Source organism: Vombatus ursinus, unplaced genomic scaffold (genome assembly GCF_900497805.2).
Source record: "Vombatus ursinus unplaced genomic scaffold, bare-nosed wombat genome assembly UNPS02015089.1, whole genome shotgun sequence".
Taxonomy (NCBI): domain Eukaryota; kingdom Metazoa; phylum Chordata; class Mammalia; order Diprotodontia; family Vombatidae; genus Vombatus; species Vombatus ursinus.
Window position 1 is genome coordinate 501,140 of NW_020954867.1, and position 144,179 is coordinate 645,318.

General features: G+C 34.4%; 1 pseudogene; it reads right to left on the reverse strand.

Annotated features, from left to right (window-relative positions):
* Nucleotides 1-108,392: 108,392 nt before the first annotated feature.
* On the reverse strand, nucleotides 108,393-109,875 carry LOC114031159 (annotated as a pseudogene).
* Between the last annotated feature and the right edge of the window lie 34,304 nt (nucleotides 109,876-144,179).

The window sequence follows — 144,179 nt, forward strand, 5'->3', positions numbered from 1 at the left end:
TGTATTTGAATCTAGCTATAAGAATCCTCAGTCTTGCCCAGCTCCCCCATTTACTCTTTTTTGACTTTGGGTAAGTTATTTAACCTCCCTATAGCTCAATTTCCTCATATATTAAATTAAAGAATTTTTCTCAGGCATTCTTAACAATTTGATTTATGTTTTGGATCCTTTTGGCAGTCTGGTGAGGCTCTTTCTCAGAATAAAGTTTTTAAACACAGAAAATAAAATATATTAGATTACCAAGGAAGTCAATGCATTGAAATAATTATAAGATTTTTTAGAAAAAGTTCAAGAATCTCAGGTTATGAATCCTGATTTCAAAGTCTTTCCAAAACCAGATACTTCCTGCCTTTTCAGTCTTTTACACCTTGCACTATAACCCATGTACTCTGATCTAATAACACTGTCCCCTTGCCATTTCTCACCCAAGACATTTGATCACCTAATTGAGCATTTTCACTGGCTGTCTCCAGTGTCTGGAATGTTCTCTCTTTTCATCTCTGCTGCTTAGCTAAATTGGATTTTTTTCAAGTCTCATGAAAAGTTCCAGCTTCTGCAAGAAGTCTTCCCTAGCCCTTCTAAATTTTAGTGTCTTCCCTCTGAGACTACCCTTAATTTATTCTGGATATATCTTGTTCCTATGTAGTTGTTCATATGTTGTCTCACCTGTGATACTGTGAGTCCCAGAGAGCAGGGATTGTTTGTTGTTGATGTTGATACTGTTATTGTTTTGCACTGAGCACATGGTAGAGGATTAGTAAATGCTAGTTGACTTACTGCCTAAGGATCTTTCATGGAATAATTTAAGTTCTTCCCAAGTAAGAGGCCCAGAAAACTTATAGTTGAAAATTTTTTCACCTTAGGTAGATTAGACGTAATACACACACACACACAAGCATACACACATATTTATATACACATATGAGTAAGTGTATATTCTTTTAAAGAGGAAGAGATGAGTCAATGTAGATACAATTCTATCTGGAGGGATCAAAGTTAGGAGAAAGATCTAAATCAGAAGCATAAGTCATTTCCATGAACAGCAGAACTCAAACAACAGGTTTAGATGGTTAGGTTCTGGCATAAGAGTCCAGTAGGCTGGAGTGGGAGTTGGTGGAGGAGAACCAAGTCAAACTTGAATTAGCAAAGACAAAATAAGGTGCTATCCTTGGATTCCTGTGAAATCAAATGAGATGTTTCTCAAATATACATACATATATGTATGTATACACCCATATATAAATGTTCTATATGAAAGTGCTATATAAATGTCATTTTTACTATCATGACTATTATTATTATGATCACCATTTTTATTCCTAGGTATATGAGACAAAATATGGCATACTGGATAGAATATTATATTTGTAGATTAGGAGACCTGGATTTATATCTCGCCCTAGATACTTCCTGACTATGATTCTGTTAAAGTCACTCTAAGGATCTGTGCCTCAATTTCCTCAATCTAAATGAATAAATTAGGCTCAGTGACTTCCAAGATACCTTTGATCCCTTTAACTAAGATCTTATCACCTGACTTTGTGCTTTGTTGGCTTCCCTCATACTTTCAATGGAAATTATGTTTTCTCGATTAGAAAGGCAGGAAGGTATCTTCATGTTACAGATCAAGTGCTGGTGACATTTATTATGTGTCAGACAATGTACTAAGTGCTATGAATACAAAAAGAGACAAAAGACCATTTCCAACCTCAAAGAATTCACAATCTAATAGTCTTGTTGGTTGTTTAAAAGGTTAGTAAGGGGCAATAGCATGGAATAAAACTGAAAGGATAGATAAAAGGGATTGTGGAGTTCCTCAATACTCAGCTAAGAAATGATTTTATCCTTTGCATTTGGAAACTATTGAAAGTTTTTGAGAATGGATAGATATGGTCAGCCATGGACCTGAAGAAGTTCCTTTTGGTAGCTTTGTGAATGATGAATTGATTAGAAAGGAGAGAAATTGAGAACAGATTTCAGAGATAATGAGACATAAGTAGACTTGTAACTGTGTGTCCCTTTTTAAGCAGCCAGAAGAGAAATTATGAACCAGCAATGGAGATTTAGAAGGATCTGTAAGATGGGTAGGAGGAGGAAAACTTGGAAAGAGCAATCACAGAAGGTCGAGAATGGAGAATGTCCAGAGAGGTATGGTCAATAGCATGCATAAATTAGGCCTTAAAAAGTACAAAGACAGAAATGTTAATAGTTTAGTAAATATAAACAAGCAAGAACTCAAAGGTTCAATGTTTAAAATGCTTTGACACAAATCTCCCCTTTTTAAAAATTTGTTAATAAAATATTTTGAACCAATTGCCCAATCAAAAGTGTATTTCTACAGAGCACAATGAGGCTACCAGGAAATTGAATGGTGAAGTTAATGTTTTCCATTCAATATCACCAACAAATTTGATCTGTGATATATTTTTACATTTTCTTTTTTCATAAAATTAAATGTGAATACAATACTCTGTTCACCCACAGAAAATGAAAGATTGGTAGGTATGCTTTGGTGGAGAATCTCAACTCAGAAGCAGTTTTTAGGGAAGCCCAAAAAAGTAGTGTTTCCAGGCACAGCCACTGTTGATTGAACAAGATCTTTCTGGAAGAAAGCTCTTGAGTCTACTAATAACAGAGTAACCCTGACTGGAAAACATTTGGGGTTGTGGCTCCAGTGGTTAAAATAATTTCATGCTACATTTTCAATTTCTTTAGTTTCTTTATTTGTATTTTTTCCTCAGAGAATTATATTTTCTCACCATTTTATCAAGCTTCAGTTCTGCACTTTACTCCTTATTTTAATAGATTTTCTTGTCTTGAAAGTGTTTATCTATATTAAAATATAACCCTATATACTATAGCATCCACTAGTGCACAGCATACAAAAAGATAGATTTTATATCATTCTTAGGCTATCGATGTCATAATTAAATGATGAACACAGAATAAAATTACTAGATCTCCATTAGATCCTGGGCGACTTCCATCTTGCTACAAAAATTTGTCCTTGTTCCCAAGTCAATGATTACATACAATCACTAAGATTTAACCATTACTTGTATTTCCTGATTTCTCCTATTAGGATCTACAGGGCACAATAAGGCTACCAGGAAATTGACGGTGAAGTTGTTTTCCATTCAACATCACCCACAAATTCTGTTCCAGCCATGATTCCTTTGCTAAGTACATTGAAAAGATTATTGTCTCTGGAACTAGAGGACCTAGATTTAAATTTTACCTCTGATACTGACCGAGTGACTTAGGCAAGTCATTTTCTCTGAGTTTCCTTACATGTAAAAGGAAAGAGATGGCCTTTGTGCCACATCACACCTATCAGATTGGCTAACATGACAAAATAGGAAAATGATAAATGTTGGAGAAGATGTGGAAAAATTGGAACACTAACGCATTGTTGGTGGAGTTGTGAACTGATCCAACCATTCTGGAGAGCATTTTAAAACTATGCCCAAAGGACTATAAAAATGTGTATACCTTTTGACCCAGGAATAGCACTTCTAGGGCTGTATCACAAAAAGATCATAAAAATGGGAAAAGAACCCATATATACAAAAATATTTATAGCAGAAATTGAGGGGATGCCCATCAATTGGGGAATGTCTGAACAAGTTGTGGTACGTGAATGTAATGGAATACTATTGTGCTATAAGAAACGATGAGCAGGCAGACTTCAGAAAAACCTGAAGAGACTTGTATGGACTGACACTGAGTGAAGTGAGCAGAACCTGGAGAGCATTGAACACAATAACAGCCACATTGTGTAATGACTAACTTTGATAGATTTGACTCTTCTCAGCAATGTGAGGATCTAGGACATCTCCAAAAGTCTCATGATAGAAAACGCAGAGAAATAACTATAGGGTCTGAATGCAGATTGAAGCATACTATATGCTCTTTTTTGTTGTTGTTCTGTTTTCTTTTCTTTCTTTTTTTTCATGGTTCCTCTTATTGGTTCTAAGTCTTCTTTACACCATGACTATTATGAAAATATTTTAATAGAAATGTATATGTAGAGCCTATATCAGATTGCACACCATCTTGGGGAGGTGGGAGGGGAGAGAGAGGGAGAAAATTTAAAACTCAAAAGCTTATTGAAGTGAGTGTTGAAAACAAAAAAAATTAATTTAAAAAAATAAATAAATAAAAAATTTTGTTTTCTTCCAAAAATAAATAAATAAATAAGTATGTTAAAAAGAAAAATATAGATGGCCTTCAAAATCCCTTCTGAATTGGAGCTTGAGTTTTCATCTATGTTGAGACTTTTGTTCTCTGCTTGAACAGCAGCTAGACCTGTTTGGTCTATTTTTAAGAGAAATTTTGCACAGAGTAGCTACATTTCGGGATCTCCAGGTCCAGAAAAACACCCAGGGACCTATTAGAATCTCTACACCCCTTAGAGATTGTTTCAATGGAATAAAAAATAACTAGCAATAAAACAAACAAACACTATGTTCATCCCCAAGAAAATCGTTTAGCTCCCACCTCTCCAGAAACTTAAAAAACTCAACTTAAAGAAACCAAATTGGGGGCAACAAGATGATGCAGTGGATAGAACACCAGCCCTGAAGTCAGGAGGACCTGAGTTCAGATCTGGCCTCAGACACTTGACACTTACTAGTTGTGTGACCATGGGCAAGTCACTTAACCCCATTGCCTAGCCTCCCCCCCCCCAAAAAAATCAGACTCATTCAGTATTTGTGTGTTTCCAAGATGTATGCTAATTGTGAGTATACTTAATATTAGTTATGAAGCATGTACAATTCCTGACTTTTTTCCCTCTCATTCTTCTACAATTCATATTCTAAAAGGAGCTGTAAAAGTCACCTAGAAAATCCTGTGGGGTTCTTTGAGGCTAGCAAATCTTTTCTCCTTCTCTGATTCTGTACCATGTTAAAAATCTTTGCCTGATAAGACTAGGGCTCTGTCTGAGATTCTTGCTTTTATAAAGGTCTTGATTTGGGATGAGGACATATATTATATTTAATTTAAGGTCTACTCAAACTTTGTGCCCTCTAAGTTTAGAGTTAAATTTGATCATTTTTAGACGGAAGTTCTATTTAATACTTATAAAAAGTAGCAGAACATATGCCCTCCTACCTTTGGTCAGGCATGGCCTAATTTTTCACAATGCTGTAGGAGAATAAAAAAGAAAAGTCTAATAGTCCTCCTAAAGGTTTTGGTTGCTTGCTTTGGGGAAAGAGGAGGCAATTTATTGCGGAGAGAGGAAGAATATTTGAAGAGAATTCTAGTTTTCTGGTCCACCTTTTTCCTTAAGTAATCACATCATTATCCCAATGATAGCATGTTTTTTTTCTTATGTTGTTAATTAAGTTTTATGTATAAGTCCTGTTTCCCAAACAATCTAAACTTCTTGATAGATCATGCTTTAGGGATGTGTATTCTACAGTGTCTTATACAGAAGGAGTTCAATTAATACCTCAATTGATTGGTAGGTGATGCTGACTTTATTTTCTAAATTTATAATATGATTTCTACCAGACTCAATTAATATTTTTTACTAAGTAAGAGGATAGTAATAATCTCTTCTCTGGATGTAAAATTGTGCCCTTTAGCTTACCAAATTGGATTTAATTGCATTTTGATTATTTTTAATTATTTATGGATTGAGAGAACAGATAGAACACTGGACTTGGAATTAGAGAATTTATTTTTGAGGTCAGCCTGCTACATCTATTAGCTATTTGATATTAAGCAAGTCATTTAACCTCTTCAAGTCTTTGTTTCCTCATGTGTAAAATAGAAATAATACTTCTCACACTGTCTATGTTACAGAGAGGCTTAATTTAAAGATTAAATAAGGTAATATGAAGAATAATGGTTTATTATAAAATGCTATAGAGATATGATAGTCTTTCAAATCTATCAGTATTCTGTAGTTAATCAAAATATCCATTTTAACTAAAAATGCCAATGTATAACAATGCCATGAAACTAAGAATTCAGGGTCACCTCTACCACATGAGGTAACTGGATAGGGATTTTATAACACAAATATAATTGCAATACCGACAACCTTTGAAGAATAAAAAGAAGTAGAAGAGCTGTTGAAAGAAACTGAAAAAAAAATTATCCAAACTAATGTGTGGTATAGGAAAGAGTAAAGTTTTGGAGAGGACATGAGTTTGAATTAGGAATTGTGACCTTTGTCATTTAACCTCCCTGTCATTTTATTTCTTGTAGAATGAGAAGTTAGACAAAATGGCCACTAAGTTAATTTTAAAATCTAAATCTAAATCTAAGTGCCAGAGATTCTTTCTCTCTCTCCCTGTCTCTCTATCCTTCTGTTTCTATCTGTCTCTGTCTGTCTCTGTTTCTCTCTCTGTCTCTGTCACTGTTTCTGCCTCTCTGTCTCTGTCTCTCTGCTATCTCTCTCCTCTTTCCCCTCTCTCTATCTCAGTCTGTCTGTTTCTCTGTCTCTGTCTAAATGTCTATATGTGCTGTAGATAGAGATACATATATACATCTGCCTATCTATCTATCTATCTATCCATCTATTATCTATGTATCTATCATCTCTTTATCTATTTATAGTTAGAGGCCAATTGATTGCTCAATATGTCCAACCTACACTACAGGAATATTTTCTTCAAGAAAATAGGAAAATTGATCTGGATCCAGTGATTACTGAACAATATCATGTAATAAATTACCTTAATGTATGAGAAATAACTGGTTTAGAAATTTAATATTAATTCCAGGATCACTTAAATACACACACACACACACACACACACACACGCACACACACACACACACACACACACACATGTGGATCAGAGCAAAAGTCAGAGTGTATTCAAAATTGGAAGTATAATGATGAGGAGACATTCATGTGATTATAGTAGCTATAGTCTGGACTATTTATATAAGTTTTCACTCCAAAATTAAAAAAATTTTAAAAAAATTTTTGAAAAACTACAATAAAAATAAAGACGTCAAACATATATATCACCAAGCAATTTTTTGTTTGTTTGTTTGTTTGTTTTTTTAATCCAAAGGCAATAGCCATTTTATCTAAGGGAAACACTTTTTTTTTAACATGATCTCATATGTAAAATAAGGGGACAAAAATTCATACCTATGAGCACTATTACTGTACAAAACAGTGAACAACCATTGAAGTTCTGAAAAGAACCTCATGTGAAATGTATATCTAAACCATAGTATTTTCTTTATTGTTTTCTGTTTCTTACATCCCCATGGTACCCAATGTATCACTCTCCCTCCACCTCCCTAAATGCTATCTTATATGAGAAAGAGAATATTTTTTAGAGATAAAAAAAGACAGCACAATTAGTAAATACATCAAGAAAGTCTAAAAATGTGTAATATATAACACCTGAGGACTTCACACCTCTACAAAAATGTTCACTTCCTTAAGATTTTAAGTTACAAATTTTCTCCCCGTCCCTCCCCACCCCACCCCAAGATGGTATGCAATTTTATATAGGCTTTACATATACATTCATATTAAACCTATTTTCACATTAGTTATGTTGTAAAGAAGAATTAGAAACAATAGGAGAAACCATGAGAAAAAAGAAACAAGAGAGAGAGAAAGAGAGAGAGAGAGAGAGAGAGCAAATATGCTTCGATCTGCATTCAGACTCCATAGTTCTTTTTCCAAATATAGATAACATTTTCCATCATGAGTAATTTGGAGTTGTCTTAGATCATTGCATTGCTAAGAAGAGATAAGTCTAACAAAGTCTATCAAAGTCTGTCACCACACAGTGTGTCTATTACTGTGTACAATGTTATCCTGGTTCTGCTGTATACATTTAGCATCACTTCATATAAGTCTTTCTAGGTTTTTTCTGAAGTCCACCTGTTTATCATTTCTTATTGCACAATAGCATTCCATTACATTCATATACCACAACTTGTTCAGCCATTTCCCAAATGATGGGCATCCCCTCAATTTCCAATTCTTTGACATCACAAAAGAGCTGCTATAAATATTTTTGTACACATGGGCCCTTTCCCCATTTTTATGATCTCTTTAGGATACAGTGGTATTGCTGGGTCAAAGGGTATGCACAGTTTTATAGCCCTTTGGGCATAGTACCAAACTATTCTCCAGAATGGTTGGATCAGTTTACAACTCCACCAACAATGAATTAGCATTCCCATTTTCCTCACATCTTCTCTATCAATTATCATTTTCCATTTTTGTCATGTTAGCCAATCTGATAGGTGTGATGTGGTATCTCAGAATTGTTTTGAGTTGCATTTCTCTAATCAATAGTGATTTAGAGCATTTTTTCACATAATTAGAGATATCTTTAATTTCTTCATCTGAAAACTGATGGCTCATATCCTTTGACCATTTATCAACTAGGCAATGAGTTGTATTCTTATAAATTCAACTCAGTTCTCTATGTATTTTAGAAATGAGACCTTTATCCGAGATACTTGCTCTAAAAATTCTTTCTCAACTTTCTGCTTCCCTTCTAATCTTGGTTGCATTGGCTTTGTTTGTGCAAAAACTTTTTTAAAAAAATAATATAATCACAATTATCTATTTTACATTTCAGAATGTTCTCTATCTCTCTGGTCATAAATTCTTCCCTTCTCCATAGATCTGACAGGTAAACTATTCCTTGCTCTCCTAGTTTGCTTACAGTATCAGCCTTTATATCTAAATCATATACCTATTTTGACTTTATCTTAGCATAGGGCATAAGATGTTGGTCTATGACTACTTTCTGCCATGCTATTTTCCAGTTTTCCCAGAAGTTTTGTTTTTTTTTTGTTAAATAGTGAGTTTTTATCCCAGAAGCTGGAGTATTTGGATTTATCAAATGGTAGATTGCTATAATCATTGACTACTGTGTTTCATGTACCTGACTTATTCCACTGATCTACCACTCTATTTCTTAGCCAGTTCCAAGTGGTTTTGATGATTGTTGCTTTATAAAAAAATTTAAGATCTTGTATGGCTAGGCTGTCTTCCTTTTCCTTTCTTTTCATTAATTCCCTTTATATTCTGGACCTTTTGTTCTTTCAAATGAATCTTGTTATTATTTTTTTCTAACTCTATAAAATAATTTTTGGTAGTTTGATTGGTATGGCACTGAATAAGTAAATTAATTGAGATAGAATTGTCATTTTTATTATATTAGCTCAGCCTACCCATGAGCAACTGATGTTTTTTTCCAATTATTTAAATCTGGTTTTATTTGTGTGAAAAATGTTTTGTAATTGTGTTCATATAGTTCCTGGGTTTGTATTGGATGGTAGACTCCCAAATATTTTATAATATCTATTTTAAATAGAATTTTTCTTTCTATCTCTTACTGTGCGGCTTTGTCAATAAATAGAAATGTTGATGATTTATGTGGATTTGTTTTATATCTTGCAACTTTGCTAAAGTTGTTTATTATTTCAAGTAGTTTTTTTCTTGATTCTCTAAATATATCATCATATCATCTGCAAAAAGTGATAACTTTCTTCTTTGCCTATTCTAATTCTTTCAATTTCTTTTTCTTCTCTTATTGCTAAATCTAACATTTCTAGTACAATATTGAATAACAGTGGTGATAACAGACACCCTTGTTTCACCCCTGATCTTATTGGAAATGCTCCTAGCTTATATAATACTTGCTGATGGTTTTAGGTAGATGATACTTTTCGTTTTAAGGAAGAGTTTTTAATAGGAATGGGTGTTGCATTTTGTCAAAAGTTTTTCCTGCATCTGTTGAGATAATCACATGATTTCTGTTAGTTTTACTGTTGGTATGGTCAATTATGCTGAGAGTTTTTCTACTATAGAACCAGCTCTGCATTCCTGGTATAAATCCTACCTGTTCATAGTGTATTATCCTTGAGATAAGTTGCTGTATCTCTTTGCTAATATTTTATTTAAAATTTTAAATTTATATTCATTGGGGAAATTGGTCTAAATTTTTCTTACTCTGTTTTGACTCTTCCCAGTTTAGGTATCAGTACCATATTTGTATCATTAAAAAGAATTTTGTAGGACTCCTCCTTTGCCTATTTTCCCAAATAGTTTATATTGTGTTGGAATTTGTTGCTCTTTAAATGCTTGATAGAATTCACTTGTAAATCCATCTGGCCTTGGAGATTTTTTCCTAGGCAGCTCATTGATGGTTTGTTCAATTTCTTTTTTCTGAAATGGGGTTATTTAAGTATTTTATTTCCTTTCTATTAATCTGTGCAATTTATATATTTTTTGTAAATATTCATCCATTTCATTAAGATTGTCAATTTTTTTTGGAAGACAGTTGGGCAAGGTAGCTCCAAATTATTATATTAATTTCCTCTCCATTGGTGGTGAATTCATCCTTTTCATTTTTTTAATACTGGTAATTTGGTTTTCTTCTTTTTTTAAATCAAATTAACCAAAGGTTTATCTATTTTATTGTTTTATTCATAAAACCAGCTCTTAATTTTATTTATTAGTTCAATAGATTTCTTATTTTCAGTTTTATTAATCTCTCCTTTGGTTTTCAGTATTTCTAATATGGTGTTTAACTAGAGATTTTTAATTGGTTCTTTTTTTTAATTCTTTAAGGAGCACTTTGTAATTGAATTTATTCAAGGCTTTTGCATTCCCTAGGATATTGATCCCTTTATTTTTATGTATTTTGTAGTTATTTGAATGAAATTTCCATTTATTTTATTGCTTCTTGTGTTTTGTTATTAGTATATAGAAGTGCTGTTGATTTTGTAGCCTGCAAATCTCCTCAAGCTTTTCATTGTCCCAATTAGCATGATTGATGATTCCTTGGGATTTTCTCAATAAACCATCATATCATCAGCAAAAGGCATAGTTTTAGTTCTTCTTTACCTATCGTTATTCCTTTATTTTTTTTTCTCTTCTCCTATTGTTATTGATAGCATTTCCAAAACTATATTAAATAATATTGGGGAAAGTGGGCAGAGAATCTATGGAGATGATGCCCAAAGTTTTAAACTCTAATATCTCCAGAAATTTCTTCAATTACATATTTTCCCTTTTGCTTTTTTTTGGTAGTTGTATCCAAAACTGATAAAGGAATATTGAAGTTTCCTATCTCTATTGTTTTACTGTCTATGAATCTTTGAAGCTCTGATAGTGTTTCCTTTATGAATTAAGATGTGAATGCATTTGGAGCATGTAAATTTGTTACTGATAATTGGTTTGTCGTCTCTCGTTCCTTTCAGCATTTAGTTTCCTTGTTTATTTCTTTTTATTTTTTAAATATTTGTTTTGGCTTTGGTAGCATGATGGCAACATTTTGTTTTATTCATTTGATATATAGTATTTTTTCTATCCTCAGTTTTGTTTTGCATATATATTTGTTTTAAAAATGTGTTTCTTATAAACAATAAATCATAAGGGTTTTTTCTTATCCACTCTGTAGCTCTTTTTGCATTCTATTGTATTGTTTAATCCATTCACATTTAAAGTTATGAGTTAGATTCACATTTTCCTCCATTCATCTCTAAAATTAATTTTTTTAGGTTATGAATCCCATCCCCTTTTCTTCTGTAGATGCAGTCTGATGTTCCTTCAGTTACTTTACTTTAATCTTTTTTGTTTTTTAAGGTTGCTCTATTTCCATTAGCTCACCTTCCTTTGCTCTGATCTTCTTTTCTCATTTGCTGCTCTTTTCCATTTAGGGTTGTGTTTTTAGTTCCTCTGTCTTTCTTTTATCTTCCTATATATCCAACCCTTCCCCCCTTTTCCCTCTTAGTCAGGTAGATTTCCCTTTCCTCTCCTCCCCTCTTCTTTAGTCCTGTTTATTAGTTTTTCTTTTTTTTAAATTTCATTTTGTACCCCTTTTCAAAAAAGGATATATTTCACTCTCATCATTATCCATCCTCTCTGTTTAATCAAGAACCCTCATTTTCTGATTCATGAACCCTATAATCATTTGATTTATTGCTTTTTCTCTGTATTTTTCATACAATCAAAGTTTCCAAGGTATTCATTTTAGAGTCTATTATCTAGTTGCTTTTTGGCACTGCCTCATAATACTTACATCATATAGTCCATTCTCTGAACAATGTCTGTTATTTCAGATATTAGAAAGAGCTCTGCCACTTCATAGGGAATAACCCTCCCCACTTATATATAACCTCTCTTGTTGACTTTTTGCCCCTAGATTTGCATGAAAATCTTTTCCTTTATTGCATTCTCTCTCACTTCTGTTTGCCCCAAAGGATTTCAAATTTTCCCTGCATGGGAGAAGTAGACTTTTCAGGCTTCAAATCTGGCGGGTCTCATCCAATGTAAGGTTCACATCTCTCTTCATATAATTGACCATTAATCAGCAGAAACCTCTCCCACCACCAAAATGAGAAATCATTCCTTCCCCTCCCTTTGTAAACCTTTTCTCCTTCTTCTTAACCCATTGCTCTGTAGGCTTTTCTCATTCTGATACCTGGGTGCTCAATTTTCACTCCTTACTGATTCTTATTTGATCTTGGCATATCTTTTTTTTTTTTTTCAGTCAAAGACAAGGTTTATTAGAACATCCGTCATTTTGGGCAGACTCTTAAGGAGTCTGAATATGGGTAAACAGTGGCTAGATTATAAGAATCTCAGCAGTGGCTAGATTATAAGAATCAGAGCATCTTAATGGAGACAAGGACCTTATATACAGAAAGACTGTGGGAGGGATCTGGGAGTGGCCAGTAAGCTGGAGTGAACAGAACTCCTGGGACCTGGACCTTGTGGCCAGGGAATAATGGAGACTTAAGGATGGGAAATGACCAGGGGCCATACATAGGGAGGTAAAACAATGGAGCTGAGATTGGGTGTAGCCACAATGAAAGGCCAGTTATTGGGATTATAGCCTCAGGTAAACGCCAGAGATTTGGCCATGTGGGAAAGTCCAGGGTTTTTCCTTTCTGGGGCCCAGATCCCAACCCCATCATTCCCCCCTCAAACAAATGGGACCCAAATTCTTTTGGAGTAAGGGGTGGAATTCTGAAACTGCTTCCTGCAGGCAAGGGGTATAGAGCTGTCCCTGCTTCCAGGGGTTCCCAAAGAGGAGGCTGACTGGAACCAAGCACAGACTGCATCCAGGGAATGATGGGGGACATTGAGTGGTATTGTTTGCCACCAACTGTAGGTGAATGGCCCATAGTCTGGAAGATATAAATCTGACAGAAAAAAAAAAACAAAACTGCAGGGCCCAGATATAAAGCAGGGACTAGATTCAGGGCTCAACTTTGCCCATTTGGATTCAGATAATTCAGTTTTCCAACCATGCTATATCAAATCCACCTCATAGCCAGACTCAGGAATAGCCAGGTGGGTAACATTCCCTTTCAAAGGAACGTAATGGGGAAACTGAACCAGGATGATCCCATCTTAGACTGAAGCTAAAATTGTCCTCTCAGCTTTTCCCAGTGCTGACTTCCCACCAGTATCACCTTCTCTGAGAAGCTTGGGGCATTTCTCTCAGATGGTGGATTATTGATTATCAATGGATTATGACCAATCAGATAACTCAAAACAACATCCTATGAGATTTTACCTCAAACAGCAAGTTTTACTAATCACAGCTTAGGAAAAACTTTTCCAGGATTTACATCTCAAACTTAAATTTATCCTAATGTAAAAAGCCAATCATTAGAGATTTCTATACACTTGCAAACTCTCAGCAAGCCATACATAACCCAAACAAACTTTTTGGCTAGTTTACACATTAAAATAATAACCAACAATAGCTAAAATATTTTAGCGGTAACCAAATTTGAAAAGGTGCTTGACATAACTGATACAGAAAGTTCACCAATCTGAAACAAATCCATTACCAATCAGGTGACTTCAGTTGTTAAATGTACTTCTAAATTACTTTACACAGAGAATCAACATCTTGTCATTGACAGTTAAAACTACAAATTTAAAAGAGTGTGCTTACCCAAGTTTGGAATCTAGCTTCATTACCTTGAGCAGGATGTGCTGAACCTGGGTGAAGCTTCCAGGGAAAGGTTGCCCCAGAGCCCAAGGCCATTGTCAGGGGAGGCCCATGCCATAGCTGCTGCCCCTCCTCCCTCCTTCCTTTCCCAGGTGGGGGAGGGCAAAAATCAAAGGTGTTTCAAAACTCCCTGATAATCAATCACAAAACCTCCAAAATATGCCAAAATATTTTTAGTTGTTCTAACTTTCCCTGTAACCTCCACAAAGGAGGATTCAGAGGTGCAGAGGGAATGGAGTAAGTAAGCCTCATGGAACCAAAAAGCAACTTCAGTTTTCCCCAATTCCCTAGCACCAAGGGAATTAACAGAGCATAAACTTCCAGATAGGGCATCTGTCCTTGTCCTCTATGCTACAAAAGATGTACCCAGGTCCATGGCCTTGAACCGATCCAGTGGACTGAGAGCCTGAGAGCGTCAGGCTGAGTGCAAGACAGCCTCATAACTGTCTGCCAGAAAAGCACCTCCAAGCCTTGGTGCTTGGAGAGCGACCCCAACTGCAGAGCAAGAGAGGGAGGGAGAGGAGGCTTACATACCTTCCAGTCTTGGCTGGAGAAGAACTTGGGGTTAGGCAGTTTCCCCATATAGGCCACCAAAATGATGTGGTTTAGGGGTTCAGGGGTCCTGGGACCCCCAAATCACAACACGTGGGTGCTGCCTGAAAGAATTCAGCCCAAGTCTTCTTTCAGCCAGACAAAGTTTATTAGAACATCCGTCATATTGGGCAGACTCTTAAGGAGGCTAAACATGGGTAAGCAGAATCTGAGCTTGGCATATTTTACACTCCTATCTATTCCTTTGTTCCCCAGCCACCCCTTCATGTAACTTTGCATTTTTTAATGTAGACCCATTAAAAACAAGCATTCACCTGTAGGCAAGGTGTTGCCATGTTCTGTCCATAATGCCCCTTGTCCTCCTCTTTGCTATTCCCTGTATCAGATTTCTTCTTTCACCTCTGTCTCATTGTGTCCTTTTAGAAAAAGTCTCTTACTGGTCTTTCTGTTGTCTCTCTGTTGCTATTGTTTTCTGCATATATTCATTCCTGCATTCATGTTGTTTGGGGTATTTAAAAAGCAATAATCTCTTCAGTTTTAGTTTTCTTTCTAAAAATCTTTCCAACTATTGTTTATTAATGCATGTACATTTTTTTCCCTGTACAGTTAAGTTCAGAATTTCTGGATAGGTTACTCTGGGCTGCATCCTGAGCTTGAGTGCTCTTCAGAACACATTATTCCATTCCTTCCTCATTTTTTTAGTGAGTCTAGAATAGTCTTGAGATATTAAAATACATTTTCCTTTGAATATGCAGATCTTGTAGTTTCTGAATTAAATAGTTAAATTAACTATTATGTGACTTGGATTTTATAAGCTTGTTTCATGTTTATTTCTTTGTTTTCTGTAGATAACCTATTTTTTTATTGGAATTTCATTTTCTATGTTCAGAAGTTATTTTCTTCATTGTGGTATTTTTTTCCCTGAGATACCTATAATCCTTATGTTGTCTCTACACATCCTGTCTTTGAATCTGTGTGTTTTGTTTGCATAGTGTGCATGTTTTCTTTTAATGTTCTGGTTTTTTTCTTCTGTTATCCTAGGTTGACTTACACTTCTGTGTATTTGCATTCCCAATTTATTACTTTCTCTTTTTGTTTCTTCTTTGAGGCCTTCCATTGAAGTTCAAGTTTTTCTATTTCACTTATTTTTTTCTGAGTAGAACATAAATTCTACTCTCATAATTCTCATTTCTCCTTTCAATCATGCAGGAACAGCATATTGTAGCTCCATGTTTTTCTCAAATTCCACAGGGTCCTTTGTCTCATCAAGTGTTGGATCACATTCCTTTATTTTGCAGTATTTATTCACAGATGCATGAAGTTATTTATTAGATTTGGAGCCATATTTTCTTCTTTTGTTACTTTTTTTTCCTGCTGATTTATTTGTTTATATTCAATGTCTTCAAAATTTAGTAATCCAGGAATTTTTGGTACTTTTAGTCTTTTTTTTTTCCACTTTGTTTTCCTTATTAAAACAAAGTGGAAAAAAAAGACTAAAAGTCTTCTGACTTCCTCCCTGCTCCTCCCACCCAATCCCCTACTGTGTTTTCCTTTCATGCTAAATCCTAAAGGATCTCAGCTTCCTACACACAGGACAACTGAGGTTTCACCAGCCTAAGTGTTTGCCCAACTGTCTTTTGAGTGGTCAGAAATGGTCCCAACTGGATACTGTGTTCTTCACTCAGGCTTGGTGTAGTGCTCCACAGATCCCCAGATGCACAGTGGACTTCCTTGGTGACCTATTCCACTCTTTTATTTCCTTAATTCTGTAGTCTGGCACTGGCAGTTCAGAGCCCACTAGCACCAAAAGTTCAGAGATTACCTTTCCTAGCATCAGCAGAAGATGCTTTCCCTGAAACCTGGATTGGTGCTTCTGGGTTTCAGCCCTCAGTAGGCTTTTTCTCCTGAAGGAATGTGGTTATCTGGTTGTTGAGGCCAGGAAGAAAACTTCCATAGCCTGGATCTAGGACTCTAAGGAACTGGAAAGAAGGATGGGGAAGTGGGTTTTGATGTAAATCTGTATAATGTCCTTGAGTCTACTAGTTCAGACTCACTACCAAAAGTTTGTGATGTGGAGTAGATGGTGTACTGAATGAGCTCAGATTAGTGAGTATCAGTTTCTGGATTTGGGGAACATCTGTGTGCATGTGTGTTTATATGTATGTATGTGTATATGTATATATTTACATATTTACACCCAATATATGTGTATGTGTATATTCATGTATAAACAAGTATATGCTCATACATATGTGTGTATATGTATGTGTGTATACATATTTTTCCAGGTGTATTGACCATGTGTGATAATTTCTGTTTTGGAGAGGTCTGAGAGGTCATGGGGATTGGAGAAAATATTTAGTGTTCCGTCTTCTTCTTCACGTGACCTGGAAATTGTTAACCTATAAAATTTCAAAAACATTTATAAATAAAACCAGAGGGAGGAAAATTATCATATGTTAAATGAAACAAATATTTTGGTGTTTTATTGTGATCTAACTTCAATGACTACAATTGTACATTTTGCTCTGCCAAATCAAAATATGATAGCAGGAAGAGTCAATAATATTTAAGAAGATAAAATTATGAAGGTAGGCTACCTATGACCAAATATTGTGTGAGAGTGAAAGTAACACTAATGGTGATTGTAATAAAAAAATGAGAAGCCACCGGACACTGATTCATATGAGTGATTTTTTTATGTCTAAAATATCTTTATGGTGATAGAAATAGGCAAGTTTTTTTTTTTCACAGATGATTTTGTACAAAAGACCACATCATCAGAATGAAAGAATTTATCAACTATATTTTACGCTGCTGGATGTCTCCAGTAGTTCAGCTAGTCATTCAAAACTGCTTGAGCTTAAAATAATATGTATGTACAATTTTAAGGTTACCCAATGCTCAGATTTCTATGAATCTCTTTGCTCCTTCTTCTGTGATATTGGTACATTAGAGTAACTTCCAACTTAGTTATGATGTAAAGCATGGAGGATAAGACCCACTAATTAAAAAAAATAAAGGAAAAGAGGGGAAGCTATGGAAAAGGGGCAAATAGCTTCCCTTTAAACACAGACATAGCAATGCTGCATATGTCTCTAGCATTTAATTCATTCTGACATATATCAGGCAGAAGGAAGAGCAGGGAGTTATGTAATCTGGATACCCTCAGGCAGAGGTTCTTAACCTGGGGTCCACAGTACAAGGGTCCACAGATAGATGTCAAGGTCCATGAACTTCTATGGGAAAAGATACATCTTTATTTAATTATATTTAGTTTCCTTGCCAATCTTATGTATTTTGTTTTAGGTATTTAAAAACATGATTCTCAGAATGAGTGCTTAAAATTCACTAAACTCCCAAAGGAAGTAATTTAAAAAAAAAAAGTTAAGAATCACCCCACCAGAATGTATTTTCAAGATAACTATATTTTTGACTGGTGACTTAAAAAAATAAAATAAACACATGCCAATAAATAGACACACACATATAAATATCCTCTAATTTGTGTTTTTTTGTTGTTGTTCATCCATTGTTCTTGAGGAGGATCAATGACATCATGAGGGTGACTTCTTGACTTGCGTGTGAATTGGATTTAAGTGAGACAGAGCTGCTCAAAGCTGTGAGCCTCACTCTTTCCTCTAAAGTCATCAAAGTCCAGCGGTAAGACAAAAGTTAAGACAACTGGTAATGACCCAAGGTGTAGTGGATAAACTTGGCCTTATTTAAAAAAAAAAAAAGTTCTTTCCCAAGCCTCGATTTGTCTGAGGTAGCACTCATTCAACGATTAAGGGTCTACTGTGTGTAAAGCCTTGGGAAAGGTCCCCTCAAGAGTCAAGGGAAGGAGATTGGTTCCTTTGTGAAGTTAGTAGGATTGGGATGGGAGTAATGTTATTTAAAAAATGTTTAAGCTATATAAGACTATTTTACTGTGTAAACTATAACTTATTTTACTGAAGAAAATATAGATCTATCAAAATGATCCACTGTCAAAACTATGGGGAAAATAAATATCTGCCAATAGCTGAATAATGAAACCTCTATTGTAGCCATTAATCTCTTCACCTGACCTTTGGTATAAGCTTTTAAGAAAAAAATAGTAAAAAATGAGGTTTCTATTTCCTTTGTGCCTAGAAATCTAAGACTTTAAAATTAGGAGGGATCACAAATTTAGCTATCTAGTCCTATACCTAGATATTACAGATGAAAAACTTGAGGCAAAAAAGGCTCTGCAAGAAATCTAGTAACTGAAGAAGATTTTGCGGAGCCAAGATGGTAGAATAAAAAGGTAGTTGCTCTCACCCTCCCCTATCAACCTCTGAAAACCCAGAAAATATCACCCCAGAAAAAACCCTGGAACAGCTGAACCAGAAGAAAGACAGGGTGCAGCAGTGCAGTAGCCCAGGTAGCTAGAGGGATTAATAGGAAAGGCCCCTCTTACCCTGGGGGAAGGGGAGCAGTACAGAACCGGGAGTCACCCAGCCAGCTAGTGGAAAGACCCACTTTAGCACACCGGGAGGAGATTCTGGTGCCTCAGCATTCTACAGCAAATGGGTCTCCCAATGCCTCAGCAAAAATAAGGGAAGCAGCACTACAAAGGGCCCTAGGCAGATAAGCATGCAGCAGCATTCATCTGAAAGGAGCTGAAGAAATCAACCTAGAGGTGCCAAAAAGTTCCAGCCTTGTTGATTCCAGCTCAGCACCAGGTAAGCTGTCAGAATCCTACAGGCTCCAACTGCCAAGGAGGAGGAGATCCTGAAGCCCAGGTGGTCAAGCTGGCAAACGCCAACAGCTGTACCTCTGAGTGCCTCAGTGAGAGTGGGATAACTGGTGGAAACCAGCTCAGAAAACCACCAGGTGCCTCGGCATTCTACAACAAAGAAGTCTCCCAGTGCTTCAACAGAATAAGGGAGGCAGCACTGCAAGGGGCCCCAGGCAAATAAACACCTGGCTGCACTTATCTAAAAGGAGCTAAACAAAGCTAAAGGAAAGGAAAAGCAGGCAACCTAGATTTACCTGAAGTCCCAGCCTTGCTGATTCCAGCCCAACACCAGATAAGCTGCCGGAACCCTACAGCCTCCAGTTGCCGACATAAGAGGCCCCAGCTCCCAAAGCCAGTGACCAAGACCTAGGCTCCTAACACAAGAAGCTTGGGTCACTGACCTCTGCTGCCTAGCAGGAGAGCTTAATCTCTGTAAAGGCCAGGGAATAAAGAAACACCATGAGTAAAAAGAAACATACGATAGATTCTTATTATGAGAAGAGTGAAGATCAAGACAGAAATTCTGAAGAGGACAACACTGTCATCAAACCCACATCTGCAACATCAAAAGGGAATATGAACTGGTCTGAAGCCCAAAAAGACTTCTTAGAAGAGCTCAAGAAGAATTTTAAGAGTCAAATGAGAGAGATAGAGGAGTCCTTTAAAAGTGCAATTGGCCAATTGGAAAAAAAGTCCACTGAAGAAAACAAGTCCCTAAAACACAAAATTGGCCAATTGGAAAAAAAGTGCAATGAAGAAAATAAATCCCTTAAAAATACAATTGACCAATTGGAGAAGAAAGTACAAAATCTAACAGAAAAAAACAATATGTTTAAAATTAGAATTGAACAAATGGAAACTAATGACTCTATGAGAGAGCAAGAATCAGTCAAACAGAAAAAAAGAATGAAAAAATAGATGAAAATGTAAAATATCTTATGGGTAAAACAGCTGACCTGGAAAATTGATTCAGGAGAAACAATTTAAAAATTATAGGCCTACCTGAAAGTCATGATGAAAAAAAGAGCCTGGACAGTATCCTTCAGGAAATCATAAAGGAAAACTGTCCTGAAGTCCTAGAACCTGAAGGTAAAATAACTATAGAAAACTAAGTTATTTTTATTTATATATTTATACTTACCTGAAGGTAAATTTATTTATATATTTATATGTATATATTTACCTGAAGGTAAAATAACTATAGAAGAATAACTATAGAAAGAATCCATCGCTCCCCTCCTGAAAGAGATCACAAATTGAAAACGCCAAGGAATACAATAGATAAATTCCAAAATTACCGGATTAAAGACAAATTGCTGCAAGCAACCAGAAAGAAACAACTTAAATATCATGGAACCACAGTCAGGCTTATACAGGACCTTGCAGCCTCTACATTAAAAGATTGTAGGGCATGGAACATGATATTCCTTAAGGCAAAGGAGCTTGGAATGCACCCAAGGATTAACTACCCAGTGAAAATGAGCATGATTTTTCAGGGTAGGAGATGGATATTCAATGAAACAGGGGACTTCCAAACCTTCCTGATAAAAAGACCAGAGCTCAACAAAAATTTTGAGCTTCAAGTACAAGATTCAAGAGAGACATAAAAAGGTAAATGGGACAGAAAGATAAAATATGTTGTTAATAAGGGCAAAATGTTTACATCCCTACAAGGGAAGATGACACTTGCAACTCTTGAGAACTGTGTTGTTATTATACCATGTTAAAGGACTATACATAAAGGGGGTGGATATCAGTTGACTTTGATGTAATGATAAAAAAAAGTTTAATCAAGTGGGCTAAATGGATCCAAGTAAGTGGATTAGTCTGAGCTAAGAAAATGTACTAAGAAAGGAGGAGGCAGACAAGGGTAAATTACATTACAGGAAAAGACACAAAAACCTATTAGAGCAGAGGTAAAGAAGGGAGGGGGATGAGCATTTTTTGAACCTTACTCTCATCAGATTTGGCTCAAGAAGGGAATAACATAATCAGTTAGGTATAGAAATCTAACTTGCACTATAGGCAGTAGGAGGCAAAAAGGGAAAGAAAAGGGAGGGGGGATAGAAGGGAGGGAAGAAGCAATAAGGGTAAAGGGGAAGAAAAGGGAAAGGGATAATAGAAGGGAGGTGGGACTGAAAGAGGCAGTGGTCAAAAGCAAAACACTAGTGGGGGGGAGGAGAAAGGAGAAAGAAAAGCTTAAATGGGGAAAAAAGGATGGAGAAAAAGACACAGAGAGTAATCATAATTGTAAATGTGAATGGGATGAACTCTCCCATAAAACAGAAGCATATAGCAGATGGGATTAAAAACCATAATCCTATAATATGTTGTTTACAGGAAACACATTTCAAAAAGAGTGACACATACAGGGTAAAGGTAAAAGGCTGGAGCAAAATATATTGTGCTTCAGCTGAAGTAAAAAAAAGCAGGGGTAGCACTCCTGATCTTAGCAAAGCAAAAGCAAAAATAGATCTTATCAAAAGAGATAAGGAAGGAAACTACAACCTGCTATAAGGCAACATAGACAATGAAGTAATATCATTACTAAACATATATGCACCAAATGGCATAGCATCCAGATTCTTAGAGGAGAAGTTCAGGGAGTTACAGGAAGAAATAGACAGTAAAACTATACTAGTGGGGGACCTCAACCTCCCCCTCTCTGAACTAGATAAATCTAACCACAAAATAAACAAGAAAGAAGTTAAGGAGGTGAATAGAACATTAGAAAAGTTAGGTATGATAGACCTGTGGAGAAAACTGAATGGGGATAGAAAAGAATGTATTTTTTTCTCAGCAGTACATGGCACATACACAAAAACTGACCATGTACTAGGGCATAAAAACCTCACAATCCAATGCAGAAAAGCAGAAATATTAAACGCATCCTTTTCAGATGATGATGCAATAAAAATTATATGTAATAAAGGGCCATGGAAAGATAGACTAAAAAATAATTGGAAACTAAATAATCTAATCCTAAAAAATGATTGGGTCAAACAACAAATCATAGAAATAATAATTTCATTCAAGAGAATGACAATAATGAGACAACATACCAAAACCCATGGGATGCAGCAAAAGCAGTTCTTAGGGGAACTTTTATATCTCTAAATGCTTACATAAATAAAATAGAAAAAGAGGAGATCAATGAATTGGGCATAAAACTAAAAAAACTAGAAAAAGAACAAATTAAAAATCCTTAATTAAACACCAAATTAGAAATATTGAAAACCAAGGGAAAATTAATAAAATTGAAATTAACCAAGGGAAAATTAATAAAATTGAAATTAAGAAAACTATTGAACTAATAAATAAAACTAAGAGCTGGTTTTATGAAAAAAAACAATAAAATAGATAAACCTTTGATTAATCTAATTAAAAAAAAGAAAGAAGAAAACCAAATTACTAGTATCAAGAATGAAAAGGAAATTAAAACAACAATTAGGAATTATTTTGCCCAACTATATGCCAACAAATTTGATAATCTTAGTGAAATGGATATATATTTACAAAAATATAAATTGCCCAGATTAACAGAAGAGGAAGTAAAATACTTAAATAACCCCATCTCAGAAAAAGAAATTGAACTAGTCATTGATGAACTCCCTAGGAAAAAATCTCCAGGGCCAGATGGATTTACATGTGAATTGTATCAAACATTTAAAGAACAATTTATTCTAATACTATATAAACTATTTGGTAAAATAGGTAAAGAAGGAATCTTACAAAATTCTTTTTATGATACAAATATGATGCTGATACCTAAACCAGGAAGAATCAAAACAGAGAAAGAAAATTATAGACCAATTTCTCTAATGAACATAGATGCAAAAATCTTCAATAAAATATTGGCAAATAGATTACAGCAACTTATCACAAGAATAATACACTATGACAAGGTAGGATTTATACCAGGAATGCAGGGCTGGTTCAATATAAGGAAAACTATCAGCATAATCCATCATATCAACACCAAAACTAACAGAAACCAGATGATCATCTCAACAGATGTAAGAAAAGCTTTTGACAAAATACAACACCCATTCCTATTAAAAACACTAGAGAGCATAGGTATAAATGGAGTCTTCCTTAAAATAATAAATAGTATTTATCTAAAACCTTCAGCAAGCATAATACGTTATGGGGACAAGCTAGAAACATTTCTAATAAGATCGGGGGTGAAACAAGGATGACCATTGTCACCACTGTTATTCAACATCGTACTGGAAATGTTAGCTTTAGCAATAAGTAAAGAAAAAGACATTGAAGGCATTAGAATAGGCAAAGAAGAAACAAAGCTATCACTTTTTGCAGATGACATGATGTTATACTTAAAGAATCCCAAAAAATCAAGTAAAAAACTACTTGAAATAATAAACAACTTCAGCAAAGTTGCAGGCTATTAAATAAACCCACATAAATCATTGGCATTTCTATGTATTACCAACAAAACCCAACAGTAAGAGATAGAAAGAGAAATTCCATTTAAACTTACTGTAGACATTATAAAATATTTAGGAGTCTACCTCCCGAAACAAACCCAGGAACTCTATGAACACAATTACAAAACACTTTTCACACAAATAAAGTCAGATCTAAATAATTGGAAAAAACATCAGTTGCTCATGGGTAGGCCGAGCTAATATAATAAAAATGATCATTCTACCTAAGCTAATTTACTTATTCAGTGCCATACCAATCAAACTACCAAAAAATTATCTTAGAGAGTTAGAAAAAATAATAACAAGATTCATTTGGAAGAACAAAAGGTCCAGAATATCAAGAGAACTAATGAAAAGAAATGCAGGGAAAGATGGCCTAGCCATTCTGGATCTTAAATTGTATTATAAAGCAGCAATCATCAAAACTGCTTGGTACTGGCTAAGAAATAGAGTGGTGGATCAGTGGAATAGGTTAAGTATGCAAGAATAGTAGTCAATGACTCTAGTAATATATTATTTGATAAACCCAAAGACCCCAGCTTCTGGGATAAGAACCCACTCTTTGAAAAAAACTGCTGGGAAAACTGGAAAAGAATATGGCAGAAACTAGGCATAGACCAAAATCTCATACCATATACCAAAATAAAGTCAAAATGGGTTCAGGATTTAGATATAAAGGCTGATACTATAAGCAAACTGGGAGAGCAAGGAATAGTTTTCCTGTCAGATCTATGGAGAACAGAAGAATTCATGACCAAACAGGAGATAGAGAACATTACAAAAAGCAAAATAGATAATTTTGATTACATTAAATTGAAAAGTTTTTGCACAAACAAAGCCAATGCAACTAAGATTAGAAGGAAGGTAGAAAATTGGGAAAGGATTTTTACAGTTTCTCTGATAAGGGCCTCATTTCTGAAATATATAGAGAATTAAGTTAAATTTATAAGAATATAAGCCATTCCCCAATTGATAAATGGTCAAAGGATATGAACAGACAGTTCTCAGATGAAGAAATTAAAGCCATTTATAGTCATATGAAAAAATGCTCTAAATCACTATTGATTAGAGAAATGCAAATCAAAACAACTCTGCGGTACCACATCACACCTATCAGAATGGCTAACATGACAAAACAGGAAAATGATAAATGTTGGTGAAGATGTGGGAAAATTGGAACACTAATGCATTGTTGGTGGAGTTGTGAAATGATCCAACCATTTTGGAGAGCAATTTGGAACTATGCCCAAAGGGCTATAAAAATGTGCGTACCCTTTGACCCAGTAATAGCATTTCTAGGGCTATATCCCAAAGAGATCACACAAATGGGAAAAGGACCTACATGTACAAAAGTATTCATAGCAGCTCTTTTTGTGGTGGCAAAGAATTGGAAATTGAGAGGGTACCCATCAATTGGGGAATGGCTGATCAAGTTGTGGTATATGAATGTGATGGAATACTATTGGGCTATAAGAAATGATTAACAGGCTGACTTCAGAAAAACCTGGAAAGACTTGTATGGTTTGATGCTGAGTGAAGTGAGCTGAACCAAGAGAATGTTGTACACAATAACAGCCACATTGTGTGATGACTAATATTGATAAATTTAACCCTTCCTGTCAGTACAAGGATCTAAGACATCTCCAGAGGCCTTGTGATGGAAGCTGAATTGTTATTTTTTTTTTCTCTTCTGTTGAGTTTTGTTTCCTCTTTCTGATGGTTCCTCCTATTGATTTTAATTTCTACTTACAATATCACTAATGTGAAAATATGTTTAATATGAATGTAAATGTATAGCCAATATCAGATTGTGCGCCTTCTTGGGGAGGGTGGTGGGGAGGAAGGGGTAGAAAAATTTTAAACTCAAAAGCATATGGAAGTGATTATTGATAAATCAAAAAAAATTAATAAAAAATAAAATTAAACAAAAAGAAATCTAGTAACTACTTAAAAATAAATAAATCAAAAGGTATAAATGAATCTGAATGGTAAATATTGTGAGTGCCATAAACTCAGATAAAGTTTGCTTCTGTTTGTAATGGTCAGGGAAGCAATTTTGTATTCTCTTCATATATCAGGGATTCTTCCAAGACTTATGATTCTGGTCTGTGATATGTGGAATTATATAAAGTACATAACCAGCATCACCTATGTGTATCTGCACTATTGTGCCACGTAGTCTGGACTACTTTTTCATGATTCTATTTTTGCCTTGGTTAGGAAATGTCTGATATGCTATTAAGGCTCAATCACCTCAAGATGTCATTTTTAAGAAAACTCAAAGTAGAAAGAAGAAGGTAAAAATTTTGATTAAGTAATATTTATGTATTTTATATTGTGTGTGTGAATGATGAAGGTTAAAGACCTTGTTGCAATTTCTGACTTGCATTATACAAGTTATGAAGGTGAATTCCTTGCTTACATGATATAAAATCACCAGGCTTTTATTAAGTAATTGCTATGTACCAGGAACTATGTTAGATTTTATGGATAGAAATTAAAAAATGAGGCATTATTTTCTTCAAAAAGTTAATATTATATTGGGGAAAATAAAATTTTCATAAAATATGTGTATATATCCTCATACATGTGTATATGTCTATATATATTGCATATAACACGTGTAATAATTTGGGCTGGAATCAAAAAATTCTTGATGTAGGAGATAAGCCTTGAGCTGAAGTTTGAAGGAAATTAGGGTTTCTAAGAGGTCTAGATGAGGAGGTACTGGATTCCAGATGTGGGAGACCAATTAGGAAGCCATTGTAACAGTCCAAGCAAAATGTGATCATTACCTGATCTAGGGTGATGATCCTATAAATAGAGGGAAGGAGATAGATGTGAATAGTGTGGACCATAAAATTGACATCTTTAGGAAACTAATTGATGATTTATATGATGATATATATGATTAAAAAAAAAAAAACAATGAGCCCAGGATGACTCTGACATTAGAAACCAGTGTAACTAAAGGGACAATGATTCTCCTAATAGGAAACAGGATGAAAAGCAAACTTCAGAGAAAAGTATATCCTGATCATCCATTGATGCCTTTCTATACTTAGTCATGAGAACTGTTGGTCAACAAATATTTCATATTTGATTTTTGAAAAACAAGCAAAATAGCATCAGAGAATAAATGATTTAGGATCAAATTTAGATACAAACTACCAGTTTCCACTATTCAGTTACTCAGTGGATATAGTGTTGGGTCTGGAGTCAGTAAGACTTGAGTGTAAATCAGCCTTCAACATTTACTGTGTGTCCATGGACAAGTCACTTAATCTGTATTTATCTGTTTCATCATCTACAAAATGGGGCTAATAATAGAAATTACTTCCCAAGGTTGTCATGAGGATTAAATGAGATAATAATTATAAATTGTAAAGGAAGTAAGGAAGGAAGGAAAGAGGGAGAAAAGGAGAAAAGATGAGAGGAAAAAAGAAAAGCAAAGAGGAAAAGAAAACAGTCCAATTGAATTCAGATAGGATTTAAAGTGTATGAAGATATTAAAATGGTTCCATATTCTATGTCTTTTGGGGCATATGGCAGAAAGAGCTGAATTGATGTAACATGCTGGCTTTGGTTGCTGAGAACAAGTGGTTAGAACAAGAAGCTTGTGAAGTCTTTCTGTAAAGGTAGAAAAGCAAAACTGATTCTGTTTTCATCAAAGGGTGATTTTTATTATTAGCTTAAAATGATTTTTAGAGAAGGGATCATTATGTTCCATCCTCCACCTTCCCCCATGCCTTTCCCCACTCCCAACACTTAACATTTATTAGATGTTTATTAGATGTCCAACCTCTGTTGGAGAAAGTTTTTTGTTTTTATGTGTGGAAATCTCTTTCTAGTTACCTTGTTAAAATTATTTCTTGAGGAACTACTACATGTAGTGTATTATCCAACAAGCTAGTGAATACATAAAGAACCTATTAGTGAACTACTTTAGGGAATTCTGAGACTGGGAACTTTTTCCTCTCCAATGAACATGGCAGCTCATCAGTGACTTAGTAGATAAGCCCTAAGGAATTGTTTCAGGAATGATGAGTTTAAGAAATGTGAACAGAACTGCCCAGTTAGTAAGTGCCAGCAGCCAGATTTGAACATAAGTATTTCTGATGGCAGAAGCAGTAGTACTCTTTTTCTTATATCATAATGTCTTAGTCTCAGATTTATTAATGCAAAGGGTATAAAAGAAAATACATTCACTGTGAATGACTGTAAAGTATAATAATATCCATCATTTTCTATCACACCATTTTTATGTTTATAAAATATTTTCATCACTATATGGCATATCGAAAGAAAGGGTGAAATTCTGCCTAAACATGTATTTACTGTTCTCTAAGACTAAATTATACAGAAAATGTTTGATGAAGGGTTTTCCATCCTGGAAATTGGCCACTAATGAACTTAATCAATCAAAAATAATTTATTAAGTATCTACTATATGCCAGGTCCTGTTGCAGCTGCTGAGGATAGAAATACAAGAAAAAGATGCAGTGTCTGAAGAATTGTATATATATATACACACACGCACACACTATATTGCCTCAAAGATAGATAGATGATAGATATGAAAGAGAGAAGGGTGGAAAGTTTTTATTTTTTTTTTAGTAATATGTGGTCTTAGGTTACTTTTGGGGTGGTACTTTTTGCCAACTTATGTTGCAATATGGCATATTCAATTTGATGACATGAAGGCATAGTTTCAAGTATAGCACCCTATGATATCTCTAGGTATGTGATCCTGGGTAAGTCACTGAGTCATATAATCTATCAGTTGCCAAATCCTTCCATCTCTATGATTGCTTTTTATAGAAGATGGGATGATGATAGAGGGAACAATCTACTTCAAAAAATAGGATGGAATGGAATCAAGATTACATGTAAAGGAGTTGGTCTCAGTGAGAAAATAGTCACTTCTTTATCAGCAAATGGAGCAAAAGAAGAAATGGTGTGTGATGATACCAAGTGATTTCCAGGTGATGAGTATAAGAGAAAAGAGGGAGCGAGTTTCCATGTGAATTGCCTAATTGTGTGTTTATGTGTATTGGCTAAGTAAATAAAAACACACATATTATATACATATATTTCTTACTTGTACATACATATTCATGCATGTGTATATTTATGCACACATATACAAATCTACATGTATGTATACATTTTTTCTTGAACCCTGAAAACACTAATGAATTTTTTAGTCTAAATATATGCAAATCAAAGAATGGTAGAGTTTATAGACTGTCACTCTACTGCCTCATCTTGGAGCTAGAAGGACACTGCTAAAGTATATTGTAGCTATACCTTGACTTTTTTCCCCTTATCATTGTCTATGAGAGATTATTTTATGGCTCCAACTCCCCCTGAAAATTGAGTTGAAACCCACAGAAAAAGTTAGAAATTCACAAAATTATGGTTTCAAGTTTGAAAAATATACCTTTTAAAGACAGTATCTATCATTCCTTAAGAGAGAAAAAGGTTTGAGATTCTATAAAAGTAGAATTCTCAGACCTCCAGAAAAGAAATTTTTAAAAAAATCCTTGAGATTTCTAGCAGATGAATAAAAGAAAAGCAGCTAGCCATTAGAGTAAACTAGAAGTTGAATTTTATCTGAAGGAACAAAATAAAGCATTTTTGGTTTAAAAAAAGTGAGTCTTACAGTTAAGCTGTGAGGTTTAAGAAGTTCTATAAATGTGTGCCTGACTACACGAGGGGACACATACAGTTCTGTTTCTGCCACTTTTATGTCTTGCTGTGACAAAGACTTAAAGTTAAAAAGAAATATCACCTAAGAAGAGCGTGTTAACCAACAAAGGCAAGGGAAAAGAGTTACTTCCTCACTGGAATCCTGAAAGTCCTAACTAATATTAGTTCAGACTAAGTCATGGGGTAGACTCATACTGCTGCACTCACTGTTGGCATCATCCATTGAGCAAGATCCTCATTGTTAGGGTAAGTTCAGGTTGGTAGTGAAGTTGATGTGTGTGTGTGTATGAGTGTGTGTGTGTGTGCACATGTGTGTGTGTGTGTGTGCACGTGTGTGTGTGTGTGTGTGTTAACTAAGCAAGAGAGAACTGTATTAAGTGCTCCAATAGAAAAGAATGTAAATGAATATGCCTGAATATATCAAGCATTCACTAGAGGTCTGACTTCAATGAGTCGTCACATAGTAAAAACAAAAATATGGTAAAGTAAATGTAAAAATGTATTTATTTGTTCTGTCTAAATAAAGCATGTATATAATATCATTTGCTGTATGCCAAGTTTGATTTTTTTTCTCTCCCAAGTCCATATTGACATGGGACACAATTTATTGGAAACCTAACTCAACAAATATTCTATGAAAGTTGCCTGCTTAGATGGTTCACTGATTTAGGTCTATTAATCTCTAATAGACTAATCTCTATCATCTCTCCTAGCAACCTGAATATACTTCAGTAGGGCCATGAATTGGGGGAGGCAAAACCAAGATGTCAGAATAAAAGCAGTGACTTGCTTGAGCTCTCCCCCAAACCCCACCAAATACCTGTAAAAAAATGGCTCTAAACAAATTCTAGAGCAGCAGAACCCACAAAAGGACAGAATGAAACAAATTTCCAGCCCAAGACAACCTGGATGGTTGATTGGAAAGGTCTATCACGCCAGGCTGGGACAGAAGCACAGTTCAGTGTGAGCACTCAGGCAAAGACCAGGCCTCAGCAAATCTGGAGCAGGCCTCATAGGACTGAATCATGGGAGCTGTGGTGGTTTCCAAACCTCTCAACCCACAAACTCCAAAGACTACTTAGAAGGTCAGTAGGAAAAGTCTGTAACCCTGGTGAGAGAGAAGCTTGGTCCCAGGCCCAGTCCCAGCACCCCACTCCCTCCCTGGGGTGGCAGCTGTTTCCAGAGCTCTCAGCCCACAGATGGAGGGTGAATCGAGTGACTGATCACAGGAGATTGCAAGGATCTCTTTATTGGTGCTGAGGCAGGAATCTTTTACTTTGTTTGTGCTTGGATCTGGGTCGCATTTCTAGTTGGTTTTCCTGGGGCAATGAGGAGTGCTGGCGTGGTGGAGCTTGTAGTGGTGGTGGAGAGGGAATCCTCCTCACAGTTCCAAGGTAGAAAAGAGTACTTGTGGTCACTCATAGACCAGAGCCAAGACCATGAAAGGAGTAAATACCTCACCCTGGATTGTACCACCTTGGAAAAACTGAAAATTTACAGATCCCTAGAAATATCTCTGAAAACAGCTGCACAAAACCCCCAAAGCCCGGGACAGTACATTCTCCACACTGGAAGCAGACCCCTACCTTAACAAAGAGTTTACAACTCATATAATTGACTGGGAACATGAGCAATCTGCACCAAAAAAGTCAGTCCATAGAGTCTTTCTTTGGTGACAAAGAAGATCAAAGCACACATCCAGAAGAAGACAACAAAGTCAAAGCTTCTACCTCCAAACCCTCCAAGAAAAATATGAATCAGTCCCAGGCCATGGAAAAGCTCAAAAAGGAGTTTGAGAAGCAAGTAAGGGAAGTAGAGGAAAAACTGGGAAGAGAAATGAGAGTGATGCAAGAAAATCATGAAAAACAAGTCAACAGCTTGCTAAAAGAGACCCAAAAAATACTGAAGAAAATAGGACCATGGATCAATCCTCTGATAAATGTGGTTAATCTTACCAACAATTCAGATCAAATACCATCCAAACCTGAACATCTTGTAAGAGACTCATCCATGATTACATATATAACTGCTATAGGGAAATGATAATGTCAACATTCTTCTAGATCTTTGGATAATGCTATATGACTGGCTTATTTTTTTATTTATTTGTTTTAAAAATTTTTTTTCTGGACATAATATATAAGCATATATAATTATCTCCAAACAGGGTCTTAAAAAACAAATAAAGGGAGAAGTCTTCATGAATAATAGTAGTTTTCTATTGACACATACATGGAACTAGGTCTTAATCTTTCTTCGTTTTCCTATTTTCAGAACTAAAATTCTTTCCCCAGATCTTGTTCTGAGAGCCAGAATCAGGTAACAAGAACATGTCAGACCTGGTTACTGGTTTCAATTCATAAATTCTAGTCATGGTAGGTTTAGTTTGACTGATTAACTCAGGGGAAAAAAAAAAAGCTTAACCCCTTAGAGCAGGGGTTCTTAACCTTTATTGTGTTATAAATTGTTTGGCTCTCTGGTGAAGCCAGTGGATACTTTTAAGGAGGATAAAATCAATAAGCCTTGGAAACAATATGTATATGTAAGTGAGAAAGAGAAAGGAGTCAAGGATAATACCCAGATTTCAAGCATGGGTAACTGGGAAGATGGTAATGGGGTTAAGGGGGGGTAGTGTTTTGGACATGGTATATAAGGAACAAACTGCATCTCCCAGCACCAGTCACTTTTTCTGGCTATCTCTCATGACAGCAATGCTCTCCTTCTTTACCTTCACCTCTGGAGGGTGGAGTTTCCCTAGCTTCTAGGGCTTCCAGGTTCTCTAGGTTCCTTCAAGTTTCATCTAAAATTGAACATTTTACAAGAAGTATTTCAAGACCACTATTTATTCTATTGCCTTCCTTCTCTTATACATATTTGTTTGATAGTTTTTTCCTCCATTAGATTGTGAGATTCTTAGGGCAGGGTTCATCTTTTGCCATTTTGTATCCCCAGTATTTAGCACAGTATGTGGCATATAGTAAGTATTTGATAAATATTTATTGAATGATATATTGAGATTAAGATATCTACAGAGCAGACACTTCAAGATGTCCAATAGCCAATTGAAGATGCAAGCCTGGATGTTAGCAGGAAGGTTAGTGCTAGGGGAAAAAAGTTTTAAGAATCATTAGCATAGAGATTTAAGAATCATTAGCATAATTAAAATAATGAGAACTGTTGAAATCACCAAGTGAAATGTGTGGAGGTAAAAAAGAAGAAGGAACAGGAAAAAGCCCTTTGGGACACCCACAGATAGTGAATGTAGCCTGGATAAAGATTCAGCAAAGGATACTTAGAAGGAGTGTTTCAGATGAGTAGGAGGTGAACCTGGCAAGAATAGTGACTCATCTAAACTCTTCAAAATTCAACTACAAACAATTTTAAAGTAACACCTCAAAATGAATTCTGGAGCAGCAGAACCAACAAAAAGAAGGGGTAAAACAATTTTCCAGCCCAAGACAACTTGAGAAGTCAGTCTCACTCAGGTAAAAAAAAAAAAAAAAAAACATAGTCCAGAGCAAGTGGTGTCTGTATAGGACAGCAGAAGACCATGCCCAAGAAAACCATCAAGAAGCTGTGAAACCAGGTGCAAGTCAGTGGTGAGGTCTCATGGCTAAAGTGCAGTAGACCAGTGACACAGTAGACCAGCAGTGAGGCCTTGAGCCCCCAGTGAAGCAGACAAGTGGTGAGGCCCCATAGCTATGGCAAAGTAGGCCAGTTTGCAGGCCCTGAGGCCTCAGTGCATCAGGCCAGTGGACAAACTCCAGGCCAACTGCACAAGAAGTTTGGGATAGTGCCCTCTTCACCTTAGGAACAGAACCCAACTTTAAAAATCACAAAATAGGGTGGAAAATTAGCAAAAAATTAAAAGAACTTGAGGATATAAAGTTACTTTGGTGACAGAATAGATCAAAACACGAATGCAAAAGAGGCCAATAATGCCAAAATACTTACATGAGAAGACTCAAAGAAAAATGTGAATTGGTCTCAGGCCCAAAAGAACTTGGGGAAGAACTCAAAAAATATTTTAAAAGTCAAATGAGAGAGGTAGAAGAAAAAATTAGGAGAATAAATGAGTGATATAATTGAATCATGAAAAAAAATAAACAACAACTTGGTAAAGATAAAAAAAAAATTATAAAAAATTCCCTGAAAAAAACTTTTGAAAAAAGCGGAATTGGTCAAATGGACAAGGAGGTACAAAAGCTAACTAATAATAATTATTTTTATTGTTATTTAATAAGTAGAATTGGGCTAAGTGGAAGCTAATGACTCTATGAAACATTAAGAATCCATCAAACAAAATCAAAAGAATGAAAAAATAGAAGAAAATGTGAAATATCTTATTGGAAAAAACAATTGACCTGGAAAATAGATCCAGGAGAGATAATTTAAGAATGAATGGATTACTTGAAGTCAGAATCCCCATGCCAATGCTACTCTTTTTTTTTCATTCTCTCTTTTCTTCCTGTTGTGAGAAGTCTTATTTTTCAGAGCTAAGGCCCAACAAGCAAGCTGTGCCCTGAGCATGGCATAGCAACAGTCCTTCATGCTCACCTTCTGAATAAACTCTATTGCAGTTAAATCAAAGAATTGGCTGAAACCAACCCCAGGCACCCCCCATGCTGTAACAAGAAACTGCAGGAATCAAGTTCCAGTCATGAATCTTCTCTATAAATAGACTTTCTGTCACTAGGCAAACTTGCCTGATTGTTGCTGTTACAGCTCACTGCTATGATTACCCCTCACTGCTTAGTTCTTTGTCTAGGCACAGCCATATGTATCAAGACTTAGTCTCGCTACCTTGGGTCTCCTCAGACTTAGAGGAGACCCTGGCACAAGCGTATAGTTTCCCTCCTCCAACAGGAATAAAGAAGCCTTTTTGCCTATAACCTCTATGAGTTCTTTGGTATTTAATTTTACCTTATTTTATTTTTTTAGAGTTGGCAAAAGGTGTTTAACCACTGTGAGCTCTTTGATATTTTCAAGATTAATGCTGAAAACCAAAAAAAAAAAAAAAAAAAAAAACAGCCAACACCTGGACATTTTATTTCAAGAAAATTGCCCTGATTTCCTAGAACCAGAGGACAAAATACAAATTTTAAAATTCTACTGATTACCTACCGAAAGAAATCCCAAAATGAAAATGCCCAGGAATATTGTACCCAAATTCCATAACTCTCAGGTCAGAGAGGAAATATTACAAGCAGTCACAAGGAAACATTTCAAGTATCTTGGAGCCACAATCAGCATTCCAACAAGATTTAAGTTTCTACTTTTAAGGATTGAAGAGTTTGGAAAATTATATTCCCTAAGGGAAAGAAGCCAAGATTGCAATCAAAAATCACCCACCCAGCAAAACTGAGCATAATCCTTCAGGGGGATAACGAATATTCAATGAAATTCCTGATGAAATGTACAGAGCTCAACAGAACATTTGATTTCCAATACAAATACAAGACTCAAGACTTTCAGTACCAAGATGGTGTAGTGAGGCATGAACTCCCTGGAGCCCTACAAAATTCCCCTCCTAACAGTTTGAAAATTGCCTCAGAATTGATTGCTCATGGGTACCCCAAGCCAATATAACAAAAATTACAATTCTACTTAAATCAATCCATTTATTTAGTACCATACAAATCAAGCTTCCAAAAAAAAATTTATAGGGAGATAAAGACTAGTAAAATTCACCAGGAAGAAAAAAAATGTCTAGGATATAAAGGAAATAAATGGAAAAAATGGAAAGGAATGTGTTCTAGCTGTACCAGATCTCAAAATGTGTTACAAACTGATAATTATCATAACAATCTGCTACTGGATAAGAAATAGAGTGGTGGATCAGTGGAATAGAATAGGTACACAAAACATTATAGTAATGACTATAGTAATCTAGTATATGTTAAACTCAAAGATCTAAGCTTTTGGTACAAAAATTCATTATTTGACAAAAACTGCCGGGAAAACTAGAAAAGTGGAAGAAGTTAGGTATAGACCAACATCTCATACCTCATGCCAAGATAAGGTCAACATGGGGACATGATTTACACATAAAAGGTGATACCATAAGCAAATTAAGAGAACATGGAACAATTTACCTGACAGATCTACTTTGAAGAGAAGAATTTAGTACCAAACAAGAAATAGAGAGCATACAAAAAAGTTTTGCAAAAACAAAACCAATGCAACCAAAATTAGAAGAAAAGCAGAAAACTGGGGAGGAAACTGCAGCAAGTATTACTGATAAGGGCCTCATTTCTCAAATATATAGAAAAATGAGTCAAATTTATAAGAAATGTAAATTAAAACAATTCTGAGGTACCAACTCACACCTATCAGATTAACTAATATGACAAAAAAGGAACATGATAAATGTTGGAGGAAATGTGGCAAAACTGTGACATTACTGCAATGTTAGTGGAGTTATGAACTGATCTAATCACTCTGGAGAGCAATTTGGAATGATGTCCAATTTGCTATAAAAATTACCCTTTGATCAAGAAATACCACTGCTAGGTCTGTATCTCAAAGAGATTTAAAAATGTATGCATGGGGAGGTGGAGGAACAATTTGTACCAAAAATATATATAGCAGATCTTTTTGTCATGACTAAGAATTGGAAATTGAAGAGTTGTCCATCTATTGGGGAATGGCTGAACAAGCTGTGTTATTTGATTGTGATCATTATTATGCCATAAAAAATGACAAGCAAGATAATTTCAGAAAAACCTGGACTCACATGAGTCAATGTAAACTGAAATGAGTAGAACCAGGAGAACATTGTATATAATAACAGCAATATTGTTTTATGAAGAATTGTGAATGACTTAGCTATTCTCAGCATTACAGTGAGCCAAGACAATCCCAAAGGACACATGATGAAATATGCTGTCTGCCTCCAGAAAAAGAATTGATATTGTATGAATGAAGACTGAAGCATACTGTTTTTTTCTTTCTTCCTTTCATCTTTGTTGATTCCTTTCCTTTCCTTTGTTTCTTTCTTCTTTCCTTCCTTTCTTTCTTTCTTCCTGTCTTTTTGTTTTATTTGAATCTCCTTTTACAAAATGAGTGATATGGAAAAGTTTTACATGTATAGCATGTGAAGTTGCACATGTATAACATATAGCAGATTGCTTCCCTATCTCTGGGAGGGGAGAGGAGAAGAGAGGGAGGGAGGGATTGAATTTGGAACTCATTTTTTTTTTTAAATACAAAAAGTTGTTTAAACATGTGATTGGGGGAAAATAAAATATTATTAAAAAATACAAGACTCAAGAAAAAGCATAAAAAGGTAAACAGTTAAGAGAAAACATAAGGGATTCAATAAGGTTAAATTATTTACATCTTTACATGAGAAAATGATACTTGTAACTTTTAAGAACTTTATCAATATTAGGATAGTTAGGAGTATCATAGACAGAGGATGAAGGTATAAGTTAACTTTGATGAGATGATTTCCAGAAAAAACAAAATTTATGGGTGACTTAAAGGATTGCACTGGAAGAAGAGGGAAGGGGAAGGTAAAATGGAGTAAATTATCTCATATGAAGAAGCACATAAAACCTATCACAGTAGAGGGAAAGATAAGAGGTGGGCCTCTCTTGAACCTTACCCTAATCAGAATTGGCTCAAAGAGAGAATAATATACACACTCAGATACAGAAATCTATCTTATCATATAGGAAAGTAAGAGGGGAGGAATATGAGAGAAGGGTGGATTACTGATAGAACTGAAGGGCAAATTGGGAGAAGCAGTGGTCAGAAGCTCAAAACTACTAAAGAGGATGGAGGGAGGAGGGAGGAGGGAGGAGAGAGGATAATACAGAGGTGAAAAATAGGATGGGGGAAAATACAAAGTAATCATAATTATGCACATGAATGGGATGAACTCACCCATAAAATAGAAGTAGACAACAGAATATACTAAAAGACAGAATGCAACATTATGCTGTTTACAAGAAACACATTCAAAACAGAAACACATACACAGAATAAAGGTAAGGGGCTGAAAGAGAGTCTATTATACTTCAGCTGAAGTAAAAGGAAAAAAAAAGCAGAAATAGCAATTATGATCTTAGACAAAGCAAAAGCAAAAAAAATAGATCTAACTAAAAGAGATAAGGAATGAAACTACCTCTTGCTTAAAGATACCATAGAAAATGAAGTAATACAAATACTAAATATATATGCATAAATGGCATAGCATCCGCATTTTTAAAGAAGTTAAATGAGTCACAGGAGAAAATAAATAGTAAAACTATATTAGTGAGGGTCCTCAATTTTCCCCTCTTAGAAGTAGATAAATCTAATCAAAAATAAATAAGAAAGAAGTCAAAGAGGTAAATAGGATTTTAGAAAATTTAGATATGAGAGACCTTTGGAGAAAATCAAATGGTGATAGATATTCTCCTCCTCCTCCTTTTCTTCCTCCTCCTCTTCCTCCTCCTCCTCCTCCTCTTCTTCTTCTTCTTCTCTCATGTGATCCCTTTCTTCACTTGGGATGCCATATACTTACATATGGTTTCTCTTTGCATAGAAATACAAATTTTGGTTGTTTATGTCTTATAAAATATTTTGGGGTTTCAGGGTTAATTATTTTAAAATTATTCTATTTTTTTCCAAAAACCTGGAATAATTTTTATGCAGTTTTTATTTATGATTTCTTGAAATATAGCTCTGAAAAAAAACAAGCTTTAAAAAAAGATCCTTTGGGATTCAAAAGGAGCTACTTGACAATACCTTTAAACCCAAATCACTCTGGTCATTGAATGGTCAATAACACCCCCTAGGCCAAGCCTACATTGTTCATTGTTTAGGTTTTATAATGAGTGTAAATAGCATTTTTTTTTCTGTCCTCGTTAGAAACTCTGAGGGTCTTTCATTCCCTGATTAATAATTTTGTGATGATAAATTAGGTTATCTTTTGTCTCAATTTTTACCTAGCTCTTGGTCATTGAATGGTTATTGCCTCAGAAAAAGCTGATACCTGGGAAAGACCTTAATTTAGAAATGCCAAGGTCACTCACTGCATCCTGTGCATTTGCCAGTTGCGTTGACCTTTGTCTTGCCACTGAACTACATTGACTCTGGAGAAGAGAGTGAGGATGATGACTTTCTGCAGCTTTGCCTTACTTAAATTCACATGCAAGTCAAGGTATCACTCTCATGATGTCGTTGATCCTCTTTGAGAATGAAATACAAAGAATAACAGCAACAACCACTATTAAGTTCGCATCCTAAGAAGATTTTTAAAAAGAGCTAAAGGACCTATTTGTACAAAAAAAAAAAATATTTACATCAGCTCTTCTTGTGGTGGCAAAGGATTGGAAATTGAGGGGATGCCCAGCAATTTAGGAATGGCTGAACAAGTTGTGGTATATGATTGTAATGAAATACTATTGTGTTTTAAGAAATAACAAGCAGACTTACATGATCTGACACAAAGTGAAAGAGAATTAGGAGAACATTGTACACAATAACAGCAATATTCTACGTTGATGATTTATGACTTAGCTCATCTCAGCAATACAATGATCCAAGACATTTTCAAAGGACTTAATACCAAAAATGTTATCTATATCCAGAGAAACAATTGATGGATTCTGAAAAAAGACTGAAGCATACTATTTTTCACTTTATTTTTTTTTCACAACATAATGTGGAAATATGTTTTGCATAACCACAAACCTATATCAAATTGCTTACTGTCTCAGGGAGGACAGTAAAAGGAAGAAGATAATTTGGAACTCAAAATTTTTAAAAAAATGAAAGTTAAAAATGTTTTTGCATGTTATCAGGGAAAATAAAATATTAAGAAAAAAAGAAATCGTTAGTGACTGGAGAGAGAAATTTTGGTTGAATGATGAGGTTGGAAGTCATAAAGTGAAGTATTAAGAAGAGTGTGAAAGGGACATAAGTAGGGGCATCTATTGTTGAAAGCCTTCTCAAGGAGTTTAGCTATAAAAAAAAAAGCAAAGATATGAGAAAGCTAGTGATAGAATAGATGGATCAAGTAAAGGTTTTTTGAGGATGAAATATACGTGAATATATTATTAGTCTCTAGGGAAATAACCAGTGCAGAAGGAGAGACTAAAGATGAGAAAATGGGAATGATAGAAAGGGCAATCTGCTAAAGATGAGATTAAATGACACCACTTATGCATAGAGAGGGTTTGGTGACCAGCTTGTTCACTTGAATCAATTTCACTTGTGATATAATTAAACTATCATAGTCATCCCAATGCTAGAATATGAGAACTGGAAATACAGAGTTTCTCATTGTTTATGAAAATAAATTTACTTAAATTTCCAACCTGAAATTCAGGGCTCCAAGAACATATTTCCCTTTAACTATATCCTAAAACTACGGTCCTGTTCTCTTTTTCTCATCCCAAATAAGAACTAACTATGATAAGAATCCCAACTACTTTAGGGATACAGGAATTTCCTTACTTCCCTCCCCTTCATTGTGTAACAATAATGGAAACAGAGTAGTCATCTGTCAAGCTGATAGTGGCAAATAACAATAAAGATTGATTGTAGCAGAAAAAAAAATTTAAAAAAAAGAAGTTAACATCAAGGCAAGATACAATGTGTTATACTCATTAAATCACTGGATGTTGAGTTCAGAAGAGCTGAGTTCAGATCCTGCTTCAATCACTTACTAGATCTGTGGCTTTGGGCAAGTCATTTAACAACTCTTTGGGCAGTAATTTCCTCAGATGTGAAGTGAAGGGGTTAAATTTACACACCTCTAAGATTCCTCCTAAGGGTTTAAATTTATAAACTTTTCTATAGAAAGTTTTTAAGTTCATTGTTCATATTAATAGAACCTCCTAGATGACTTAAAAGTCATCACTTTCAATATTCTTAACTAATAAAGCAATATTTTTGGGGGAAAAATTATGTATCTGTATGTATCTGTCATAGGTGAAAATAATGAGCCCGAGTTAGAGGAATAATGGAAATGTGCAAAAGCTGCATCACTAGTCATTTTGGAAACATGATGATGTTTCAATTATTTAGTCTTTTTCAAGACATAAAATAAAATTATTCATCTTTGATTGTTTCATCAGATATTTTAACTGGATAATTTGCAAATACAAACACTGTGTACAAAAACATCACTCAAAATGATGAGTGGCAAAAGAAACATGGCTTTCATTTTTTAAAAAATCTGAGCATCTATATTCAGTTGCTATACTTGTCAAGTAAAAAATCTCCTAGCTGTCAGTGATGTTGAATGTTGGGATCATTCATTGTGAGCACTGTCATTGCAGTGTCTTAAATAAACTTAAGCATGGTGAGTTTGATTATAACTTGTAGATACTTCCATTAGTATTTTTTTTTTTTTTGCACCATTGACAATGCACCATTGAGGACTGGATATTTTACATTCTTCAACTGTGGTGTAACTAGACAAGACACATCTCTTGTACCAATTTGATTCAGTCAATCTGCCATATAGAACAGTAAGCAATTTGTAAGTTGCTAAGGGTTGTTGTCTTACATATTAATGTCACATAAATATTAGCTTAATTAGTGGATGAACAATGCATACTCTGAAGAGCTTTCCTACTTCTAACCTTCATGGTGCCATTGTCTCTCCTAGATAATGCTGATATTTTACTGCTTCCCAGCTCAGGAATAATTCATTAAAATGACTAAGAAGACAATTTATTAACCTTGGGCAAGACATGCCACCTTCCTGACTTCCAATTTTCTCATAATCACAATTATTAGCTTTTTTGCTATTATTTTTACAAAAAGATGTAAAGTGCTTTATATACATTGTCTCAGGAATCTCACAATCCCCCTGTGAGTTAAATACTCCAGTCATTCTTAACCCTGCTTTGGAGATTATGAAACTGAGGTTCAAAGGGATTAAATGATTTATCCTCATCCATACTACTAATAAATATTAGAGACAAAATTTTAAGCCAAGTCTTCTTGACTCCAAGGCAAGAATTCATTTTGATACCTCTATCTTCATTATTATTAGGCTGGATAAGATTATATCCACTAATCCTCTTCAAGCTCAAAAATTCTGTGGTTTTAAGAGTGACATTTAAAAAAAAATCAAGTCCCCTTAGTGTCTATATAGACAGAGCCCATAATAGCTACAGTTTTAAATAATAGCATTTTAAATGCTTTTATTAATACATGATATTTCAAGACCATTCACTATATGCATATATATTCATTTCAATAATATGCATATTGAGATGACCCATGAATACAAATAATTGACCAACACTTGTGAAATGTCCTAAATAACTTTCAAATGCATATGTGGACCATGCCTTTGTGAAACAGGCCAGTCAATTTTTTGGGAGTTCAAGGATAAACAAAGATCAAGCTGACTCCTAGAAAAATATTAGTGTTACAGCCAAAGAATATGCTTTGTTCTTTCCCTTTTATTGCCCAGCAAGCTACTTTCACTTTTTTTTTCCCCTACAGGCCTGTAGGTAAGACCTACCCAGTACTAGGTCTCACAAAGAAAATAAAGGGGCCTTTGGCTGAGATAGAAAACAATACCAGGGAAACTGAGATGTGGTTGGAGGATCATGACAGGTAACTGAAGAAAAGGAGCTTCAATCAGCTGAATCAGCTTCAGTCGTCCTTCTGCTATGGCTAAGTACATATTTTTGTCCCCCTCACATCTCCCTTTTTTAGAGTTTTGTGGAGGTTTAGCTATATTAATTATAAAATTAACTATATTATGTTTTTGTTTGTTTTGTTTTTGTTTTTGTTGTTGTTTGTTGTTGTTGTTCTTGGCAAGGCATTCTGGGTTAAGTGACTTACCCAGGGTCACACAGTTAGTAAGTGTCAAGTGTTTGAGGCCAGATTTAAACTCAGGTCCTCCTGACTCCAAGGCCAGTGCTTTAACCACTGTGTCACCTCGCTGCCCTTATAATTTTGCTCTAATGTTGAATATAAATTATCATGAATTGGCCTGAGTTAGGCCTAATCCAGAGTAAGTATCAATATCTTTTTCCTGATGAACCAGTACTCCTGGGAGCCTTCTCCTTGCCCTTGCTATTTCCTATATATATACTATTTTTGGCTTAATGAATGTCTCTTTGATGACTTGCGTTGAATGGGTCCTTAAATTCCTACTTTTTCTGGTCAATTATTGAATGTTTGCATGCTGCCTTACTGAATCTTTCAGTATGGGATCCTCTTGAGATTTGTTTGTTTCACTTTCCCAATCTTCTTTCACTTTCTATGCTTCAAGGATGTTTTGTTTTATTTAATCTTAATACTTTTTTTGGGCTAGTTGGAATGCTATGCCAATAACCTAACATGATCCTATAATTTGTTCTACCCTAAGATCCCATCATATTGAAAAAGTATCTTTAGTACATAACAAAGCACTTTAAACATAATAAGCACTTAATTGATGAATTTTCAATTTGAATTGAATCGAATTGGCAGTTCATGACAATGAGAGGAAGATTGGAAGCAAGTACACTGCAGTATTGCACTCTTTTCCTCCAAGTATCAGTGTATCCATTTGCCGAACTAGTATGCAAGAGCTGACAGTAGAGTCCATGATTCTACTGGTTGAGATGTGAAGTCACAGCTCAATTTACTGGGAGTAATTGTCAACCAAAATACTATAGTTTGATTTCTGACATATTAATTGGTATACTGAATGAAGGAAGGTAAAGAGAGATTTATTAGAGGAATGAGAGATTGGGGCCAGAGACGGACAAGTTTTTGTTACTAGGAGATAGTACAGAATTGGCCAGCATCAGATTTCCATTTATAATGGAGGTAGAATGGACTGACTGTACCTGCTTCATGAAACTTGTAATTTACATACTAGTTATTTTTTTTTTCAGGAAATAAAGAAGACTACAGATACACAAGACACAATTTCAAAGCAGGATGTTTTCAGTAACAGAGAAACACAACTAAGCTTTCTCCTACAGATTATATAAAAAAGTCCAAATTTGCAATATCAGGAAAATACAGGCATGTGGGCTTGACAAATCTGAAGATAAACTTAAAATAAAGAAAGCTAATGAAAAGCTGAAAAATATTCAGAGATTAATGGGTTGGGCAAAACACACATCTGTGATATTAAAAAAAAAGAACAAGGAAAAAGTAATATATCTAAATTTCATAAAGAACAAGGAAAAAATGATTTATCTAAACTTCATTAAGCTTGCAATGGATTCCAAGTATTTTTATAAATCATTTTTATACATTTTTATTTTGCATATTTTATAATTTTTTTATATATTTTGTAAATCAGTGTGGATTAAATACTGTCCTCAATTATTTCTGGGTTTTATGGCATGCCTGCAGTTCAATCCAACCCAGCAAGTACAAAGCCCTCACTATGTGCAAGGCACTGAGCCAGAATAAACAACATAGGGATCAAAGACAAAACCCAAAACAGTATTTGCTCTACTATTACTGGGGATAATCAAGATTTTACTCTGTATGTGCATAAAATACAAAACTCCCATGAGGTCTCAAGTTCCCTAAGTATTTTAACTAAATCCATATAAAATATAAGTAGTATGGAATTACACAAACATCGATCAAGACATTCACTACAGGTGTCCTTGCAGAAATCTTCTTTAAGGCATTTTCTTTGCCATGATTACCCTAAACTTCAAGAAAACAATTTAGATGCAATGCTTGTTGTGCAGAATGTTAAGCACCACTGATAATACCTTCACTTTTTAAAAGCTATATTTTAGAAACGTTGATGAAAATACATAGTGAAAGGCAGGATTCATAGCTACTCAATAGAGAAAAAAAAATGCCTCCTATTATATTCACTCGTCTTTCTAAGCCAAGGATTAAAGACAAGGCTTATGGTGAAGAATGAGATTGGAATCAAGCTACTGAGTCAATAGAAAGAAAATTCAAAGTATTACATCTGCGAGATCCAAAATAACTGTTGGAGTTAAAAATTAATATTCAGAATGAGATCACTCCATCAGGATCACCCTTTCAACATAATTCTTTTCTGAGTGAAGCCTAAGCTCAAACTACCCCAGAGAAAGCTGATAAAGGAATGAAGAAAGTCTGAATTACCCAACTCTTCCCTTTTAGCTAAGTCGAAAAAAGGTGAGCTTTCATTATGTCAAAGGTCAGAGTTTTCAGATGATTATTTGGCCTCTGAAGAATTCAGTTTTGTGACTCCATTAATGTCAAGAGCAGTTCAACATTGAAATTTCCACAGACCTCTTAAGATGTATCCTAAGGGAAAAAGAGTCTGTAGAGGGAAAGGCAAGAATGGAACATCAAGATAGAATTTCTTGCATATTCTACTAGAAATGTATTTTTGCATTATATCTGATAGTGAGCATGGATGCAGAAAGAAGAAATTTTATTTCGCCATTTTAAAGTACTAGAACAAAATTACACAATGACATGTCAAGTGCTTTTTTCTCCCACCTCTTTGGAAATCTTATTTTTCTTTCTCTTTATAAAAATCCATAGCCTGCTGACATTTTTTTTTTTTGGAAAGAGAAAAGGGAAGGCTATTCAAATTCCAGAATTGTACTGGGAATAACAAAACCAACAAAGCACATAGCCCTTAAGATTATGGATGTCTTCTCCTAAGCAAAATGCATAGTGAACAATTGTATGAAGAAAGAATGATGTGATGTTGTTTGCTAACAGCTGACATAAGTCATCTTGAACAGTGATGCTCCTTTTATTAAATACTTGCTGATGAAGTCATCAGGGAAAGAAATTGTTAAACAATAGAAGTTTGTGCTACTAGAGTAAAACTTAGATATATTAACTCTCCATGTGGTATAGATTCTCCACTACAAAACAAAGAGAGGAAGTAGTATCATGGTGGGAAAAGCTCAGGATTTGGAATAACAGGTCAGAATCCAAGAATTACAGGATTTTGAGAGTTGGAAGGGACCTCACCAGTCACATAGTATAACTCATACACTAAAGGAATCCCTAAGATAATATGGCTGATAAATTCTAATCCAGCTTCTGTTTAAGGACCCCACCAAGGAGAATAAAGTCACCACCTCTTGAGGTAGCCCATGCCACTTTTGGACAGATGTGTTGAAATCTCAGCTCTACTGCTTACTGCAAAGTGTTTTGCCAACCTTAAAGATTTATAGTATGTGCTAACTGTTGCCTGAGTGATGGTTACTGCCTTGGGTTCTGCGTCTCAGTTACCTCTTCTGTGAGAAGAGGAAGTTGGACTCCATGACTTCTAAAATTCATCTTAGGCATCTGTATATGATTCTATGATTCCATAAAATCTACCATAAAAAATACATATGTTGGGAACCAGAAATGGACAGATATACTGTAAGAAACTGTAACAGTTGGTAATAGGTTACTGTGGAACTTTAATCATGTCATTTTACTTTCCTAAGGCCTCAGTTTTTTTTACCTGTTTAATAGGGACCTAGGTCCAGTTCCAGGAGACAGAATGTTGACCTTGGAGTAAGGAAGTTCAATCCCATCTCAGACACTTAGTAGTTGTGTGATCCTGGGCAAATGACCTAACTTCTCTCAGAATCAGTTTTTCATTTATAATATGAGATTACAGCTCCTACATGGCAGGGATATTAGGAGAATCAAATAAGACAATACTGTAAAGCACTTAGCCAACTTACAGTGTTATATATAAATCTTAGTTATTATTGTTGACACTAATTAACAATAAGAATAACAACAATAATAATGTGATAGTTCAGTTAGATGAGCCTTGAGATACTTTCCAACTATAAATCTGTGATATTAAGATAAGCTTTTAAGACTTCTGCACTAACTGTAGTCATTATAATAAGGTTAATGTCTTTACCAACCCAGCTCAGAGTCAGCTGAAACATTACAAACTTAAATCTAGGTGATTTTGAAGCCTCTGGTTAGGAATCTTCTGACTCAGTTGCCCAGCTTTTTGCGAACATGTTCATCTGTACTTAGCCAAACTAAGCAGCATATACCTGAGTCCTCAAGGCCCTTATACATGCTATCTTTTCCAATTCTTCTTGCCCCTCAATGTCAACTGTCTATAAAATAGTAAATATATATACACATACACACATATTTGTATATATGCCCATACATACATATACATGCACATGTGTGTGTGTATTTAGTGATGACATTCTGCTAATTAAGGGGGAAAAAAAGAACCATTGATTTCATTTTAGTGTTCTTCTCACTAGTGAAACATCAGTGAAATTATAAAGTAAATAGTAAATTAAATCTTCATATAGTAATCACATACTGGAACTTGTCATTTGACTTCTTACCAAATTCTGAATCATATAATAATTCATGTGTATATCTCCATTCTTTTATTATTTATTTTGTTAATGTTCATATATCAGCATAACATTTTGCCTTGAAAATATGAGACTTTAGCTTTGTGAGGGTTGTTAAAAAGGTGTCTAGTGGAGCTCTTTGTTTCCAAAGTTATCTACATGAAAATCATCCAAGACTGATGATTGATTTCCTACACTATTTTAAAAATAAAAGATATATGAATCATCTTGAAAATGATTAGGTATGTATTATATGTTGGGGTTCTTGTAGTGTAGGACTGAATTTCCTTTTGTCTCTTCTCTTGCTAGTAGGATATAATATTGCAGGGTCCAAGTTTAGTTTCACACAGGCTTTATTATAGTCTATAGTGCAGATTTCAATGTAATCAGCTCCTCTGATAAAAGCGATTTAGAGTTTGAGCATATACTCCACAACTTCAGAGAGAGATGAAACAGACAACGAATTGTGTGCTACAGTGGACAGAGTGATGGATTGGGGGACCAAAAACCTGACTTCTGATTCTGATGATAAAAAGCTCTGATTCTGGGAAAGTTACTAAACTTCTCTGGGTCCAAGGGTGTGTAATTGCTAAGGTCCATTCTAGTTCTGCAAACTGTGACTATAATATTATTTAACAATAGAAGTAGGGAAATAATTTTAAAAATACATGGAAATGGTTTTTGATACTCGAGATAAAATGTGAGAACTTAAAAAAAAAGACAATCTTTGCTTTTTGCCTGGGATGTTTAAATTTAATCTATAAGATTGTAAATTGCTTTATTAGACTCTAAAATAATTGAGTAAAGGGGCCATGTGTCTTACTGAATCTCTGTATTTGTCCAGTGTCATATTTTGCTTCTATTAACCTTACCCATTTTTTTGGCCTTTAATCCATTATACCTTTGCTATTAAGGGTAGAGAAGTGAACCTAGTGGTTTTGCGTAGTATTAAAAAGGTATCAAACCTCTCTAAATGACAGATGTCACTATGTAAATAGGAATAGAAAATACAGCATTTTCTTAATTTTATTAATCACACCAAAGAGGTGTGTATCTGCAGTCAATAATTGTTTTATTCTTCTTTCAAAATGATTATGGCTTTTATAGTTGAGTAAGTTAGGGTAAAACAAACGTCCTGGGGGATTGAATTATACCAATTGGCAATTTACAGTGATCTCTTCAAATTTACTAAATGTTTCACCTATACTATATTTTATTTTGTCTTGGGAAGCACAGTCTTTCTGAAATAGATAATATTAAACCAGATTTTAACTATTTACCTTCATTTGAGTGAAAGTGAGTTATTTGATTAGTCACGTATAGAGACAACTGCCTAGTAGTCCTCACTGTTATGTGTCTGAGCTCTGAGATGCTACATGTTTGTAGCTATTCAGTAGCAGCAACACAAGTGACAGAAAATAGGAAATATCTTTAGTGATGAGGATGATGGAGATGGTAGTGATAATGTCAATGACAGCTCTGAAAGCATTTTAGCAGAGGTCATTCATTGCCATTATACCTTTTACCTTTCTGGCTAACTACCGTTCTTGTTTCCAGGGAGGTTAGATTCTTTGTGAGTGAAAATAATAGAAAAGTGGGTCAATCACCTAGGGTAAGAATAGAATTTTGAGACATAAAGATATTGGAAAATATGGACATCTTGAACAAGTAAACCCTTCCATTTAGTCTGAATAGAGAAACCATTTCATCTGCCTTTAAATGATTATAGTACTTTTCTTGTAAGTAGGAAAAAAGAGGAAAAAAAAACTTTAAAACCATCAGAACAGCCTTCCTTTATTTTCTTGGTCATTCTGCCATTGATTAAATGATTGAATCTGAAAAAGCCAATGTTGTGAAGAAGTGAAAGTGTTTTTTTCCCCCTTTCCTTGTAAATAATGTAATGGAATTCTGTACCATGAATCTAAAAAAAAAAAAAAAAAGTATGTTCTTGTTGTACTTAATTTATATTGATGTGATGTTTTCAAAGCCTCTAGCATAAAAAAAGAACTTCCAGTAATCCCATCAAGGCAATTGAATCTATTTTTGATCAAATTCACTTTTGATCATATTGATGTTAAAATAATTCTGATCATAGAAATCCCTGTTAATATCTACAGTGCATCATGAATGAATGCTTCACAGAAGAAGGAACTCAGAATTTCTGTTCAAATGAAAATTGTAGAACTGGTGACATTGGTTATTGCTTTGTAATATTAATCTCTCAAATTATGTTATGAAAATTGTCCATTATCAAAATCAATCTTTGAGAAAGGAATATGCTTTCAAGAGAGTGTCTAAGTACTCTCCTCTCCTGATTTTAAAACACTAGGAATAATTATCCAGGAAGTATTGGCAGGAAGTAGAAAGAGGTGATCTCTTGAAGCTACTTTTGAGCTTTATGATGCTAAGCCTATCTGCAATAGACTCCTCAACACCACTAGCATCATTGTTATTAAGTGCCAACTGTGAACAGGGCAATGTTACAAGATATTAGGGAAGTTACTAGGTTTGTAAAGCAAAAACCTAACTGTCAAAATAGCAAGACTTGAAAAGTCTGCTTGCAGCAATGTAAAGCGTTTCAAACTCACCTTGAGATAAATGCATTTAAACATGGCTGTGATTGAACAAATATGAATTTAGCTCAAATTATCATCATCATCATCATCATCATCACCATCATCATCATCATCCTAGTAATATGTGTTTATGGGTGGTGAGGGATTTATTCTGGCAATTCATGACCATTCTATTGGCCCTGGATTTAGAGAAGCATTATCATCAAGAGTCCAGACTTAAAGATCAATGAAGATTTTATGAGTAAACAGGAAAAACCACAACACATCACTGAAGACTGCAAAAAATGTGAAACCGACCAAATACCAAGAAAGCTATTACATGGCACCTAGTATTGGTAAATACCTAGCAAGATATTATTTGGTGGCTAGAACTGTAAATCAGAAGCTCATTAACTCTCAAGGACTGGCAGACAACATATTCCCATATGACAAACATGGAACTCAAAATAACTTGGAGAATTCTGCCAATAAACTTTACTGGAAATGGAACTTTATTACAGATCAAAATGTTGCTAGCAATTGCCTGGAAATAAAGCTGGTCCATAAAAACATTAGAAAAACATCATTAATAGACATATTAATGTTAAAAGCATCATTAATTTGCTCATACAAAATACTAGAGTATGTATGATGCCAATGGAGGGTATGCATGTCAACAATTTTTTGTGACTTATTGTGAAGTTCTACCTTGAGAGTCTTGTCCAGCTTTCTCCAAAAGAGATTTTGATTCTTGATTATAGGGGGAAAGAGAAAAGGCCACAAAACTAGCCACTGTGCCCTTCTTTAAGTGGGCTACCAGACTAAAATTATATCTATCTTCTTGCTCTAAATATTACTAATCTATAGGAAATGATTTTTCCCCTTTGATTTAACCTGATACCTATGGTTTAAAGAGGAAGGGCTGACCTAATTTTACATCTGAAGGTTTGACTCCTTACCACTACATGCTAGTCCATTACAAATAGTAAGTAGTAAGTAAACCCATTTGTTTAAGCAAATAACTAAAAGAAATCAGAGAAGATATATATATATGTACATATATATATACATATTAGACTATAAGAGATAATGCAAAGAGAGAATGAGCTATTTCATGAGGAAAAAGAAGTCTCATCTAAAATAGGATAGAGTTTCTGATCTTTCCTAAGGATAAGTTCCCTGAAGTTTCTAGGGAGGTGAGCTGAAAATCAGGTACGTATTAGAGAAAGCTAGAACCTGGTATCTGGAACTTTTTGTGTTCCTTCAAAGAAGCAAGGAAAAAGAATGACTCTCTTCTCTCAAGAACTTTGGTAATTATGCCTCTCATGTAGCCATACATGGATGAGACCTCATTTTCTCCTTCAAGGAGAGTTTTATACAAATGCACTAAGTTTTTACCCAGAGTTATATTATATTAGCTATATACTCTCCAAGCCACATGAAATTAAAAACTTTCAAAATGCAGACCTAATCCAGAAGAGATAAGAATCATTTGTTAACAGAATGAGAGATGCCATGTCTATGTCACCATGTCTGCTATGTGAGATTTACCAAGGATATTTCCAATGAGCCTACAGAAGGTATGGTTATAGCCTAATACTTTTGTTCAACTAAAAGAAAAAGCAATTATTTTCTCTAGCTATACAATAGTTTATAGGACAATGATTACAAAATACTAATAACAATAGGATTTAATTTATCTCAATACAATTTCTACCTAAACAGCTTCAAAAAGGATGAGAAAAATTATAATTATGACACTATTCCTATAAAGGATAATAGAAGGCATAGAGGTTGTGACTTGCCTGGAGTTGCAACTTACTGTCTGTGGTAGAAAATGAACCCAGCTATCCTTTGCTTCAAGTCTAATACCTTGTCTATTATATGACACCACCTCTCATCTGATGATGATGGTGGTGGTGGTGCTGGTGGTAGTGATGGTGATTGCTTTTTTTTTTTAATTTTGCTTTAAGGTTTGCAGAACACTTATTTCATATTATATAGTCCCTTCCTAGCCTCTGTTGTTTTCATTTAAGTATTAAACAAACAACAAAATTCTATGGGAAGGCACCTAATACAGGTGAAAAAAATAAAGCACTTAAAACATAATTTCAGAGAAGCAAAGATCATTATTTGAAGTTCTTATATTTATATAAGATGTTATACATTCAATCCAATTAATCTTTAATTCACTCAGTCTACATCAGACACCATAGAATTCTTCTACCTATTAATAATCAATAAAGTTAACTTTTTATTTCAACTTTATACTCCTTTGCTTTCTTTTTCACAACAGTTAATATAAGTTCTTACACATCTCAGGGGAAGAATAGATACCTCAGCTTTACCTTCCCTTTAATGGACTAACTAGGTAAAGTGATAAATTCTCAGAGCTAGCAAAATATATTGTAAATACATGGCATAAAACTGACTGAAATGTAATTCAGTGTATAAAAAATACTTGTGACCATGAAAATTGGGCTAGTAAAGATGCATTTGATTACAAAGGAATATTTCTCCAATGAGTATATGAAGTGTTATCTTTTCTAAATGTTTCACTGTTATTTTGAACATGGGCTGTATCTCTGCAGGTAGACATTGTGGTGGGGTTTAAGAAGTAAAGTAACAATTGGGTTCAAAGATAAGTGTGTGTTTTGTCATAGTGTTTAGAAGCATATAACTATTACACATTTGCTTTAATATCAAGAACAAAAAAAAATTGGAGACAGAGAGAATTGTAGCAAGATGCTAAATTATGTTCTGTAAAATCACATTCCGAAAAAAGTTATTATTGGTTGGATAGAACAATTGGGAGCATTGCATAAAGGAGAAGGTTCTTAAATGAGAGCTATAATTTAAATAGAAAAAAAGGTGAAAAGTGAAGACATTCAACGGTTGTTCAATAATTGAGTGACAGACAGGATTTCGGCAGTTCATTCATTGAATACCTTGGGCTGGTAAAAGTCCTTACAGCCCCACTTCTTTATCGTTGATTGTCTACAGAAAATATCCATCAATTTTTGACTTTCAAAATGGAAGGAATTTGAAGAAAATAATTCAGGATCCAGATGCCAAAATCCCAGGGTTCCTTTCAGTATACTCCCTATCGTTTTAAAAGTGTTCAAGTTGTCTATCAGAAGTTTCGGAAATAACCTAAAAAAATAATTAAGAAAATGGAAGGAAAAAGTAAGGTCATTGTAAACTGAATGCAAACTCAGTTTTGTAATAATTGTTTGGACTGATGATAAGGAGAATCCAGAAGATTATACGAGGGATAAGTGGATGGGATATAAGTCAATAAATACCCTATCACTTCTTGGCAAAGTTGTAGAATAAATTGTTGAGAGAATAGTTTGTGAGAACTTAGAAAGTGGAGGAGGTGGCCACTATTGAATAGCAAAAAGTTATAAAGAAAACAATCATGTCAGGCTACTTCATTAACACACACATATGCACACAGAGTTCACCATGATATACATATATATATATATATATATATATATATATATATATATACACACACACATATATATATATACACACACATATATATAGTGAACTCTATCAAGGGTTGGTGGATATATTCAAAGATCAGGTTAATGTAATATGGTAGACATATTTTAAATGGATTTCATTGAGACATTTGACAAAATCTTGATATCCTTGGAAATGAGAATAAGATGTGTGGAGGGCCAAGACTGAGGAATTTTACCAAACTCCTGGATTAATATGTTAACAGAGAGATGAGAAAAAATCTTTGTGTGTTCTTAGCCTAAGTTTCTAGAAATATAGTGGCTAGAGTTAAAGAAGGATAGTTTTCCTGTACTCTCCTGGTCAAACCATATAAATCATATATACATATATACATATATATATATATATATATACACACATACACACACAAATATATACATATATACATATATATGCATGCATATATACATACACACAAATTTCACCTTATTCAGAGCTCCATATTTGTAAAGTAACATTGATAAACTGGAACAAAGTTTTGTTTAAAAAGTACAAATAAATCATATAGCGGTAAAAAATAGTACTTCTTTCTATTATAATTTTTTAAAAAATATTCTTGGAAGGTACCCAAAGGCTGCACCAGATGACCAAAAGCATCCATAACACAAAAATAGTTTAAGAACCCATCTTAAAGAGAAATGTTATTATGAAATATTATTAAGTGGAAGAAAGATTAATCTTTTTTTTTCCTTCTCCTTTGTCCCAGAAGGCAGAAAAAGGAATGTTGGGTGAAAATACAGGAAAGCAGATTTAAGTCAAAGTCAGGAAAAAGAAAGAAAGAAAAAAAACTTACTAATGATTAGAACTTCTCAAAAATGTAACTAATAGTGTCAGAGCAGAAGGTCTAGAGAAACTAAATAGATAACATACCTGCATACTTTTTTGAATATATTATAAGGATTCATGCTTTGGGAAGAGTTGAAATGATGATACACACTTTCTAACTTGAAGATTCTATTTCATCAAGAATCTCCTCAGAAGCAAGGAGATAAGGAAGTTTGTCAGACAGGGTTTACACCAGATCGAGGCCAGTGGGAATCTAATATTTTAAAGGATAAACTAAGAATGAAGTCTACTCCCTCTTCATCTTTCAGGAAGGAATGCAGAATAGTCTGGCTTTTTTTTTTTTTTAAGGTGGTGATACTGACAGAAAGTTGCTTTGTTCATCGTTTACTTCCCTGAGTGAAAGGGGATGGTATAGAGAAATAGAATAGCAATAGTAATCTAGGCTGTCTAGGCCTATCTGAACTTAGTTGGTAGTGTAGTTGTATCTTATTTACAGGAATTCTTGTGTATCTGTGAATTTCATATTAATGTTAAGAATTATATCTTCAATTCATCAGAGTCATCTTTGGTGGGTTTTCATTCTTTATTTACCTAGAAATACTCCACAAAGACTATGTACTTGCAAATTCTTCTCAAATATGCATATACATATTTATCTAGTAAGATCAACCAACCAAGAATCCTATCTAGTGTCCAATGTTTCAAAATCTGGAGGTTTTTTGGGGGGAGAAAAGTTAGTTGTAACTCCAAATCCCTTCACAGAATAATGGTCTTACCTGGGGATATGATACAAGAGGTCTTTAAATGATTAACAAAGGAATTTTAATTAATCAGCAATAGGGATTTGCTAGAGATTTTAAGGAGGGATTGATATTATCAGATATATTCCCAAGGAAAATAAGTATAATGTAGTATAAAGGATGGTTAGAAGCAGAAAGAGTGAAGGCGGTGGGACCTGTTAGAAGACTACAGTGACAGAAATACAGAATCCAAACATCATAAATGTGAAACTAAAAAGACCTCAACAGCCATCTAGTCATTTTACAGATCAGGAAACTGAGGCACAGGGAACTTAAATGACTTGCTCTTACTTACATAGTAAGACTTTAAATGCTTCCCACTACTTCCAGTCTAATAAATTATCTCCTTTTTCATTTGCAACTCTAAAACACAATTTTCGGGACTTCTTGAGAATGGAAGTCAACATCATATTTTAAGCATTTCAAATTTGATGCTAAATCTAAGGTTCGGTGGGTATGCCACCACTTTTCAAGGAATAGTTATGAATTTTAGAAGTTTGATTTTGCTAACAACAGAGAGGTACCTCTTCAAATCTGTTATATAACCCATTGCTGTGCACTTTTCTAAGATCTGTTCTTAAAGGGGAAAACTACCCATTTGCTTACTTCCTTATCCTATTCCAAATTTTTGGAATATAATGAAGGGTGCATTAAGAATTATGATATTGACAGTGGGGACAGGAACCATATCTTATATAAACTTTTTCAAGCTTTCTAAGTATTTTTCACACTAATCTGTACAAAGTAGGCACTTTAAACAATTTAAATTTGAATTAGATTTAAATGGTTTTTTATAATACTTTAGTTCATGTAGATTGAATCATATAGCTGAGTTTTAATTTTTTCATTAATATTTGGCATTGCATACACAAAAACCTAGCTTTTACAAGGTTAGATATTTGAATATATAGACACATCTAATATAGTTAAACTTGCAGTGATATTAAAAAAGAAGTTTAGCTTTTTTATTTTTCTTTTTCTTTCTTTTTTCCTTAATTGGGAGTAAGGAAGAGGGGAGAGAAGAGAAATGCTTGCATTGAAAATAATAACTTATCTCGCCTCCCATACACTCCTCTTTCCTTGTCTTCCCTTCTCTTTCTGTCCCTTCTCTACAAAAGAAACAGTCATATTTGAAGTTTTCCCTTTTCATACAGATGTTTGCTATTCTGTTGACATGACAGAAATCATGGTTTTTAGTCCTTTATCTGAGATTGTCTTTAGTTAAGCCAGAAATACAGTTGCATAGATAAGCTTAATGATGCTAACTAATAGTTTTATAGCAATTAAAGATCTGGAAATTGCTTTACACATAATATGATATTTTGTATTGATTTGATAATGTAGGGTCTGTTATTATCCCCATTTCAAAGAAGAGGAAACAGGCTAAATAAATTTAGGTGACTTACACATCACATATAAAGGAAGTTCAAATGTTAGAAAGACGTGGATTCAAAACCAGCTTCAAAGTCCAATGCTATCTACTATACCAAATTGCCTAACCTGAAATCTAATCAGTGCTTTTCAAGACAGTCCCAGACTTTTGGCCTCTCAAAAGCTTCAAATTTCAATGTAATGATGTATTTGCACCTGCTCATCTACAATAGGTAAATAATGGCAATTCATTGAATTGATTCAAAAGCTAATGCAAAGTGGCATTTACCTGAACTGGCCAATATATTTGAGAGTTGATCCAAAAAGGAATGATTCACACAAGCCACTCAGGATTGAGTCCTCTTTATTATGATGACATTGAGGAAATGGGGTACTGAATTTTTTTAATATATTGAGGTTGGTGGAGGATCTTTAAAATTTGCAATATTTCCCATTTCTTTAGGTGATTGTCATGAATTTAAATATTTAAAATATCAAAATTGTTATTCTCTGCTTGTCATTTATTATTATTATTTTGGTCAGCTATAATTGAGTGTCTGCTTCAAAAGAAAAAGATATTTAAGTTTTCTTTCACAGTTGTTAAAATAGCATTTACTTTTTCCCAAGATTCATTTGAAACAAACTTTTTTTTTGAGTATACAACTTAATTTCTTTGAATTAAAATGGTAATAAAAATATGAAATGTTTGGACTCTGAATGTTAGTCGGAAAATAAAGGCAATTTCCACAGCAGTTGTCTCAAAGTTTTATTGATAATTGCTTCAGACATCTGTGGAAAAGTTTGTTTTTTTTTTCTCCCTCCATCAAAACTAAGCAAAGATGACCCATAACAATAAGTAGCATTTTTGAGTAGCTAATAGGTACCCAGAACTCTATTTTTATGGGAGTTAAAAAGAAAGAAATGGATTAATGGTCCTTTTCTTCAAAGAACATTGAATCTTCCCCCTTAAACTCTCCCCCACCTCCTACTTCCCTTATTACTGTAGACACCAGCACCATCCTCTCAATTCCTCATGCTCAAAACCTTGTAGTTGTCCTGGATTCCTCACTATCTCTCACCCCCACCCCATATCCATTCTGTTGCCAATGATGGTTGATTTCATCTTTGCAACATCTATTGATTACATTCCCCTCCTCCCCTGACATAGCCACCATTCTATGGCAGGCTATCATCATCCTGTGTCTATATTATTACAAACAAAACCAAACAAAACCAAACAAACAAACAAATAAAAAACTTGCTGGTAGGTCTGCCTGTCTCAAGTCTCTCCTTGTTCCAGTTCATCCTCCATTTAGCCACTAATGTGATTTTCCTAAATTTCAAGTCCAATCATATTTCCCTGCTAATCAATAAATTCCCATGGCTTCCTATTGTCTCCAGGAGAAAATATGCAATGCTCTGTTGACATTCAAAACCTTTTAGTCCTCTTCTTGGACTTTATTCCCCAACCCCCTCAATCTAGTGACACTGTCCTCCTGGCTATTTCATGAACAAGATACTCCATCTATCATCTCCAGTTATCCTCTCTGGTTGTCCCACATGCCTGGAATACTCTTCCCTCCTCCAATTTTATTACTTACCTCTACAGTTTACTTTAAGTTCCAACTGAAATCCTACCTTTTACCAAAAAAAAAAACAAAAAAAAAAAACAACCAAAAAACCAAAAAACAAAACTTTCCCCAACCCCTCTTAATTTCAATGTCTTCCTTCTGTTAATTATTTCCTATTCTTCTTGTATACAGCATTCTTTGTATACATTTGTTTATATATTGTCTCCCTTGGGAGACTGTTAGCCTCTCAAGGGCAGAGACTGTCTTTTGAGTTTCCTCAGCACTTAGTCCAGTGCCTGGCTCATTGGATGTGCTTAAAAAAATATTTATTGATTTGAAGAGGACCAATGACATCATGAAGAGATGTCTTGACTTGCACATGAATTGGATTTAAGTAAGGCAGAATTGCACAAAGTCGTCAGCCTCACTCTCTCTTCCAGAGTCATTGAAGTGCAGTGGCAAGACAAAAGTCAGAATGACTGGCTATGGATTGGGATGCAGTGGATGAATTGAATGTCTTTGATGTCTATCTGACCAAGCTGTAAGTGATCCACATTGCCTGCTTCAATGACCTTCGTGGCCATTGGAACAAATTGCTTTCATCCACCCATTCCACTAGGGGAAGTTTTTACATGCTTGGGGATAGACATCTCCCTAATTTACCAATGGATTTGAGACCTGTTATTTACCCTCAACATAGTTTAGTTGGCAGGGGTGGGGAACCTGCGGCCTCAAGGTCACATGTAGCTCTCTATATTCTCAAGTGTGGCCCTTTGACTGAATCCAAACTTCACAAAACAAATTTCCTTAACAAAAGGATTTGTTGTATAAAACTTGGACTCAATCAAAAGGCTGCACCCAAGGACCTGGAAGGCCACATGTGGCCTCAAAGCTTCTGGTTCCCCATCCCTGGTTTAGCCCATCTGTCAAGACAGTTGTGTGGCCACTACATGTGTTACAGTTTATTGGAGCCACAGGGGAAAGTTGGATTAAGGTGAACACCAAAGGTGGATGAGCAACCTCAAAAAAGGGCTCAGCTTAAAAAAAGCTCTCATAACAGAGGTGCAAGCTATCCCTGAACCCAGCATCCCATCATAATAGGTAATGAAGTTGTCAAGTGCCATAAATTGTACTCTCATTTGCCCCATTTAGCAGTTTTATGGACACATGCTTGCGTCCAGCAGTGTTCAGGACGCCAGTTACTCTGGTTTTCTCTACAGATAGATAACTCATCCAGAGATATGTTATTCTCGTTGCAAATGGCCAAATGCAGGCAAAAATGTGCACTCTCTTCCCTAAGGTACTATCCTTGGATTTTGAGGGCCAGGCTTTATGAGGTGTTATTTATGATGAAAAATTTCTACTATTTTGAGGTAATAAAGACAATCTTTTCTTTCTATTTCCAACAAATACAAATAGTAAACCCATAATCCTGGAATTACTTAAAAAGAAATTCTTCTTGACTCTTTAACAGCCCTATTTCTATGTGCATATAGCAGGGACTGGAGAAATGTTTGATGAAACGGCATAAGTCAAAGAGATATTGTTGCTAAACAGCTACACCTAATATCTAAGAAATACACATTCTATTTCTCTTATAGGATATAGAACTAAAAAATGCAAAGTGGTGAGAGCAGTGATCTGGATGTGGCAACAGTCAACAAGAAATTTTAGACTATAGGCAAAAAGTGGACTCCAATGGAAAAGGCCACAGTGGGTGTGAGGTAGCTAGCTTTGGGTTAAAGTAGAAAAAAAAATTGAAATCATGATGATTAAAAAGTTAAATGTGCCAGGAAATTGTTGACAATAGAGTAGGAGTTTTATAGGACATAGTAGAATTTGTTGAACAATCATAGAAGTGATTTGGAGTGGACTTGGTATAATTACAAGAGTTTGAGATGAGCATAAGGCTTGGGAGGATATATTATGGACATAACACATGCACTTAAGTTGGAAAGGGGATGGTTGAGATTGGGGAGCCAATCTCAACAGTAGACCAATTGGTGCGGAACTTTTTCTCATCGGATTATTACTATTATAATCATAATAATGTATAATTACATGTTATTGTACTTTACTATATTATCATTAATAATTAATATTATGTTATTATCAATATCAATTAGCTAATATCACACTAAGAGTCAGATTCAACTGAAAAAAAATGACGAACTACACAAATACTGTTTGAGCAAAATATTATGGGTTCTTTTTTTGAATCTGCCCCTCCCCAAAAAAAGACACTAAAATATATCTGTGGTTGCTCAACAATTCAAGCACTCTAAATAATTTTGGTAGATTTTAGGGACAGAGAATAATAAATATTATGTAATAAATATTCTATGACTGCAACCTTGAAAGTCACAGAGAATAATTAGAATTTACCATTCTAGGAAAAGGAGTAGAAAGTGAATTGAGTAAAGTTCAATTCTTCATGAGGTGTTATTTTTACTTAAGATATCATTGTAAAGGTGTTCTTCCCTGGATCTAGCACCTGAATTCTAAACATTCATTCCATTCTGCACTCAGGGAGATATCCTAGCTATCAAAAGTTCTTGTGAGCACAAAATGATAGGTTCTTTTGAACTCAGGAAAGGCACACTCTCCCACACTACTCAAAATCTTATACTTAATATGAGGCTAAAATATAGCTAAGTTTTAAAGTTTATAATACTGCAAAGAATGCAAAATTATGAAAACTCTAAATACCTTCTAACATAAGGGGTTTTATTATGAAGGAAAGGCTTACCCTATTAGCTAAATCTATATAAATATCCCAATAAGTTATCCTCTATAAGAAGGATACATTTTTTTTTACATTTAAAACATTTGGATAAATTCAAGTCAACTCTTTTGTTATAAGCTACAAATATACCATGGAGATCCTATAAAGTTAATTTAAAAATAATGCCCCAAACTCAATCCTAAGCTTTTCATATTGCTTTCCATTTGGTAAGGGCTTTCCCATAATATTTCAGGGCACTTTAACCAAGGTATTACCAGATTCATATATATATTCTATTTAGTAAGGTGGCAATACAAAAGGATTAAAAAGAGACACCTCCTATCACCAATTTATGTCGATGGTCCCACTAATTTCTATCTCCATCACTAATCAGCAACTTAATGTTGTGTTTATTCTGTTTATTTTAGTATTGGCTGCTCATCTTATGGGAAGAGGGAATAGTCAGCACACTATATGATCTTTCCTGAATTTAATCAGTGAAAAGTGACAAGTAGGTGCTTAGGTTGACACTTTCTTAGAGGACTAATTATTTTAAATACAATTTCATATGCTAAAGAGCACCTAAGGTGGACCTAAATGATCAGTTGAATAAATAAATACTTAACTCAAGCATAGTCTATTAATTAGTTTGTCATTAGACAATAGCCACTTGAGAAGTATAATCTGGTGCCTGTGTACATATACAAAATGAAATTTAAGGATATTTGATAAAGAGGTAGGAATAATGTTTATTAGAAAAACAGGCATAATACTGAATGGACAGCTAGTTGTAGTAGTATGTTATATTATGTGGAAACAAGGAAAAAATCATTCTAACGCTAACATAACTTGTTAGACTATTAATTATAGTGCATAAAATTCTGGGTTCTCATGTATTATCACTTTTCATATTTTAAAACAATGTAATTAAATTATAGATATGTATAGTAAGATCCAGTCCAATTTCTCTATTATAAAAAAGAGAAAAATGAGTCTTAGAAAAGTTTAGTGACTTGCCAATAGTCAAATAGCATATTGGTAGCACAATTGGAACTTGAAATCAGGTCTCTTGACTCTCAATCTAGGGCTCTGAGACCACATAGCCTAAATTTTATTTGTGGTAAGTCCTGACTATGAGCATGTGAATCCGAAAAATGGTCACTTCCATATTATATATATAAAGGGCACAACATAACATGCTACTTAATTATGGAGCACTTTAGTTATTTGAAATATAACACCATTAGGATGATTTGATTTAGCACACATGGACATTTAGAAATGTGATTTATACTAAAGAGACTTATAGCTGTGCTTAACAAGCTAAAGAATATTAACTGGATAAATGTTAGGAATAGAAATATTTTGTCTTAGGAAAAAAATAGATTTTTAAATTGTCTTCATTAAATATTAATGGAAAATATAAGCTAAGTCATGTTCAATAAGGACATAATCAAAGGAGGTGGGAGAAAAGTGCAACTCAGCTTAAGGCTGAATAAAGAAAGATTTTTCTGATATCAAAGATATTTACCAGGCATGCAGATCAAAACAGAAAGAGTGATGGATGAAATACAGACTTTGTAAAGGGTATGGAAAAAGAAGAGTGATTAGTCTCCTATCCTTAAATATGGGTATTTATGGCACAGTAGACTGTATTTTTCTGAGCCTTTCCCTCCGGACTCAGAAAGTTAGACTTCATGGTTTGAATTCATGTGTTTTGTGTTGTAGCTAACCACAAACTGTAGGATTTTCCTTCATCTGTGATTAATTATTTCAAGGATCTGTTCTTTTAGCAATGTGGTTATTCTTTCTCCTAAAACAAAATGCAACTCCTCCATTCCTTGATAAATAGTTAAATGAGTTGCTTCTCCTTTACTCCCTCCCCCACAAAAAAAAAATCTTACAGTAACTAACCTTCTGGTTATAGGCAAAAGGTGGTATAGTGGATAGAATGCCAGACTTGGAATAAGGAAGACCTGAGTTCACATCTCACCTCAGACACTTAATGGTTTATGACCCTAGGCAAGTTACTTAACCTTTTTCAACTTCAGCTTCCTTGATTGTAAAATAACTTTTTATCTCATAGGGCTGTTATGAAGATCAAATGAGAAAACATATGTATGTTGTGGTATATAAATGCTAATTATTATCGTTTTTTAATCATCTTCATCATCATTCTTCTTTCTGGTATCTGTTCTAAGATAACAATTTCATATTCCATTACTAAGCCCATTTTTTAAACTTTTCCTCACTTGACAATATCTAGTGGAGTTTCTCATACATCACTTTAACCTTTGAAAGAATCAGGATTTGACATTAAATCAGAATGATTTAGAAAGGTCCCACATTCAGAAAGGTCCATCATTAGGAGCTTGGTCATGAACGAGATGAAATAAACAAGTAAATATGTCCATCAGTTGGGTGTAGTCCCTTTAAAAATCCGTACTAATGAGTACTAGTCATACTAATGAATTGAAAGGGGGAGGAGGGCTTATATTGCTAAGAATCATTTAATTATTAAACCCTCTATAAACATTAAATTACATGACAGCTTTCTAAATGTGAGAGAATTGTGCAATGGCCAATTCCTAATACACCACTGGATGAAATGAATCATGTAAGCATTAATATCATTGCTTTTAATAAATTCAGAAGACATTTAATACAACTAAATAGAAAGATGATTCACAAGATCTCCTTGGATACGAGAATACAGGATGTGATGCCATCATTCACCTAAGAGCAAAGAGGAGTAATAGTTCAGGGAAAACTTGGTCATCTCATGAAGATATGCTTATTATGGACATAAGCATGGATACTAACATGGAGCTAATTGTAGAATTTGTTTGAAAGGAAAAAGGAAGATAAATTTCTAGAAGAAATTTGATATGATTCTCCAAATTAAGACAATATATGCTCTGTATTCTATTACTTAAATATAAAGTTGAGTGAATGGGAAGACAGGCAAAAATAATCTGGAAACTATGGGATTGTCATGGGAATTCTTTATTTCCTTTTATTAATTTTTATTATTCAAGGCTCAGGGCCATTCCTCCTGAAACTTCTGGTTAACTAAAATCCTGTCTTCTGTTAATATTAACCTCAACTGCCTAGCACAAGCTGATACCTGGAATGATAATGTTAAGGGAAGACTGCTTGATATTCTTTTAATAAAAGTCAAAGAGAAGTTTGAGCTCCCCAAAATGATTTAGTTATATGTTTGCTCCCATAACCAACTATGTAAAGAAGGATTTTCTTGACACCAATGTTGTTGGCTATCTTGGTGACCTGTAAATCTTCTCTATCAATCAGCCAATTTGTGAACACTTTAAATCAGCCCCACACAACTTAAGGCTCACCAAAGGATTTTGGGCGACCTGCAAAAAAATGGCAGACTGCAGATTGTATAGACCTGTTCTAAATCTTAATCTGCAACCTGACTTAGTTTACCAATAGAGTCTGTATAACTAAATTTGTTTGTGTATGAGATAATAATTCTGCTTAACCAAGTTTGTTCAACTTTTATGACACCAATATCACTGACTTGTCATTTGGTTCGATTGTCAAATTGTTATATTTTTATTTCATTCGTATGACATATGAATGCATCTGTCTTTTAGTTATCTATTATGGCCTAAGAGCAATGTATAAGATTGCAATATGCAAAAGAATTATTTCTCTGTCACTATGATATAATTTTGTCTATAAGAGTCCTTGGTAGAATGTCAGTCAGGCTTCAGATTTTATTTTTTTTTTTTTTTGGTCTGAGATATGAACCTATGCTTAATCATAATAATAAAACATAGTTTTTTTCTTACCTCTATAATTTCTGCGCTGTGGTAGATTTATTTCAGCAGCAGTTACCTACCACATGAATTCAGAGGAGATATTTCTCCTATAATGGAATTGTAAAAATGGACTCATCCTGATGAACATGCTCATCAATGCCCTGGTTTGAATTAAGAGGTACAAAAAATGATTACATAAGAAATTTACAGATGTGGGATAAAACAAGGTTTATTGTTAAAATAAAAAAAAAAGAATCAGATTCTATTCAGCATCATGTTCTGCTAATGAATACAGCCACAGAAGGCCCTGCATTAGCCCTTCAATAAATTAGGTGTTACTGCCAACCCCAGATTTCAAATTACTGGAGACATAGTGAGAATTGTCAAATAACCAGGAACATGAGGTCTGTAGTTAAGATCAGAACTCCACAAAGTATTTCAAGGCCTTCTAGAGAAGAGGGAGGTTTATCCACCAGAGGAGTAATGTGTGGAATACTATTGGCAATGTTTTCACATTATCCCCCAGGATAGCTTTGTACCAGGTGCCTCAAGAAAATCCAGGGGGCTTGGAGAAGTTCTCCCAGAAGAGATATGACTCATTTCTGGGAGGGGGATATAATAGCCAATAAAACCTAATTTGAAGTGAATTTAAATTTAATCAAAACTCAAGGCATGATCATATACCTATCATACATGATAATTAGTAGAGTTATGCAGAAATCTCATATTTGTGTATTCTTTGAGAAGAAAATTAGAAAGTGTTGGTCATGAAGAACTCTAAACATCTTGTTTCAGCTGTTCCTCTTATGCAGTAAGGATGAATAAAGCTTAGTTTTTAGTGTAAGGTACTGTCCTTTTAAGGTTCTATTTTTTTCCCACATGGACCAGCTTAAGGCTGAAAGGTACAGGAATATTTCTACATAAATAAATAAAAAGTTACATAATAATAATAATAACAGTATCTATATAATGCTTTGAAGTTTGCAAATCACTTTACGTGTGTTATCTCACTAATCCTCACAACAGCTTTGTGACATGTTTTTATTATCCACATTTTACTTATGAGGAAGCTGAAGATGAGAGAGGTTAATTGTCTTGCTCTGGGTCTCAATTTCAACATTTCTTAAGTTCCTGGGAAAAGATTTCTTATCATGGGATTCATGAACTTTAAAAAAAAAAATTGGTAACTGTATTTCTGTATTTTTTAGTTACTTTATAAATCTATGTATTTTATTTTAAGTATTTAAAGTATTATGAGGAGTCAACAGGCTTCACTAGCCAACCAAATGGTTCTATGACACAGGCAAAAACATTAAGAACCCTTGCCCTGGGGTTTTTCTACTAAATCATTTGCTGGAAAGTATCTGAAACCAGTTGAGATTACAAAAAGAAAATGCCTTTGGTAACAACTGCATTACTTAGAAAACTAAAAATTGCTTCAACACAGTCCTGATATAAGTTCTTTAATAGTAAAGAAGAGAGAAAATAATGGTAACTAGAAATAAAATGAAATATCAGACTTCTTTCCTTCTTTCAGTTTAAGGCATGAGACCTAGTACCTTAAAAACAAAAAAATCTGCACCATTTTCCTTTAGTTTAAATAGATTAGCAATTGTTCTTGAGCCAAGTCTCACTACCACTCCACTAGTGAGTTGTAACCACTGGAAAAAGCCAAGGGATAATTCACAAAGGGAATTTGTCCTGTGGGAGTAAGTTAAGTCCTTAGGCAGTTTGTTAAGATACTATCCCTAAGTCATTGGCTAATGGCTTGCTACAGGCACAGTGGTAAGAGCCCTCACATTTAGACCCTTCAGAAAAGTTGACAGCATACAGCAAGGCTTTTAAATAATACCTGCACAAAGGAAGGAATCCAAAATCAAAACTCAAATAAGACAAGTCTAACTTCTCTCCTATAATGAGTTTTATTACAAATGAAAATTTTAGGTCAGGTGGCTAGCACTTTTGGGAATACCAATGACGTACAAAGGGTGATATTAAGTAATCTCTTTCTCCTGAGAAAGCAACATTGTCAAAAGTGTGAAATAATGGCATCTAAGAGGAAATTATGGGATCTCAGTGATGGGCTGAGTAATTATTTTTAATGGGTAAAATTTAGTGCAGTGGAGGGAAAGACATGTTGGAAAAGAAAATCTGACAACGAAAAATGTGAAAAATAACAAGGACAGAATAATAATATAATAACACATACAAAATATAAATCTTCTTATCAAACAGTTGGTTAATTTCTTATTGAACTTGAAGCCAGAAGACTTTTGAATTTGACAGTTTTGAGAAATACCTATCCACATACCTTTTTTCTAATATGCTTTGATTCCATGATTACTAATGGTCACATGTGGTACCTTATAGGACCAAAATTAAAAGTGTGTGTGCGTGTGTGTGCGTTACAGTGAAAATTAATTCAATCTCCTCTCTACCAACATAACCAAATAGCATGAATGTACATTGGCTGAGTAGGTGAATTCCATCAGACACATACAATTACATGAATGAAGATGTTTTGTTTTGTTTTGTTTTGTTTTCTGTATTTTCAAAGTTAATTTCTACAAAGTTATTTATTGCCTAGGTTGTTGAATGTTCTGTCCAACTTATTTTAAATTGCTATGATTAAACTGCATTTTTTAGAACTTCTGAGAAAAAGGAGTGCTTTGGAAATAGGAATTTGACTCTGGGCATTAGAATCTGAACAGAGTTTTCAGTTTATCAGCAATGCAAATAAGTTAAAACAAACAAGCAAAAAAATTCCAACCTAACTTTTTCCATCAATTTCGTTTTTGTTAGTCCCCTATATTTTTTATAAAAGTGATTTTTTCCCCTTATTCATTGTTTAAACTATACTCTTGGTAGTAGGCCTTAGATAAAGCTCTGGGAGTCAGTTTTAAACAACACTACTAATAGTTAGCATAAGATTTAAAGATAACCAAGTTGTATATAGAGTAACTATCTTGCTGTTGCATAGACAGAATCCTTCCTCAGGACAGCCAGTTATTGTGGTTGTTCAGGAGAACTACCCGGAGACAGATTACAGCTATAGAACTCCCAATGTTTCCATAAATGGTGATGATTTTGTGCTGCATTTCAATGTTTCCACATCTAAGCAATTCAGTGGTGGATTTAGATCTACCTTGGCTGTATTTTCCTTTAAGCAATTGCACACACTATAGAAAGCTGGCTACTCTCATTCAGAACCTTAGAGTTAGGGCTCTGCTTTCTTGGTTCACTCAGAAATAGGCCTAAAGCCATGAGAATTTATGTTCTCATTGTTTCCTTGTTTTGTTTGTTTGTTTGTTTTTGTTTTCCTACCGGAATCTCACAGAGTATAAGAAATGTAACTGTCATTTACAGGCGGATGATTCAAAGCTACAGAGTCAATGTTGCAGCCTTACCTAGACTCCTTTTCGTTACAATTTGCCTTAAACTTGATCTATTCCTTAGTTCCCCAGAGAGACTCTAAGGATTATGAGTAGTAAATAATGTCTTAGTGATTCTGATCCATAGAAAGCATTTTTTAAATTGTTAATTTGAATTGTATATTAGGGGTTGTATGAATTTAAGCCTATGGATTATACCGTGTATATGCTTGTTGTCTAAAGACTAGCTTAAAACTTACTTCAGCCTTGACTGAGTTGTTTAAAATAAACAGTGGCTTAGGCAAAATAATGTCCTAATAATTTCAAGGGAAAGCAGGCTAGGGAAGTGGAAGCTTGCCTGTTCAAAAATGTTTTCTTTTTCTTTGAAAATAATAATCAGTCTAATCAAGAACACAAGAAGAAATTTCATCAATTTTGAAAAATGAAATTATATTCTTTTACCTGAGAACCATACATGAAAAACCACAAGAACAACAAAAAACAAATATCCATGACCCTACAGAAAATGGCATACACCAGCCACTCGCTTATACAGAACATAGCTAGGAACAACAGAATAAGTAAAACAAATGAACAAACAAAAAACACTAAGTACCAAACATTTCTGTTAAAATGTTCATATACCCTATTGAACTTTTCTTTAAGCAATTTCTTAGCCCCTCATATAATAGTTTCTCTTATTACTTAGTTATTCTTACTGTTGCTTCCCACAAAGCTATTATAATCTTGGTTGTCTGGTTTCTCAACCTGCAAAATGTTGACTTAGGGACACTTGAATAATGGTATGCTTGTTGTCAACCACATATTATGATAAATGCATGAGCTGTGAACAAAATGTTGAGGTATAAGGCAGCAGACTCAGAGTATTCTGACCCAGCATTCTTCATTATCCTTTTCAAACACATATTTATTTTCTTGAGACACTTGGAGAAATTTGGCTTACAGAGAAACCTATAGTACCTCAGCCCCATACAGCTTACACAAGGTCTATCTATGTTAGAGTTCTCTCTTACATTCAAATGTCTTTTAAAGTCACAGGATCATGAAGGAGGTTAAATGTAAGATGAAAATAATTTTTTTTAACTCTTTGCATAGACTAAAACTTCTGCTGAGTAACTTGGTCTGTAAAAGGGTTGCTTTCCTTCAGAAAAAAAAAAAGCAAGCTGAAAATTTGAGCTCTAAGCTAAAAGATAGGTAGAAATGCTAATTCCTCCTCTTACAAAATAGATTGGAGAGATTTCAATGCTGGCCAGCTTCGAGCACTCCCAGATTAAAATGTAGTTGGAATTTTTTTTTTTTAATTTTTAAATCAATTTACGTATTTTTAGTTTTCAACATTTACTTCCATAAGTTTTTGAGTTTAAAATTTTCTCCTCCTCCCTTACCAAGATAGCATGCTATCTGATATAAGCTCTACATATACATCCTTATTAAACATATTTTCACATTAGTTATATTGTAAAGAAGAATTAGAACGAATGGGAGGAACCACAAGACAAAAGAAACAAAACAAAACAAAAGAGAGCAAATAGTATACTTCCATCTGCATTCGGACTCCAAAGTTCTTTCTCTGGATGTGGATAGAATTTTCCATCATGAGTCATTTGGAGTTGTCTTAGATCCTTGCATTATTGAGAAGAACTAAGTCTATCAAAGTTAATCATCACACAATGTGGCTGTTACTGTATACAATGTTCTCCTGGTTCTGTTCACTTCCCTTATCATCAGTTCATATAAGTCTTTTCAGGTTTTTCTGAAGTCCTCCTGCTTTCTTATGGCACAATAGTATTCCATTACACTCATATACCACACTTTGTTCAACCATTCCCCAATTGATGGACTCCCCTCAATTTCTAATTCTTGGCCATAACAGAAAGAGCTGCTATAAACATTTTTGTACATGTGGGTCCTTTCCCCATTTTAATGATCTCTATGGGATACAGCCTTAGAAGTGGTATTGCTGGGTCAAAAGGCATGCACATTTTAATAGCCCTTTGGGGATAGTTACAAATTGTTCTCCAGAATGGTTGGATCATTTCACAACTCCACCAACAATGCATTAGTGTCTGGATTTTCTCACATCTTCTCCAGCAATTATCATTTTCTTGTTTTGTCATGTTAGCCAATCTGATAGGTGTGATGTGATACCCAAGTGTTATTTTGATCTGCACTTCTCTAATCAATAGTGATTTAGATCATTTTTTTCATATGATTATAGATAACTTTAATTTCTTCATCTGAAAACTACCTGTTCATCTCTTTTAATTATCCATTTTGCATTTCATAATGTTTTTTATCTCTTGTTTGGTCATAAATTCTTCCGTTCTCCACAAAACTGACAGGTGAACTGTTCCTTGCTCTCCCACTTTTCTTATATATTTCTTATCCCAGAAGCTAGGGTCTTTGGTTTTATCAAATAGTAGATTACTTATAGTCATTGACTATTGTGTCTTGTGTCCCTAACCTATTCCACTGATCCACCACTCTCTTTCTTAGCCAGTACCAAGTGATGAGGATGGGAGCTAGGCCCCAAAAAAGAAAAACCCTGGACTTTCCCTAATGGCCAAATCTATGGCATTTGCCTGAGGCTATAATCCCATCAATTGGCCTTTCATTGTGGCTAAACTCAGTCTCCCAATTCTCTGTTACTCTTAACCTAGCCTAGCCTCTCTATGGCCCCTGGCCATTTCCCACACTTAATCCTAGCTAGGCTCCATTGTCCAGGTCCCAGGAGTTCTGTTCATCCCAGTTTACTGGCCACTCCCATTCAGATCTTCCTTAGATCCCTCCTCCACTCACCCCAAGCTACTTGGCCACTCCTAGATCCCTCCCATAGTCTTTCTGTATATAAGGTCCATCTCATCTCCATTATGATGCTTAGAATCTAGTCACTGCTTAGATTCTCATAATCTAGCCACTGCTTATCATGTTCAGACTCCTTAAGAGTCTGTCCAATATGACGGATGTTATAATAAACCTTGTCTTTGGCTGAAGGAAGACTTGGGTCAAATTCTTTCGGGCAGGACCCGTGTGTTATGATTTTTGGTCCCAGCACCCCGGAACCCCTAAACTGCATCACTGGCACAGTTTGAGATTTTGGGATACAGTTTGATATGTTCTTCAAAGAGTAGGTGTTCCCAAGGGGAGTGCCAATCAAACGTGATTGGTTGGCATACTAGGAGGTGGGTGATATTAAAATGAGGTCTTGAGTGCTTGCTTTAGATCATAGCCCACAGGGGCCATCAAAGGAAATACCACCTCCAATCTAGAAAGTCTGTCTCCACCCAAACCTGAATAGATAAAATCCATTCAGGCCTGGGTTGGAGTTTGTGAGAAATGATAACAGTTTGGTTTCCACAGAATTGATAAGAAAACCTGACTGAGGGAGATTGGTTTATCGGTTTATTGGTTTACACAAATATGTAAACAAGATGAGGGGGAGATTGGTTTTCACAGATTCTATAGAAACAATAGATACTGCATTGCAAACAGATGTTAAATGTGCAGGAATGTTGGGATAAGTTAGGTGTTAAAGCCAAGTAATCCTATACAACCACTCTGCTCCTATATAGGTCTGTGACTCCCGTAAGGGAATACACACAATTCTCAGGAGAATTGACAACAAAGGTATCTCTTTTCTCACTCTGCAACTGTGATTTCCTTATGACCCAGTTAACTCTTGTTCTGGGAATTCACAGAGCCCAGTCTCAGGCTGAATTCTGAATTGAGTCTGGGGTTTCTCTAACAAGTTTGACCAAGATAAGAAGATTCAATGCAATCTCATTATCAGTGATTTCCTTCTGAACAACTTTAAACAGAAGACTGGCAGGATGGAGCTCTAAGTCTCCAAAACAGATTAGCAAGAGAAATCATTTTTAACAAGACACAGTGGAATAGTTAGGTGTAAGCCTGATGTAGTATCCATTAATAACATAATGAAAGAGTGGGGTGTATGATGTGTTCAGGGAGGACTACAACCCCTAGTGTGAAGGCTTGCAGAACCCTTTTCTGGGCTATTCACCTTCCTTTGGTGTCCACTTTTCACCCAATTCTCATTTGTGGCTTGAAGGAGCTGTAGCATCCTCATTGGCCACACCCTGGGAAATCCATTGTGGCAGACAGGCTTAAGCAGGTTGAGAGTAACCTACAGGCCTCAAGCACATTGGTGAGTTAGGCGGATGCCTATCCGAGGCATGTGAAGACTTCACCGCAAGCCTCCTGACCCCTCACCAGTGGACAGATGAGAACAATTTGTTCTAATAGTCATGAAGAAAGCTGAAGCAGGCACTGTGGAGCACTTCAAGCTTGGTCAGGCATCAAAGACATCAAAGTCATTTACTGCACCCCAATCAGGGAGAGGGAATGAGGCTGATGACTTTGTGTAAATCTGCCTCACTTAAAAATCTGATGGGGTGAAATTTTCCCTTAATACCTTTAGAGTGGCATCTTTTTTTTTTCAATTTTTTTTTGTTGCTATTTTTCATTATGATATAGAAAGTGTATGTTTATTTTTATGGTATTTTGTATCTGATTGTGTTCTTTGTTGCTATGGCAAATAGACAATTTGTCTAAAGATATTAAGGGATATTGGAAAATATATCTATTTTTTAACATTTCCATTCAGAAGGTATCATGATAGCAATATGTGTGGGTTTATCACTTTAAAATTTATAACACACTTTCCACATTAGCTCAATTGCTTGAGCCTGACAACCAACCAATGAGATAAATGCTAGTATTATCCCCATTTTGCAGATGAAGAAACTGAGAATAAGCCAGGTAAAATACCTTGCAAAAAAAGTATAAAGCAAAAACAAAAAAATCTTAGGCAAGGTTTGCACTAATGTTTACTTGACTACAAGTCTGTACTTAATATACTATGTCAAGTAGTTGCCCCATAGGTTAAACAAATCTACTCTTTCCAGAAATTTAATCTCTGTACAATTTCCTTCATTTTTATTTTTACTTTCTCTTTTATTTAATTATCCCTGACAGAGAAATATTTACATATCCCACTTATTATATCACTACCAATATCTTTTTAAAATTCATTTGGCTTTTCTTATTAAAATGTATTCATCCTATATTTAATACTGTTATTTTTCATTATGATGACTTTTAGAACAATTTATTTTCTTCCTTGACATTATTAATGTTTATTGTCGATTTTTATAAGATCATAATTGCAATGCTACTTTCTCAATTTCCTAAATAAAAATAGATTTTGTAGCATTCCTTCATTTACAATCATATAGATAGATTGATAGAGATAAGTATTTCATGTATACATCAAATAATTTGCTTTTATTTTATCTATTCTTCCATCTAAAAATATTACATATGAGTAAATTTTCTTTGTATTAGATAACTCAATTCATTCTCATTTGGATTTATGATTATTTTTCCTCTTTTAAACATGTACAAAAGTGTACATATATATTATATATGGAGAGAGAGAAATACTTATATGGATATGTGGGCATGTATGTGCATATCTATATAAACACATTGTATATGTGAGTCATTTATTAAAAAAAAAATGAAACATTCCTGGTCTCCCAAAAATTTAATCTCCCATTTCTTACTGGAATTACTTCAGTGCTTGCATAAATTAATTTAGCCTAAATGTCACTAAAACTCTGAAATAGAAATCATAAATGAGAGGTTCATTGACTTACTACTTGTCTAATGCATAGTATTAACCATATTAAAGTAATGATGATACGATAAAAGTGTTTTGGCACCTTGAGAAAAATATAAAAACCTTACATTATTTTAATTCAGTAAAACGTCAATTTTAAATTAATTTAAAGTAGGCTAGTGTGAAACAGTAAAAAAAATTCATAATTATAGAATATTTATAGAGAAATATTATTTTATGATTTTCAAATGGATATAATAACTCACTTCTCACTAATGTCCTACAGTGATGATTATTTTGAAATATAGAAGCTCTTAAGCTATGCCAATAGAAAGCAAGTTTTGGCTGGCTAATTGTACCAAGTTGGAATGGTTTCAGTTTAATTGGGGCAAGCAAGTTGCAGCTCAGGCTGCCACACAGCAAGTGTTGGGTACCCCAAAAGAGGGGCTGGGAACAGGGTTTATGTAGGGTAGTAAGGCAGAAAGAAAGACTAGGTTGCAAGTTGGAGGGGTTAGGCATCTCACAATTTCACTAGGTGAGTTGTTTTACATAACAAGCAAAAGTCCATAAAGAAAGCTTGGGAATCTCTGGAGGGGAGAGTTTGAGAGATCTACAAAACAATCAGAGGCTGGAATTGACAATTTCTGGTTAGCTCCAGGCAATTCATTGGACTGGAAAGGAGAAGAGGAAACTTCAATTAGTTCTTAGTCTACTGCATTTGTCAGAATCAGTGAGGTAGTTGATAGGTGGAAAGTAGCTCCAATAAGGCTCACAAAATATGGTCCATCAGAGATAGTAAGAAGGTGTTAAAAACAAAAGCAAGAAGAAAACTTTGCTAAGAGTGATTTCTGATTTGAGTAGTAATAGTCTTTTAAACACTGGTGCTTCAGGGGATTTGAGAGGCTTTAAGAGTTTGTAATCTTGCTTATTCAGTGGCACTCTTGAGATAAGACTGCTAAATAAATTTTCCTCTTATGCTTCCAGATTTTGGAAATAGTATTGTTGAGATTTAGAGGTTTAGGGGTGCTGGGACACCAAAATCACAACATGAGGTCCTGCCCAAAATAATCCACCCAAGCCTTCTTTCAGCCAAAGACAAGGTTTATTAGAACACTTGTCATATTGGGAAGACTCTTAAGGAATCTAAACATTACTGAGCTATTGGCTAGATTATAAGAGTCTGAGCAGTGGCTAGATTTTAAGAATCTGAGCACTTCTATAGAGACAAAATGGACCTTATATACAGAAAAACTGTGGGAGGGATCTAGGAGTGGCCAAGTAGTTTGGGGTGACTGGAGGGCTCTCAGGAAGGTGTAGATGAGAGTGGCCAGTAAGCTGGGGTGAACAAAATCCTAGAACCTGTACCACATGACCAAGGGAGAATGGAATCTAGATGGGAGTAAGAGTGGGAAGTGGCTAGGGGCCCTCTGGAGGTAATAATAGGTAACAGAATTGGGAGATTAGGTTTAGGGGAAAATGAAAGGCCAGCTGATGAGATTTGGCCTTGTGGGAGAGTCCAGGGTTTTTCCTTTTTGGGGTGGAAATCCCATCCTCATCAGTATTGTCCAAATTGATGATGATAACTATAATGATTTATGTAGCACTTTAAAGTTTATATACTGCTTTTCATATATTACCTCATTTCATTCCTAAAAAGAAACCCAACTGTGAGCCAGGTGTTATTATTAGTCCCATTTGTGTTATTATTCTCATTTTACGGGTGAGGAAACTGAGACTGGGAAAAGTTAAATGACTTGCCTATGGTCATACATCTAGTATGAGCCAGAGATAAGATTTAAGTTCAGGTCTTCCTGATTCTACATCCAACAATCTATCCTTCTTCATAACTCAAACATGTTTGCCTTTACAATTGAAGTTATATCTGTCTGTAATTTTACCTACATCTGTGTCTCTCTATATTTATAACTATACATCCATCTATACACATTTTATTTTATTATTGAATGTTCAGATATCAAAACCTACATGCTTACAATTAATTTATATAGTTTATAGCTACTTAGGTATTTATTTTTCCCCTTTTCTCTACATAGCAAGTTTCGTAAAGTCAAGCAAAGCAGGTTTCACAGTGCCTTGCACACAAATAGGTGCTCAATAAATAGTCGCTGAGCAAATGATCATTATTTTCATTTGTATATTTCTCTTTAATCTTAACGCCCAATTCTTTTTTTTTTTGCTTGTAAATTTGGACCAGAGTATTTTAATCAGTAATACAAGCTCTCATTGAAGATATGTAGAGACAATTGTAGTTATTTTAATAAAATATAAATAAATCACAAATAGGTTTCGGTGAGACTTTTAGAATATGTAGACAGCCTGCCTACAAAACCTGCAGGGCAGACTAGTAGTTAACTTAGATGATTAAAAGTGGAAAAGGACAAAAAGATAAAAAAAAGTAACTGCAATACAGTTGATCCATTCTATCAAAATGTCAGTTTTCCTCTTTGCTTCTAGATATTATTAAACTTGCTTCAAGGCATCTAAGTCTTCCTCCAATTTCCTTTTTCACTATTTGTCTAAATCAACATGCTTGCTGCAATGCTCAATTGCTGGACAAATCTAACTTCTTATCCTCCTCTACTGAGCCACTTTTATAGCAGCACTTAACAGATGCTATCATTAAGACCCTCAATGGGAAATCATGATCTAAGAATATGCCTTACCCTGTTCACTATTCAATTTTCTTTAAAAAAAAGGCAGGCCATCTGCTTTAATCCTTTTTAAATTGCAAGTCCCTCTTTAACCTTACCCTTTCCTACTTCTTAAGAAGAAATGGGGTTTAGAACCCCAAGTTCAGCAGGATAAATGACATAGAGCTCTTCATTGGCAACAAAGACATTATCTCCAAATATGGAACTACATACAATGCAGGGTCTTTCACTCATCACATAGTATACTTACTTGGTAAATATTCTGTTATGAGAAAAGAAAGGTTATATTTTCCAACATAGGAAATTTGAGTGAAGTAATTTCCTCTATTAATAACATATATGAGATACATTTACATATTAATTTCCCCTCATCCTTGATAATATTTCATAATCACTAATCCCATAGTCAATGAAAGTTTGATAATGGTCTAACAACCTGAAATATTAACATGCTTTCTGTTTAAGGTTAAGCATAGTTTTATTTTAAATTTTATTTGGTTTAATTTTTCACATTAATTCCAGATTATGGGCAAAGATGATTTTTTTTTAAGACACTCAAGATTAAGTGACTTGCCTAGGGTCACACAGCTAGTAAGTGTCTGAATTCAAATTTGAACTCAGCTCCTCCTGACCCCAGGGCTGGTGCTCTCTCCACTGCACCATCTAGCTTCCCCCAAAGATAAGATTCATACTTAGGTCTTCTTACTTTTTCTTGTTTCTATGTTATCCCATGTTCCATTAATAAAGAAGTTGTTAGGTTTTAGAATGTGTTTATATTTGGATGAAGTAGGCTGTAGCCAGAAACAGTGATAGTAGCTCACTTTGCTTTTTGCATATGCTTTATATTTAACACATCTTGAAGTAAAAATAAAAAAAAAAAAACAAAGCGTAAGTAAAGAAAATATGTGATTTCCCTATGCAAATCAATCACAAATAAATACCAGTTTCGTCCTTAAAGAACATTAATCTGACATTAAATTCATGGTTAGGGAGTGAATATAACTTGATTCACCCAAGGATCAATTATGTTGCATCAACTGACTCTAACCCCCCAAAAATAATTACAAACTGATATAGAAAGAAACATGGCTAAATATACAGACATAATTGTTTATTGACTTTTAATTTATTCTCGTTTTATATTTATATTACCAATAGTGTTTTTGCAGTAAAGCTTTGGGTTGCTCCTTTGATTTGGGTTGCGTCTCTATTTGATTCACAGAACTTCTTCACCTTTCCCTTTCAGGAAATTTTTGTGTATAGATTCTCATAAGCACCTGGAAAAAGAGAAAAACAAATTACCTAATTATAAAACAGATGCCTGATGTTTTCTGAAAAGAATGTCTCATGGACAGAGAATACCTCTATTCTCAGGTCCCTCACAAATGGTAATTGCATGTATTTATAACTTAGAGCTATGCAAAGAAACATATCACTTGAGTACTCAGAATATATCATCCATCTCACTTGATTTTCAAATGGAAACTTGATATCTTAATTTTGTTTCTTCCTCTGGTTTGAAAGTTTCTTCATATTTCAATTGAATTATATTTTATCTAAAATATATTTAATGACAAGGCTAAAGCTGGCTATTTTTCAAAGTTCTTCATGGGAAAAAAAATTGCTCTGGTTCAGGGGTATAGTTAATTATAAAACAGCTACATTTTTGAGATTGCAGTGGGACTTAGAAGAGTAACTACAATGGACATTTTAATCCATCAACAAGCATATATTTATCTTTCTGAAGGAGGTGATCAAAAACTAATTTGCTAAACCATCAGAATTTCCTTTCTGAGACCCTTCTATATCTTTTGATCCAATCTCTTTGTTGGAATTCCAGGCCACAGGAGTCTACTTATCCTCTTTCTTGAAATTACATAAAGTCTATTTAGAAATTCCCTAAGTCTATGGTAGCTAGATATGTGAAATATGTATACACATATGTATACAAACATATATATGAATGTAATGGGGAAATACTTTTAAGCTTATTTATCTATATGTGTTTGTGCATATCTCTGTGTATACATATATACATACATATATACATAGTGAATTATGAGATGGCTAGGTCACCTCTTTCCAAGGTTCCCTACACTAACACTTCACTAACTAGCTTGTTCATTTGGATTAGAATAAGGTTCATAATAGCAGTTCTCTTACTCACTTCCTCTATTTCTTGAGGCACATGATTTTACATATATATATATATGTATCTATAGGTGTGTGTGAGTGTAAATATATATGCATATGTGTGTATAAAAAATGGTTCTTACTTTAGAGACAAGATGGTTCCAAATGTCAGAATAGTTGAAGCACACTTCAGCCACTATCTCCTGACTCTAAAACAATTTGATGATCTTTATTCAGAGATCATTATCTACTGCCTGAGCAGTCTATAATTAATATGCTTTAACTAGAATATTATTTTTATTTGTTCTTCCTTTGGTCTTCGTCCAAATACCTTCCATCATACTTTCTTCCTCAGTTTATACCTATATACCTATACTTTATACCTGTATACTATCTACCTTATATGTATATATGATAGTGATAACTATAAGTTGATATTGATATGCCTAGTTCATTTTCAAATACTCATGATCTGAATTAAGATGAATAGAAATCTGAGATTAGGAATGTTGATACTTCTCTCCAATCAATTTGATTTAATAGTCTCTCTTATTATTCTTTCTGTGGCATATATGTTACTCCTTATGTTTACAGATATGGCACAGAATGATATTATAAAAAACAATTTAACAAATGTATTTTGACAAAAACTTATAATTTTAAAATTTTCAGTATTTTATAAATTTGTAACTCTCTTTGTCAGATCTACCTACTTACATTTTTTATGGTCCTCAAAAATTGCAATTCATTGCTGGCTAATATCCCATAAAGAATTAAGAAAGGAAAAAAGGGGCACTTCTCAACATCATTTTCATTATGTTTACTTACAACATGTTCATTTCTCTTCTAACATCATCACTTTCTTTTGACAATGTGACAGTTGTACCTTTAAAATTTTCTGTTTCTTGAATAGAATTTCATCATGCTTAGAGATACTTACTTGTTCCTTTGTAAGTATCATTCAACCTGATTTATTTATCACCAAATGTTTATAGTGGTTATTACCTTTGATAAGTCTCTGTAGGACCTTCTGCCCTTCTAGCACATATAGTTATCTAACGTAGAATTTGAAGGACTTAACGTCTAAGAGAAAATTGATGTGCTCTTTGTTCCCAGAAGGCAGAGTTAGCAACAATGGGTGGAAGTTACAAAGCAGGAAATTTGGTTTTGACATAAGCAAAAGATTCTTAACGATTAGAGTGTATCCATTTGTCTTTTTTTGAGATCTTCAAGACAAATCTGGATGATGAAGTATCATTCATTTCATATAAGGATTATTTTATTAAATATAGGTTAAATTAGGGGCCCTCTGTGGTTCCTTCCACCTTTGAAATTTTGTGATTCATTGACCACATAATTTCTGATTGATCATTTCTTAAAAATAAATGTAGCTTGTCTGTATATCCTTCCCTTAAACATGATCCTACTCTGATACCTCATTGTATAAGGAAGTTCTTACCATAGGGAGAAACTCTGAAGGTTTTCCCCTCCCAGGTTTACTATTTTCTGAAGGCAAACTGGGCCGTCTTTTGCCTCAATTCTTTCCTAGCCTTTAAGTACTGATAGGTGTTGCCTTAGACAAACTGAGACCTGGGGAAAAATCTTTGCTTAGAAAGGCTAAGGTCTCCCACTATATCCTGGGCCATCACCAGTCGTCTTGACACACGTCTTGCCACTAGCCTCCAATGACTCTGGAGGAGAGAGTGAGGTTGATGACTTTGCACAGCTCAGCCTCACTCAAATCCAATTCACTTGCAAGACAAGACATCACCCTTCTGATGTCATTAGTTATCTTCAAGAATAAAGAATGAACAGCTTCTCACTTTAGGTTTCTTGAAGCCTTTACAGCAAATTATGAGCTCTGATAGAACTTATTAAGATGGAAAAGATTTTATGTTTGCTAGATGGGTGATAGACAATATGTATAGGTGATACAAAGCCCACCCTGTCCAAGTTCAAAGAGTTTTATCACAATATGTGATGTAAGATGATTTATTTTAAGATCATAGGCCCAACCTCATTTTTTAAAAAGAATCTCTCTTATGCACGACTGTTCCAAGATGTATTAAAACAATTTCACAGTCATAAAGTGAAAGACAAAATCTTGACATGAACAGAAATCTAAGCAAAGGAATGTAGAGGCAGCAATAGTTATATTATTCACATGAATGTAAGGAGGCTTAATGTAGAAAGTATTAAAACAAAGGGGAAATATTGACTCACATTATTGGAGTAGGGGATGTCATTCATGGCCTCATTGACATGACTGAAGAAGATATCATCTAAGAGACAACGTCAAGTGTTCACAAAGGTTGATTTTTGTTTTTTTATTTGCTTCTTTTTTTAAGATTGGCCTCATTGCTCGGGGAGAGCCAGAATATGCCTTGACAATTTTGAGAAGCATTTCAGATATTCTTTTTAAAAAATGAAGTTGGGCCTGGGTCTAAAAATAGCATCTGAACTTTTTGCATTGGCATTCACTTCCTCATGAGACACAGTAGATAGAAAGCTGACCTCAAAGCCAGAAAGACCTGGGATTGAGTCTTATCTCTGAGGCATACTGAAGTCCTATCTCTGATTTATATTCCTACGATACTTCGGACATTTCATTTAACCTTTCAGTGTCCAAGGCCAGTACCATTAAATTTAAATAGAAACTGGAGCCACTAAACCATATTTAAGGAATCCTGAATATCCGAAGGCTATGTATTGACTTAGAAAACCACATAGTAACATTATCTGTGTTCTATTATATTTTTATTTATTTTATCTAAAAATATTTCTCAGTTATATTTTAATCTGGTTCAGAAAGCACATTTGCCATCTCTGCTGCAGATAGACAATTCTTTTACACTAGAAGTTTCAAAAAAAAAAAAAAGCAAGTCAAACTTCATTGGTTGAGGAAGTTTTTTCACTCAGTATTTCCTGCCAATGAAATTATAGGTCTAGTCACACTAACTCTATCCAATCTCTATGCCTTCCTCACTCCATTTATGAAGGTTTTTTTTTTTTTTTTTGGCTCCCTGTGTTTTCTTTCTTTTGGAAATGAACAACAGGCAATTCAGACTATGTATGTTCTGGGAAATTGTAGATCTCTGGGAAATTTGTCTAGTCTCGTTTTTCAGAAAGTTGTAGGAGTGATATTAGAATATAACCTGAGACAGATAAAATCAATATGTCTATGGCCCACCATGTTACCTTGCCCGAGGCTTTTTAGCCAGCACAAGAAACAGTAGCTGATAGCTCCTGCTGAGGCCTACATAGTTCCAGATCTCAAAAAAAAACCCAAAACAAAACAAAACAAAAAACCAAGAACTAAGTCCTCTGATGTAAAATGAACTAAACTAGACAAGCATAAGCCTACCCTTCTATTCTTTCTACGAATATCCATACAGGTACCACACAAATTTTAGTGTCACACCAAAGGTCACATTCTCCATCAAATATTATAACCCTTTTCTTCTCTAAGACTTGTAGTACCCTCCTATTCTATTGAAGTTTAGATGGAGCAGTGGAGAGAGTGCTGGGCATCAAGTCAGGAAGCTGTTGTTTTAGTCATGTCTGACTCTTTATGACCCCATTTGGTGTTTTCTTGGCAGAGATCAAAACTGGTTTGCCATTTCCTTCTCCAGCTCATTTTACAGATGAGAGTGTCTGAGGCTGGATTTAAATTCACAAAGACGAGTCTTACTGACTCCCAATCTCACACTCTATCCGTTATGCAACCTAGCAGCCCCTAAGTCAAGAAGACCTGAGTTCAAACCTGACCTCACACATTTACCAGCTATGTGACTTGAAAAAGTGGTTTAACCTCTGCTTCAGTTTCCTCATTTGTAAAATTGGAAAATAATAGAATATACCTCCAAGAGTTATAGTAAGGATCATGCAATATAACATTTGTAAAGTGCTTAGCACAATACCTATCATATAATAGAAGTTTTATAAATGTTGGCTATTATTATTATTATTATTGCATTTGGGGGTAATATTTTTTCTGTTACATTTCAAGCTCCCAACTGTTGATAATAGTTGGGAAATTGTTCTCTTTTAAGGTTGCTTTTGTTCATTTAATTCAGGCTCGTGATTATACTGTGCTCTGAAGTTATACTGCACTGAGAAGCTGAATTGGCTGAAATCAAACATGTTCTGTCTTTGACATTGAACATGGGCACTTCATTCACATTTACACTAACTGAAGTATCATCTTCATGATTCTTGATACATCTACTCTCAAGCTCTCCCACCATTCCATTTACCAAAGTCTCATTAAATAATTGAAATGAAATAAAGGTCACTAGCTCAATAGCTATCACACTAGATAAAGTACAATCCAGTAACCAACAAGAAGTCTTCCAAAGGATCAGGTCACAAGTCAAATCCAGGGATGTGTTAGTGAAATAAAGTAGATTTGAGGCATAGGTTTTCAGCAGCAAACTGTGTGAAAAAAACTTTAGAGTTGTTCTACATGGCTCTGAAATGAAGAAGTAAGACCAATAGATGGAAATTGCCAGGTTTCAGCTTTTATCTCAATATAAGGAATATGATTATATCATAAAATGTAATGGATTACCCTACATTTAATAACAATGGCTGAAATATAGAAATATATGAATACATACATGACAATATGTATATACATATATGTATATCTAATTTTTAAGATTCATAAGTTGGATTTGTTGGATGCTTCCAACAACACTATGAGGTAGGTAGATACATATTATACCAGTAGGTATAGTAGGTACACTAGGTATTTATTGTACTAGTAAGGAAACTGAGAATCAGAGGTTAAAGAAATGTCCATAATCACACAATTGTAAATATCAGAGGCAGTATTCATACTCATTCCATTTAGATTTTCATCAATTACTGATTCCTCCATATAATAACCAGAAACTACAGGAGGAGGAATTAATATATAATTTGAAAAGCCTGTGGACTTTCAGTTTTAGTTCCCTTTTCACTGTACTGTAGGAGGTATTAAAGTAGGTACTGGATGGCCACTTATCAAGTATGTTGAAAATGAGGTTCCTTTGTCATTTAAGGTATTAAATCAAATGATTTTAAAGGCCTTTTTGATTCTAGAAGTGTACAATTTTTCTTAGCAATTCATCTAGATATATTTGCTTTTCATTTAAAATTGTTTCTAACTGATGTAATCAATGAATCAATCAATTCACAAGCATTTATTAAGAGTCTACTACATGCCAGGCACTAGTCTAACCACTGGGGATACAAAAATAAGAATTAAACTATTATCAAGTACCTAAAATTATGTTCAGAAAGATAGCATATCCATAAATTAGGGAGGGAGGGCGTTGACTGCTAGGGCATCAGAAAAAGACTTCATCTTATAGATGTCACTTGAGAGTTATTTGGAAGGAAATAAGGGATTCTTAGAGCTATGGATGAGGAGGAAATACATTCTAAGCAAGAGAATGGGAAATATCTTGGGTAAGGAATAGCAAGTAGGTCAGTTCAGCTGGACTGTGGAGTGAGGGAAGGGGAATAATGGATAGTACGTTGGAAAGACGAGGTTGAGTCTAGGTTATATAGGACATTAAAATCTGAACAGAACTGTTTATAGTGTATTTGATCATATAGACAATAGGGAGCTATTGGAGTTTATTGGGTATTGGAATGAAATGGTCAGAGGTGCACTTTAGGGAAATAACTTTGGTAGCTTTGTAGAGGATAAATTGGGGAGTCAAGAGACTTGAGGCAGATGGACCAGAAGATAATTCAAAATTCTTAGACCACTGAACCAGCGACCTACTCCATGTTTTCTGATCCAAACAAAAGACTCTTGTTAAAGTCATCCCTCCTATATATTTGTTTTGACATTGTTACACATGTTCTTGAATAGGGTCTCTATCTTCTTTCATGTCTAATTTGATTATCACCCTGCTATGCAGATTGACACACACATGCAATACACATACATATATATGTAAAAGTACATATATATTAAGGGAGCTATTATCTATATATTCATACACATACATTTACAATGAGGAAATTTGTTTTGTTTGACTATGTACATTTGTAATGAGACTTTTTTTTAAAAATTCTTTTTCAGTGTGGGCATGAGAGGGAGATTAGGTGGATTTCAAATTAAAAAAAAAAAAGAAAAAATAATAAAAACCACCCTGCTTTTAAAACTTTCTACCAGATTCTTCTTGTCAGTATTACCTCCTTCACAATTTTACTCTCATACTCCATATTCACCCAAATTAAGTCAGATTCATTCTCTATAGTTTTGTTCTTGGCCCTCACTGTCGTCTTCACAGAATTTCCTATTCCATCCATTATCACTGAGAAGGTACAGTTCATAGGCTCCAGGCCATTTCCTTCCTATATTATTCTACTGAGAATAACATTATTCTACTGAGTTATCATTAAGTTTTTCATCTATAAAATGAGTTAGTTTACCAAACTATCTGTAAGCATCTTTTCAACTCTTAAATTCTATGTCTCTATGACATATTATTCATAAAAGTTTCTCTTGGACAAAGCATTGCATTACATTAGTGGTTCCTATAAATAGAATGTGCAAGAAATAGGGCCAATATGAATGGCAAAATAACCCTAAAGAGATAATAGGAACATTTATAACTTTTCTGGGAATTTGCTGCTATATTCCCCTTTTATATTTTTCAATCTGAATTTTTTACTTTATTGGGTGCCAGGGATGGGCAATAGACCTATAATTTCATTGGTAAAAGGAATTCTTGATGAGGAAATGCCCTCGACAAATGCAGGGACACCTGTAACACAGTTTATTATTTTGGAGAGTTGACTAGGGCACTAAGAGGTAAAATGACTTGCACTGGGGCACTCGAACAATATGTGTCTGAGATTAGACTTTAACTCCTGTCTTTCTGGTTCTTAAATTCCCTCTCTATTGACTCTTCCATATTATATCTATGAATATAATACTACTTAAGACAAATCTATCTGTCTACAGAATTTTCTAAAGAAAAGACAGTAGCATGATAATCTGGACACAGTTCTAACTACAACTGGCATTAGTAATTATATAACATTATCTCTTATACTTGCCCTGGAGGATTTTTGTAAGCACAAAAAAATAGAGTCATATAAATGATAGAGGGGTTTTCTCTTGTTATTATTGTTACAATCTCAACATCAGTGTGAGGTTTTATTATTATTATATTTTATAACAGATAAATCTAGCATTAACTCATTATAACAATGCTGGTACCATTAACAAAGTAAATTTTAATAATCTAGTGTTGGAATATTAATACTGCTATTATTATTCTATGAGCTCTGTCACAAGACAGCTGCTGTATCTTTCTGTGCTTAATATTTCAGAGTAAAGATGTTGCTGCTCTTCAGGTCCAGAATCATCATGGTTTAGCATAAACCTTTAAAGACCTTCTAACTTAACTCTCTCTTTTTGTAGGTGATAAAATAAGGGTTAGAAGGATTGAAAGGATTGTAGAGCTTCACATACCTAGTTAGCGTTGGCAATGGTACTCAAACCCAGATAACATGTGTCTATAGCCAAAGCTCCTTGTACCATGCCTTGATACTAATTAATGATATGATTGAGTCTAGAATCTCCCTTTTCTCTGTCCCATGCTCTTGTTAGTATGCTGCACTTTTCTTTCTTCTGGGTTTGTTACTGTTAATCCAAAAACTAACTTATGTTAAATCTATATTGGTGCAAGAACTATTGATTTGTACATTTTCATTAACATGTTTCATTAACAGGTATAATGAGAGTGTACTTATAGTGTAAAATCTTTTTTGAAAAAAATTTGGTTGTTATTTATTGATACATATTAATACTGTCCAATAGTTCAGTTAAACTTTAATGAGATGACCATTCATTCCATCAGTACTCATAGATTCATTCTCTAAACTTTACCAATGCTTAGATTTCTATAGTTTCTAGACTCTCCCCTACCTGACTAAAATGATATCTTGGAGAATACTTTAGTTCAAAGTTCATTTGGGGCCAAAATTCACTCTTTTTTAGCACCTTGACAATTAATATCTCATTGCCACTCTGATGTAATCTATATTTGTCTATCATTTGTCTTTTAAACATAAATTGAAAACTCATTCCAATGCTTTATTTTGATATCGTGATGACTTTGTATTCTTGAAGACAGCATCAATATAGTTCACTACCTGACAGGCCTATCAAGATAAAAAGACATCAGTTATTGGCTAAGTAATGGACTGCTTGCCAAACTGAATGCCTACAGAGTCATTATGCTGATTTCATTGTTATATGCCTGTGAAACCTGGATAGTCTACCAGCACCATGCCAGGAAACTGAATTGCTTCCATTTGGATTAGAGAGATTCTGAAGATCACCTGGCAAGATAAAATACTGGACACTGAGGTCCTTTCTGGAGCTGAACTGCCAAACATTCAAACTCTACTGCATAGTGCAACTCTGATGGGCTGGCCCTGTTGTTCAAATGCCAAACATGTTTGCTTAAAGGACTATTTTGTGGAGAATTTACAAAAAACAAATGCTCACATAGAGGTCAGAAGAAGCAATGCAACGTGACACATCAAGATCTCTCTGAAGATGTTTGGAATAATTTGTGAGGCATTAGAGACACTGGCACAAGACCATTCAACGCGACTTGCTTGCATGAGAGAAAGCTCTATGTTCTATGAGCAAAGCAGATTTGCAGTGTACCTGCAAAGATGTACAAATTTAGAGCTATCTTCACTTCGAATGTTCATATGGACAACGTGTGCCTGACCTGTGCTAGAGCCATCTGATCTCATATTGGTCTGATTAGTCACAGTCAGACTCACTCTACCTTAATTCCAATATAATTATATCATTTTAATACTCTTCAGGCTTGAAGGAAAACAACCAACCAATGGACAGCTTGCCTGTCATCTGAGGACAAGTCTGGCTAAGTTCAAACATTGTTACATTCAAGAAACTGGACACAAGGTTTGGAATATTTTTGCTTCCCACTGTCGTTTCCATAGTAATATCTCTCTGGAACATCTGAGGATAATGGAAAGTAAAGTCCCCAGTGATCTGGTACTTATGGCACACTGGTACCTCCCAGTGACATAGTTGATAGTTCCTAGGAGGACAACCCTGCTACACACACACACACACACACACACACACACACACACACACACATTTTCCCTGCTATTTCTCCATGTACTCTATTCTCCATCTAGCTCAATGATACCACTCTTCAGTCCTTTGTCTCTACTGTCACCTCTTCCCATCATATCCTTTAAAACTTCCTTACTCAGTCGTTTAAAAAAGCCTCTTTATTTTCTATCTCTTCTCTGCACAAAACAAACAAACAAACAAATAATAAAACACCTCCGCTTCTCTTTGGATTCTGCATCTCTGGCCACCCTCTCCAACGCCAACATCTCTTCCTTTCATGTTCCCTGAGACACTGACTCAGGAAGTGGAGTTGACATACTCACCATTCCCTACTATCACCTGTGGATGGTCTCTCTACAACCAGCATTCAACAAACTTTTACCTCTTTAATATCCATCTCTCTATATCACTTCGTTCAAATGTTTATTGCTATGACTCACAAACTCCAAGTCACTTGTCTTCTTTTCTCAAGGATTTCAGTATCTGACTCTCATCTTTCTCTCCAAAACAACCCTAAAGCATATGTGTCATTATACCCTGGTTATCAGCTTTGAAAATTACATGACAGAAATTCCACTCTATCTCATCCATATATAGTCATATCACAGATATTACTGTGCCCCATAACTAGACTACCTCTGACATTAACTTTGAAATTCTCCCTTCTGATAATAATGCCCATACTCTCATTCTGCCTCAATTTTCCTAAACTTATTCTTTGTGCTTACTATATCCTTCAATGGCTCTGCCCATTCCTTTTCTCTTAGTCCATTACCCTTACTCTGCTCTAACTTTTTTTTATCTTGACAGGTTCAACTCTAAAGTTGAACTGTTTAATTTTTTGTTATCTTTCACCCTTGATTCTATCCCTGCTTATGCATTCCTTTGCTTCCTCTCTTAGTCTTCATCCTTAAATCAATCCCAGCCTCATTCATCACAAGAGAAAGTCATACCACCATATTGCCAAAATTTAGTCTACCAAATTTCAACAAGGCCTTCACTGGTACACTGTAAAATTTTTATTCTTCCTTGATTCATAATCTACCTCACTCCTTTCAGCAGTTTTGTCTTTTTTGTTCTCAAACCCTAATGACCATTGCCACTCCCCAAGGAACTGTTCCAATTTTTTCCACCTTTCTGAAAAAGTAGAAGCAATCCATCATGAACTTATTCTTCTTCCCACTCAATACCCCTAAAATTTTACCTATTTACTTCACTTTTATTTTTGTCTCTGGGGAAGAGGTGACTTTTCTTTCCAAAATTATCTGTCTATCTGTGTTGGTATACACACACATACACAGTCCTTGAGGAGATATGAAATGACAGGGTGGTTAATTTTACATACTCACAGACAAATAATTTTTATCTATCTATCTATTTATCTATCTATCTATCTAATCAACAACTTTGTCTTCTCATATCTCCTCAAAATTGTGCTCCATTAATCATTCTCTTCTTTAGCTTCACTTACTCTTTTGGTGCTGAACCATAATCTACTGCTTGTAAACATTCACAGAATCTTGGGGTGGGGGGAACACTCACCTGACTCTGTTATCCTCTCCAACTATCATCTGATGCCTTTCCTTTCAGTAAAATTCCTAGATTCATCTACAAGGCCTGATTTCATTTTCTCATTACACACTCAGTACCTTGCAATGTTTTCAAATTCATCCTTAAACTAAAATGTATCCCGCTGAAATTACAAAAGAATATTCAACTCTTAAATGGTCTTTTCTCAGTTCTCATACTCTTTGACCTATGACTACAAAGTTTTTGATAATGATACCATTTCTTATTAACAGTCACTCCTTCCTCCATTTTATGACACTGATTTCTCTGACTTCTCCTTCTTCAACTTTTTTCAGATAATCATCCATCTCTTCCAGGGGTGGGGAACCTGTGGCCTCCAGGCCATATGTGGCATTTTAGATCCTGGGGTGCAGTCTTTTGACCGAATCCAAGTTTTACAGAACAAATCCTTTTATTAAGGGGATTTATTCTGTGAAGTTTGGATTCAATCAAAGGGTCACATTTGAGGACTTACAGCGCTACATGTGGCCTTGAGGCTGCAGGTTCCCCACCCCTGTGACCTTTAGAAAAGTTATTCCCCAGGGCCTTGTCTTATGTATTCTGCTTTTCTCTCTGTCTCTGTCGTTTTCACTATGTCTCTGTCTATCTGTACATAGACTATCTGTATACATACATACATATATACATGTGTATGCATGTATGCATGTATGTATATTGTTGTTATTGTTTGTTCTTCATTCTCAAAGAGGACCATTGCATCACGAAGGTTATGTCAGGACTTGCAAGTGAATTGGATTTAAGTGAAGGAAGGACTGTGTAAAGTCACCAGCCTCACTTTCTGCAATGGAAGCAACTGGGTCCCAGGGAAAGAAAGGGAAGAAAAGGGAAGGGAAGGGAAAAGAAGGCAAAAGAAGGGAAGGAAAGGGAAGGGAACCTATCACAAAAAAATAAGGTGGATGAAATTTATCTTTGGTGATCCCCAGACTTCCATTCTGTGATTAATTCCCATCTTCTGATGTATTCAGTTCTTGATCCATCTTTGTTCTCATGCTTCCTGATGGTTTCCAAAGCCTTCCTCTTTCAGTGGGGTATGCCTTCCAAGATGACCTTCCAAGATCTCTCTTTGGTCTGAAATTACCCCTTTTTCTCTTCCCCACCCATCAAAATACCAATCCTCTCAGTGTGATCATTATATGAACATACTAATTCATACTATGGAGTGAATGATTAAGAATGTACCTTAAACCTTTTAGATGTATTTGCCTTTTAAATACTGGTTTGTTTGTTTTTTTACCCAAATTAATAGTTAATTCTTAGAATTTCAGAGAAGAGTAGGAGATATTTAAGGAAGAGATCATTAAATCCCAGAATCATTTAAATCTTTTCAACAGCCTAATTCATTTGAGGGTAAGATTGACCCCGAATGTTTGTACTTACCACATAAACAAGGGCTTTGCAGAAATATAATCAATACTTGGATCGTGAGAGTCTAAATGCTACACAAGTTATTTTCCTGCCCACCCCCCCAGGGATGTGTTATTGGAATGATCAACCTTTTTCCTGATGAAATAATTGGCTTTATTAGGGAAAGGGGGGGTTCTTAAATTCCATAAAGAAATAAAGTATTGTTTCAGCAATCCTGGATTGCTGCTGAGAATGGAATAATTCTATCTTTCTTTTTTTTTTTCATGAGTAGATAATATTTTCATTAGCCTTTCTATCCTTACACATCAAAGTCATCATCAATGCCATTACCCGTGTGACTCCAATTTGACTTATGAAAGATTTTCAGGTGATTGAGGGGGCTTCTCTGAAACTTAAGGAAATGAGATTCAGTTTGTCATGAATATTTCTTTGATATATATAGATCATGTCACCCTTTTCTGACTCTTCACTGTCTCCAGATTTCTGTGAAGACTGTCATCATGTCTGATTATTACTCTCAATCTGTCATTATGGTATATACAGCAGCCACCCAGGTGAGCCTTCTTCATTATTTTAACTGACAGAAAAAAAAAATCTTCTTTTGACGTTAAAAAACAAACTGGAAACGTCCCTTCCCCTCCCCCACCCCAGTGTGTAGGAGTTTGATTATTAATAGTCATTGTGGTTCTTTTATTCAAACTCCACAGACACAAACATGCCCCCTCAAAAGTGAGATGAATGAGATAATTCTCTATTGATTCTCTTATTCGGGGGGTAGAGGGATTTCCAACACCTCAAGATGGTGGGCTTTAGAAGTCTAATCAGCTAGGTGAGAAAATACATACTCAGGAGATCTACTAAAGAGTAATATATGCAGATAACATACTTGAATGAGTAATAAAGAAAGAGCATTTTGGTCTTTGTTATTTTAAACTGTGAACTTTGGGAAATTTTTGGGCAGTTTACTCTAAAAAATGAATGAATGAATGAATGAACACAATGATAATATTAGTGGCAGTGGTAATGATGATACTAAACTTCTTCAATATTAAACTTTAATATTAAAGTATTGATTTTTAAAATAGTGTCCATTTTAATAGGAAAATATGATAAACTAAGGCAGATAGGTGGCACAACGAATAGAGTGCTAGGCCTAGAGTCTGGAAGATTCATCTCTCTGAGCTCAAATTTGGTGTCTGACACTTTACTAGCTTTGTGACTCTGGGCAAGTCACCTAATCTTATTTGCATCAGTTTCCTTATCTGTAAAATAAGCTGGTGAAGGAAGTGGCAAACCCCAAATGGTGTTCCTAAAAGTCAGAGAAGACTAAAAATGACTGAAAAATATGATAAAATATTAGTAGTACTACTATCATTACTAGTACCACTGTTCGGAATTACCTACTATTTTAAAAGTTTATAGAGGACATTACCTTCTTTACATTGTGAGCCCTGAATCATACATGGGAGATAAGCATTATGCTATTCCCTCTCATAGGCCAGCTAATAGGCAAAGCACTTTTAATTGACTTTAGTATTATTGTACTTCATATTAAGTCCTCTGAAGTTATAATCAGACACTGCATTGATCAGAGTTCTGAAATCTTTCAATTGTCTTATGGTTTACAATATTGGATTCTTCATGTAGGTTGATAGACTGGTTATTCTTTATCTCTGCATCAGTTCATACAAATTTATTTGAATGCTTAATAGTCATCATTTTAAGGCACAATAATATTAACAAATTAGACATAAACACAAAAACAATTTTTTTCACCACTTCCCAATCAATGGGAACCTACTTTCATTCTCATCTTTTTCTTCTACAAAAGATGGTATTAACTTAATATAGTTATGTGCATGTATATTTGCATATATACATATATTTACATGTACACTATACAAAAAAATTAAAAATATTTGTGTATGATCATATGTATATGTGTTTATGTATACATGTATTTTACTTTTTCATGTCCTTGATATTAATATACATGCATCAATGCTGTTGTTGGAACAAAAGTTATGTATAGTTGATTGATTTTAGAATATTCTAAAATGTTTCCCAGTGTGGTTGGACACATTCACAATGCCAATAACAGTGCATTACTTCACTGATATTCAGATAGTCACTCCCATATTTACTTTTTTTTTTCTTTTTGTCAATATAATGATAGAAATTGAAAACTGAGTTCATAGTTATAAGACCATAGATTTGGAGCTGGAGGCACCTTAGAGCAATTACCTCAATTTTACATATGTGGAAGTGAGTCTCAGAAAATTCAATTGAATTCCTCAAGGACTCATAGGAAGCAGTAGCAGGGCCAGAATTAAAACAGGGTATTAGACTCCAAATTCAGTATTCTTTCCATACAGCTATACTGCCTTCAAATTGAAAAACAAATTATATTTTGCTTGCATTTTTCCTTTTGAAAGTTGTGTATACCCATTGATTACTTATTTATTAGTGAATAAACCTATCTGTGTATTTATATTAGTTGCCTATATAAGTTTTATTATGATATATTTATCAAATCTCAATCCTATTACATTTTCCCAATTCACAGTTTCTCTTCTAATTTGGGATGTCTTGCTCTTGTTCATGAAAGTGCATATTTTATCTTTTATGATCATCTTTATCCCTTGCTTAATAATTAATTCTTTCCCTTTTGTTGTGAAAAGTTTTTTTTTCAATCTTTTTTTAATTATGTGATTTGTCATATTTAGGTCATATATGGATACACAGCATAATTTCAAAATAACATATCTAATACAGGACTTATTCTTTTTACATAATCTAATTGTAGGTCCATTTGGGAATAGAGCTTACCCTCCCCCACCTCCTACTTTGGAGATTTCATGTATAGATTGTTCAGTTTTCAGTTTTGAAATTAGACTTACTAAATTATCTCCTTAATATTTTTAGACTTCAAGAGACAGTGAAGGATAGAAGGTCCTGTAGTGCTATCTGCCATGGAGTTATGAAGAGTCAGACATGACTGAATAACAGAAAAATAAAAACTTTAGACATTTTCAACTATTCCATTTAAGTTTTCAGTATTTTGGCATAAAACTGAGCATATCATGTTTGAGTACTACCTTTCATTTCCTCTTTACCAGTTGTAAATTTCTTTTTCATTTTGGTAACTTGATTTTCCTATTTCTCATTTTAAAATCAAATTAGCTAATGACTGTTCTATTTTTTTTGTTTTCCTGATGCCTCCAATAAGAAGTATAAGCTCTTAATTTTAGTAATTGATTTTTGTTTTTAGTTTTATCTAATCTTTGATTTCAGAATTTTTATTTTTATTAATTTGAGAATGGCTTAATTTGTTGATTTTCTAGGTTTCTTTTTAGGTGCATGCTCAACTCACTGCTTTCCCTCCTCGCAATTATTAAAAAAAAGTGTATAATTACTTTTGCTTCAAAAGTGAATTAGCTGCTACTATAAACTTGTTAAACTATTTCATAGTCATAATTTTATTTGATATTTATTTGCTTCTATCATTTTTTTTCTTTAAACCAATCATATTTTAGGATTGTATTGTTTCCCTTGTAATTAAATATTTTGTTAAAATGTTCCAACTAATTTTATTTTATTTTCTTGTGTACTCTAAAATGATGTTTGAAATTTCTGCTTTTCTGTATTTGTTGATGTGTTTATGCCTTTGTACGTTGTTATTTTTCAAGAAGGCCATATTAAATCAAGAAATATGTATGTCCCTTAACATTCTCATTCAGTAATGACCATCTATCTATAACATCTATTTTTTAAATTTATTCAACTTATTAACCTCTTTTTTTGTCATTATGTTAAATTGATCGATATCCAAAATGGAAAAAAGACAAAATCTCAAAAATATTGTTATATTATGAATTTTCTTTGCATTTTGTTACTTTTTTATTTAACATCTTAAATGCTAAACCATATTTTGGTGTAAATTTAGTATTTATATTGTTTTATTATTTTTTGTATCTTTAATTTGTTGTACCTTTCATCATATTGTATTTTCCAACACATATCCTTTAACCATGAATACTTTTATAATTAACTTGTGGAAGATCATGCTTACCACATCTGGTTTTTAAAATTCATCTTGACTCTCTATAAATCTTTACTTTAAGTATATTTGTTGTAAATAAATTATTTTTAGTTCTTGCATTCTGATACACTGTCATTGTCCTACATCATATGAGTAAGTTTATCTCATTAACATTGATCTTAGAATTACATTTTTTCCTTTAATATATAATATTACAATGTTTCTACTCCCATATTCTCAATATAAAGAAAAAGAAAGTAAAGGAAAGAAAAGTTATGAAATTAATACTAGTCACCTATATTTTGAACTATTTGATGCCTTTCCATTACCTTCCCCTCTTCACCCATGCCATACTAAGATTATTGATCTTTCTTTCTCTTTTCAATCAGTCCTCTTTATCTGAAGTTTGTATTCCCTCCTTAGCTCCAATTTTTTCCCCTTAAAATCTCTCCTCTCTCTCCTACTTACTCTAGTTCCCTAGTTCTCCTATTATGACATTTCTACATTAGACCTCCTCCACCTAAACAATTCACTTGGCAACCTCAGATAGAGTGATCTTTATGAGATTCCTTCTCTTCTAAACTCTGTCTCCAACTGCACAATAGCATAGTCTATCTCTTTATTGATCTAATTATAAAAAAAAGGTAAGTTCCTTTCTATTCTTTTTACTAGAGTACTCCTTTCCACTTTTGTTTTTCTTTTCTCTCCTTAAAATGTGTGTGTGTGTCTGTGTGTGCCTGTGTGTGTGTTTGATTTCTGAGACTGGTAAAAACTTGAAAAGATAATTCATAGGAAATAAACATTTGAATATCATCAAGTTTGTTCAATTGGCTCCCATTTAGTTATTTTTATTGGTTTTCCTTTACTTCTACATTTAATTTTCTTTTTTAATAGGAATTTTTGAAAGGAATAAATTATATTTTAGGCCTTTTTTTCCTCTTATAGTAATATTCTTGTGTCTGCATGTTATTTTACTTTTTTAAAAAACTTTCATTTATTTAATTTTTAATTTATGGAATAAAACAAACATTACCATAATATAGTATAATAAAAAAGATGATTGCATATGAAATTGTACTGTGTACAACTTGCTATTCCTTTTAAATATAAAATAAAATTGTATAAATTTCTTTTAAAAATTTTTCTTCCTCCCATTACACACAAATATATTTGTATATATACATACAGAAACATATATGTAAAATTCTTCTTTACACACTTCTGTTCATCAGTTTTTTTTTCTCATTTTTGACTACAAATCATCTTGTTTTATCTTTTGGTAACCATATTACAAGGTTTTCTTTCCCTTATGATATTTGATGCATAATTTTGTGTTATTTCTACAATAGCTTCTGAGAACTTATTTACTTTTATTTTCTTTTTGCTCCTACTAGTTACTTTTTAAAGATCTAAATGTTCAAGAGTTTGGCTATCATATTTCTGGTTTTCCTAAATTTAGAGATTCTTTGAAATGATGACCAGTAAATTTTATTTTCACTTTGTCCTCTAGTGTCAATAGTTCTGGTTAATTTTCTTTAGTGATTTCTCAAAATAGAGTATTCAGGGGTTGTTGTTTTTATTATGGGGGTAGTGGCAGATATGGTTTGTGTCATGGTTTTCAAAGAGTCCAGTGAACTTTATTTAAATTAGCTCTTCTTGTCTTTATTTCCAGGTCATGTTTTATTTCCCGTCGTAAAATTCTTGCAACCATTATTACAAGAAACAACTACAATGGAAAGGAAGCCAGCCATATACAGATATCTTCATTAAATGATGACCACTTGCTATCACATGGCAGGTCAGTCAGCATAATCAAAGCATCAAGGCTTTGATTAAGGGAAATTAGAGGAAGTATGTGTCAGTCAAGAAATTTTTTGCTACTACCACCTCAAGTACCACTTCCTTGATCATGATAAGCTGGGCACTTGAGCCCTCAAACTGAAGGATTACTAATGTCCCTCAGACCAAAAACCCTCCTTGCATTCCATGTCCCATAGCCATCACCCAGGTAATCAATCCTTGTTTAGATGAGAACTAGTGAATGCTTCTCTAGGAGTTGTAGCTTCTACCTCCTAAGCAACCAAAACTACTGAAGACCTGGGGAGAAAATAGTCCTTACTACCAAAGAATTTTGCTCAGTCAAATGATTCAGGATCAATAATAGATATAGTTTTAAATTTTATCCTTAGAAGTAATATTAAATAAATATACATTACAATCTGCTTTTCCATCATACTCCAAGGGCCAGTAAATCTTTCCTTCCAAATTCCAGCCTAAATATTCTGTTGTTCCTTCAATCATTTCTTCATTCATTCATTCTTTGCTGTTAATAGCTACCAAATACATTCTAATTTTGTTATTCTGTCTTTCTTTTAATATTTCTTATTGTATCATTGCATTTGTTGGTTCTGTTGATTCCATTCATTTTCAAGATATCCTCTACTTGAATTTTTTTTTCTGTATTTTGTTCTATCTATTTATTCTCCATCCAAGTTTTTCTTTAAGAAAATCAGTGTCATTCTTTAATTCTTGTTTCATTTCTTCTTTTACCTCTTCCAAATCATTGTTTCATTCTATAATTTTGTTTGTAAGTAGTGTGGAATTATTTAATTTTTTTTTCTCTTAAGATTCTCTTAATTTCTAGTATGTCTTTAATGCATTGGAAATTTTCTGCTTATTCATTTCTGCAGACTCTTGGATATTAAAAGTTTGACCCTATTTCCGTTTTTCCCCTCTTCTTTTCAATAAATAAAAATAAACCTCTCTCATACCTCTTATCTATTGGGAAAAAAAGAAAAAAAAGAGATATAAAATATGCATAGTAAAGCAAATGAAAGATCTATATAGATTTTGTTTTTAGATACACACGCATATCTCACTGTGCTTCTTGAACGTAATCTTTTTATGTAAGTAGCTAGGTAGCATATTTTACCATCAATTCTCTAGAAATGTTGTTGGAATTTGCTTTGATCAATGTTCTTGAGTTGTTAATCTTTAAGATATTGTTGTTGTTTGTTGCATAAAGTGTTCTCCTAGTTTTATTCATTTCTATCAGTTTATAGGAGCCTTCCCAGATTTATCTGAAACTATTCCTTTTGTATTTTCTTACTAGACAACAATATTTCATTACATTCTTATGTAGTTATTTATCTAATCATTTCCCAATTGGTTTCCAGTTCTTTGACACTAAAGTTTCTGCTCTTTATTTTTCACTTCACTTATCTTTGAAATTGCTTAAGCTACTGTCATTCTATTGTCACACTACAGGACATAAGATAGAAATAGAGTGCTATGAATTGCCAAACTCAGTTCTCAATCACTGTTCTGAAGTAATGTAGCCAGGAAGCCTAACAGATGATATCCTCTTGACTCTGTTTCCTCTAGTAGAGTGGGTCTGATACATCTATATGAAGATAATAGTTCAGGATTGTGGTTACTGAGCCTGGGGTATTAATTTTAGGTGGGATGATCAATCTGGCACATTGATGGCTTCCAGAACAGTTTCTGCCCTAGTCCCAGCCTGGCATGCTAAACCTGTCCATTCTTACATGCCTGTATGGAGGAGGAATTGCTAAAATAAGAATTAAAATTCCAGACCCCACACCCTCTCAAATTCTTAGGTGGATTAAAGAAACTAGAGATCAAGTCACCTGGATAGGGAGCACTGAGACAAGGTTCCTGTTCTGTATTTCTTTCTTCTTCCTCAGTTCTGCCTGGGATTATGTATGGCAGGATAAGTCAAACTCGCTATTGACCCATTTGATTATAAGAGATCCTTTGTTGTTGTGTTTTTTTTTCCTCTTTCCTATTATTTTAATTGTGGAGATTATTTTACTTGTGCTTCTCTTAGTAAACTCATACTATTTATTGACTCCTTTCTTAATTCTGTATGTTTTTCTGTCGTTCTTGAGATGCCATTCAAGTCATCAACTTTATCAAAATATCCCTCCTCCTCCATTTCTTGTTTGAATGTACTAGTAACTATATTGGAGTAGCAATATGTTTTTGAATTGGAATTTGAGGACTATCCTGGTTAGTCAATTCCAAGGTGATTTTACATGGGATAGTAAATAATGAAGAGGTGAAAATATTAGAGTTAGTGGATAAATTACACACCATCACTGTCAAGAACTTTCCCATAGGAAAAGAGCAAAATAATTTAAGGTCTTATAAATCTAGTTCATATGGAATCAGATCAGTGCACTCCATTGCCAGTGGCTTAAGCATTTATCAGATATGGCTGATAATCTGATAGCAGTAAAGAAACTTGTCTCACATGTATCATTCAAAGAATTACTCATCAAAAATAGTCCTATTTCTATAAAATGCCCAAATGTAAAAGTGGACTAAATAATGCTAAGAAACTGCATTACAATACAAGGATATGGCCAGACCAGTCCTGCTACACATGTAGTTATAGAAATTCCATTTTTGTTTTGTTCCCTGAGGGCTTTGAGCTACAGGAGAAAAGAGACACAAAAATATTATGCAATGTCTGCAAAAAAAAAAAATTCTTGTCATTACATGTGGCAATTTTAGCTTGGAAGTGGAAGTATTAAAATTACTTCAAGGAATTTAGGCAGGATATAGGATACTTTTGGGATAAGCCACACCACCTCAACTACATAAGTGGCTCATCCCAGAAAAGCATCTAAGCTCCTAGAGATCAGGGTCTATTTCATTTTTGTGTTTGTATCACCAATATCTAGCACTAAGGAAGTGTTTAATAAATGTTTGTTGATTTAATTGATCCTGATACTATTTTTTAAAATGACCACAGAACTTCTTATGTATGGAATTCATCTTTCCTGTAAAGAGTAGTTAGAGGGGGCAGAGCCAAGATGGCAGAGTAAAAGCAGTGAATTGCTAGAGCTCTCCCCCAAACCCCTCCAAATACCTATAAAAAATGGCTCTAAACAAATTCTAAAGCTGCAGGACCCACAAAAAGACAGAGTGAGCCCAAGACAGCCTGGATGGTTGATTGAAAAGATCTATTGCACCGGGCTGGGAGAGGAGTGACGTCCAGCATGGGCGCGCATGCAAGGCAGGCCTCAACGAACCTGGAGCAGGCCTCAGGGGACTGAATTACGGGCAGCTTTGATAGTTTCCAGACTTCTCAACCCACAAACACCAAAGACAACTTAGAATGTCAGTAGGAAAAGTCTATTTCTGTGGTGAGAGAGAAGCATGGTGGGGTTCCAGCCCTATTCCCTGAGCTTGACCCCAGTGTGGTGGCTGCCTCCTGAGCTTCTGACCCACAGACTGAGAGGGAATCGAGTGACTGATCAGAGGGGGATTGCAGGGATCTCTCTTCTGGGGCAGGATTCTCTTGCTTTGCCCATGCTTGGATCTGGATCACAGTTCTGGATGGCAGTCCTGGGGCGAGGAGGAATGCTGGTGTAGTGGAGCTTATAATGTCAGTGGAGAGGAAATCTTCCTCACAGTTCCAAGATAGAAAAGAGTGCTTGTGGTCACTCATAGACCAGAGCACAGGCCAGGAAAGGAGTAAACACCTCACCCTTGATCATACCACCCTGGAAGAACTGAAAACTTATAGGTCCCTAGAAATATCTCTGAAAATAGTGCACAAAACCCTCGAAGCTTAGGACATTACATTCTCCATACTGGAAGCAGATCCCTACCTTAACAAAGAGTAATTGGCAGGGATCATGACCAAGCAGCACAAAAAGAGGCAGACCATAGAATCTTACTTTGTTGACAAAGAAGATCAAAACATTCAACCAGAAAAGACAACAAAATCAAAGCCCCTACATCCAAAGCCTCCAGGAAAAATATGAATTGGTCCCAGGACATGGAAGAGCTCAAAAATGATTTTGAGAAGCAAGTAAGAGGAGTAAAGGAAAAACTGAGAGTGATGCAAGAAAATCATGAAAAACAAGTCAACAGCTTGCTAAAAGAGATCCAAAAAAATACTGAAGAAAATAATGCCTTAAAAAATAGCCTAACCCAAATGGCAAAAGAGGTCCAAAGAGCCAATGAGAAGAATGCCTGAAAAAGCAAAATTGACCAAATGGAAAAGGAAGTCCAAAATCTTACTGAAGAAAATACTTCCTTAAAAATTAGAATGGAGCAATTGGAAGTTAGTGACTTTATAAGAAATCAAGACACCGTAAAACAAATCCAAAAGAATGAAAAAATAGAAAACAATGTGAAATATCTCATTGGAAAAACAATATGTTTAATAGACTACAATAGAATTATAGAAACTGTCTCTTCCATCCTAAAGGGTGAAATTCAAGCATTACCTTCTACTTGAAGCCTCTCCTAGGCCCTTCAAATGTTCTTCATCTCTCTATTTATGTTACAGATATACAGTACTTTTAATCTTTACACACACACACACACACACACACACACACACACACACTCACTCACTTGCTCATGTGTGTTTGTGTGTTATCTCCTAGGATGTAATTCAAGATCAAGCATTGTCTTATTGTTTGTCTTTGAATTCTCAGCTGGAGCACAATGCCTAGCATGTAGTAGAAACTGAATGTCAACTTGTTGATTTCTTGATAAAAAGTAATACAAGAGTTGCTTCTATTGTTAATATTATAATTAGAAACATACACATGAAAAAGTGGAATAGCTCATATATAGATCATATATAGACTGTCTGGACTCAGTCCCCTGTGTTTGCCACAATTCTATGTAAATTCCTATTTGTTAACTATTAGGTTTTCTGATCCTTTGTGAGTTAATGTTTATTATTGGATAGAAAGCTAGTCTCAGAATCAAGAAGATCTGGGTTTAAATACCATCTTTATATATACTGATTGTATGACCCTGGGCAATTTGCCTAACTTCTCAATGTCCCAGTTAGCCCTCTAAAACTACAAATGGCAGAACAGATATGAAAAATTTCACTGTTAGAGGGAAATTCTTGACCAATAGCTGTCTTTATTATTGAATTCACAGGTTATATAGAAAAACAAAACAAAACAAAAAGTAAAAATTCTCTGCAGCATTAAATTTAGAGCTTGCCAATTTGATAGATCTTAATTAGCTTGGATTCTTTCACTTGACAATTTGATAAGCATCCTCTTGTTCTCCATTCTCACTACCTGAAAAAACAAAATCTAAAAATTCATTTCTGACTTTCTCTCTTTTAGTTATTTGCTATCTGGTCAGTATTCTGCTAGCTATCTGCTTCACTTCTTTGTGTACTAAATAACAAAGAAATCTGGATGAGATCTCTAGTCTTTTTTTAATGAAAGAATGAAAAAAAAAGCATATTCTGCAATACTCAAAGGATTTGTTGGTCTAAAGATATCTCAACTGAACCAAGAACAGCTTAGGGAAAACTTTTTCCTTAGAGACAGATGGATGGACAAGATGATTTGGGGGGCTTGAGAATTCTCTGGATCACTTTCATCTCATCTCCTAATTTGCTCCTCTGTTCTTCCAAAACATTCAAGCTGTTCATGGAATTCCATTACCTGTCCCCACTCTTCCTCTCCAGATGGTTTTCTCACTATGCTTTCACAACTATTTTAAACTCCCATCAAACTGGGCTACTAGATGTATCCACTTCTGTTTCCTTGTACATGTTCCCTTTGCCAAGAAGCAATCCCCATTTCTGCCTTTTTAAATGCTACTTATCCTTCAAATTCACTATCTCCATGACTCCTTTACTAACTGTTTCCATTGGTAATTATCTTTTCCTCCTTTCCTTTGAATTACTGTAATACTCTTCTCTGTACCTCTTATGGTACTTATCACATTGAATTATGATTATTGAAGTCTGTGTCCTTATATATTCTACTCAATTGCAATGTAAGGAATTAGGTAAGCACTGATTAGCATTGTAAGGAATAGGGCAGCCTCCTTGATCCACTAAATGGAAAAGCCCCATTAAGCTCAAAACTCCTGACAAGGAATGGATTAGTGCTGAGCATGCCAACTTACATCCCTCACAGAACCTACAGTTGTGATTTGCATACAGTAGGTAGATACTTCATTGGTTTGTTGGAAGCATACAGTTTCCTCTCCTTTATTGTCTAATGTTGTACTTATCATTGGTTTGGCATTTGTTTTTCTTCTATATAATATAAGCTTACCATTAACAACTTCTTTGGGAAAAAATGAGTATTTTAATAATATCTAATATTTTAGTGCATTAAATGATTTCACAAATCATGTAATCTCCAAAGCCACTAGTTGAAGAAATGGCAATGCAATGTTTAAGTTCATAGGTATTATTTTCTTGTTTGTGTTGTTCTTGTTCAGTCATTTCAGTCTTGTCCAACTTTTCATGACCCCATTTGGGGTTTCGTGGCAAAGATACTATAGTGGTTTGCCATTTCCTTCTCCAGATCATTTAACAGATGTGGAAACTGAGGCAAACAGGGTTAAGTGACTTGCCCAGGTCACATAGCTAGTAAGTGTCTGAGGCCAGGTTGAACTGAGGAAGATGAGTCTTCTTGACGCCAAGCCTAGTTCTCTATATACTGTGCCACTAGCATTTTCTTATTCAGACTGTGCCAGATGATTTTTTTGGGACTTAGAAATTTCAACAGAACAATCAGATCAGGGAGTAAATGTTATATTCAACAGGTTTTTATTTGGCACTGTAAGGAATAGAGTAGCCTCCCTGACACACTAAATGGAGAAACTCCAGTAAGCTCAAAACCTCTGAGAGGGAAGCTGTTATCCTGTCAAAGTAAGACCTGTAGTATAGCAGTCTTTCCTCCTCACCATGAGCATGAATCACAGTCAATCTCCAGGTCCTATCTCCTCACTACCTTTGCCTAAGATCTAGTCATAATAAACTTAGGTAAAAACCATATTAAAACCCACTGGATTTTACTGGTTTGGGATAGAGTACCCTATTTTTTCTGTGGATCCAGTTCTACCAGAGTCCACAGCAGAGTGTCCAGTTTCAGATTTCACATTGGGGCCAAGATGTTTCCATCATTCTCCCTGGCCCTCCTTCATTTTCTAAATACCTCCCCTCAATAAAGCTGACTTGTTTTACTATTTTTGAAATTTCCATATTTCCTTGTATGGAACTTTTGGCATTTTGAACCTCGCTACGTATATATTAAGAAAAGCACAATTTTAACTCACCCAAGGGGAGACTTGTTACCTAATGGGACACTCAGGACCAAATACAAAGCAAGAGGTTAGGAAGCCACTGGAGTTAATTGAATAAGGCAATGACATGATCAGATCTATGCTTGAGGAAAATCACTTTGGTTGCTGGATTGGAGTGAAGAGAGAGTTGAGGCAATAAAACAACTAGCAGGCTATAACATTAAACAAGGCATGAGCTGATGCGGGCCTGCAGCAGGTATTGCAATGTCAGAGGAGAGAAGAGGGCATATTTCAGAGATGTTGCAAAGGTGAAATTGACAATCTCTGGTAACAGTTTGTGTGGGGGGGGATGGTAAAAGATATTAAGGAGTCTAGGATAACTTTTAGGTTGTGAGGCTCAGGGAACTGGGAGGATATTGTTGACCTCCAAAGTAACAGGGAAGTTAAGAAGGTGGAGGTCTTAGGAGCAAAGATAATGAGTTCTCTTTTGGACATATTTAGTGGAAATCTGGAAATCCAGTAAGCATCCATTATGAAAAATTCCAGATATATGGGGCTCTAGACAAAGAGCAAGGGAGCAATGCCAATCTGGAAGAAGCAGTGTGTCCACAACAAAAACAATCTATTACAATAAATGCTTTGCCCAGAAAATGAAAGGTTTTTGCTTTGTTTTGTTTTTGCAAACCTTAACACATTATATAAATATTATCTATCATTTAATTACAAAGGGACAAAAAATAAATTCCCCATAGGCTACTAATCTTTCCTTTTTTTTTTTCCTTTGGTCCCTCCCCCTCCTCACTGCTACACAGAGTCTGCTGCTTTGCACGTGGTTGGTACTTAATACATGTTTGTTGACTGGAATCCCTTTTTCTCATACTCATGGATTTAAAAGATTTCAAAGGCATAAATACTAGGTATTTCAAGTGTGGATTTGCCACCTCCTTTAGCCTAAAGATTCTATTTTGTTACTTACTATATTTAAAATATAGATAAGCAAGGAGAAAATCAAAGTCCTCACTGAGACAGTGCATTCAGTTATAGGTTTAAAGCTATGTGCATAGTGCTCTTTTTACAATGAGAAGATTTAGGGTTTCTAATGGAAGAATGTAAATGTGGGCATTTTTTACATGTCAGGCTATATGACAAAGTTGAATGATGATTGGACATGGTTGAAGGCTTGGGTTAAGTTCTTCTAATAAATAATTTGAAGAATTGGGTCATAAATCATAATAGCATAATCTCCACTCCCATACTTCATGTCTCCTTATATCTTTGAATATTTAATGATAGATTATAGATAGACCTGGAAAAGGCCTATTAGATTATTAAATTCATCCCTGGCTTAGACAGAAAAAGATATGTGACTTCAAATTAGAGACCAAAAAGAGGAGAGCCCTATTATCCTTTAGAAGCTACAAGTTATACATTTTCAGACTTTTCATAGATGTTATTTTTTTTTGCTTTCTTTTTAAATTTTTTTCATAGATGCAATATTTAATAAACATCCAAGGGATATTACACTAAACATGTTGAGAATTTGTGGAAATATAGGGACAGTCTGATTTCTCTCTCCTGGAAGAACTCACAAATTGACCCATTTCTTGAAAAAACTGGCCTAAAAAAATCTTCACTTGGTGTTACAATATTCTGAATTCCATCATCAGAGATCCTTTACTTAAAAAAGGTTCATTTGTATTGCTATCTGCCTCATTTTTAATTGTAAAGATATCTGTAGTTTCTTTCCAAATATTTAAACTTCTTTTCAAAAATAGATTTTTTTAAAAGTGAAAAGATGTATATAGTAGGCATCTTGGCCTTATTTATATATACTGATGCTTACAAAATGGAAATACTAATTGATCTTCATCATCTGAGCACAATGAAAAGTCATCAAACATAAACTCTTGACATTTAAAGAAGAAAAGAAGATTAGCTAAAATTAAAGATTCTACAAAACCCATACCTGCTAATATATGTAAGCCATGTCTAAGAAAAAATAAAATAGCACATTATATGTAATAATAGGATGGGGTAGGGACTGGATTTCTAAAGTCATTGTCACAAGGAGTTCCCAGCTTAAAAAAAAAAAAAAGACCTCTACTAATTTAGATGAGCATCTTCTCCACAACTTATAATCTTAGTTGCCTAGAAATAAGGCACTTATTTCTATACCCTACACTTCTTCTTTTCTTCTGTACCAATACCACACACTCATGAAAGCCCTTATAATCTCATGTCTGGATTACTGAAATAGCCTGCTAGAGGAGATTTCTCCGTACCTTAAGTCTCTCCACTGTTTCCCATCCTCCACTTAACTATTAAGAGTACTGTTCCTAAAACACAGGTCTGACCATATTATCCCCCTACTCAATAAACTCCAGTGGGTCCCTAAAGCCTATAGGATCAAATATAAAATCTTCTGTTTGGTGTTCCAAGTGCTTTGTAACCTATCTCAATACCCTCCTCTTCTAACACATATACACACAGACACACACACACACACACACACACACACACACACAAACATATGAACACATGCATACATACGCACATCTTTCCTGTAACTCACAGAAGGCTTTCCATCAACTGAGTCCTGGCATTTTCACTGACTGTCCCCCATGACTGGAATACTATACCTCCTTATCTCTCACTACTGGCTTCCTTGCCTTTCTTCAAGTCCCTGCTAAAATTCTGTCTTCTTCAAGAAGCCTTTCCCAGTGCCCCTTGATGCTAGTGACTTCCCTCGCTGGACTATCTCTAATTTTTCTTTAATATTTCTTCTTTATACATAGTTATATGCCTGTTGTATCTCTCATTAGACTGAGAACTCCTTGAGAGCAAAGACTGTCTTTTGCCTTTCAGTGTGCATCCCTTGTGCTTAGCACAGTGTCTGACACATGGTAGGTGCTTAATAAATGTTTAATGATTAACTGACTGAGCAGTTACACATCCAGGGTCACACAGACAGTATACCATTGTTAGTTACTTGATTAACAAGAAGTTAACGAGCTCAAATATGTGCCAAAAATTTTGCTTTGTTCTAGGGATATAAAGAAAAGCAGAAATATGGTCTTTGTATTTAAGGAGCTCATATTCAATTAGGGAAGACAGCATCATCACATAACTATGTACATTGTGTGTGTGTGTATCCCTTGCTAAAAGTGGGACTTGAACCAATTTGTTTTTTTCCATATTTCAAGTTCAGCTCTCTATGTGCTATGCCCAGCTACCACTCATGTGCCATAATTATGCTAATTATCATTTATATATGTTAGAGAATTTGGGTTTTTGTTGTTGTTGTTGTTGTTTTGCCCAGATCCTTGATTTCATTAGTATAAGGAATAAAGGATGAAGAAATTCCTCTTCCACTGCAGAAAGACAACTAATCTATTACATTCCCTTCCTTGCTCTGTTTCTGCCTCTCTAGTTGATAATGACATGCCTTGTCTGCCTTGTCTACCTTTTCACATTGGACCTTCCATCAGCATCTGGGACCATCTCACTCTGAAATATTACCCTGCCTCTCTTGCCCTCTGCTCTCATTGGTGAATTTCTCCCAGGGCCTTCTTTTTGGGGAGAGGAACAGGGCAGCCAACCTTCATTCCCTTCCTTGAACTGGTTCTGAGCATTCCTTGGGTAGCTTTCCTCAGTCCTTCTCAACTCCTTTAAATGTGTGGTTATCCCTCACTAAAATGTAATTCCTTTAGAGCAGGTACTGTGGTTCTTTTTACTTATATTTGTATCCCCAGAACATACCACCATGTGTGGCACTTATTAAACCCTTAAAAAAGCACATTGCCTACTGCCCTACAGTTTTAGCTAGTTGCTTGAAGGAGGTGGGATCATACTGATTGTACGTTTCCCACTATATGAATTAAGTAAAAATGATAGTAGTTTGAATGTTCCCAAATAGCCAATAGTATAGAAATACAGAGTTATAAAATCTTGTACTCAGAGTTGAAAGGGTACTTACAAGGTAGCTAATTGAGCCTTTTACCTGAATAAAATTCTCCTGGCACATTGGGACAGTAAAAGCATAGCTCCTATAAGCTAACCTACCTTCCCATAGAAGTGACCAGGAAGTGGAATGAAAGGTATAACAACTATCTAAAGAGCTACATCTGATTGCCTTTACATTGCCTCATAGTTACATCTCTTGTTGGTTCTTTTCAAATTAAGTTTTGAAAAGAGACTTTTTTTGAAGTTAAAATACTTTTGCTTTTATTTTGCATAATATGGAAACATTACTTCCCAATCCCCTGCCCAACTGCTGCCATATGAGCTTATTGTTAAGAAGAATTAAAATGGATATGATTCAGTAGATGGTATATGTAACTCTCCCCATATGCGTTGAAATTTATTAACAAAAAGAAAAAATATGCTATAACTTTAATAATTTGGAAACAACACTTTCCATGTCATTTTGTGTGTATGTTCACTGTATGTGAGTTGTATTGTCCTTTTGTGTTTTTATTTAATTAAGGTCATTGTTCATGCTGTACTGCAACAGTTCATATGAGTCTTCCTATGCTAAAAAGTCTACTTTTGATTTTTATGTTTATAAGGAAAACAAGGTGACTAAATTTGATTTCTATCTTCATTCAGAAGTAGACATTAACTGAGTTAGAGTCTAACAGATGAATAAAGTACTTTATGGTCTTAGTCAATACAAAATTACTTCTACTTTTAAGAAATGTTTACTAAAAACATTCAAAGCTTGACTTTTTAAAAATAATTTTATCCTCTACAAAGAGCCTATCAATTTATATTTGAATTATTTTAAAGAGAATTTTTAGATGTTGAAATTTTTTTAAAAATTATGTCTATGCTTGGTATTTCAATTTAACAAATACTTCCTGTCTTTCAGATTTTAAAATTTTTATCATTTAAAACTCTTTACTTTGAGCTACTCAACATGAATTTTTCTAATATTTACCAGTAAGGATTTTTATTAGATCTCAACAGTTAAGATCCTTGAAAAAATCACATTCTTTAAAAAGATGCAAAAAGTTTCTTGGCTATAAAAAGGAAAAACAAAACAAACACAAAAACTTCATCAACTTCCAGAAGATTTGCTTACTGAAGTTTTTCATTTTTCTGATTTATTAAGGCGTTAATCTTTTACATAATCCAGGCTAAAAATTTCAATGCCAATTAAAATAGAGGAACTATCAATGATGAACCTAGATGCCTATATCCTACACGCTCAGGTACACAAGTCACTTTTGATACAGTTACACTGTATCATATTGTAAATCTACTTCCAAACTACTTTTAGAAGTTCACAAACTTTGATCTCATGTAATTTTAATTGCCGTATTCATGACCTTCTTAAAAAAAGAAAACCATCCCTTAACAACAAAAGCAATTCCCTCAAACTACACTGAAAACTAATTACAAGACCAAAAAGGAAATGGCTATTTTATTCAGAAAACAACAATACAGTATGCATTTCTTAATTAAACCCCTCCCCCACCTCCAAAAGAGAGAATCCATCAGATGTGTAGAATTGATAGCTTAATGGTCAGATACTGCTTTAGGATGGTGATCAATAAGTTCCTTATCAACAGTTGGGTAATGAAACCAGTGTCAATCCCTTCTTCCTCCCATAAATCTTTCTGTTTCCTGATATTTCAACTTCACATCAGCCTTTTCAGCTTCCAATTGTAAGATTTGCCATGGTTCTTTCACAGTTCTTTTCAGGAGGTTCATAATTAGCAATCTCCCTGGTTATGGGGTGCTTGAAGTATTCCCAGTGTTCTGGAACGTAGCCTTCTGGGACTTCTGCTAACTCAGCTTCATCAATGAATATATTCACCAATGTTATGCCAATTGTCCCTGGAATCCCTGTCAACAATAAATAAAATCTCAACAACTTCAAAAATCTTTTGTCATAAAATTCAGAGGGTTTGATGACAAACATTTTCTTCTCATGGACTCCACTAAGTTGGACTGTGGCCACGGCGCCTGAGCCTGGTCAGCAAGCCCCCGAGACGCAGCTGGGGCCCAAGCCGCAGAGGGTCCATGCCAGGCTCGCTCCCATTCTGGGCCAAGCTGAAGCCTGCAGCAAGAGGCTGGTTGCCTCTATGGCCTATCTCCGCTTTTCTCTAAAACGAGATTTTTTTTTTTAAAGTGCTCAACAAAAAAATGCCCAAACTGGTTATTCCTTTAAAAAATTCAGCCAAATTGGGTATTTGGTGCCATGTAGCAAAACACCATCTACTATTTACATGGCTGTTTTTTTTTTTTTAACTCAATGTATTTGTGTTGTAAGTACATAATAATAGTGGTGAGGGCCATATTGAAATTCCTGGTTGGAAAGTAGTTCTGTAGCTGTCACCACAACCATAGGAAAGTATTACTCCAAAGGTATGTTTCCATTATTACATAGCATACTTATACCAGGCCAGATCAAAGAGCGGGTTTCAGAAGTTATGAAGTTTGGATGGGACTAGGGTAGTACTAGGGGGAAAAAAAAAGATAGTCACTAAGAGGTCTCTTAAGTTTTAAAAGAATCACTTAAGAAGGATCTGAAATACAGAACAAGCAGGAAGAGACTTCAGAAGACATAAAGTCCTGCCTCCTCATTAAATAATGAAGACCAAGGGGTCCAGTGAGGATAAGTTACTTGCTCAAGACTACAAAGGCATTAAATATCTAAAGTGAGATTGGAATTCAAGTCTCTGAATTGTATGCCAGTTTTTGGTTTTGTTTTTTTAATCCCCACAGTATCTTAAAGCAAAACTATAACAAAAATTATTGTACTTACCTATGCCAAATTCATTCTGGGGTGGGATAGAATGATGATGCTGGCCAGAAAAGGATTATGAGATTGTGTCTAAGAATGTCAGTTGCTACTGGGAGGAAATATTTCCTTTTCCAGATACTGGGGCTCTGTGGCAAAGCCCTGGTTGCCTATGATAGTTGTTACTGTTTAGTCATTTCAGTCACGTTCGACTTTTCATGAATCCATTTGGGGTTTTCCTGACAAAGATATCAGAGCAGTTTGCCATTTCCTTCTCCAGATCATTTTAGAAATGAGGGAACTGAGGCTAATAGTGACTTGCCCAGGGTCACACAGCTAGTACGTGTCTGAGGCCAGATTTGAACTCAGGAAGATGAGTCTTCCTCACTCCAGGCTCAACACTCCATCTACTGTGCAACTTAGCTAACCTTCTATGATAGCTAATACATTGTAAAAGAATTTTGAGTGAAGATTCTTTTACCCCATTACCACCAAAGAAAAATTCAACATATTATGTAATATAGGTACTACTCCTTCAAAATTGTGTATACATTGCATCTTTTTGTAGCTAGAATTATATTACAGTCTGGGAAGAGTTTGCTATTTAAATGAGGTTTATGGTGAATCCTTTTATAAGGTCAAAAATACTATTCTATATTGAATACCTAAATTACTTTGAAAGTCCAGATTTATATAAGACTTTCTTAAAATAAGGCAACCCTCTGAGCAAGTAGGATAATAAGATGTCATCTGTTTATTGCTCACCCAGTATCCTTGGAGCTTTGCCTCCTCTAAGCACAAAGAATTAAAAGAGTTTTTTCAGGGACAGATAGACCACACACTCTATTTACTTAGGACTTGGAGTGGGTTGGCCATTTTGACATATATTTTAAAACTCTTGTTGCAAAGCAGCTTCATGAACAGTTAGTTTCAGTATAAACAAATCAGTGGTTGAGAGATATAAAGAATAATGACTGCTCATGGCATATGTGGTTATAACAAAGCACCTCACTTGGCTGAACATCAAACAAAGGCTTCTTTGTGAGTTGATTCCCAAACTGTACCTGTTGATTGGAGGAAATGAACTATTTTCTGCTAATTTGATTCAAGTGGAAGATGGCATTTTACTAAATTGAAACTAATTTGCTCACTTTCTCCCCTTTAGAGTAATTCACACTATCATGGAATGGTTTATTTTTTAAAGAAAGGTAGAAAAATCCCCAAATCATATTTGAATGACATTCCTTCCTATTGAAATGAATTACATTAATAGAAGTATTTCTGCATGAGGTAGCAGAGACACTATGTTTTCCTTAGCTCAATGAATATTTTTCTTCAGAAATACCTGTAAATTAATGTCAGAGCTATTACTTCAAAGCAAATTAGTTTTAGAATCCAGCACTGTAGACTTTGTTGATTTGGAGACAAGCTCATTGCAACAAGAAAAAGTTTTTCAAACTCATTTGCAAATTATAGCCCTAGTTATGTCCATTCATAAAAGGCAATTTCAGGGAATATGAACCTAAGCAGAAAGAACGTTCAATATCCTCAGGATAAAAAACAAAAACAAAAACAACAACAACAAAAAAACCCCTCAAATCAGAAAAAAAAAATGAAGATTAACTTTCAGGAAAAAAAAAAGAAAGAAAAAAGATCTAAAACTTTCCAAGAAACAAGTTAAAAAAGCTCAAAAGGAAGTTAGTGTATGGAACAATGAGGACTGGAAGAGTAGAAAGGTTTTTAACAGATCAAAACTACAGAACCTGGAAAATATTACTTTATGCACAAAATAACTTTTTTTAAGAATGTGAAGAAAATCACTTTGCTATCTTACCAAAAGCAAAGGAAATATGTAAAAAGTCAGGGTACGTTGCTCCCTACTGTTTCTAAATGTGTACATTTTGTTTTATTGTATCAGTGAGTTTAGCACTGCTTATATCAGAAATCATATCTCATCTTACCTCTCTCCCAATGTCTGTTCCACTGTGTGGCACCCAGTCAGTACTCAATAAACATTTGTCCATTAATTCTATTTTATGAAAGCACAAATTGGTGGTGTTTCAGAACTCCTTAGGATAGAGAGGATAACTATTGTTTCCTTTTTTAGAAAGGATGTGGTCTAGAGGAGGCATCAGGGAGAATAAAAAGAAGGCAGACAAAATAATGACGGAGAACTTTGAAGAACTAGGCATGCACAGTTTCACTGCACCATGACTACTCAAGAAATAAAAAAAAAAGTTGGTGGTAGATAATTCTAGGAATTGCTTCTTACTAAATTTCATCCACATTTTATCCTTCACAATGGCTATATGAAAGAGTGAATAGAGAAGAATAACAGATTTTGTTTTCTTCTTTTCATTTACTGGGAAGCCAAAAAAAAAACTGAATTTTGAAAACGTTAAATGGTTACCAAATTAAGTCTTCAATGAGTCTAAAAAAAATGTTATTGCATTCTGGCTACATGCAAAGTATTGTATTCTATTTATGTCTTTCCTATGGGGGAATGCAAAGACCACACAAATCCTGACCTCAATAGGTTTACAATCTAGTTTAGGTTCAGGATTACAAACTTTAACACATGAAAGATTAAATAAGAAAAAAAATTAAATAAAAGCATAAGAGATAACAACAGGCAACAACTGATTTTTTTTAAATTCTAAACTAGAACACCAAAAAAGTTGCTTTTCCATATTCATAGCAGAACACAAAAAGAGGATTATAAGAAATTGTACATCTGCAATTCATACTACATTTTTTAAAAGCATGCAATGAAATTTCACTTGTTATTTCCTGTTTGCTTGTGCTTCCTACTGAACATCCTTCTAATTATTTTCCTTTTCTATGCATTTAATTTTTTCCATGTACCTCCTCCATTTTTTTCACAATTGTTAGTTTTATATTACCTTTATAGGTTTCTCTGAATCTTGTATTTGCATTTCAAAGTTCTATTCAGCTCTATTCTTTTCAACAAAAATTCTTGAAAGTTCTCTATTCCATTAAAGATCTTTTTTTTTGTTTGTTTGTTTCCAGTAGGATTATACTTATCTTTTCAGTCAGTCTGTCAGTCAATAAACCTTTGTTAAGAACCTTGTGTTTAGTGTGGAGGATGCCAGGAAAGACAAAAGACAAACTCTTCCCTCAAGGAACTCAAGGCAAGAGATAATATGCATATATACATATATATGTATACATATATATGTATATGTATATATACACATACATACATATACACACACACACATATATACAGGATAAATAGGAAATTATATACATATATATGTATACAAATACATACACATATTTATTTATTTTCCTTTTTCTTATGTGCTCTGAATTTTGAGTATGACATTCTTAGATTTTCCTTTTGGAGTGTTTTTTCAGTATGTCATTGGTGGATTCATTCTATCTTCACTTCACTCTGTTGTTCCAGGCAGTTCTTATCTGTGATTTCTTCAAATATCAAAGACTTTTTTTTCCAAGTCATAGTTTCAAGTAATCTGATGATTCTTAAATAATTTCTATGTCAGTTGTTTTTGATATCAGATATCTTACATTTTATTCAGGCTTTTTTATTTCAGTCTTTTAATTTTGTTCTAATATTTCTAACTCTCTCATGGAGTCATTGAATTATTTTTATGTATTCTAATTTTCAGAGAGTCCATTTTTTGGTAAGGTTGACTACTTTCTCTTATAAGCTATTGTTTTTCCAATTCTTTCCTCCAGAATTTTTATTTCACTTTCTTAAAATTGCTGATTTAATTATATCTAAGTATTCATATAGTCCTTATGGAAAGTATCTTTCCTATTGAGTCGTTACTTAGAATTGTTATGCACATAGTTATTGGAAGAATTAGAATTGGAAGAAATAGAATTGTTATGCACATAGTTATATTGGAAGTATCTTTAGTTCTGCAATTAAAAAAAGAACAACTAGTTTTATTCATTCATTTCTATAGCTTTAGTTTCTGAATTGGAGCATCATTGTGGTAAGGCCAAATTTTCCACCTTGATGGGCTTGGTGTCATTCTAGGTCCCCTCAGTTATTACTCTGAACTTTAAATCTAGAAGGTACTTCCCACTCCAATCTTTAATATTCAGAGCACTGGATGTTCATGGCACTGTATGACATCTCAAGACAGAGTATGAAAGAAAGGATTTCGAAGCCAAAAGGTGACCTAGACTTACGTTTCAGTATGACATGCTCACACTGGTCTCTGCTATACATACATAGGTCAATGCTGCTCCCTAGTGCTTCTCAGGTCTCTATTTCAGGTTTATAGACACCCTACAGCTTTCTGGGGGAAGCCCTCCATTCTTGCTGCCCCAAACTAAGCCTTATAGGCTATAAATATCTGTCTGGGGCTAAAGGTTTGTGCATCTATATCAGCTTTCCTGATACTTGTGGGCTGCTGATTGGTTTATGTCCATTCCTGGGGTAGAAGAAGTCATTCAGTGTTGTTTCTCCCTATATAGCTTGATCAGTAAATAGTCTGGTATAAATTGTATGTTCTTGTTGGAATAAGTGTGGGGAAGTGGATAGTCTGCCTCTGTTCAGGCAGACATCATGCTTGGGAGTTCTAATACATAATTAATTTCCAAATGATTGGTATGGGCCATAACTAAGGCAATAAACAATAAACAAAGACTCTTAATTGCTTTAATTACCCTTACTCTATGTTCCAGTTAACTACTGAAATATTATTCAACAATTGTGTATTTAAAAAAAAAGATAAAGGAGAATTATCCAATTGCAATTGAGATTTATCCCTAGTTCTCAATTATCTTTCCTTCATTCCTTTTAACACTTTATCTACACACAGCTTGTGATTTAGTAGATGAAATAAAGAAACAGCAATGGAGCAAGGAAAAGGGGTAGTGTCCTTTAATTTCTTGTTCTAATTTCCATGTTCCTCCAAACATAGATAATATAACAAAAGCAATGAAGGAATACTTTCTCTGATTCTCATGACCTTTCAAACCTCCCCAAAATAGTTATTATATACCAGAGAAAAAACAATTTCAGCTTTCTCCATAGTCTGAAGCTCTAAGAATGCTAATGGGGTAAGAACTTATTGAACTAGAAATTGGGAAGGTTGATTGACAAATCCTAATACACTTATTCAACACCCCTCCCTCACTAGCCACCATGTTTTGTTTTGTTTAGTTTTGTTTTTCCTGGACTGCACAAGTCCACCTATAGCCCCTATCCAATCTCTGCAATGCAGAATGCTAAAAGCCTAAAGATTGCTCTCCATATGAGAGAAATATGGAATCACACTGTGCTGCAGTCATGCTCAGGCAGAAAACTGAAGAACAAATAGAATGCCGATATTTGTGGGGCTCTTTCTTTTGTTGTTCAGTTGTTTTTCAACTCTTTGTGATTCCATTTGGGGTTTTCTTTGCAAAGGTACTAGAGTGTTTTGCCATTTCCTACTCCAGGTTATTTTACAGGTGAGGAAACTGAGGCAAACAGGGTGAAGTGACTTGACCAGCAACACACAGCCAGTAAGTGTCTGAGGCTACATTTGAACTCACAAAGATGAGTCTTCATGACTTTAGGTCCAGCACTCTATCCACTGCATCATCTAGAGACCTGAAAAGGAAGGTGGGGGCAGACTGGGATCCAGCTGTAGTCCATCCTATTCTCCCCAAATAACTTGGTACATAGATTGAGGTTGATGAAAAGTTAGTTCTCAGCATGGAAATAAGCTTAAAGATTTTTTTGGGTCAGTTCCCAGGAAAACTGCAATCAAAAGTGAAGGATTCAGAGAGTGATGAAGAATGAAATGTGTAGAAACAAATCTGAAAATACTGAAGTTTTCAAGAGGAAGAAAACTCAGAGAGAAAACTCAATAAAATACTTTGCAAATAATCAGATAAAACAGCAAACATGATACAAAAAAAATAGAAGAGGATATGGGCCTAGCAGGAACAGCATGGGATCTAGAGTCAGGCAAAAAAAATTCAAATCCAACCTCAGATACTTTATTACCAGTAAGATCATGGACAAGTTACATAACCTCTTTCTACCTCAGTTTACTTATTTGTAAAATGGGGATAATAAAAATAGTTAATTCTCAGGATTGTTTTGGGGATAAAATTAAATAATATTTGTCAAGCACACTGCAAACCTTAAAGTACTCTGTTAGCAGTTACTAAAGTTACTTCTACTGCTGCTACTACCTCAAGATCATCTAAACAAGTAGAAATATATATGAAAAATATTGCAAGACAAAGGGAAATGAAAAACACTGGGTGAGACATTATTGTTATTTAACTTCCATTTTGAAGAGAACCAATGACAGCACAGAGTGACGTCTCAACTTACAAGTGAGTTGAATTTAAGTGAGGCAGAGTTGCAAAAAATCATCATCTTCACTCTCTCTTCTAGAGTCATTGAAGTTCAGTAGGAAGACTAAAGTTATGATGATTGGAGATAGCCTGGGATGCAGTGGATGATCTTGGTATCTTCAATGTCTGACCAAGGTCTAAGTGCTTCACAATTCACTAACTGCTTCAGTCACCTTCATGGCTGTTGGAACAAATTGTTCTCATTCTCCCATTTCATTGGGAGGAGTCTTCTTGTGCTTTTGATAGACAGCCCCCTAACTCACTGAGGTATCTGAGACCTGTTGGTTACCCTCAGTCTGGTTTCGCCCATCTGTGGTGATGGTTTTACTGGGGTGTGACTTCTGCGCATACTACGAATTCTTGGAACCATAGGTGAGAAGTGGATGACAGGTGGACACCAAAAGTGGATAAGCAGCTCTGAAAAGGTCTCAGCAAGCCCTCACACCAGAGGTGTTAGTCGTCCCTGAACATCCCATACATGTGCAAGCAAAACATACTGATCTTAAAGATGGTATACCTAGAGAAAAATTAAAGATTAAATATCTTCCAAAAGAAAATGAGAAGTCAAAAAACTTCAATAGAAAAATGTAAGAAATAATATAATAAAACTGTCAGGAGCTTCTGAACATGTGAAATAAAATGACAAAGGATCCAGGAAAACAATAACAACAATAGCAACAACAGAAATGACAACAAAATTATGCTGCAAACTAATTCTGCTGGCAACCAGGAAAAAGGCCTTCAAATGGGAGTGAAATTTAAATAACACAAGATTACGCTGCACCTATAAAGATCCAAAGGAGGGAATGGAATAATATGTTCTGAAAAACAAAGGAGTTGGGGCAGCTAGGTGATGCAGTGGATAGAGCACTGGCCCTGAAGTCAGACCTGAGGTCAAATCTGGCCTGCAGACCAAACACTTGACAGGTACTAGCTGTGTGACCCTGGGCAAGTCACTTAACCCCAATTTCCTAAAAAAAAAAAAAGAAAGAAAGAAAGAAAGAAAGAAAGGAAAAGAAAGAAGAAAAAAAAAGGAGCTCAAGATGAAACCAAAGATGGCATAACTTAAAACCCAAGCCTAACCGTCAATGGGAAAAAAAAATCTTAAAAAGAGACTTTCTAGTATTCCTACAAAGAAAAACATATGATCAGATTATTTGCTTTGCAAACCCTCCAGCCAACAGAAATGTAGGTAAGATAAATAAATACAACAACTAAGAAAGGCATCAATAAAGAAATAAATTAGCCCAGAAAAAAATTGGAAAATAAAACTACAGAGAAAGATACATAAGAGTTTAAATATAACAATAACAACAACAACATAACAACAGAGACAGAAATAAGAGATCCTGTTCTAAAAGTAAAAGAGGAGACAAGAATGGAAGCCAAAGGCAAATACAAGAAGTGGTAATAGAGGAACAGATCTGAAACCTCATGGACTAAATATCATAATATATCACCTACAACTGAATTAAAAACAAATTATCATCCTTAACTGCAGACTAGTAGGGCATAAAAGAGGGAAGAGGAGTTTAAATAAGGAAGGGTGGAAGGGACAGAAGGATTATTAAGTGGCCACTAGCTGTCAGACACTGTGCTAAGCATTTGACAAATACTATCATTTTTAACAAAAGATAGAATATAATATGGGATGTACCATAATCTAATCAAAGATTAACAACAAAGGGAAAATAACTCCTGAGTTTAGTTGATCAATTGAGAAATATATAAAATATTTAAGAATTTATTTTAAGAATTGATCTATGTCCCTGGAATAGCCTTGAGCTCAGGATGATGAGAATATGAGCACAAAGCAAGTAACAAGCTATGGGGTGACCAACAACTCAAGTTGGTGACCTGTGTAACCCTATTAGAAATGCATGGTTGCCATTTTCTAGCTAGGTTACAAGACAAAATAAAATACTACAACACTGACAGAATCTAAAAGAAATTATCCACATTCAATATGCCAACTTCTTATGTTACCAATAGATGTCAGATGGATATATAGAGAAAATGAATTTTATAGCAGTTCCTTAACTGGATGTCAGATGGTATTACTTAGGATAATGTAATATGATTTTCAATTCATATCCACCCACTGTTTTATCCATCTGTTTCCATAATACTTGCCATACACTTTAAATTCTGAAAACTACTTTTTGTATTGGAAAAAGAAATGTTTTGGAACTCATTTTTATGTGTACTTTGCAACTGTCAGCCCAGAAGAAGGTCAGTGAAAATATATAAAAAATATGGATAGAGTCCATTTTAATTTCTTTCATATTCCCTAAAGTAATACTTTTAAAATGTATGTGTGGGAGCATGAAACTTACTTGATTTTGCCATTTATATGTAGAAAGTCATTAACAATCTTACCTCTTCAACGGGGAGAAAAAAAAAATTCTCCTTCTTCTCCATACCCCTGTACCAGCCATTGCCTTCTCCAATACTTATATATCTATCAGAATCAAATGATTCATTAGTTTCTTTCAAAAGTGATGGGAAGAAGCAGAAATAGGGGATATAAAGTTTTGACTAAAGCACAGCTAAGGAAATCTAAGTTAGGCCATTATTGTCCTTTCTTCTGACATGCCAGAGGAAGGCCTATTAATTTGGAGGGTTTGTTGAAGTCCCAACCAGAAGCATACTATCTATGTGTGGGGATTCATGCAATCTTGATTATACTATGTTTTGAGTGATCTCCTTTACATTTTGAAGCAAAAGTTAGAGGGGAGTGGTAATTAGCAACATTGTACCAAGATTATATTCTTTTATTTGGTGCCTAACAACTTTTACTCTGAAGGATAGGCTGAATGAGAAGAATTTTTAATCTCCTTTCCTTAGGGAGAATGTGTGGAATTGATTGCCTCCATCTACCTGTGTTCATCCATCTAGACTGGATCATTTTATGATCTTTTTTTTTTTGACGTGTCTACTTTTACTCCCCCCAAAATTACTTTATTTTGAGAGGTGGAGAAAGTCCAAATGTTGCTGAGTGACCTCTCCACTTTGAGATGATAAGATTAGCTCATGAGACTTTTAATCTTCTCCAGAAAGTTACAAAAGTTTAATATAGTTTATAAATAAATTCATAAAAATTCTGAGTTCCAAGGCAATCTGTTAATTTCCATTCTGGGAGGGTAGTCTCCAAGCCAGGTGAATTGGTATAAATAAGTATTCACTGTACACCCCCCTCCTCCCTTTATGAAACTCTTTTAGTAATAACATTAGGACAAATATAAGACAATTATAATTGTGTTATCTTTGTCTGGAAAGTCATTATTTAAAATATAAATAGTCATTTAATAGAATTGACAGTAACAGAAGCACAATAACGAATCATCCACCTGTTGCAACTGTCAGTAAAAATAAGAGAAAAACAAAGACAAGTAAATTAACCATTTTCCCCAAGGCTTCCAAGAAATCAAAATCCAATCATCCCTTACTGGATTTTCTTAAGAGAAATGGCAAGCTAAGGGGAAAAGTTACAGCCACTACAAAGCTTTGAGGAAATCTCCTAAAAATTGTCTTCTTTTCTGCTGCTTTTGTTTCTGACATCAGTCACTCTTTCTAATTCTCTCCCCCTGTATCTCTCCCTCTTTCTCAGGAAAGATATATTTTTTTAATGTTGCTTAACAGATAATTCTACCTTGCAATCCCAATTCCATGTAGTTTCCTCTTCCCACCCTGAGAAAAAATAAAATTCCATGGGTCTTTGGCAATTGAAGTATCCAGTCTATGCCTAAGATTATTATAATATACTTATGCCTTATTATTAGTACCAAATATCAACCTAAAGACCTATGGCAAATATCATCATTGTATAACGTCTCCAATGATGACTTTGTGTCAAGAAGTTATCTAAAAGACAGTTTTACTAGGGAAAAAGTGGACAACTCAGGTAGTAAGAAAAAAGAGATTATAATATTTCATACCTTTAAGTTAGTAACAAAATAAAACAAACAAACAAGACCTCAAGTGCACTAGATGGATCCCCTGAGTATTTGTGAATGAAAACCACAGAAAATCAAAAGCTATTAGGTGACTATAAATACTACTGGAGAAGCAAGTGCTTGCATGCATGAAACCAGAGACCCATCTACATATTTTTGCCCCCAAACTAATGGTAGATTATAGGTTGTCTACATTATAAGTTGTCCTGTATATACATGAGCCTTGACCCTCAAAGCAAAGTAATCTCTTCGATGGCAAGGATTATATTTTCAATCAACAAATATTTATTAAACACTTAAATGTGTAAGTACATATAAAGGAAAGAACAGATATCTGGTTCTCTTTATTTCCACTATTCTTTTCCATTTGTACTTGATTACCAGATATGAGGGAAATGAAAGTAGGATTCATCAGCATCCAGATACCAGAGCAGATTCTTCTTGTTCCTATTACCATTTCATACGTCTATAATTTAAGACCAAACAATTCACACTGCAATTTATCTTTTAAACAAGTATCTTTGCAATTAAAATAATGAAAAGTCATTTGTCAAAGTTATTTTTTTTATTTAAATCAAAAGGTCTTTAATAAATGTGTGTGACAAAATTGTGAAGGACAAGATGAAAGTATTATTTGAGGCAGCAAGTTGAGACACAGTTAAAAGTTTTGGGTTTTGATTTAGAGGAACTAGGTTGAAATATGGGCTTTGCCAATTGGTATCTACGTGGATTTTGTAAATAACATACTTTTTCCTCCTTGGTGTATTTAGGTATAAAATGAGGATAGTAATAGAACTTGTGTCATAATTTTATTGTAACACTTAAATGAGATAATTATGTAAAGTGTTTTACAAACATTAAACCAGTATGTTATTATTTGTTTTGTTGTTGTTTTTTGTTATTATTTTTCTGTTTGTGTTGTTGAATTAAATTTTTCTCCCTAGTGAATCTCAAAAAATGGATGACTAGTGCTCTTCTTGTGAACTGGAAGGGCACAACAACAACAACAACAACAGCAGCAGCAGCAGCAGCAGCAGCAGCAGCAGCAGCAGCAGCAACCTGCTTGCTTATTGTTTCACTGAACCACTTTCGCTGTGTAAAGGAAAGGCAATTGAGGTCATAAACTCATTGAGATAAATAAATAATTTTCCCTCCTCATGTTGCCCTCCTTCTGACCCAGTGGTCCTGAAAGAGCCTGTGAGCCTAGCCATGGTTTCACTGCATAGTTTCTCAGCTATTTTATGGAAACTCAAAAGGTTTCTATTGGACTAGGAAAGATAATATAAAGCTTCTCTCTTAAATTCACACTTAGAAAAATCACGGAATTCCAGGTTTAGGAATGGTTTGTGGCCATCTTGTTCAACTAAGAGGTTCCTCTAAAATATTGTTGTTGTTCAGCCCTTTTTCAATCATGTCTGACTCTTTATGACCCAATTTTGGGCTTTCTTGGCAAAGATGCTGGAGTGGTTTGCCATTTCCTTCTCCAGCTCATTTTATAGATGAAGAAACTGAGGCCAATAGAGTTCAATGACTTTCCCAGGGTCACACAGCTGATAAGTATCTGGGGCCAGATTTGAACTTAAGAAGATGAGTCTTCCTGACTTCATACATGGCACTGTATCCACTTTACCACCTAACTGCCTAAAGTGATATTATCATCCCTGTTTTGTAGATGAGGAAACAGAGATTAAGTGAATTGCCCAGGCTCATACTTATAGTAAGTATCAGAGGCAAGATTCAAATCCTGGTCTTTCTTACTCTTAAGTCTGATTCTATTCACTGCACCACCTAGCTGCCCTTAAAATATACCCTTTAATTATTCATCTCCACTTATAATTTTCACCTCTTATTTTTGGAACTATATAAAAATAATGTAACTATTTCTTCTGAACAGAGCATGTAATACTCTCCTATTTCTTCAACTCATCAACCTTAAGATGGCTATCTTCTTTATTAGAATAAAAGTGCTTTTATGTCCATATCTGCAAGCCTTAGTACAGTATAAGTCCTATAGTAACAGCTTAATAGATACTTTCATTCAGTCAATCTTTGTTTGGAGTCATCGAATGAAAGAAAAATCTACAACCTCTTGAGGTAGATATCTCCAGTTGTTAGGAAGATGTTGATTTCATAAAAGCAAGCATTCTTAAACTGGGACATAAGAAGTTTTTTTTTTTTTTGTTATTTTTTTTAAGCCAAGTCAACCAGGATTTATTTAATGCTCACTGGATGCTAGGTACTATGCTGAGCAATGAAAACAGTTCCTGCCTTCAGCCTTCAAAGATCTTACAATCTAGTTGTGGAGACAACAAGAAAACTATGTAGGTAGGAACTACATGTACATATGCACACACACATGTATGTATATGCACACATACACAAGTGTGTAAATGTATACGTTTACATATGTATGTATATATGTATATATAATATAGGGGTGTGTGTGTGTGTGTGTGTGTGTGTGTGTGTAGGGCAGATTGGCAGTAATTTCAGAGAAGGAACTACAATTGAAGCATTAGGAAAAGTCTTCTTACAGAAGGTGGAATTTGAACTGAGACTTGAAGGATGTTACCAGAAAATGAAGACAAGGACGGTTATCATTCCAGGAATATGGCAAAACCATTGAAAAGGCATGGGATTGAAAGATGAAGTGAAGTGTGTGAGGAACAACAAAGAGGTTAAGAGGAAAGTACAGTGAAGAAAAGATGTAGAAGTAAGATTCTAGAAGACTGGAAAGATTAAAAAGGCCCAAGTTATAAAGGGCTTTAAAAATCAAACATAGGATTTTATATTGACACTGGAGGTGAGAGCCACTAAACTTTGTTGATTAGGAGAATAACATGGTCAACCCTGTGCTTAAGGAAAATAACTGTCAGCTAAGTGGAGGTTTGAATAGAGAAGAGAAAGATTTGAGTCAGGAAAAGCAGTCCCAAGGATATTGAAATAGTATGGGTATATGGAAAAGAGAGCCTGAATCAGTGTGTCAGCTATCCCAGAGGAAAGTAAATGTATATGAGAGATGTTGTGAGGGTAGAAGTGACAAGACTTAGTAGTAGAGTGTATGTGTGGGGTGAAGAATAGAGGATGAGTAAATGGAAAGATAATGTTGCCCTCAAAAGCAATATGGAAGTTCAAAAGAGAGGGGAGCTTAGGGTGAAGAAAATAATTTCTGTTTTGGACATGTTGAATTTAAGAGGTGCATGAGACATGCAGTTGGAAATGTTCAATAGGTGGTTGTGGATAGAAACTAGAGGTCAGAAAAGAAGTCAGGAGTGGATAAATATATCTCAAAAGCATCTGAAAAGAGATGATAATTGAATCTGTAAAGGCTAATGAGATCAGCAAGCAAGATAGTAGTGGGAAAAAAAAAGGCTCAAGACAGAGCTTTGGGGGGATATATGATGATCTATCCAAGGATATTGAGAATTTAAAGTATGTGTATAGCAGTATTTCAATATAATTGGTTTCCTTTGTAACTATGTATTTTCTGCATTTTAAAACTTTACTCTGGGAAGGGGTCCATAGGCTTTCTAAAACTGCTAAAGTTATCTATGACAACCAAAAAAGATTAAGAAGCCTTGGCTTCAATCATCCTTTTTTGTTCCACCTATGGTTCCCAGTTCTATCATCTATAGTCAAAAGATTGAATATAATCCTTTTTCTAAGATATACCTCTTCATATACTTGATCACAGTCAACATGCCAGTCTGCCCTCTCTACCCTGTCTTTTCTTCAAATAAAACATCAGCAGTTCCCATAACTGATGTTCCTCATATAGAATGAACATGAATCCATTCAACATCCTGGTTGGCCTCTTATGGACATTCTCCAGCTTATCAATGATTTTCTTAAAATGCAGCAGCCAAAACTCAAAGGCAAGTTTAGAAGGGTTTCATCATCACTACCCACACCCCTTAGCGAGTCAGTTGCTAACATCCATCTGGACACAAAGGAAAGAATTAAGATAACAATGATGAGCCATGTGTAGAGCTATAAATAATTAAATACCATTCATCTCCTTAATATTAACATATTTCATTATTTAAAGTATTTTCTATGCAGTCCCCTTGGGAACAAGTACAACAATAAAACATTATACTCTAAAAGAGTGTTCATGCATAGGGGTTAGCACCATTTACTGTTTAGGACCTAGGAATCGGAATATTATGGAACTCACATTGTGTGGTAAGTATAGGCTTATCCAAAAGAAGTTTGTCTAAAGTGTGTAATAAGGCATGTTTTGAAGAAAGTCATCTTGGTAACCTTTTGAAAGTAGCAATTTTATATCATAGTTATTTTTATCTCCCTTATCACCTAACGTGGTACTTCCCAAAAGGTGTTTTCATGTAGAAGTTACTGTTATTGGACGAAGTTCTGGATATATCCTTAGAATGAAATCACTCAACACAACATTTTTCCCACTTGGTTGAGCTTTTATGTCTCCATTATTTGGAAGCTAATTAATTGTTGATAAAAAAAAATAAACAAGCATTTATTACATGCTTTCTATATGCAAGGCACTGTGCCTGGTGTTAGGGCAATAAATATAAAAAAATGGCATAATTAGCTAATTAGCTATAAAAAATCTTAGAATCTACCAGAGTTCTAAGTGATCTTAGTGGTCATACACTTCAAATACTATACATTATGACACAGTTTAGTATTGCATCCAGTATCATGATATGTCATTTCATTTTGCTGAATATCATTTTAATTAAATCGGCAAAAAACTTTAGTTCAGAAGTCATTCGATAATCCAGGATTTTGTATTCTATAAACATGATTATTATAGGAATTGTCCTGTATATAACAGTATGCACTATGCCTTGACTTAATTTACAGCTGTATCTCTAGGGAGGAGCCCAATGATATTATAGACTGGGCAAACCCAACAAATGTTAATTCACAGATTCAAGGTTTTTATGCAATTGGAAAGTTACTGCAGCACAGAATATATTTTCAACAACTTCAAAATCAGCACCAATTGTTGTAGTTGAATAAATCCTGTGCATTAATCTTGTAGATCACTGAAAATAACAGATGGACAACACATTTCACCCATGGATGTATAGAGAAACATCTGGATGAAAAGTGGGAAAAAATATAGTCAATAATTTGGACTTTTGAAACCATAACCTATTTCTGGATTACCTGGAGACAGCTCGTGATCTGCCATAACACAAATGATCATTATTCATTCATTCATGTGACAACTCATTAGTGATCTGTGGAATACATAGGACTATGTGAAATGCTAAGGATAGAAATAAGTGCAATAGCTATTCCCTGTCCACAGTGAAATTACAATCTATTTGGCAGAACAAAACCTACTTATGTACAAAGAAAACAAAATTGACTGAATAACAACATGCTAAAACAAAAGATATCATGAGAGTATATTATAAAATGATATGATTTTGGAGAAAGAGAGATGGTAGTTAACTAAAGTACTCAAATGAGTTTTCTTGGAGAAAGGGCCTCAAGTATGATCAGAAAATTGGGTAGGATTTGGATGAATGGTAAAGAAACATAGAGCATTTTAGGAAAGGAGAATTGTATGGACAAAGACATAGATCCATAAATATACCTAATGGATTTGGAGAAGATTGGTTAGACTGAGTTGGTCACAGAATTGAGTTTCATGTAATTCTCGTAAGGAGGATGTTGAAAAGGTAGGTCAAGGCCAGCTTATGGAAGTGCCTTAAAAGCCAGGCTAAGGTATGTGGACTTGATCCTCTAATAATGAGAAACCATGGAAAGACTTTGAATTGAGGGAATGAGGTGACTGACAGTTTCTTTTTTTTTTCTTTCTTTTTTTTTTGGAGGGGGAGATGAACATGATAATGGTATATTGTGTGGAGAGGGTAGAGATAGGAATGTGAGGTATTAGATGATTTCTATAATAAAGTTAGGTGTTAATAAAAGCCCAGACTAGGGTAATAGAAAGAATGGAAAGAAAAGACAAATGTGAATAATATTATAAAAGGAGTTCAATAAATTTAGCAAGTGATATTAATGCCAAGAGTATAGTATTCCTAAAGTACATGTCTTACCATATTACTCCCTTGCTCTTGTCTCGAGAATAAAATACAAACTCTTCTTTTTGGCATTCAAATCCATTCGCAATTTTGCTTCAGCTTACCTTTCTAGACTTCTTACACATTCCCTTCCTTCCTGCTCTGCATAGTACAGTCAAAAGAACTGGAAGAAGTGGGATAATGTACTCTTTCTTATATATATAGTAGTCCATCTTCTGTCATTTTTGCATAATATGTCTATCTCCCATGCCTGGAATATGCTTTCTCCCCATAGCTGTCTCTTAAGTTCCTTAGCTGCTTTCAAAGATCAATTGTTTATGAGGTCTTTCCTAAACCCCATAGAAACTAGTGCTTCTTTCCCTCTCCTAAAATGAATTGCATATGCTTTACATATATATACAGATATATATTTACCTGTGTATATTTTATTTTTTTTCCCAAGAGAATGCAAGCTGTCTGTGGTGCTATTTCTTTGTTTTCTTTGTATTGTGCTTGTCTAGATGCTTTAAGAGAGAAAGGAAGACAGACAGATAGATAGACAGATAGATAAATAGATAGACTAGCTGACGGATAACTCTAAGTTATTTTTCCCAGGGCATTTGGAGAAATCTTATATCATTGATATGGAGGGTGGGGAGTCAACAGAGAGGGTATCTTCTTGGAGGAAATAATACATTTGATTACAAGCTGAATTTAAGTTAAACATGTGGGAGCTAAACAGACAGAAACACTTAGCAAAATCAAACATCAAGTATTTTTCTTCATCTTAAGTAAAATATTGTCAGTAAAACAAAATCCAAAATATGATCCTGGAAGTAATGAGTGAAGTTGTTCTATGGTGTTTTGTTACATTTTGTACCTTATTTTGGATGCATTTCAATTTTATGAAGCTCTCACTTCCAATGTGGCATACAGATGCATACAATGTTAAATTTTATGCACTAATAGTGACTTTACATGTAGCTCCTAGTAAAATATATTGTTAACCTTCATTGTTATTTTGCAAGTCTATATTGGAGGAACATAAAGTTAAGTGTGGAGTTAACAGGGTTAATGGACAGAGAAAGGTGATGTCCTATCCAATGGTGACATTGTAAAAAATGAGCTCATTTGAAGATTTCAGCTATCTTGCGCTGGCTGACCTTAATGGCCCGACTGATTGCATGAATTTTTAAATGCTTGAGGCTAACATACATTTACAGAATCTACAGAACCCAGTGGCAGAAATGTGTCTAAAGCAAGGATATAATATACTTCTGCACTGAGATACTACTTTTCTTTTTTTCCTTTGACAAGCATAAAATAAAATATTCTAATCCCTTCTTTTTGTTTAAAGACCCCTTTGTCATACATCTTCTGCCCTCCGTTCCCACATTCTTGATGATTGTTGCTTGATCTTCCATCTAGGTCAACAGGAAAAGGATTCATAAATGATAGCAAATCATAAGATTATGAAAAAAAAGATTTTTGCTCCAACTGTTCTTCCTACAGAATAAAGGTCATATATCTTTAGATGAACATTTGTTGAATTTGACTTTCATTGTTAACTTGTGAAAATACCTGGTACCTATGTATCATTGAGCCTTATTTGGCAAACCTGAAATTCCAAAATAGTAGTGGAACTAGAGATTTTTGAATTTAACCTGAGGCAAAAACAGGTGAGATAATATCATGTGACATTTATTTTGAGAGAATATCCAGGTCCCACACTCTCTTTAAACAAAAGATGTTGCCTTAGGTATGCTGATGTGCTTTCAGGGACCAGAATTTGCAGAGAGAACCACTTCAAGGTTCAGACCCTCAAGGAACAGTGACTAGATTGTAGACCAAAATTGGGTATGCTTCTGGGGTCCTGGTTCCTACTAGAAAAAAGTCCCAAGAACCCCTAGTATCTTAAAAATTTGAAGCTATATTTCTTTGGGAATGGGGAAATGCTTGTATTAACAGGAGTACTGCTGAAGATTTCATATGTGACAACTCATCACAATCTAATAACTACCCCCAACTCCAGAGGTAATGAATTTTCTAGTCTAGGGAGAAAAAGCAGCTTAAAATAACCAGAAGCTGCCTAGATAGAAAGAGATACCTGGAGCAGATTATTCCAAATTTTTTTTTCTTTCTAATCATATTTGCTTTAGGAGATGAGATGGCCTGTCTTTTCCCCTTTTTCTAGGATTTTTCCCATTAACCATCCACTACAGTATACTTTTATTAGAATTAATTAAATATTTTAGAGTCTAGTGAGCCCTTCTATTTTTTGTTCTATTCTTTTTGTAGGGATTTTTATATTTTTCTTCTTGACTTTTTTTCTAGGTTAGTGATTTATATTATATACCTTAGAATTTCTTTTTCTTCTATTTGTGTCAATTTACTTTAAGATTTCTTATTGACACTTTGAGTCACTGACTTCCATTTTGTTCATTTTAATTTTCAAGGGGTTTGTAACTTGAATAAGGTTTTGCATATTTTGTACCAAGATGTTACTTCTCCTACCATGTCTTTCCCCAGTATCTCTCATCTCTTTTCTATTTCTTCCTCTAGAACTCTCATTTGATTTGTTACATAATTTTTAATCTTTTTCATGTAAGAATCCTAGTATACTTTGTCAGATGTTAGAGAGTTACTCAAGGGTTATGTATGACATTTCTCTTTCCATATTTCAATGCTCTTAGATGAAACCAATTAGTCAATAAGCATTCATCAAAGGCCTACTTCAGGATAAACAGTATGGTAGATTCCAAGGATACAGAGACAAAAAATAAATAGCTTAAATGACAATTTTAGTTGCTTTATATATATATATATATGTATATGATAGATAGGTAGTTAAAATTCTCCTGTAACAATGAATTAAAAGTAGAATCCCAAACAAATATAAAAATCATAACAAACGAATAATGGCATATCTTACTTTACCTCTACACATCCTTATTTTTCAAAACCTCTGATGCTTATGTTTCATAAATTTACTTTTACAAGTATGTGAAAGGAGTTGATTTAGATACCTGCACCCCATCAATTTATATCCCTCATCTGTTGTTGTTGTTGTTGTTGTTGAGTCATTTTTATTTTTGTCCAACTCTTCATGATCTCTTGGGGTTTTCTTGGCAAAGATGTTAGAGTGCTTTGTCGTTTCCTTTTCCAGCTCATTTTACAGATGAGGAAACCAAGATAAACAGGGTTAAGCGATTTGCCTAATGTCCAAAAGCTAGTAAGTTCTTAATCTGGATTTGAACTCAGGTCTTCCTGACTCTAGACCCAGCACTCTATTCACTGTGCCACCTAGCTGAACTTCTCCCCCATCTAGTTAATCAAGTAACTAAACATAGATACAGTAACTATACAAGTAAGTAACATAGATACAACAGAGACAATAAGGTAATAAGGTTTTAAACTAAGTGCAAAGAAGGGATTTCATTGTTACTCCTTTATGTAGTGTGGAGAAATTCTGCTTGATAAAATTAGAAAGAAGCTGGCCGTTGACTAGCCAAGGATCACCACATTACTGGTGTCCCATCAGTGCACACTTTTTAGGAAGCCAGTCAAGTGTTGAGATTTGTGACTGCTTTGAAGTGTGTTAACTCCATGGTTCTCAGAATGAGAGCCATCACTGACTATCTGAAGTAAAGCTGCAATATGGAACAGGCCAAGAAGGCCCAATGAGCCACCTGATCCGCAGTGTTAAGGTACATGGAGAGGGCAACATGAAATCACAAAAAGGAAAAGGATATGGTGGCCCACCAGTATCATAGGTATGTGTTACTTTCATCTCATGTGTTTCCTAAGGATATGCCTCTCTACTGATCGACTGTAATTATGTACTACTCTTCTCATTGATGCTATGTATTTCTGTGAGTGTTGCCCAGGTTTATGAAAGGAAAGATAAAAGCTATTATTATAATTCCAACTCAATAAATACCTTTAATTTGAGCAAATGTTATCTTCTGAATCCCCATTAAAGTTAAGTATGTTAGTGAGCACCTATGGGCTACAGATTAAGGAGTGTAGACACAGAGGACCTAGAACCTATAATTCTAGGGAACCAAACCTTAGAATCTGAGTTGGAAGATAGCACAGTAGGGGAACTATACAATGAACCAAAAGTTTCTCTTATGAATTATCCAAAGAGGAAACAAAACAAAACAAAACAAAACTAGTGCTCAGACCCAAAGTGAAAGCATTTAATCTTCAGCACCATACAGCCAAATGCATACCTTAAGCTATTATCAATTCGTAGTTGCTGAGGCATATCACCCTCACTCCTGCTATTCATTATCCCCCCCATTTATCCCTGGCCTGTAGAATCAAATTTACTCATTAGAGCTTGTCATATTCAACAATCCCTTTCAGAATGAGTCATGTTAGATGAACGTAGAACACATTGTCACATATGCCCTGGTTATTTTGTTCCAGGGACCTATTGTTAAATTAACTGCAAATTATTCCTCAGTTTCATATGTCTCCAATGAATGTCATAAAAAGATTTGTCTTCATGGCTGGGCATTTGCAGGGAAATGTGTGGCATTTATTAAAAAGGTTTGTATGCATGTGTGTTTATCTTAATAAGATTATCACAATGGCATCATTGAACCTATTCTAGAACAGGCAACAGCTGGAAATTTCAGTGGAGAGAACAGGTAGCAAAGAAGATATATCATATTGCTTTAATTCATCTTGAGACAGTTTCTCAGAACACAATGTGCAAGCAATTTTTTTTCTGAATTTGTAACAAAATCAAAATTTGTAACAAAACAATTTGTTTTTCATCATTTCTAATCATTTCCTTGGTTTTTGGTAGTTTCATTTGACTTTATTTCTTTTAGCTCTCAGTTCCATTAATGTTATGATTTTAGTCATAGAATACACAGTTAAATTTTTATTTCTTCATTGTATTCCTTATAAGTGTATTTCAATAATTGGTGCTATAAAAATAATAGCTTTTACTTGAAATAAACTTTCAAATGTTAGTTTTGGTCATAGTCCTCACAAAAAAAATTATCTTTGAACTTTGAAAGGGAAATTAATATTCTATCACTTTCAGAACAAAAAAAAACAGTGGTGAAATGTTATTTTATAAATTAAGATATAGAAGGTGATTTGCATCATTAATTCAAATGGAATGGTTTAGTTTGTAGACTATGCTATGTAAGTTTTTCTTATTGTTCAATAGATGTAGAAAACAACACAGTCCCCTCAATCTATAAGACTTATAACCTTGATGTCATCTTCAACTTCTCACTCTCACTCACTCACAGTTTATAAACAGTTCTTTACTAAATATTGTCATTTCTAACTTCATATCATCTCTCTTTTATATCCCTTTTTCTTCACTCACATAGCCACTCCATTACTTCCAGCCCTTTTCACCAGGAAAAAAGAGAAACTATCGCAATAGTTTTCTAACTGGTTTATCTACTTATCTACTGTCTCCACTCTGATTCATCCTCTGTTAAGTGACCAAGCTGATTTTCTAAGCTATAGATCTGACTATGTCACTCCATTTTTCATGGAGTCCAATGGTACCCTGTGACTTTTAGAATAAAATATTAACTTTTCTACTCGGCATTGAATACTTTCTGTAAACTAGTATCTTCCTACCTTTTCAGTCTTCTCATACTTTTCTCCCTTCCATGACCCTGCTACACATCCTATTTGTAGTTTCTTAAATACAACATCCCATTTCCCTTCTACATGTCTTTGCCCTAGCTGTCACCCTGCCTTGAAGATTCTCCCTCTTCACCATTATCTCTTGGTTTCCCAGACTTCAAGATTCAACTCAGGTTTATCAAGTGCCTTTTTCAAGTTCTATCAGCTGAAAGTGCCTTCTCTTTTAAGGTTATTTTCCATCTCTGCTGTGTGCATCTATCTATCTATCTATTTATCTATCTTTTATGTATCTATTTATTTATACATCTCCCACGTTAGAATGTTTGCTCCTTAATTACAAATAGATAGCATTTAAACTTTAAAGGTTGTACTTAAAGTTTGCAAAGTAATTTATACATGTTATTTCATTTAATACTTAACAGAAATTCTGTGAGGCAGAAATTATTATCTCCATTTTACAGTTAAGGAAACTGATGTATAGAGAAGATAAGTGACTTGATGAGAGTCACACAGCTATTAAGAGTCTGAGGAAGGATCTGAAATCAGGTTTTCCAGATTCAAAATATAACTCTTTATTCATTATGCTATCAGATTATTGACTGACTGCCTACATATTATCTATCATTGGTTATATTTTTAATGAATCTAATATGTGTGTTTTAAATTTTGGACTTGTTTCACACAAAGTCAGATTTAAACAATTCAAAAAATGTCATTTGCTCATGGGTAGGTAGAGTTGATATAATAAAAAATGACAATTCTACCTAAATTAATTTACATATTCAGTGCCATATGAACAAAACTACCAAAATTATTTCATGGAGCTGGAAAAATAATAACAAAATTCATCTGAAAGAACAAAAGATCCAGAATATCAAGGGAATTGATAAAAAAAAATGCAAAGGAAGGTGTCCTAGTCATACCAGATCTAAAATTATATTACAAAGTGGTAATAATCAAAATTATTTGCCACTGGCTAAAAAATAGAGTGGTGGATCAGAGGAATAGATTAGATACACAAGACATAGTAGTAAATGACTATAGTAATCTATTATTTGATAAACCCAAAGATGCCAGCTTCTGGGGGGAAAAAAACTCATTATTTGACAAAAACTGCTAGGAAAACTGGAAAATAGCATGGCAGACAGTAGGCATAGATGAACATCTCACACTCTATACCAAGATAAGGTCAAAATGGGTATGTGATTCAGACATTAAAATGTGATGCTATAAGCAAATTAGGAGAGCAAGGAATAGATTACACGTCAGATCGATGGAAAGGGGAAAAATTTATAACCAAACAAGAGACAGAGAACATTATGAAATGAAAAATGGACAATTTTGATTACATTAAATTAAAAAAAATGCACAAACCAAACCAATGCAACCAAGATTAGAAGGAAAGCAGAAAGCTAGGAAACAATTTCTACAGTCAATGTTTCCGATAAAGGACTCATTTCTCAAATATATGCAGAACTGAGTCAAATTTATAAGAATACAAGTCATTCCCCAATTGATAACTGGTCAAAGGATATGACTAGGCAGTTTTCATACAAAGAAAAAAAACTATCTGTATTGGTATTAAAAAGTTATCTAAATCACTATTGATTAGAGAAATGCAAATTAAACTCTGATATGCCACCTTATACCTATCAGACTGCTTAATGTGACAAAAAAGGAAAATGTTGAATGTGAAGGGGATATGGGAAAACTGTGACAGAAATGTACTGTTGGTAGAATTGTGAAGTGATCCAACTGTTCTTTGATTCCGTGATACCACTGCTAGTTCTATATCCCAAAGACATCCAAAAGAGGGGGAAAAAAGGACTTCTTTGTAGAAAAATTATTCATAGTAGCTTTTTTTGTGGCGGCTAAGAATGGGAAATAGAAGGGATGCCCATCAATTGGGGAATGGCTAAACAAGCTGTGTTATATAATTATAATGGAATATTATTGTACTATAAGAAATGCCAAGCAAGATGATTTCAGAAAAACCTGGAAAGACTTACCTGAATTGATACATAGTGAAGTGAACAGAACCAAGAGAATGTTGGACACAGTAACAGCAATATTGTTTGATGAAGAATTGTGAATGGCTATCTTGCTGAATTTTTATATAGCCTAACAGGGATGGGGAACTTGTGGCCTCGAGTCCACATATGGCCTTCTAGATCCTCAAGTGTGGCCCTTTGACTTAATCTAAACTTCACAGAACAAATCTCCTTAACAAATAAGGATTAGTTCTGAAAAACTTGGACTCAGTCAAATGGTCTTACCTAGAGGGCCACAATTGGCCTGGAGGTCTCAGGTTCTCTACTTTTGAACTATTCTCAGCAATATAATCATCCAAGACAATCCCAAAGGGCTAATGATAAAGCGTAGTATCTGCCTCTAAAGAAAGAACTGATATTGTTTGAATACAGACTAAAACTTGATATTTTCCATTTTCTTTCTTTCATTTTCCCCTTTAAATCAAGTCTTCTTGTACAAAATGACTAATACAGAATTGTTTTACAATGCACTTGTATAACCCATATCTGATTGCTTACCATCTCAGGAAGGGGGAAGGGAAGAAGGGGAGGAGGGATGGAATTTGGAACTTAAAACTTTAAATAAAAATGTTAAAAAATACTTGCAGGTAGAGATTATATTATTAAATATAAGCCACAAATTTACAACTTAATACCTCTATACTTTCTGTTGAACAATGTACAGCCCAAACCATCCACATCTTGTCAATCAATCAATCAACACACTTTTAGTAGGAACCTAATATGTGCAAAATGGAGACAACTAGGTCACTCAGTGGATAGAATGCTAGACTTGGAGTCAAGAAGCCCTGAGCTCAAATCCAGCTTCAGAAACTTACTAGCTGTATGACCATGGCAAGTCAAAAAACCTTGTTTGCCTTAATTTCCTCATGGCAAACCATTCTAGTACCTTTGCCAAGAAAACTCTATACATGTTCATGAGGGGTCTTCCTGACTTCAAATCTTGTCTCAGATACTAGCTGTGTTTTCCTAGACAAATCACTTAACCCTGTTTGCTTCAGTTCCTCATTTGAAAAATGAGCTGGTGAGGGAAATGGCCTTTTCTTATATTATTTTCACATTTCATGAATACTAAGGAAAAATGTGAGTTGTCCAATGTTCAAACCACACTTTCATTATGTAACCTGTCCTTTATTATTCTGATTACATTCCTTATAGCAAATCACTTTAATTCTTCAACTCAAATATGTTACTGCTCATTTCCACCTACTCTATATTTTCCATATGTCTTTGAATGACCCTTAATTTCAATTCATTACTGACTATAGCATTACATGAACTGAAAGCATGCAACATCATCAGATGAATATTGATGTTAAAAAGGTAAGCTTTTGTGGCAGAGAGAAGCTTTGGGTCATTAAAAGAAGTGTGAAAATTCCTCAAAGGCTGAATAAATTGCTGTCTCCCACCTCTTCAATTCTGCATCCAGCTCACTATCCATTTATAATGCTTTTATAAGACATGTTCTGATAAATGAGATTGTTTACCAAACTGTGTGTCAGAGCCTGAAAATAAGCATTCTTCCATCCACTTGATTTTTCCTGTGTGGACAGTTAAGCCAAGAACTTTAGTAATTATGGACACAATTTAGGAGGTTCTGTAATGATCAGGGGCCTGGTGCATATAATACAATGCCACCTGTAAAAAGGAGAATGTAGAAGATCTCTTAATCTCCAGGAGATACCTCTTCACTAGCCTGCTTCTGTGACAATCATGAGTGCATTTTGTGCATACATAATTTTTTTTTCTTTTTGGGCTTCTCTTGATATTAATAACCTCAGGTCCAATAAAGTTATTTCTGTCTTTATATGTTTCAGAGTGTTATACATGATTTGAACATGTGCATGGGACACATTCCTTTAACTGATCATGCCGTTTCCCTCTGAAATTATCTCATTTACTTATTGATTTGTACTTTGTTAGCCCCTAATAGAATAATAGCTTCTTGAAAGCAAAAACTAAAAAAATAAAAAGAAAGGAAGAACTATTATTGTTTTTTTGTCTTTTGTATCTTTAGTAGTCACACAATCTCTTGCATGCACTTAGTGTTTAATAAATCCCTATTTTTGTACTTGAAGTGATATTTGAACTCAGTTCTGACTCTTAACTTCAGCTCTCTATCCATTAAGCCACAGTGCCTTCCTTTCAAGTTCTTATGCCTATTTTCTTAGCCTGGTCTCTTGGTATGAAATCAATTTAGAAAAGTGGAGGGGGGGAAGGGAAAGGTCATAATTAAAGGGAAAAACTTAAAAAAAATTAACATTTGAGTAAATAAATAAAATATGTACATTAACTAATCAGCATTTCCCCACTGTGAACTTAAGTAGAATTCTTTGTCTAAGATGACTGTCTAATATGTTTCCCTTTAAAAAAAAAAAAAGAAAGTTTTGGCCAAGAAGATTGACTAACTAACCCTTTCAAAAATCAGTTGTGCCTATATACTGTTAACAACTCTGAGAGCTTCTTATGCAATATTGTTTATATTCTATTGTGACAATGACCTGCTAACTTGTCAATGTTGTTCTTATAAGAAACAACAAAGAACTGAATACAGTAATATGTATTACTGATCAGGGCACTATATGATAATACAACTATCACATCTCTCTTTCTTGATATTCAGCTTCCATTAATGTGGTCTAATGTTATCCTATGTTTTTGGTCTTTCATATCATACTACTGTTTCATTTTGTGTTTTCTGTCCAATAATCCCTGAGATCATTGTCACAAAAACTGTTCTTTGACCATGTCTCCCTCATACTGTACTTAGGCAATGGACTTTTTCAATCCAAGTCTAAGACTTGATGTTTATCACAAATAAATATAACTTCAGATTATTCTATTCTGTTGAGACTTTTTGGGATCCTGACTATTCTATAATACCAATTATGTCAAACTCCAAGAAAAATAGATCCCTGAGGGCCACCTTTTGATTTAGAAAATCAAAAATTAACAATGTATATTGTATTTTTATTTATTTTGTTAATATTTCATACTCACATTTTAATCTGCTCCTTTCCACATTCCAGAGTTTTGAGTGCTTGCTGCCCATGGGCAGAGTGAGTTTGACACTTCCAAAGTAAACTATTCTCCCCAACTTCACATTCCCTGCAAATTGGATGATTATATCCATTATATTTTTATTCAAATAATTGATAGGACATTTGAAAAGCATTAAGCCAATAACAGATGTGAAAGACACTCCAATAGTCATGTCCATTCAAGTTGACATGAATCAGTCAATGACTAATTTTTTGGTCTGGTCATTAAACAAGTACCAAACCCATCTAATTGGGTTGTCATTTCTCTTTGATACAGGAATAACAAGAGACTTTAACAAATGCCTTGCTGAAATAAAGGTCTTCTTTACCTCCTACCCTATTCTGCCAAACTATATAACCCTTATTAAGGGGCAAACAAGGATGGAGGAAGATAATAGGTACATATCAAATACCTACTATAGGGCATTTATTGTGCAAAGTGTTTTACAAATATTATTTCTTTGGTCCTCACAATACCTCTGGGAACTACATGCTATTATTTTTCTCATTTTATGGTGGACAAAAGTTAAGTGACTTGCTCAGGGTTACAGATTTGAACTCAGGCCTTTTGACTCTAGGATCAGCATTCTATCCACTGAGCCACCTTGCTGCCTATTAAAAAAAAGAAAGAAAGAAAGAAGGAAGGAAGGAAGGAAGGAAGGAAAGAAAGAAAAAAACAGAAAGAGAAAGAAAAAATGAACAACTGTGAATGGTTTTTATTGAAGAGTTTATCCTGGTATTACCATCAGTTCATCAGTTTAATCATCATTAATAGATCTTATTATTGTATTCATCATCCCCTCAAAATGTTAGTGTCTCCATATTTATGTCCAAAGAAAGGTCAGCCTCCTTTTCATGACATTCAATAGTCTTTACAAGTCAGAATCACTTTACCTTTTCAGGATTATATCACATTACTTTTGATGGGTTCTGCATTCTAGCCAATTTGTGCTTCTCAATGTTAAACATAACTGCCTTACCAAGTTTTTCTATTCCCTATGGGCCAAATCCATTTGTTTCTATAGAACCTTGTTAATCCTACTGATTCTTCAAGACACAGCTTAAATAGTATCTTTTCCATGCAAGCTTTCCTAATCATCCTACTCAAAATTGATATTTCCTTCTTTGTACCTAAAATAGAACTTTATGTTTTTTTTCCTATTTTTCAATCATAATCTATTTGGAAATAAAGGCTTTTTTGTATATATACCATACCCCCTTTATTAAATTTTATATTCCATGGAGGCAGGTGTCTTCAATGTTTGAGTATTAATATATTCTGGCCAAATAATCTGCCACCTAAAATAATACTGGATGAACTGGAACATGTCAATATTGCTATGATCAATATAAGTGAAATCAGAAAATGTAAGTAAGTTGCAGTTAAGCAAAGAAATATCCTCCTAAATTTTCCTCGAAGAGTTAAATAAAGGAGTTTATGAATTGAGCTTTATTAAGTTTTGAAGGGCAAAAAGAAGTATGATTTCATGGAATCATCTATTGGTATACTATTCATGATGGGCATAAACCTGAAGACAACTATGAAAATAATTGCAATTTATGTACCAATATATCTGTGGAATAAAAAGAGACAAAATCATCTCATAAAAAACTCAGTAAACTTCTAAATTATACTAATGCATGTTTAAATGTTCAGTGATTTCACTATTTAGGTAGATCTAGAACCTCCTACCCCTGGGAATTGGGTCAAGAAATAATAAAGGCCAAATACTAATAACCTACACTGAATCTTGCCTTATCTTTTACAATATTCTCTTCAAGTAGAGAATGGTATTCACTATAAATGAATAGTTCAAAATAATTTCACAGAGAAAATGAAACTGAATATATCTTAGCAAGTAATGCGTGAAATAACAGTAGCTTTTTAAAACAATGCTAAGCAGTTAGATAATACATAGAGATAATTCTTCCAAAAATAGGCTTGGCAAAAACATTGTCAATGCCCAATGAATTAGACCACAGATTTGATGGGAAAAACAGACAAACAAACAGTGGACTAGGTTTCATTTGATTAACTACAACCCTTTTAATTACTTAAACTCCTTAAAATAAACATTTTTTTTCTAATACCACCATTCTTTTGGTAATACTATATATCTACAGACCTTAAAATGTTATGATTGTTGAGGAATCAAAATTGTTGATCATCCAAAGACTGAGAGGCTTTTAGTGAGTATAATTAGACTAAAATATTATCAGAAACCACATGCAGAAAATGAGGTAAATAATATCATTAAATAAACATGCAATCAGGCGATGAAGTGGGAAGGTACATAGCAAGACCAAGGGGAAAAAAAAGGTTGCATAGGCCACATGCTGCATTGGTAACCATTGGTAACTAGAATCCAACACAATGTCTCCCAGAATGTTAATTCAATTTGGGATATTTATGGGACATAATGGAAAAGAGGTACAAATGATATGAATCATTGTGTTAGGCACTAGTAATACCAAGACTAAACTGAGACATAACATAAGATAAGATAAAAATAAAATAATGTAGTATAAAATAAAAATAAATAAATAGGTGCTAGTTTGGATTTTTAAATGAAAATAAACAAATAGATAAATGGACTGTCAGGAAATACTTCATTGATAATAATGAAGAGATAAATTCAAAGATTATTCTTCCCTCAAAACTAATGATAGTGTTCAGAAACAGTCACTAAGGGAACTTGAATTCACTGACTATAGTTCCTATGTCAAATTAGCTAAGCTGGGGTATGTCTTTATTTCAACAGGGTTGAGAAGAAGAGCAGAAAACTTAGCTGCAACTATCAACATCCTCACTTGCTCCCTCTTTTTCTTATGTTTTTTTGCCTTGATTAGAGGCTCTAATAATCAATACTGGGATTACTGTAGATATGTTCCTTGCTAATTAAATCCTCATCACTCTACTTTCTTCTGAACTAAGTCAACTCATTTAATGCAAAAAAAAAAATAGTAAGGCTTTAATTGTGTGTAGTCTGTTGTCTTAATAGTTTATCAAACTCTGGGCTAGTGCAACACATCCATTCTTCTTGGATTTCTTCTCTAATAGAGAAAATCACATTGTTATTAGTATAAGTGATTTTGAAATACATTATCCCTAGCCTTTCTCCCATCAAAATCTAAATTATGCAACCATAATGAATAAAATCATAAAAAAATTAAAATCTGGAACAAATATCATCCCCCTCTCCTGAATCTCTATAAGTCAACTGTCTTCAATGAAATCAATGGCTTCCATCACCAGTGCTCAACAAAAGTTATACCTATTCTGGAACCATAAGTGGTGGATTCAATTTATGTCAATTTGGAAAATGAAGGAAATGATAAAACTGAGGACACACACAGATAAATGAATAGTGTAAGTGGCAAAGCTGTGTACTAATAATACTAAGAACAAGAAAATGGTGAATGAGATGGTGTATTTTCATACAGCAAAAAAAGTCCCTTCAAATTACTTCAAGACTGAAGAAACACAACTGCTGGGGGAGGAAGGCAGAAGCATAACAAACTGAAATAAAGTAGTATAATCAGCATTACAACAAACTGAAATGGTAAATGAGAGAAGTCAACAAATTGAGAACATGAGGAACATATAGTGAAAAGATAAGAGTCAGGGAGATGAAGATGGATGGGAGGGAAGGTAATAGGTATTTATATACTACTTACTATGACTATATCAATTATATTAATTAAGGATCACCAAGCTAGTGAGCGTATGAGAATGGATTAGAAATAAGATATTCCTTATTCTAGTCTCAGTGTTTTATATGACACTGAATGTCTTTCCCTTCCAGTTTTTTTTTTAATCGTCATTATTATTAAAGAGACCTTCCATTGACTCACTTCTTAAACAAGCCTATTCATGGAATAGGTGTTACCTTACTCAAAGTGAGAACTCAGAAAGACCTTAGCTTGAAAAGGTCATGATCTCCCAATGCATCCTGGGCCATCTCTAGTCACCCTGATCTATATCTGGCCACTGGACCCAGGTGGTCTGGAAGACAAAGTGAGACTGGTGATTTTGCGTAGACCTCCCTCACTCAAATCCAATTCAATTGCAAGTCATGTCATCATCTTCCTGATATCATGGTCGGGAATGAATGGACATTCATTCTTAAAGAATGAAGGACAAATCACAACCACACACACACAACAACAACTCCAAACCACTTAGCTGCAAGGAATAGCAAGAAGGCTGAACAAGAATAAAATTCAAGATGATTAGAAAGGTAGGCATGAGCCAGATTCAGATTGTGAAGAATTCAGCAGATGTGGGGCTTAAATTCTGGAAAAAATGACAATTTGAATTGTTCTTGATTTTGCCTGCTTTGTCCTCTTTGACACTGAATCAATAAATTGCCCCAGTTCTGATTGACGAAAGATGGACTTTCCACACATGAAGCACAGGCATTTCCAAGCAAAATAAAGAACTACTTAATGGTATCTAGAGTCATGGGCCAACCAAACCTAAATTGAACCATGAAATAGACATTCAAGCCAATCTATCTTATTCTAAAATTGCTTTTCCCCTCTCTGTAACATCCAGATAATTGAGATAGAAAGGATTTTCTTTAAAAAAAAAATAAAAACCAACTGATTTATCCAGATGACAGCCCTTATTCTACTTCACTTTGTAATACAAACTTGAAATGATTTTATAGGTTGGTGGTGTCCCAAGAAGAGGTGACAGCTAAATTATTAGTGATGTGATTTCTTTCTTCAAGCACTAGGGTAGAAACCATGCATTAAGTAGTTGAATTTCATTTTATTCTTGTCTTTTCATGTTTTCATTTTATCTTGTGGCACATTTGGGTGTATATCTACATGTGATTATGTTTATAGATATATACATAAATTCCCATATGTGTGTATATATTATATATATTAAATACACACATGAATACAAATATATGTATGTATACGCATATATGCACATATATTTAAAGTAAACATAAGTAAATAAATAAAATAAAGTAAATAAATAAAATATATTCAAAATTTAATTATATATACAGCATATTTAGTGCACATATTTACATATGTATATACCCCATCTGGGGTGAAATAAAAACATCTGTTATCAAGAACCATTCTCTCCAACGTCCCTTTAAACTGCTTCCTTTGTTTCCCCTCTGTTGGTTGGAAATTAACCCCATTTCTCCATCCTTACCTATACAGAAATGAATACAAAAGCCTAACTCTATTTGGTCCTTCGATGACCTTTCTCACTTCTCATACTCACACTTTTCAATGCGGTAAAGATACCTCAGCCCTTACAATTGGCCTGACAGTTAAAATGTTACATATATGTGTCTACATCAGTTAGAATATAAGTGCCTTAAGAGCAGAGACCTTCTCACTGTTTTCTATTGACATACCTAGTACTTAGCTTAGAACTTGTTAAATAATACGCAATTAATAAATCATTTTGTTCGTATGGATATATACATATATACACATACATACATACAGTCATATAAGTACATCATCTATATATAATTGTTGTTGTTTAGTCATTCTCAATCATATCTCACTTTTTGTGACTTCTTTTGGGGTTTTCTTTGCAAAGATACTACAGTGGTTTGCCATTTCCTTCTCTAGACCATTTTACAGATGAAGAAACTGAGGCAAACAAAGTTAAGTGACTTGTCCGAGGCCACAAAGCAAATGAGGTCAGATTTGAACTCAGGTCTCTCTGACTCCAGGCCCAGCATTCTATTCATTGTTCCACCTAGTTTCTTCAACAACAGCAACACATATTATGTAATATATATGTGTACAAAACATATAGTACACTTATAATAGATGCATATTACTTTTTGTTAAAATAAATTTATATTGATATATTTCGTTTTTACATTGACTGAATTTTTGCCTTATATCTCTCCTTATTTTCTTTCACAGACAACAATCTAATTTAACAAAGAATTTTTTAACAGAAAAAAAAGAAAGCAAGGAAGAAAAAAAAGCAATTGGAAAAACTGATCGAAACATTGAACCAATCTGAAGACATACTCAGTATCCGACATGCATGAACCTACCAGCTTTTCTAAGGAGCTGGAGGAGGAATCTTCTCATATCTCTTGTTTGGGTCTGTCTTTTTTTTTTTTTTGGTATTGTATTGTAACATTAATTTTTGTATTATTGTAAAATTAATTTTGAATATTTTGCATTGATTATTCTTTTCATTTATATTTATATGTTCATATTGTATATTGACTTCTTGGCTCTTACTTATTTTTGTACCAGTTTACATATACATAAACAATATACATTGTTTATATATCACAATTTTCATTTCTTATAATAAAATACTATTTAATTATATTCATGTAACAAACATGTATGTGTGTATACACATATATGCATTTGTGTATACATGTGTATATATGTGTATGTGTGTATATATGTATGCATGTGTGTACATATATACACATACACATATACATATATATGTGTGTGTATATATACATACATATATATACATATATGGCTACTTGATCGACAATTCTTTGCTGCAGAAAATTCTGTGGTAATAGTTTGGTTTGAATGAGGACTTTCTTTTTATCAATGACCTCCTTAGAACTATAATTACTACTGTAATCTCTTGATCAATGGACATTTTTAATGGCTTTATCACCATAAATTATAAATCATTTTCATTAATTGTCTTTCTAATTCTCATCTCCACCAAAAAACCATACTCTACTTATCTATCTATCTATCTATCTATCTATCTATCTATCTATCTATCTATCCATCTATCTATCTGTCTGTCTGGAGAAAGGATATATACATATACATGCATATATGCATATGCATCTATATCATGTACATATATGCATGTGTGTACATATACACATACATTCACAATACTTTTATGGACTTACATGAATCAATATAAATGTTTACTATTAATAGAATGTAAGCTTCCTGGTTACAGGGGCTGTATTGTTTTGTATTTGTATTCCAAGTACCTAGTAGAGTTATTGACAAACAGTAGGAACTTAATAAATGCCTACTCATTGATCACTGATTAACCAAAGTCTCAGAAATAGGAGAAGGAATTACTTATGTCAACTAAGTAATGCAGGCCAATCAATGTTCAATTTTGAATCAGGAGACCTGAGTTCAATCCTAGATTATGTAAGTTTAAACAAAGTATTTATCTTATCTGACTCTTATTTTGCTGTTGTATTTTTTTTTAAAGACAGGAATAGTAATTGAACTGTGTCAAGAAAGTGCTCCATAAAAACAAAAGCTCTGCCTGAGTTGTTATTATTATTGGTAGATAGAGATGCCCAGAGCTTTAACATAGGAAATTTTGTGCCAGATTCAATTAGTTATAGAAACCGGGACACAAGGAAAGAAAGAAGATCCCACTTACTAACAATCAGGGTAAAAAGTCAGAGTAGGAACAGGAATTACAGACTGTCCTTAACACTATGGAAAGATTATTCACTATAAATTTTAACATAGCAACTCATAAAAAAATTACTCTAA